Here is a 134,437-nt window from a genome sequence, read left to right as displayed (position 1 = left end):
GACAGATGTCCAGCCATATCCTGGGAAGTTGGGCCCCTGTGTGTGTAGCAATTACTTGGGAAGACAAACACCATAACCACAAATGTCCGCCCATACTCCACTTTCCCCTCAGCTTTTATTGCTGAGCACGATGCCGTATGGCAAAGGACATCCCTTTGGTTAGTTGGGGTCAGCTGTCCCGGCTGCATCCCCTCCCAGCTTCTTGCCCAGCTCCAGTCTGCTGGCCTTTGGGGGAGGTGGGAGGATGCTAGAGAGAAAGCCTTCAAGCTGTGCAAGCACTGCTCGGCAGCAGCCAAAACACTGGTGTGTCACCAACTCTGTTCTAGACACAGCTGCAAAGCACAGCACCATAGGGGCTGCTCTGAACAAGGTTAACTCCACCCTAGACAGACCCAGCACGAACCTCTCCTAAATATTTGGTTCTGCACACAGCTGAATTCTGAGCATGTTCTCATCCACATCAGAAATCTGAAATCAGCTGCACTTCTATGGCAGACTTCTTTGGTTGAAGCTGCAAATAACTTTCAGCTTGACTTCAAAGTAACCCAAGATGATGATCTTCATTTCAGACCTGTGTGATTTTGTTAGTGACTTTCCAGTTATGTTCCAAAATGTACACAGACTCATTTTGTTCAACAGATAACACAAAGTGGCATCTTTGCAGAGTGGCCCAGCAAAGTGACTATGTGTTGCAAGTGAATGAAAGGAAAATTAAGCCAAATTACAGACCTGTCTACCTGTCTCCGAGGTGATTTTGCATGTGTTGTGGTTCTACCTGCTATGCATCTGAACTCCACAACTGCTTTCTCACTCCCCCTCCTCAAACGGAAAGGGAGAGAAAATATGATGGGAAGGGCTCAAGGACTGAGATAAGGACAGGGAGATCACCCACCAAGTATCTCCAGGGGCAAAACAGACTCAGCACAGAGAAATTAATGTAATTTATTGCCTATCACTAGCAGACTAGAACAGTGAGAATCTAAAAGCCAACAAAAAACACCTTCCCCCCATCCACCCTCTTCCACCTCCTCTCCCTGAGCGGCGCAGGGCAGTGGGGGCTGCGGTCAGTCCCTGATGCTTCGTCTCCACCGCTCCCTCACGGTCACTCCCTGCCCCTGCTCCCCGTGGGGTCCCTCCCACGGGATGCCGTCCTTCCCGAACTGAGCCTGCGGGGTCTTTCCACAAGCAGCAGCTCTTCAGGAACTGCTCCCACACGGCTCCGTACCACGGGGTCCATCCCCCAGGAGCAAACTGCTCCAGCACGGGTCCCCCACGGGCGGCAGCTCCCCCCAGGCCCCTGCTCCTGCGTGGGCTCCTCTCCACGGGCTGCAGCTCCGGCCCGGGGCCTGCTCCTGCAGGGGCTCCCCATGGGCCGCAGCCTCCTCCAGGCCACATCCACCTGCTCCACCGGGGGCTCCTCCACGGGCTGCAGCGTGGAGATCTGCTCCGTGTGGGACCCATGGGCTGCAGGGGGACAGCCTGCTCCACCAGGGGCCTCTCCACAGGCCGCAGGGGAACTGCTGCTCTGTGCCTGGAGCACCTCCTGCCCTCCTGCTGCACTGACCTTGGGGGCTGCAGGGCTGGTTCTCACTCCTCTCTCCCATCTGCTGTGGAGCAGCAGGTGTTTTTTTTCCCCCTTTCTTAAATCTGCTCTCATGGAGGTGCAAACAACATCTCTTATTAGCTCGGCTCTGGGCAGCAGTGGGTCCCTTCGGAGCCGGTTGAAACTGACCCTTATCTAACATGGGCCAGCTTCTGGATTCTTCTCACAGAGGCCACCCCTGCAGCCCCCTGCTACCAAAACCTTGCCACGTAAACCCAGTACAGCATGACACCTTCAGAAGAGACAGGTTAAATATGCTGTCATCTCAAAAAATACTTGTGTGTGTCAAACTTCTGTGGAGTGCTTATGGTTGCCCTGTTTGCAATAGTTGTCAGGTTGGGTCAACATGTTTTGAACATGTTTTTGGGCTCTGTTTTGAATTCTCATTGACTTTTGAAAGAAAGCAAGTGGAAAAGAAGGGCAGAAGCTGACAAGGTCACTAATATCATAAGAGAGTTCCCAAACAGAGGTCCCTTACTTCCAATTCCTACCTGTAATGGACAGGAAGGGTCATTTGGTTCCTGTTCCTGTTCCGTACAAGGCATTGAATACTGATGTGTATGCTGCCAACCTTCTTCTGTGTGGAATTAATATCAGTCATCCAACTGCATGGATAAATCCATGGTTAAATCCAAGGCTTGAATCAGAAAGAGAGCAGTAAAAGGTATTGGGATACAGCACAGTTTATCTAGGCATAGAATGAGTGTCTAATTGCAGTATACAGCTATGTTAATAAATTGTCCAGAGAAATGTAATTCATTCGGAGTTAAGAACCAAAGTCCCCAGTATCTTTATCTTACAGTTGTTTAAAGGAAACCTGGCACGCAAAGGAAGGAGTTAACATGGTTAGGGGAATTATAGATAGTTCAATCGTTATTACAGCCAACAGGCCACCCATAAATGTACATCAAGTGTTGAGCTCAGCAGGAGTTAGTTACAAAACTAGGACACTTAATGAGTCATAAACTGCCAGGAATAATGAGAAACAGCATTAAACAAACCATTTCTGCCTCTCCTGGGCATGTCCAGAGACGGTGACAAGAAGCCCTCTGCTGTTTCAGCTGTTCCTGCTGAAATAAAATTTTTGACTCACACTGAATTATGGCTGTGGCTGAGCTGCCCAACACGGGGAGCTGGAGCTGCCTGGGCACCTCTGGTGGAAGAAAGAGAACCCGTCAGTGAACATCTCATCTCCACTTGCTTGCAGGACATTGATTGTAGCATCTTGTACTATAATTCATTTTCATAGCTCTCTCTCTGCTTCCAGCTCCTCCTAGGGGAGCCTGTTAATAGTCACACAGCGCTGAAGAAAAACTAGAGTGGGTAAGGAAGAGATCTTAGAATGAAGTATCCTGGCAATTAAAAAGCTGAATGTCTAAGGATAAGTCCTGTTATTGGCTAAGTCTACGTCTGTGTTAGAAGTGCCTAACCAGCCAAGGAAGAATATTACTCCTAGGCTTCCCCTAACTGTTCTCCATAACTGTCAAGGAGAGGAAAGTCAAGTGTTGCAGGAAATGTCTCACACAGTGTAAGGAGAGGAATCTTTTCTGGCCTGCTGCTCCCGACACACATCACTGCCAGCAGCTGACTTCCCCGCCCCCCCCCCATTTCTGCCCAGCTGTTTTGCCCTGTCCACAAAAGAAAAGATAGATCTGTCTCATTCAATTTGAGTACCTGAAATGCAGGGGTGCCCACTGTGAACTTTGCCTGCTTCTCTCTGACACGATGGAGGAAGCTCAAGACTGTGAGTCCTTCTATCCTGAGACGTGTCTAGGAGGCTGTGAGCCATCCCCTAGAGGACCTATCTTTCCTCATGGGCTCTGGAATGAGTCTAATTCAGCCTAGACACATCTACTTTTAAATGGCTAAAATTAGGTGAGGTGAATTCTTCCCCGACCCCCCAGAGAATCTAGTGTGTCGGGGTGACATGGCTCTTGTAGCCCAGGGCCAAATGTTACACAGCGTTTATTTTACCTGAAGGATCCTCCTGTATGTTCTTCCCAAACACACAGGTGAAAACTGTGGGGAACAACACCAAAACCAGCCTGAAATCTGCAACAGATCAGCCTTGAAGGAGAGGCATTTCCACTGCACAGCTATAAGGAAAAAAAGATACTCACTTTATTTTGCTTTATATATTTTGTTAAAAGTCTGGAGGTTAAATTTTAAAGCAAGGCTTTGAGAACACACTGTGAAGCAGGCCATCAGCACGAATAAAATGTGTTAGCAGGGACATGTTGAATTTAGTGCGACTGTTTGGCAATCTCTGTATCGCAGTGGGGAAGTACTTAGTTGTGGCAATGCAGAGTGGCTTTTTTTTTTTTTTTCTCAAGTAAAAGACAGAATACAAATGAGGCTGTTGCTGCAGAATGCCAGCTAGTGGGAAAGATATACACTATGCAGCCTGGCTATTTTATTGTTTAAGAAATGATGGCAACACTAAAACCTTAAACTTCTGACCTATAGAGATAGAATGGCAGAGCAGTGCTTTCTTTGGGCTCTTGTTATCATTGTATAAATCAGGAACATAAATGAAGACAGAAGAGTCCCTTAGAATTGCAGAACCCTGTATCTATCAGGTTTCATGTGTCTTGCTGAGGGGAGTGGGTAAGGCAGCTGCCAAGGTTAAAAATTACCTCCTAAATTGGTGCCTCCATGCTTCTCTAGATAACCTCTTAGCAGAGAGGCATGCTCTGTGGATAAAGTGCTTCTGTTTACAGTGGCATGTGCTGCTAGCCTGGCCACTGTAATTGTGATTTGCAACCCCTAAGGAAGATTGCTCTCTCTAGTGTGACCCTTGCAGGGTCCCTTTAGACACAGCGCTTTCCCCAGTCTCCTATTGCCCCTCACTCCACCCCCTTACATGCACCTGCTTCTTCCTGAAGATGTTTTTCCATACCCAGACCTCTCCCCCCACACTCCCACAACTGCTGAGGTGCTCTTTGAACATCATCTGACTTCCTCTGTCTCCTCACTTTCTGCTCGGTCTTCTCCCTGCTCTCCACCTGGCTGTACCTCACTCACTTTCTTCCAAACATCTTCCCAAGAAGCTCCAGTCTTGGTGGCAGCCACTTGCAAATGCCTAGCAGATGGCAGATGCTAAACATTTGTGGCACTCCGCTCTCTGTTTCTTCTCCTCCTCTCTGTGTCAAGCAACCTGTACATGACACATTGGCAGCAGAGGCATTCATGTTCTTCCTAACTTGCTTTCATTTACTTCAGATGCTTCCCGTGGCCCGAAGCCAGGGGAATTACAACCAGCCTTTGCGTTGCTTGCTGGTTCTCCTCAGACCACGAAGGCTGATCACCTCCAATTTAGCTGGGAGGCTGCATTTCTCCAAATCTCCTGGGGGACTGAACACATGCCATCAGCTGAAGGAAAAAGAGCAGGGACTCACCTCTCAACCTCCCTAATTCTTGCCAGGATAATCCTTCCCACCAAGGACTGATATACCCGCAGGGGAAAATGGTATGCTGAAATCTGTTTTTCTCAAATCCAAATAAAATTGGAAATACGAAACAAAACAAAGCACTCACTCTGCTCAACAGTCATCAAAAGTATTTTTTCTTTCCAGTTGTATAACTCCTCCTCAGAAGAGAGCACTCTATTTGCCATCCCTTTGCTTTGTGCAGGAGGACCACGTCAACTCCTTAACCATTCAGTCAGGGATCTGGTAAGACATCCCTTGGGCAGAACTCCAGTTAATCAGAGCGTGGGTATTTCAGGGTGGCTTCTTCTGGCAAAGGATTGCTTCCTTGTTTGAGAGTTGTGTGTTGTTTGTACTGCATGGCAGTGAAAAAGCAAGATGTAGCCAGGAAAAGGTAGCATTAATTCAGGGATGGGAGCAGTGGATCACAAGCTCCACAACTGGGATTGCCCTTGTGACACATCTTGCCACCCTCCTGCTTTTATGACCTGCCCCTGTCTCAGGAACAGGAGTCTTTGCATCCACTCCAGGACTTCTAAGATATCATCGGTGTTTCCTAGCATGGAGGGGTAGAGCTAAAAGCATAATGGGTTAATGATGGTGGTGATAAAAATAGCGTCAGAAATAGGCTGATGAAATTCCACCATCACCACCACTTTCACAGGTTTTCTGTTTTGATGCAATATTTCTGTTTTGTTTGGCAGAAAACAGAAACACCCTTTCTTCCTTCTATTAAATATTTTTGTGTGTTTATTTTTCACCTCCTTTTCTCCTCCTTATAAGAGCTGCGAAGGAAAACAGAGAAAAAAACAAGAGGGGAGAGAGAGAGGGATAATGAAGAAGAAAACAATACAGGTTTTTGTTATTTTGAAGCTTTTTTTTTTTTCAACCGAAGCCAGAAATATCATCGTGATAAAAATATAAGAATACTCCTTTCAGCAAACACTGCCATTTCTCTACACTTCCTCAAATCAATTCCTGCTGCATTGTGTCTCTCTGAATGTAGCGAAGGCAGACTAACATGAGACATCCAGAAAAATGTTGATGTCTGGCAACATCCCTGGTTTGGTTTTAGAAGTGCAGAAAAGCAATGGTAAACCAGCAAATTTTCCTTAGTTTTTTAATTTTCTTATTATTGATTTTCTTAACAATTATCTGTAACTGGTGCTTCACTTTATGAAGGAACTTTAAGTTGCTCCTTTCTGCATGAGTGATGAAACTCTACATAGGCTGGTCCAGTGGGTGTGCTGCAGACAGGCCTGGTTTGCTGGAGCATGCTTGGGTCGTGCTCAAAGAGGATTGCTATTGACCTGAAACGTCTGCTGCCTCTCCTGAGATGAAATCAGTGAATCTCTGCAGAAAGCAGGAGGTAAATAGCAGTGATGCAGTAAAACTGCTTCCTGGAAAAGGAGAGCTTTTCTACAAGCATTCACACTACCCTGCAGGGACCAAAAGAGAATCAAAACAAGCTCTGTAATCACATCTTGCAGCAAAAAGATCATTCTTTACTAAAGTCTGGAATACTTTTCCATTAGGTAGTCAACAATATGCATAGCTGAATGTGGAGAGGGTTTTGAGCAATACAGTCTCAAACTAGTGGAAGGGTTCAAAAAGGAAGGGAAGCCTGGTCTCATTCAAAACTTAATATATCTTTTCAAGACGCATCTCTGCAGCAACAGTAAAAGTAATAAGGATCAACAGTAATTCTGGCCAGTTTTATGTATGCTGGGTTTCAGCCCAAGTAGAAATTCCTTGAGGGAAAAAATAAAGGTTTATAATGGAAGTACTGAGCAGACTGGGGCTGTGATTGGTAATGCTTCTTCTGCAGCTTCATTCTTAACCCTGGGCTGCTTTCTGCTGGTAAAAATAGCTGCTGCCAAGACACTGATGGCTTTAAAGAAGCTGCAGTGCTCTTGCTTCCAGAGGAACTTCCTATTGTTTCTATGTAGAGCACTGAAACCACTGATCTGGTTCAGAAAATAATACTGGGGTTGCAATTGAGCTTTTACAGCTGCTGTTTCACGTACCCAAAGAAAACAGTTTTAGGGGGGTAGGGGGATGAAAACACACAAACTTTTCTTAAACAGTGCAATTAATTCACTGTAAGCAAAACTAAAGGCACACGATTTTGATCTGAGCTGAGCTGAGCTCTTAGGATCCATTTAGAGGCATCCCTGACAGAAGGCTTCAGTGGATACCAGTGACAAAGGGAGGCTGGGTTCTCATCAGGAGTATTGTGAGACCAAGGACTATTCAGCAGAAAGGACAAGCTTGTGTGTTGGCCTTGCAAAAAGACACAAAGGGAGAAGTACGAAAGCAATCTCCCTCTGGTCCAGTAGCCAAGGCAAAATGCAGTGTGTGGGAGTGCTGGAAAGAGAAGAAAATGTGCTGCCAGGCCCCAGTCTCAGTGGATTATTAAATGTCAAAACACCTTGCCAGCTGGTGATGTGGTCAAAACCTATTCTTAGCTCACCCATGCTACAGAAGGGTGAGCTAGAGCTGTGTACCATATTTTTGAGGCAGAAATGCGCTGGACAGGGCAGGACTGGCAGCCCTGCTGCACGTTGGGGAACACGAGGAGGTTTGTGCATGGTGATCTCCCACCAGGGACGAGGGAGTAAGCATCAGCTCACCCAAAGGGCTTTGTGGAGGTGCTCGTTCATCCTTCTCCACTGGGAGATGCAGCCCAGTGGGTTGTGTCTAACAGCAAGCAGAGGGAGGCCTGATATTGTCCTGAAATCTCTTGCTGATCTTGGGAAATCTCCCCCACTGTCTACTTCAGTTTCCCTGACTAATACTTTTAGTCATCTTTTTGTTGGCCCTTTTGGGAATTATAAGTGGACCACATCCCATATGCTGGAACTTCTTAACGGAGGTTGCTAGTTCAGTTTTGCAAGGAACCCAGGAGTAAACCTGGAGTATCGTGGTTGCTACATTATCCTCTGGAGGTTTAACCCTACTATTGCAGGAGACACTGCCCAATGTCCAAGAGCTGAAGCAAGAATTTATCTATGGGAAACTCCGTAAAGAATCCCCTCTAGTCACTGCAAAAGTACCATTAGTGCTGAACCTCCCTAGCTAAAAGGCTGTGTAGAAAGAGGATTTGATGTCTGAGTTATCTAGGTGCCTAGTGTACGAGGTCAGGAGTCAGTCCAGCTTTTTTTCTGAATTCCTAATTGAGAAGTTTTGCCCAGGGGTGTTTCAAATTGCCCACATGGTCTAATATTTGGAAATACGTGTAGAGCCATTTTTAGCACTGGACATTTTCATCCAAGACTAATGCAGTGGGATCTCAGTGCTGCCAGAGCAAAGTCCCTCAGCACCATCTATATTGTGCTTTTGGCAGAGAAGGCTAAGAGCCATTTGGCAACTGAAGGATATAGGTTTAAAAGGGGACCGAGAGAGTATTTTTAGTCACCTCGTGATGGACAGGAGCTACCCAAAGAAATCACGGGTCACATCACAGGGTATTTACCTTCATGACGATGTGCTCTTACTGCTATTGCTTCTGGCGGAGGGACTCCAGCTCCGAGGCTGGAGACCAAGCGTGGAGCAGAAGCAGTGGCTGGATCACACTGTGGGCATCTGCCCACACTGTCCTCAGGGCCTTGCAGTGCATTTGCAGCCCAGTCTTAACACCCAAATTTCATGTGCCCTTTGAGAAGAGCTCCCTCAGCTCCTGGGAGCACACTGCTTGCTCCTGTCGTGCTCTCCTTCACTGTGTCTGTCCCTTTCCAAATTTCCAGGGCTGGTAGCCTGGCAGCTCCGCAGCCTGAGGTGGCTGGTGTGTGCAGAGAGACGGCTTGTCAGAGACAGAGGACAAAAACAGATGTGTGAGACACCCATTAAAAACCTGCTGATGCCTTATGGTGAACTTTCATGAAATGCTGATTTATATACATTTCTGCTGAAGGGAGTGGATCCCTTCAATTTCCTGGTATTTATTTTTAGCAGCCTGATCATTTCCATGGAAATTCATTGCTTGGGAAATCTGTATGTCCTAAGTCACCGATTTGAAGACTCTTAGTCTTTTCCATCACAGCAGGCTCCGATATCAAGCACTTTGACACAGAAATATTAAAGAATGCCTTTTATTTTTCCTTTTACAAGTGATCTGTGAAATTCTAATTCATATCCATTGCACCTGAAAAAAAAAATATTTACTATTGTTCTTCCTTATTATTAAATGACTGCTTTTCTAAGATCATGTTTCCCTATTTTACATGGATTTTTGTTTATTTAGATGGAAAATTACAGCTATTTGCAACTCCTTATGTAAATGTATCTGAACAATTCTATTCATCATGATCAAAATTATTAGTAACCAGGATAAATGGAACTGTAGTTCATCAAACTAAAACAAACAGGTTCACTGATATAATTTCTGTTTCATTTGATTTGTAATGTTTTAAAGCAATTTTTCATTATTCTAATCAACAAGGCAAAAAAATGATGATGCCATTGTTGGAGAGCACTGGTATGTGTCTTATCAGGAACAGTGCAATTTGTCGACACCTCACAACCTGAAATGCATTTGCATAAATTTTTGGATGAATACTCATCAATGAGAAACACATCTGGGAAATTGGTCTGCTGAGGATAACGCCTGCCAGGCCGACAAGACGTGGTGCTGGCTGTATCACAGGTGCTTTCTTTTTTTCGAACAGGTTTTCAGGTCCAGCCAAAGGAGACACGAAGGGCAGTGGGAGGTATACAGCACCAGCCTTTTCCAGCAGGCAAAACCCCTTCAGTTGACTGGTGCCTCGCCTTGCAGGGAAGTGAGCCGTGCCCTCTGGTGGCGGATCAGGGAAGAAATAAATTTAAAACCTTGATGAAATCTCCTCACTGCAGCATCAGGATCTGTACACGCTGACCCCGGTCGATGTATTGGGCCCCAGCTAGACTCGTCCTGCCCTTGAAATCCAAGGGATTCTCATGTCAGGGGGCTCCCCCCTGCAGTCTGTGCTTCCTTGCTGCAGGCAGAGACAGCAAGAGGCATCCTTGCTCTTCCTAGACACAGTCTTTCAGCCAGAAAAGCAGATTTCAGAGGAGTCCTCAAGCATCTCGTTCAGAACATGCCCCATTTCCAATCTGCTCAGATATTGCAGCTCCCAAATACATGGCCGTGGCCAGCAGCGTTCGAGTGCTTCAATACCAGCTCTGTTTCTCAGAGCTTTATAACAAGCTGTTCTCATGGTTAGGAAGCTTTTAACAGTTCCTGTTGAATGATGAAATTGACTCAGTCTCAAATGTGGGCAAAAAGCAAGCAGAAGAGAGGAGAGCCAAGAGCAGAGGGACTGTGGTAACAACACCAGGCCTGTTATTAAGGTGACTGAGTTGTTTGTGGAGCTCTGAAGCTTTTCTTTCCTGTGCATGAGGTCTTTTTTTGCTTCCCAAATAATCTTCTGCATATTTGCCATATTGTTCCTGGCATTGGAGGCACCCTTTCCACCTGGGACTGTGGCCTCATGCCTTCCTGGATGCTTTCCTTTAGTCCTCCCTTGCTGCTTCTGGTGTGCACCGCGAGTCACTGAAGGATAAGTTTTGTACGGTTACTTTTCATGTAAAGGGAAGCGGCAAAAAGTTTAACATGACTGCAGCCTGTGTTTCTCGCTGATGTACGTGGTGGAAAGCTGTTGCAGGCAGGTGTCTTACACCTGGTTATACCGCTCAGTGCAGTGCCTACAGTGGAACTGGTGAGTGCCACACGCGGAGTACGTGACTCCGCACGTGACTTCTGTTCACAGAGGCAGCGTGGCACAGCTCAGACAGAAGCTACTGCTGCTGTGTCCACACCTGGCGATGTGGCTTTGCAGCCTTGAATCCTGAATGAAATGTCGCTGTTTCTCCAAGGCACACAGAGTGTCGCGTCCCTGCTGCTGTGGTTAGAACGGCCCCTCAACGGGTGATACCCGTCCAGCACCATCTGGTGTCTTTCCTTTGTGGGCCCATGGCAGCAAACAAAGCATTGCACCACTGAGCAGGTCTGCTTCCTTGTTCGTGCAGTGGTATGTTACCACTAGATGTGGCTGAATACACTAGGCCTGCTGACTTTGAAAAATAAATCAGAAGAATGAAACAAGAAAGAAGTTTCCAAGAGAAAACTCCAGCCAGTCTCCCCCTGTCTGCCTCACCCTCAACATTTCAGCAGCAATAAAGAGCAACAACAGCTTGCCCGTTGTGTCAGCCTGATGCTGGAGGTGCACGGAACATGTCTGTAGATAACTGAAAAGGTTTGCACATCCCTGTGGTTGCAAAGATCTCCAGTCATGGGGAGCTGTCTGTGCTTGGCCATATAACTCCGTGGTTATTGGGATGTTCTGGTGTGGAGTCACGCCCAGGAGAGCTTAGGTAGGTTTATAGCACTCTTTGAAATAATTAAAACAGCTCGGGTGAGAAAGCTCTCTGGTCAGTCACACCTAAAATTAATTGCCAGGGAAGGCTGGTGCAATAGCCCGTTAGCTTATGAACGATTTTTTCTAGCTCCTTGCATAGTGAGCTGCTCGGTCTGCTAAACCCAACGGACCTGTGAAGATTGGTTTCAGATGATAAGATAACAGATTAAGATTTATTTTTAAAGGTGTCCCACAAACAGGAAAAGACTGCACAGTTGTTCACCTTTTATTTCTTCACAAAACATACAGAAAATATACAACTGTTGGCTTGTTGTTTTGATGTTTTTTCTGCCTAAGTTTTCTTTTCAAGTGGGAATGCCAAGCCTGAAAATCATTGATTTTGTAGAGATTTTGCTGAAGAGTAAGCGGTAAAATAAGAATTTTGTCAGATCTGGACTGAAGGACTAGAAAACATATCTATTCCCTTTATTGCTTGTCTTAAAAAAAAAAAAAAAAAAAAAAACTAAAAAGTTAAGTTTTTAGCTAAAGCTAAAAGCTAAACTTTTTTTTTTTTTTTAAGATAAAACAAAAAAGTCATTTTAACAGATTAGTAAGAATAGAAATTAATTCTAAGTTAAAGATTTAACTCACTGGTATATTACCCTTACGATACTACTACAATATTTTCTGTTTCCCATAGAAATTTCAAGAAAACAAATGGTAGAAAATTCAGAATTCATAAGCGAAAAACAGGACAAAAAATATTGTTTAGAAGAGGGCATTCAACTTCTCTTTTTGCACAAGTACATAGCAATAGCTGTATATTTTTGCAATAGCAAAAGCTATTCTTGCAATTTGAAAGCAATTTTTAAGGATTCTGAATTACCTGAAGAAATAGAAAGGAGTACTTTCAGCTTCCTTTCTGCCCCTCAGCTTTGCACAGACTTTTCTTGTTTGAGGACTTTATTTTTGTCACATTCATGCAGGATATCAATCCTTTGAATTATTTATATATTTCATGATAGATTTGGAGCCAACCTTTTAGACCCAAATCCACATGTGGCCAATGTACTTTCAGCTTGCAAAGAGCTTTTTTGTGACGAGGTATTAAAATACTGTCTCAGTGCACTGGTCCCTGCAGAATCATAGCAATGGTGCAGTACGAAAACATGGACAGCCCTTGCAGCTGATGGGGAAACATGGTTTGGTAGATGTTCCTCTTCTGTGTAGTGGAGGACTGCAGGCAGCAGCCTGCTGCTGGAAGCCTTTTTATGTCTGGTGAATCTGATATCTTCTAATTCATTTACTTCCCATGTCTTCTTCAGTCACACGCAGACACCCCTCATAGTGCCAGACTCGTCACTCGTGTGCAACCTGTGTTATATGATGCATCAGAAAGTGGCTTAATAAGCAATATCGGTGCTCTGGGGAAGATTCCTGTATTTCCTATAGTGTCCTATCGACTATAGGCTCCTACAGAGTCCTATAGAATCCTACAGACTCCTATAGGCTATATATTATTGTGTCCACATTACCTACATGCAGATGGCAAGAACAAAATTAAAAACTCCTCACCTCAGGCAGGTTTATCTATGTTATTTAGCCTATGTTGCAACCTGTCATTTTCTCAGTCTTGAAGAACAACCTCAGGTTTCGAAAGAAGCTTCACACTTCTTTCTGGCCATTTTCACCTCCTTTAGCTGTGAGGAACATCTCCTGCAAAGATTAGACTGGGAACATCAGGTTCAGTCCTCTTGCCTTACTGAAAATTCCCTTCAAGGTCTTTGGCAGCTCGTTTGCTCTTGCCAAGTCTTGGTTGCAGAACTGTGTGGCTCAGTTACTACAGCAATGAGACCATGAACTCAGGTACGTATTTTCATACCCATAGTGCTGGACATCCAGAACAGTGCTTGGTGGTCTGCAGAGCCCTGCAACACCTCTGCTGCTCTGGATCAAGTCTCCCCTTGCCTCACTTGGCAGAGGTGTGCGCAGTGTGGGCAGCTGCATGGGAAGGGAAGGGAAGGGAAGGGAAGGGAAGGGAAGGGAAGGGAAGGGAAGGGAAGGGAAGGGAAGGGAAGGGAAGGGAAGGGAAGGGAAGGGAAGGGAAGGGAAGGGGGAAGGGAAGGGAAGGGAAGGGAAGGGGGAAGGGAAGGGAAGGGAAGGGAAGGGAAGGGAAGGGAAGGGAAGGGAAGGGAAGGGAAGGGAAGGGAAGGGAAGGGAAGGGAAGGGAAGGGAAGGGAAGGGAAGGGAAGGGTTGTAGTGTGGGTCTTAGCAGCACCAGTGTACTACCAATTACACAAACTGGCACCTGATGTCCGTCTCTGTTCTGGAAGGACTAAATTAGCAAAAGCGAGGAATGAAGTGCATCAGCAGAGACTGGTGAAGGAGCCTGCAAAATGAAATGCCTGCCTGCCCTGGTCCTCTGCACGAGCAACTCTTGACCTCCTTGAGAGGGTCACTCTTCCCCAGAATGACAGAGGCACTTCTTTTGTTCGAACAGCCTGCACTGCCTGGAAGGAAAAAGATAAAATTTGAAGGAAAAAGTAATGTTTTTGGAGCTGCTTCTTATTTCAAACATGCCGACCTGCTTTTGGCCTTGAACAACCCCTTTGCTCACATGACTGGGACATTTCTCTTGTCCAGGGAGCTGAGACACTTCAACGTGCAGCTAGCACTTGGTGCCTAGTTTTGCTGTTGCATGCAGAAGAATAAGTGAAACAAGCTTTGGGCTTCCAGGAGAGCCCATGGCATCACAGCCAGTGATATTTATTGTTTCTTCCCTATGCTAAGCAGTGCTGGTTGGCACGTACACAGCCCTACTTTTAACTTTCTAAGATGAGTTCTTTTCATTATGTTGCAAGTATAAAATCTGTTTATTGTTATAGCCTGCTCTCAGACACGTGTTTTGCCCTTGGCTGAATGCACTGGGCTACCACTCAGACAAAGCCCCTGTAAAAGTGCACTGGATTTGGCCCACCGTATTAGCAGAGGCTTTGTCTGCACTAGTAAATCTAAACATGAGCTCAAGCACCAGTCCATCTGTCATTGTCTGTACTGCCTAATTGTTAGCTAGCATTGTTAACTGGCTAGGAAAATAACTTCCAGGCAGTCCTTTTGCTACCAAAGTCACAACCACTGTGATTCACGGTGGGATGGTGGTGGCTTTTGGTCACCAACACAGGGGTGACGCTGGCACCGACACAGGGCTCTTGTCTGCTTGCTGCACAGCAATTTTCAGCAAGTTTCCCCTCACCCTCGTGCCAAGCTGACAACTTCTGTGATGATTTTTGGAAGATGCACCTTCTACAGTTCCCATCTGGCCTCACAGTCCTCAAGCAAGGCTCCATGGACCAGATTCTGCATGGCCTGAACTGTGATAAATTCACACAGGTGACATTTCAACACCAACAAATCTGAGGGAGATTATAGGATTAACATTCACCCTGAAGGCAACAGGGGCTGCTGAACCTCTTGATGAGACCATATCTGTGCATTTTATACTTGTGACTGGGAAAACAGGAGATCAGGTTAAGGAAACCGGCTCTGCTATTGAAATGCCCCTGTTGAAAGTGCTTCAGAATGTATTTGGTCCCTGGCTATGCCACAGATTTGAAGCAAACCACACTCTGTGACTGATCCCAGCTGCAGTTAACGTGTAAATTATCTCTGAGGATGTGGGCTAAAGCCCAGGATTCACTCCAGGTTCAGCAAAATGTACCCTATAGAGTGCAGCACTATTCCTGGCAGGAGATGGCATTTCCAAGTTCACTGCTGCATAAGTAAGGGAAAGCAGCTCTGGCACCAGCCTGCTCCAGACCTTGCTACACAGACCATGGTTGTTCTGCTACAGCAGACTGATCCGGATACCAAAGTTTGCTCTGCCTAAGTAGAAAAAATTAGGCTGGGCAAGCCTGTGAGGATGACAGAGGCTTTGAGCATAATAAAAGTCCTCGCTATTGAGTGTCCTCAGCTCGCCTACAGCCTTAACACATTGTGCAGCCTGGAGAAGAGGCTGGTGATGAGGAGCAGAGGACCTGCCAGCCCCAGCACACAAGTCAGATCCCTCTGGCAGTGGTAGGAAGGCAGGCAAGAGGAGAGCTGGGGAAGAGCTGCCGCTGTAAGACAGGCGGGCTGTTGAGTGCAGCAGGCATAATGCTGTTCGTGCAGTTCAAACCAGGTTTGTTGCCCGGCGTTTCAGGACCTTCTCGAATCAGTTTTGTGTTAACATCAGCTCCCATTTCACCACTGGCAGCTACATCAGACCTAGAGATCAGCTAAAAGCTGATGCATCTTGAGCCACTCCTGGAGCTTCCCTCAGGGTTTCATCCCACTTAGCTGCGTTTATTTATCGTCTGTCTCTATTTCTGTCAGTTTAACAGAGGAAGAGAGGGCAGTGATGTTGTGTTGCATGCTGTGCTGGGTGCCTCCGATTACTCCCTGTGTCCTTTCTCTCCCTTTCTCCTGCCACTGCCTTTTGGACCCAGTGCTTGCTGAGCAGAGCTGACATTTGTTCTGGCTCCACCTGCTCTTTGCAGAGCTTTCAGTAGCACATTGAGCGATGGCAGGCTGACATTGCTTCACAAAATTAGCCCTCAAAAGACTCTGGGACAGCTGCTGAAGGGCCAGTCTCACCTCAAAGAGTGGCAGAAAGCTGCCATGGGATGGGGCTGTTACACCTCCACGACACAGAGGCTCATTGGCCATAGTCTTCCCTAACACAGAATGGACACAGTCAGCTCTCTGCTGCCCACAGAAACCCACAGAAGGGGTTGCATCCTCTGGGGAGCATCCAGCCCACAGGATCCTGGTTCTAGATCGTGTTTCTGAGATATTGCTGGCCTCTAACCAGAGCTTCCTTTATCTTCCATGAAATGAAGCGTTTCAAGGGCTCCTTGCCACCGACAATAGTCATTACTGCCTTCTGCTCTCATATCCTGTCCCGGGCATGATCCAGTGGTCTGACCTCTTCCTGCACAGTGGAAACACCCATCTCAGGTGTGCACAGCCTTGCCATGAGTTTGAGAGTTAAAACCACACGGTTATCTCCCTAGCCTCCAGATGTGGTGTCCTCCACAAGAGCATGGCACTGTGCCCGTCTGTACCTCCAGATGTCTCCTCAATCAAGCTAAGCATCCTGCTGAAACCTGGGTGCCCCAAGACAGTCATTACCTGCCTGTTATTTCAGCAAGTTCTTGAAGAGCCGTTTTGTTTTTATTTTACAAGGGTACCTAGCAGAGCGACCTGCTCCTGATATGAGCCTTTTGGGACTTCAGTGCATAACTTGGATTCCTCTCCTTGTGAATGCCTTTAGAGACATAAAATGTCTCCCTTCTTAGCAATATCTTGCCTGTGACACTTGTTTTTTATTTTGTAGCTGGATGTTGGCTCACTTTCCTTTTGGTTGAAATCCTTCTTACAATGAAAATGCTTTATTCTGCTTAATGCCCACTCTTCTAACACACCTCACAAAGCCTTATGGTTTCTGTGAGAGTGAGGTCTATTGCAAATGATGCTTTTAGATGAGAATCAAACGCTTTCTTGTTGTTCACTCACTGCATAATAGATGCAGCAAATTCCACACACGCTCCTGTTTACTTTGGGGAGGCAAGGACAAAGAGAAGAGGACATCTTGTTGGCGATGAACAGATGCTTCTCAGCAGATCCCGACGGTGTCTGGCACCTACCTGCCCAGTGGCTAGGCTGTACAGTAATTACGTGGTACCCATCCCATGTCACAGAAGCCATCTCATGGAGCTGATGCTGAGGAAGACAAGGACAGGATCCCTGCCTGACCCATGGTGCAGACCAGCTGTCCACCCCTCTCCACACCATTGTGCTCAGACCTACATCAGAGATAACTTCTGCGGTCCCAGCCAGTCTCTGCAGTGCAGGGGCTGCGTGGCAGCAGTTCCCCCAGCCCCCACAGTGTCTTTTGACAGTGCCCTTGGGATGGAGGTGGTGTGCTGCTGAGAGATCTACCCTTCTGCTCCACGTACAGGGAGGATTAGGAAATGTGTCCGTAAGCCAGCCTCTTTTCCTAGTGAGGAACTGCTGAACCCAGAATTACTGCTGGCCAGACGTGTTATGCTTCAACATAAACCCAGACGAAGTAGTTCATCAGAGATTTGCTATGACTCTGCCACAACCTACTGCAAAAACTCCCCTCTGCTTACTATTACCCCTCTGAGCATCTTTTATAAGGACCCCTCTAGTTCCCAGCTGAGGGCTGAATTTAAGCAGGCACGTCATCACACTGTGCAACAAAAAAACATTTTGTTCTTGAACTGTTTTGGATGCACAGCAAGCCAGCCAACCTTCACAGCCCATGCTTTTCAGCTAGCTATTTGGCTTCCTTCAGCTATCAAATGAGTGTACTGGAGCAGATGAGATTGTCCCAGATTTACACAGGTAAGAACGAAAACATTTTGCCTGGGATTTTCGGATGACTAAAGTGACTTTGTATTTTCAGATCAATCTGCCGGAAAGTGACAGGTGCAGTGGAGAGAAGGAAAATTTCATACTTGGATGTCACTACAGAAATAAACTGAACCCAGATTATAAGAGGAAAGTAATTGAAAACAGTTTGGGAAGGGGGAAAAAGGGTAAGTCATTCTTTGGTCTGTGCACAGACATTTATTAATACGGTATTCAAGAGAAATGCTACTCTCCCTCTCCCTTTGCAGTATCTTTTGCACAAAACCCTAAAGCAAAATTGCTTTGGCTCTGTCAGCACAGAGATTGCTGCTTTTATTTAGCACCGTCTCTGGTGACATTGGGCTCTCCAGGTTTCTTGCCCCACATCTGTCCAGTCCCACTCAACACAGTGGCTCTCTGGGGATTCAGCTCCCTCTCCAGGCTCAAAGGGAGACTTTCACAGGTTCTTCCATCGTGTTGCAGAGATGCAGATGGTAGTAGATGAGCCTCCTGCTATCATGGCCCTGCTATGGAAAAAGCTACTCATTGGAAGAAAAGGCAGCCACGAGCTGGTGGCAGAAGCATGGTAGTGCCTGCCTGCTGCTCTGGGCCTCCAAATGCTGGAAACTTTTTTCCTTGCAGCCTTTGAATGCCACCTGAATCTGGATGTACCAGCCTTGCTCCCTTGTGGGATGCTATTCAGTTGGCAGGAGGGCTTTGGCCCATGTAGGTTATGCCTTTTCCCCAAAAAGAGCACAGCTCTGCTGCTGAAAGGATTTTCTGGCCAGCACAATCCCATTTACATGAAGGCTTTTGCCAGCTTTGCTTTATTGGTCAGGGGTAGAGAGCGGGCTGAAGGTAAATGACAGTCTTAAAGATAGGGCTTTGCCAGAAAAACTTTTAGTGTGGCTTAGCTTTAAAGGCTGTCATTCAGGTGCTATATCGCTGGTTATTTTTAGTCTGCCTTTGCAATATACAGACCTGTACCTTTCTCATGAGTAATGTGAAATCTGCCAAGTTCAGAGTGCACATTTTAATTAACTCAGTGTTTGCTCAAAAGAAAATGATACCGCTGCACTTTAATTTGATAGTTCGAGTTATACTTGCTGGGTGTTCACTCCTGACCCGCAAGCCCTCATATTTAAAACAAGCTGGGGGGGGGAAAGAAAGACATTTTTGGCAAGGAAAGCGCTGCCTCCAGGCTATTAATGCATCTTAATCCCCAACAGAAAATGAAATCACTTTGGGCAGGTGCCAAACAACACAATAACTTTGCTCTGATTTCAGGGAGGAGTACTTCTTGAACAGCCTTTCTTGCATGAAGTAAGATCTAGACTCCTGGGGCTCGGTTCTACTCCCAGTTTACATACATTTTACACCAGCACAAAGGCAGCGTCTGAGCAGAGTTTCCCCAGATTAACAAGAGAAATCCAGCTCTCATTGGTGCTGTTATTTACTACTTGTATTACAGCTCAGGGCCCATATTTACTGTTGCTGGCACTGGACTCTATGCCTGCAGAGCCAGTGGGCACATTTTTCATCTGATTGGGCTTTTGAGCGTAATTACCTCTAAACTTCATCATTTGCCAGTCCCCTGATAGCGTTACTCAGAAAGAAAGATGTCTGAGCCTCTCCCTGCAAGGCAGAAGGCCTGCAACAGCCATCGGGCTGCTAAAAGAAGCCAAACAGCAGCCTTTCTCTCACTGACTTTTCCCAGGGTGCGGTGCATGGTCCTGTTCAGCTGATCTGCTGCTGCCGGGCTGACAAAAGGGGCTGCACCACTTCTCTTCCTCCTCTGCTGCTCCCTCGGAGGCTTCTGGCCACCTCTTACCAGTTAGATGGAAAGAGGAGACCCTTTCAGTAAGTCCCACCTTTCCAGAAGTCCAGTAAGAGGACATATTGGGCTGTTTTGTGTGGCTGTGGTGGTGTAGCTGGATTGGAGCAAAGGGAAGAGTGATTTATAATGGGTACTGCCTCCCTGGTGTGCGCACACACACTCGTCTTCCTGAGGTATGGCAGGGCTCTGTACAAGGAGTCAGACCCAGACCTTCACAGCCCCCCTCGAGCGCTTCCCCTGCTTCTGCTTTGGGGTGAGGAGGGTCCAATTTCCAGAACAGAGAGGCAAATCTCAGTAGTGGGAACTGGAGGGGAATGCAGTACCAACCTAGGAGAGCGGAGGGGAACCTGAGGTGATGGGAAGGAGTAGAGGGGAGCAGAGCAGGGGCATGGGGGATTTCTGGAAAGACGGCAAAAGAATCATAGAATCACAGAATATCCCAAGTTGGAAGGGACCCATAAGGATCATCAAGTCCAACTCCTGGCACCGCACAGGTCTACCCAAAAGTTCAGACCATGTGACTAAGTGCACAGTCCAATCTCTTCTTAAATTCAGACAGGCTTGGTGCAGTGACTACGTCCCTGGGGAGCCTGTTCCAGTGTGCAACCACCCTCTCGGTGAAGAACCTCTTCCTGATGTCCAGCCTAAACTTCCCCTGCCTCAGCTTCACACCGTTCCCACGGGTCCTATCACTGGTGATTACAGAGAATAGGTCACCTGCCTCTCCACTCCCCCTCGCGAGGAAGTTGTAGACCGCGATGAGGTCCCCCCTCAGCCTCCTCTTCTCCAGGCTGAACAGGCCCAGTGACCTCAGCCGCTCCTCGTATGTCTTCCCCTCTAGGCCCTTCACCATCTTCGTCGCCCTCCTCCGGACACTCTCCAACAGTTTAATGTCCTTGTACTGTGGTGCCCAGAACTGCACACAGTGCTCGAGGTGAGGCCGCACCAGCGCAGAGTAGAGCGGGAAGTGGGGTGGAGCAAAGCCTTTTGTGATCCGTGGGGACTGGAGAGGATGCAAGGGCAAACGGGGTGACATAATGCTGTGGAGAGGAACAGAGCATGCATGGAAGCTCTCCAAAGGAAAAAGTTTATGCACAAGCCCAAATTTTCTAGGAAAAAAGCCCTGGGCAGGCTGAGACAGATAGTGAGTGGATAGCTGAGGCAATAACAAAAACTGCCTTGATGATGTGCTGAAGGAAAAGATCTTAACAGGATCCTGCCAGAAAGAGACATGAAGAAAATCAGGAATGAAGAACAATTCGACATTTGAACAGAGATTGCTCAGACAACACGGGCATCTAGAAGCCCTTGCTAGCGCTGGACGTGGGGCGGTACCTCATAAAACAGAGAGCCACGGAGAGCAGACAGGCATGCACATTGCTGAGAGAAGAGGGAGAGAGCAGAAAGCCTGAGCTACATCCAGCTCTTAAAGAGAAGCACGTAGCAAAGGCACACCAGCAGGACATTGGTGCAACACATTGCATTGCGCAGAGCACCAAACGGGCTTAGCTCTCAGTAGTCTGGGCATGAGCTTGTTGTGCAAGCAGACAGAAAGTTACCTGTCCCTCCCCATGTGTGTGGCTGAAGAGCACCTCTGAGGGCAGTAATTCAGAAGCAATTCAGCAGCAATGGCACTGCATTCTTCCTGACACAGCACCGAGTGGGAGAAAGGCAATGAGCCGTATGTAATTCTCATAACAGGGCCTATGGGGCATGCTGGTGACATTGGGTATTCTCATCAGGGCACAGGCCAAGTGTCTGCTTGATGCAGACTAAAGGAAAACAAAAAACCAAAACAAACAAACAAAAAAAAACAGCCTGAAACCACCCGGTGAACTCCACCATGAATGTGGAGCAATGTAGAGATCGCCTGTTTGGCACAGCAGGGAAATACAGTGTTTCATGCAGATATATATCAAAATGTCAAATATCTCAAGTTCTGTGCTATAGAAATGCCAGCAAAACCAGCCCTGGGACCAAAAGCCTTCATTTCCTGAAACCTGATAAACAATCCTAGTCTGCTAGAGAAAATGAAATACTCTCTTGGATTTTCAAGGCATGGGGTAGGGTGGAAAACACACATCTCATGAGCGGTACGTCAGGGCCTGGAGTACATTCCCCCTCCTGGGATTTTAGCTGGCAACTTGATACCCGTTTGCTGATAAGAGCTGGAGGGAAAAGGAGCTGGAAGAAGCTGCCATGGAGGATCCGTGGCTCAGCTCTGCTAAGAAGCTTTCATGGGGGCTCCCTCCTCCTGATCTTGGAAACTGCTTTTAAGTCAAGGCTCTCATGCTTGGCCCTGACCCGAGCAGCGTTGTGGCCGTGTTCAGGCCAGGCCAGGTGCCCTGCTGGTGCAAACCCTGCCCCTGCCTCATGGTCCTGATCGCTGGCTGAACCTCAGACTTGCTTCATCGCTTTGGACTTCGCTGCTCGCCTCTGCGGCTTTACCGTGGCTGCCAGGCTGGGGAGGCTGCGCTTGCTTAGCAGTGGAGCTGTGCCGTGGCAGGGGATGACGAATAATTTCTTCTCTGCTGCGAGGGAATTGAATCAGCAGGAATTGTTGAGGATGACATCCCAGGGTCCCTTGGGATCCTCTTGCCAGCACAGCCCCTCCCTGCAATAGAGCAGCAGCTACCTAGAATTATGAACCCGCTGGCACACACACGGTGGCATCCACCACTGGCAAGACTGAGAAAGGACTGCAGAAGAGAGCCTGTGCTGTAGCTAAAGATGAATGAGCGAGTGAAGGAAGCACTGGGATGATTTTGCACAATAATCACAGGGAAAGGGAGAAACTTCATTATTATCTGTAGCTGCACAGACTACTGAGACACAAAGAAAGCAAGAAGGAAAAAAAGGTGCTATTTACAGCCCAAGATGAGATCACCTATCTGTTCTCTACAGCAAACACACTCCGTGTGCTAAACGTTCAATCTGGGCACTGGCAGTTTGGGCTGGACCAAGGAAGCAGGATGCTGATGACTTTAAGAAGACAGAACTTCAAGTCTCTGCTTCTTAAAATATCGTCTGTCTTAGAGATATGCCCCAAATTATTCACAAAATTACACAAAGACTGTGAAGAGCTGGAGCCACTCTTGATGATATTCTTATGCGTGACAGACTCAGAGAGAAACATGACAAAAAAAAACTAATAGCATTACCTACAAGAAGCAGAGAATGTAGTCTAAAATTAAGCCACAGCAAAATGCAAATCCACCCAGAGGAACTGAATTGTTTTGGCCACACTGCAGAAAGAGAAGGCATCAGATTTGACTCAAAATGGAAAAAAAAAAAAAAAAAACAGCAAATGAACAGCAGTCTCCCTCTGAAAGTCAGCAACTGCACAAGGAATATTGACATACCCATCAAGATTTATGCCACAAATAGCGTAAATGCACTGCTAATAATTGAGGGAAGGGTGTAAATGAGGAAGGGGTAGTGCAAGGAACCAGTTGCTTTGAAAGCAGGCTAAATCATGGTGAAAACAAGGAAAATACCACTTCAGATAGGTAAAGTAATGGGAAGAGCTCTGGTAGCATATGGATGAACTGAAGGCAATGCTGCAAAACTATTTTCCTAGAAAAGCACTAGCTTGCCATTGCCTGGATGTCAGAATTTTATCTGTCACATACTGGACCACAGGCTAAGGTTGTAATTGAATCACAGTCCCCTAGGAAAAATGTTCTTCACAAGCCTCATACTTCTCTACCACCAAGTCACTAGCACATCATTCTAAAATCAGAAAAAAATCAACTTGAAAGTGAAAAAAAATAATCAAGGGAAGACAAATTCTTCTAGTATGACTTCAAGAAAGACAAAATTTCAAGAAAGAAATTTCTTACAGAACAGGGAGAAAAGAGGAGGAAGAGTTTGAGGAGGGAATATATGTGAAAGTCCAGCACTAAACAGTGTCTACAAATAAGTTATTAGAAATAGTGAGAGAAGCAGAGTGTGGGATGTGCTGGATTTTAGAAAGAAACAAGGAAAGCAGACTGACCTGCTCAAGAATAACAAGCTCCCTTGGCTCTTGCAGACTCTTGGAATGAAGAAAAAAAAAACACACAAAACATTGTCTGCAGAGAAAAGACTAAGGCTGAAGGGTAAGGACAAACAGTGATTCCTAGGAAAATGGATACAATGAACTTGAAAAAGAAAAGATTTTGCTATAGTGCTTTGCAAAAAGAAAGTAAATGGTAAACATAATTTTTTGACATGGCTTGAAAGCATGAGTAGAAGGAAATATCAGGCATTGTGGCTCAAATGGAAACAGTACTTCATGGAATGAATCATGTGTTGTGTTATTGGCAGCAACTGACAATTGATGTATTCAATACAAGAGTTACCACAGCCTGCTTATTGTGAATTATTGTCAGAAGGTAGGTTTTGTTTAGCTATGCCATTAGCTAACAAACTTTCCATCAATGTGGCAAATCCCACAAATACAATATTCACTCAGTATAGAACAAAGTCTGCAGTTCTTCAGACAAAAATAGTGGGGTGAGATGGTTTAGGAGAAGTCCCTGGAACATCAAGTGCTGCCTGTGTGATCAATGTGTCAAGTGTTGGGGTCATGAGGAGCCGGGAGCCAGCTATTGATGAAGACATGCATTGAATTGTTGTACAGTTAATACTTGTTATGATTTACAATTTCTGAGCTGGCCTTAGAAACATTGTCAGCAGCAGGAAGGCCATTTAAGCCAGAAGGGACATGCTCATCAAATGACACAATAGAGTTTAAATGCAATAGCAAGCTCTTTCTCTTCCGTCCACTACCTCCTCCAGCTGCCCCTTATTTGAATAAAATTACAGCATATCTTATGATCTGAGCTTCTTTATTTGTAGAGGGGATGTAAAGATGGGCAGGCAGGTTTTAAGAGAGACTGGAAGTGATACTGGGATACAGTTTCCTCTTGTATGTGCACATCCATGTATGGGGAGGTTAACTGAGCAGTGTGAGGTAGGCTTGAAATGTTGTCTTAATTAAATGCTGATCACTGCTGTGAGCAATTGCAGCTAAGACAATGCAAGACTTTGGGTGTTGGACGTGCTACCAAAACTGCCAGTCTCTGCTTCTGGTAATTTTGACAGGACTCTAACATCCATTAATAAAGAAGAAATCCGTAGTTTCAGATCAAAAAATGTGACCCAGCTAAAACCAAAGACAAAAGAATGACTTTTCCAACTCTTCTGTTTTTCTGACAACCCCTCGAGAAGCAGGCCTCGGATTTCCCTCACCTCCATGAGGAAATGTACAAGCACTGAAGCAAGAATAATTCTTCACCTGCAATAGGTGTCAGAAGAAAGAAGTAAGGGTTTTACCTTCCCTTTGAACACGGAACTTCCCTTTGAACACTGAACACTGAACTGTGTTTTTCATTGGTGCAAGCTGTGACCTAATTGTTGGCCCATCTCAACAGTACTGAAACAATTTTGGAAGGGCAGGAAGGGGTAGACAATCTAAGTCTTCAACCTGAGCATGTAGGCAGAGGAAAGGAATAGTTTATTTTAAACATGGGGTAACCAACATCATAATTAATATGCATTTGCAAAAGAGAAGAGGGTTCTGGCTCATCCTGTAGTGCCAGGCTCACCAAAATTAACAGTTGTCTCCTAAGGCTTCTGTTGTTTTCAAAGGTCTATAGTTTGAGTATTTAAGACATTGAAGAATGCAAGCTGCTTAGTGAGATTAAGGAATTTATTTGTCTGGACTTCCAGTGCTTTCATGCCTACTGCATTGTCCTTGAAGAGTTTGGCCAAAGGGTATCTACAAGGCTGAGCTCACAGAGAATGCATTACTTAACCAGGAGGGCTCAGCTACTGGTTTGAGGAAACAGTTTGTGGGCAAGAGGGTCCACATACCCAGAAAAAGTGTCACACAAGAGAGGAGAATGATGAATACTCCATATTTACTATCTGCAAGTTGAAGTACTTTAATCAAGTTGAATGCTCAGGACATTGGGAGCTAAGTGAAGTTTTGTGGCTTTGAGCTACAGGTTATCCAACCACAACCACGTGCCAGTCTCTCACCCTGAACGTATCTCAGCTATATAATTCTGTCAGTTCAACCAAATATCAGTCCTGTTGTTTGTGAGGTCCTACTGCTGCACATATTCATAGAATAAGAGGCCAATTCAGGTGGAAAGATACCTCTGGAGGTCTCAAACCCAAACCCCCATTCCCAGCAGGGCTAATTCTAAAGTCACATAAGGTTGCTCAGGGCCATCTGAGTCTTAAAATCCCAGTGCTGAACCATTCCCTCTGTAACCGCCATTGGGATTTTTTTGTTGTTGTTAAATCTAGGAATTTCCTTTGCTGCAACCTATGTCCATTGTCTCTCATCCTTTCAGCTTGGACCATTACAGAGTCTGAATTTCTCATAATCTCCTCTATAGTCAAAGGCAGCCATTAGGTCCCCCACAACCTTCTCTTCTCTGGGCTGAACAAACCTAGGTCCCTTAACTTCTCCTTCTACATTAGGTACTTCAGATACCTGATCTTCTTGGAGAACCCAGCTCAGTATACGAGTGTCTTTCATGCCCAGGGAAGACCAGAACTGGAAACAGTGTTCCAGATGCAGCCTCATGAGAACTGAATAGAGAGAAATGGTCACTGCCCTAGGTTTGCTCCCTTGCCTCTGTAGTCCAGTGTATATTTAGGCTATATTGCCACCAGGGTATGCTTCGGAGTCCTGTTCAACTCGTCGTCCACCAGGAACCAGAGGACCTTTTCTGCAAAGCTGCCTTCTAGACAGACAGGATCAAGCTAGCAATGAGAACGGGGGTTTTGCAAGACCTCCATTTTGTCACTGATGAACTTCATGAGGTTTCTGCCAGCCTACTTAGAACCATAGAACTGTAGAATCATTTAGGTTGGAAAAGACCTTCAAGATCACCAGGTCCAACCATCCACCTATCAATACCAAGTCTACCAATAAACCATGTCCCTACATGTCACATCCACACATCTCTTAAATACCTCCAGAAATGGTGACTCCACCACTACCCTGCACAGCCCCTTCCAACGCCTGACCAACATCTCTATGAAAAAATTCTTCCTAAGATCAGATCTAAACCTTCCCTGGCATAACTAGAGGTCATTTCCTCATGTCCTGAAGTGCCTTGCCAGCCCCCTGTCCCACCGTGTCCCAGGCTCAGTGGGACAGCCTGATGGGGGGCACAGCCAAGGGCCCCAGGAGCCCCTGGGCCACCTCTGGGCCACCTCCTCCCACCGCAAAGCCTGCTGCAGCCGTGCACCCGCAGCGCTGCAGATCTCAGGGCTTGCTGAGGATGGACAAGGGCCTGGGAGGGAACACAGCTAGGACAGCTGGCCCACACTGACCAGTGGGCTCTTCCATGCCAGGGAACATACTGCTCAGCAGTAAGAGCTGGAAGGGAGGAGTGCAGGTGGAATTTGCAAGTGCCGCTCTTGTTTGGGGACTGGCTTGTGCATTTTGTATCACTTGCTTTTCTTAGATTTACTATGACAAACCCCCTCCTATATTTATTAAATTGTCTTAATCTCAACCCACTCTTTTTCTCACCTTTGCCCTTACAGTTCTCTCCCTGATCCTGCTGGCAGAGAGGAAGCGAGTGTCTGTGTGGTGTTTAGCTGCCTACCAGAGTTAAACCACAACACTTTCCAAGGAAGAAGGCTAACAGTAACCTGGGTTGCGTTAGGCAAAGATTTGTCAGCAGGTCAAAGGAGGTGACCCTTGTTTACCTTCATTAGGCCTGTTGGACCTAATGCATCGTGACCACCCAACCTCTGCCTCAAAGCTCTCACCACATCAATAAAGAAGAAAGACAAAGGAAAAACAGGGAGAAGACAAGGAGATGCTCAAAATATTCACTAGGAAAGGTTATCAAACCTATGTCCTGACTGTCTTTCCTCAGGTGATATTGCTCCTGGAAGAAGTCCTGAGGTGCTATCAAAGTCCGTGCACCACTGAGCACAGAAATCATCCAAGTACACTTTGATAACTGTCCCTTATGGAGTTAGAGCACAAATCCTTTATCCGTGACTTGCATGTCACATATCACTCTAAAACTGCTTGTGGACACAGGAAAAATAGAGACCATGAAAGACAGTGATGCACACAGCATGGTACTTGTCTGTTGTGTTACCACAGGGACACTGATTTTAAGTGCTGCTCTTTAGTGCATTGATAGAGCAAATGGCCTCATGACCACAAGCAGTCTACTCAGCTCTTGCTGTCCTTTTATAAGTCCCAAGAGGATCCCTGCCCTGACACTCACTTCTCCGGCTTATGAAGGTTCCTCTGAATGGAAGGACTTCCCTTCAGCATATCCCTTCAGCATATCCAAAGCCTGCTTTCACCCACTTTGTAGTCCACCCATCTAGTTCATCGTTCCCCACTGTGTCTACAAGGATTGCATGCACCGTTGTTCTAGTAATTCAACAAGTATTTTGCTGGGTGAGAAATACATATGCACCTAGACATCAGCCACCAAAGAGTTTTCCTGTATCCCATTGTGTGGTTTAACCCAGCTGGCAGCTGAGGAATACACAGACGTTTGCTCATCTCCCCCACCCTTTGTGATGGGTGAGAGAATCAGAAAAAAAAGTAAAAGCTTGTGGGTTGAGATCAAGGCAGAATAGAAAGGATAATAATAATGATAATAATAAAAATAATAATAATGATCATCGTTTTAATAACACTGTGTACAGAAGAATTGATGCACAGTGCATCAGCACCCTTTGACCAATGCCCAGCCCAGCCAGCCACCCCATATTAATTGTTCACCTTGAAGCCATATGGTATAGGATATCCCTTTGGCCTTTTGGAGTCAGCTGTCCTGGTTCTGTCCCCTCCCAGCTCCTTGTGCAACCCCAGCCTGCTCACCAGCAGGGTGGTGTGAGAAGCTGAAAAGTCTTTGGCTTACTGTAAGCACTGCTCTGCAACAATTAAACCATCAGTGTGTTATCAATGTTATTCTCATCCTAAACCCCAAACACAGCACCAGACCAGCTCCTAGGAGGAAAATTAACTCTATCCTAGCCAAAGGCAGGGCACACATTTGGCCACATCTTCTCTGCTGGCAAGAGATCAGCTGGATTAAAGCTCTCTGGAAAGTGGTGGAGTGGAGACACAGGGCCAGGAGTTGCACATGGCAGTAAAACTGTCAGGGAGTTATGGCGAGTGGCCAGAACCACAAGCTGTGCTATGCCAGTCACAGATGGGAAGTGGAAATTTGTGACATTTTGTACTTCAACCCAAAATCTGAATAAATTTTCAAGAGACCACATTAAAGAAAAAAAGGTTGTCTCTCTCACCCTGACTTAGGTATCTTGCCAAATTTCATAGTCTTGCTGCAACACAGCAAGTGTGGAAAGAAAAAAGGAAAGTCACAAAAGGGTGGAGGAGGAGCTTTTTTACTTCATCTTAAGGAATGTGTCAGGCTGCCAAGATTTAGGAGTGTGAACTCCTCTGTAAAATCAAAGGAATTAGAATCCAGATATTTCATCCAGGATCCACTGGCTATTTCTAACAGTTAGCCAAAGCAACCAGGTAGCTGTAGCTCAAAAAGTTCTAGTGTTTGTGCTGATAAATCAAAACAGGGAGCAGGGATCAAAAGAAAAAAAAAAGGGGGGGGGATCCAAAGGAAAAAAAAACGGAGATGCCTCCTCACTCTAATCTGAAGTTCTTGCTTCAGCTATCTGATTTTCTACCCTTTCTGGAATGGCTGGAAAAACAAGTCTGTGCTGTTAAAACTATTCTTTTCCCAAGCCTTCTTTCAGAAAGCAAGGATGCTATTTCTGTAAGAACTTAAAAGGAAATACATGTCTGAGACAGAGAGCAAGAATGGAAAATTTCAGTACAAACGGTGAATGTTTGGCAGTTGGGAGCCGACAGGGTTTTGTAATACACTGTAAGAGAGGGGTTGTCTCGTTGGCTCTACCAACAGTCACGTTTCTAAGGAATAAAACTGTGCCTGTTGTAATGGGTTTTTCTTTTGCAGAAAATGCTCCAAAAGACTGTTTTAGTGGAGAAGCAGCAGTTATTTTTCAGGCAGAGTGCAGTATGTTCCCCTAAATATCTGTCCCTACCTCCTCTTTGTTTCCCTTGTTCCAGCCCTGGCTGAACTCTCTCACCACAACTTTTTCTTCCTCTTGCTGCGCTCAGCCTTCCCAGCTCCAGCCCACTTCCTTCTGCCTTTATTTTACCAAGATCACTCTTGCCAGCCGTGTGGAAAGGGAAACAAATATCCTTAGCTTGAGTTTTCTGTGCTCTAGGGGGCTTGGAAATAATGGGAAGCTTTGGTTCCCTGTCTACGAGGAAGGTCCACTGATGCTGAGCACTGTCATTAGAAACACAAGACTGCAGTCACCGTGTTTCCCAGCCTTTTCCATATCCCATCAGGATACGAACCGAGGGTGTAAATTTCTCTGCAGATAACCCATTGCTTTTCCCAAGGATGTGTAGCTGATTTTCTTAAGAGGGCTTTGCTTTATTGTGTCATGTACACAAGTGCTGAAATGAGGCCTTTCCACTACAGAGCAGTGTTTTTATTTGAAAGATAATCAACAACGTGAACGTAAAAGGGAGCTGATGGCATATCTCCAAGCCATCACATCAGCTGGAGGCCACTGAGATGTTCTGTACACTTTCTGCATCCTGGGTGGGCACATGAGCATCACCTCTATCCTTCACAGGTCGGTTGAAAGCAACAGCATGAGTTTCTTCAGAGGGCGGACAAGTTTGCCCATTTGATTCACAGCTGGAGACAGGAAGCCTGTCTCCTTTCCGTGCTCCTATGGTGCTTTTGCCAGTCGCCCAGGCAGCTTGGAGAAGGAAGGGCATTTACCTGCAGTGAAGAACTGAATGGCAAGGACAAGATGGGAATTAAAGGGGTTATATTGGGACAAGTATTCTGGGGCTGAAACAGGCAGAAGGCAGTGACTTGGGATGGCATGGGGCCACCAGGAATATGTAGGACAGAAACGGTAGGATACAGACTACACAGGGAGATCAGACTGGGAGCTGGGGGGACATAGCCAGAAACACCTGAAGCGGAGTGCCTGGGGAAAGAGGCTGGGAAAAGTGGGTGAGGAGATGAAGGAGGGAGGCTGGAAGCCAGAGATGGATATTTGGGGTAATGCCAGGGAAAAGAGGAGGGAGACCAGGACTCAGGGCTCAAGGTAGGCAGGTGTTCAGGAGCTGAGTGGAGAAAGCACTCAGGAAGCATTTCTGAGGAGCAGAGGCAGTGACCAGAGAGAAAAGGAGACTGTAATGAGAAACCAGTGAAGGAACAGGAATGAGAAACAGGAAGGAGCAGGGCAAAGTAGGAATGGAGGATTCTGACTGAGAAAACAGGACTGGGTCACACCGTCACTTGGACCCTCTGGGCTCCGTGCCCACGCAGCACTGCTCCTCCTCTGCCCACAGGCATCTGTGGGACACACAGGCCTTTCCTCATGTCTGTCCCTTTCACGGAGGCTGTCGTGGTAAAGGCTCCAGCTCCGTTGTTGTTCTTGGTGGGTGTCCATCGGATATCACAGCATGGGGTTTTGTTATTGCTGCTTTTGTTTTATTTTTTTTTAACTTTCTTGTTCCAAAAGACTCAGAAAGGACAGATGAGAGCCTTGCCAAGTTAAAATGCTTCTAACCATTAGGACATGGAAAGCTATTTCAGAGTGTCCCATGCTTTGCAACAAAACCCCAGGTGACTCCCCCTAATCTGTTGTTCTTCAGCTCCATACATGGCCCCTGACAGCCAGTGTGCTGTCACCTCAGCTAGGACAAACCTGCTCTCCACTCTCCTTTCTCTTCCCTCCCCTTTCTTGTAGGCTGATGTCTGTCTCCTTCTGGGTGACACATTTACCTCTTTCACTGAATAGCCCCTCAGGCGACGTGTGTGTACTTACCATGTGGTGTGATCACAGGCTGCAGCTGAGACAACCTGTACCTGCAGTGACTGCAGTGTGCCCTCTGCTGTCTTGCTATCTGCGCAGTCCAGCATTTCTGAGCTCTACAGGAGCTGAGCCTCTGTCCAGAAGGAAGATCAATTCTGACCCCCCTGTCCTTGTACCGCCTCAGCAATGGGTTGTCATAGGTGTCCTCCCGAAATGAGGGAGGCAGTTCCTTGCTCAGAGCTGCTGTGGAAGGTCCTCTGCAAATGGCTTTGCAAGGACCGTACCTGCAGGCTTGCAGAGCTCAGTGGGTACCTGCCTAGCTCTCATGGATGTGCACTGTGCAACCTGAAACGATAGCGAGACCCCAACCCTAAACTTTTGTACCTGGACCAGAGGTTAAAAGGCATTGAAATGTAAACAAATGCAGATTTTTGAAAAGAAGACCATCCCATGCAGGGGATCACATGTAACCTACACAATAGAAACTTCGTTCTTACATCATGAGGTATCGCCCTCCCACTGAAGAACAGATAACATTTTTAAAATTCTTTCCTCATGTCTGTGGCTTTTATCACCTGTCCTGTCTTTACACTCTTTGAAGCCTCCCTCCAGATCTGAATTCTAAGCTTATCTGCCTCAGTTCTGTCATGTTTCTTCAAACATCAATGCTTCTTCTTTTTTTTTTTTTTTTTTTTTTTTCTGTCCCCAGTTCTTGCTTCTTGGTTGCAAAAGCTGATATCTCTCCTTGAGCATCCCGTATCTCTCCTTATACACGTGTGAGCTGACAGCTGATCTATTGCCTTCTTACCAGAGTGTCTCATCTGTTCAGAACAGATTTCACTCTGGCAGCATATCTTGGCAGCCACAGAAAAATCACCATTGCTTTGGGGAAAATGCCTGATCTTTGCTCTGACTGAACAACGTAACTAAGTTGTTTTTAATTTTGTTTACCATTGCAGTATAATATTTGCAAGAAAAGGCAGAACAAGATATAACCCCCAAAGGGGAGAGTGAATCAATTAGGTAAAGCAGTACACCGTTATTCTTAGCTAAATTTGCCAGCTTTTCCTTCTGTTTCTGAATCTGCACACAAAAATAAAGAGGTCTTTAAATAACCTTATGCCTGATCAGAGCAGGAGAACAGGAGGAGGAGGTGGCTCTGTGCGGCTGAATGCATGTTTATTCCCAATGATGGGAGAAGCGCAAGTGGAGGAACTTGTAGGAAAGAATCAATGTAGTTATTTATGTATTTTCAGTCAGCGTTTTAGGTTATTTTTAGAGCTGTAGAGAGTTTACACTCCTAAGGCCAGAACACAATGAATGATCACCATAACTCCTAATTTGGAGCCATAGCTTAAATTCTAGCTAATTCACAATACTGAGAAGACTGTAGTGCCAGAGTCTCAGACAGTGATTCAGGCTACCTACACCCAAGATCTATCCAATCCCAGGAAATTTCTCATATTGGTCAACAGCTCTATTTCAGATCAGCAGTCTGCTGCGTAGAGAGATCCCTAGAGATGTTGAAGGACCCCCCTGTCTGGGGACATAGATCAGATATGCTCAGATCTCATCCCCTTCACTTTGATAGTTCAATTCTGCAAACAGCTGTCAAAGTACTTGCTGTCCATCTTTCACCGTCTAATGAGTTGTTTAAAGAATTAATTTGGAATTGGTGAGATGTGTTGCTGGATCTTCCTCAGGCTTACTGGGTGAAAAGGGCAAGACCAGGAATTCTCTAACACTTCTGCTGAAATCATGGGGCTTGTGAGTGAGAATAAGCCAGACTGAGCAAGCCAGTTGAAATGAGGTCAGCTTCAGAAGGCAAGGGTCATGAGCTCTGATCCTGTAAACCAGGCATTGCTATACCTTTTGCTTCCCAGAACACCCTGATAAAATGCACTATATAGCATTGGGAACAGCACACCTCTGCCTAGACCTCCCTTGTCCCAGGGCAGCCATTGCTCATGGAGCAGCAGAGCCCCATTCCTTCCTTGTTAGAGTGCTGAGAGGGGAGTTCTGACAAATCTTCCTGCAGCAATATAAGATATGCATGTCAGTATTTGTTTTATATCTCTGCTGTAGTGTATTCCTACAGTTGAGCTGTCTGAAAGGAGCCCCAAGAATATGCTGCCAGGAACCTAAACTTCATTTCTGGCTAGTTTTAGCCTTTTTTTTTTTTTTAAATGTCTTCTCATCTAGTTTCTCCTTAACTTCCTTGCAAACATGAAATAAGGCAGTTACCCTGTTCAGATAACTGAGAGAAAGTGTCTCCCAGAATCCCCATGGGACATGAGCAAGTCCCCATCATTATAGGCTAGGTAGAAACAACATCTGGTTTGAAAGAAGAGCATATGCACCAGGGTCTGCATTGAGATTGGAAAATCAGTTTAAGGTGCCACACCTCTGACTAATTAACTAACCTCTGATTAATTACCGCATTTCTCTGTAACTTTTCAGAAAGCAGACAGGTCTGGGGTATGCAGAGAGAGGGATCGTGCGAACACAGCAGCACCAAGGAGGCTGTCGGGGCCCACCCAGCTTAGCGGCCCCCTCTGCAGCTGATTTCAACAGAAGGAGGATCCGTAGCACAGAGCCTGATGCTATTTCAGTAGCCGGTTTCTGTTTGCTGGAAGGGATTTGCCTGGGTCTGTGCAGTAAGCGGGTGGCCCAGCTCCAAGGTCCGTACATGTATCTCCCCTCAGCAGAGGACGATGCTTTGAGGGGGGAAAGAGGAACCCAAACAGAAAGCCTCACATGAATCTTCCTCACATGAATCTTCCTTCCTTTCCTCCAACCCCCCTCAGCAGCTTTTCACAGTAGGGGCAATGTGGACCCCAGATACAGGGGTCTCACAAAGTATGAGTAGGCCTCAGGGATGCGACACAAGGCCCCTTTGTGCAGAGTTAATCATCAGCCACAGTTGTCTACCACCAGTCTCTAAGTAGTTCCACACAGTGTGATTATACCTCATCAAAGTTAATTTACCCAGCTGTTTAAGTGGCTGTGCAGTGTACAGTGAGCCTCCTCCCACCACTAGCATCTTTTTCAGCTGCTACCCTGCTGAGGATGCTTCAGTCTGGGTGGTCCCAGCAACACCCTGCAGCATTTTTCAGTGTTTTCAGCAGTCTGGAATAGGGTCCTTTCTTCAGAGCTCTTGGCTTCATTTCCCAGCCTAAGTTACAGGAGTCTTGTGGAAAATGATTTGGAGGACAAGAGGCAGCTCTGATAATGGGAAACGTCTGTGAAGGATTGGAACATTGGCTTGTAATCCCTGGACAAAACTGCCTCATTCAGAAAAAGGGGGGAAAAAAAGCATGCAGAACAAAGATCTTATTTCACTTCATGAAATGAGCACGTGATGTTTTCTCTGGAATGTCTCGCTGACAAACAGGCCCAATTTTCCAGGGACCAGGGCTTTTATTTAGGCTCAGACAAGGCCATAAATGGCTGAAAAGTATGTAAATTCACAGCTTATGTTAATTTGTCATTTCCAGGCTCGACACTAACTCAGCCATGCCATTGCCAGGTTTGGATTTCCTGAGGAGTGGGATAGTGTGAGAGGCCTCACCCTGGCCCCAGAGCTTACAGAGAGATCTTGTGTACAGCTTTGCTTGGGGACGGAGTTACAAAGCCTTGATCCGTCCAGCTCTGCCCATATCACTTACCTGTTGAGGTAACTGGGAACCAGGAGAGGTACCGACAGGTACCAACACCTGTCAGATCAGGTTTTTTGTCTTGAGCAGTTGCTGAATGGAGATATGTGCTAGTTCATGAAAGATACTGCATGTCCGGGTCCAGTGAAGAGATTTTATTCAACATTTCTGGGCCCTACTAGAGCTATTGCTAAAAAGCTGCACGTCTTCCTATGGAAACTCATGGACATAGATATTTAAACAGAGTCAAAGGTTCAGATCCAGTGAACAGACTTCACTTCTAAACATGGGATTGCTCTAGTGTTAAAGTCAATGAACTCGTTGTCCAGCTGGGATTTGAAAAGGAGACGCCACACTTCCGCTGTGAATCTGCTCTCTCCCTTCCAGTGACAGGCAGGCCCCTCCAAAGTGGTGCCATTCAGCTGAAACCTGCTTGTCCTCCTTTCCAAACCCTCTGATGGTGCTTCCATCCTTTCCTTTTGCTCATGGCTTGCTTGCTCATCTCTTCCAGCCTGTTGTGCTGCCAGAAAGGGATCTGTCATCTCCTTTGCCTCGTCATCAAACACAGCTCACTGGTCCCTCTGCAGCACTGCAGTGGCCCAGAGAAGGGAGAGCTCCACCCCCCTCTCTTTCAGTTTCTACTCCCCTCAGACAACTTGTCCAGCTTGCAATAACAACTTCTTATCCATTTTGTCTCCTGTCAGTCATGTTTCCAGTCCCAGAGCTTTTTCTCACACAAGTTGAAAGCAATGACCTTTTTTTTTGGATGGGCTTTGTTTACAGCTTTGTGTACAGCTATTTATCCTGTTCTTGCACGTAAAGGGTCTGGCATAAATCCTGACCCACAGGGGCAGCTTGGCTGCAGCAATTAAAGGCCAGCGTGTTCAGATATGTATGCCTGAAGTCAGGCACTTTCTCCATACTTAGAACATAATTCAACAGACTGATTTGCAGGTGCTCAGCACCTGGTGCAGCTGAGGGTGTTTAGCATCTTCTGGGGATTGGGAGCTTGGGCTGGAGACAGGCATCATACCTCTGTGTGGGGGAAAACCAAAACCCCTTGGTTTCCACTGCTGAGCCCAGTGCTGGGAGGGGAACATATGATTTCATAGCATTGCTAAGCCATGACAAAGAGGTAGTCTCTAGGGTGAGCTGTGTTTACTAACACATTGTACATTTTTCTTGCTTAACAGAGCAGTTTCTCAGTTTATAGTGTCCCTGAGCTAAAGTTTGTGTCCTAGGTCACTTGCTCAGACTTAGCTTGCCAACTCTCAAGCTTTCTCATGAACCACAGAACAGCCACCCCAAATTTGTGTACTGAATACTGCAGCAGGCTGTAGTTAAGTAAGGTTGTGTGGACCTCTCCTCCTGGTCTCAGAGATGCCTGGTGACTCACGGAGCTGCTGTTCCACACCCAGCCCCAACTAACCCAGGCACAACTCACACAACTCCAATACATTTCAGGCAGAAAAACTCCTAAATGCCTTCTAGCAAGCATCCCAGGTCTGTTGAGGACTGGGACAAATAGCTAAGTGTATTTGAGCATGTTCTTTGCTAGCAGGTTGCCTGTTCTTGGAGGATGAGAAATAGCTAGCAAAGGTACTCAGAGTGTGGGTGGGAGAACCCAGCAACATCTGTCCTCTGAGCCATAGGCCTGATCCACAAGCAGTCTGTGAGAGGTTTTCATATAGTCAGAATGTCAGCGTAAGGAGTAGTCCGTACAGGGAGTGAGTTTGAGATGCTCTCTGGCAGTCCTGTAATAGTGCTGAAAGCCAGGATCTGCTGAGGCAATCGTTTGAATGGGTTGGGGGTATCTGGAGGTACATTCAGTTTTCATCATCACATAGCTGTGTGCAGGTCAGGAGACATCCCCAGCTAGAGCTGTTCTGCACAGGATCACCCCCGAGGTCTCTGAGCTCCCATCCATCATAGCTGGATGGCATGGTGCTGAGGCACACAAATGCCTCCACGCAAAATCATCCCAGATCTCACTGGGCTCATTAACTTCATTTCCATGCACTCCCTTCCCCAAAAAGGCCTGGCTCCACATACCCAAGCATGTCCTGTGCTGCTCACATTAACCCAGATGCAACCCAGCCCTGTTGCCTCAGCTGTGGGGCAGCTGGCAGACCTTCATCACCAGCATCTTTGTTTTGGAGATGTTGATTTCCCCTGAGCAATCTGCCCTCACCAGCAGATGCATGAGGCAGCATCCTCCAGTGGCTCTTCTACAGCACCTCCTCTGCCCAGTGCTGGAACAACTCTTCAGGTTTGGCTGCAGGCAGTGCTGGAGTGGGTTTTAAATGCTGCAGGGTGGGAAGAAAGGCATGGATGAGAGAGTGTGGGAAGGGGGCTAATCGACATGTCCCCCAGAGATGCCCTATGGCTCTGCTGGCACTTGGCTCTGACTTGGTAGTCAAGAGCTGTGAGTCCACAGCCAAGCACCGAGTGATGACATTTGGTTGGTGAAGAGAGACAGCCTGCTTCTTTATAGCAGGATGGCAGGTGTTAGCACCCCTCTGAGGAATTCTGCAGGGCATTTCAGGCAAATACTAAGCTTGCCCCTGTGCGGCAGCAGCGATTGAGAGGTGAGACAAGTGAGTGGCATGTAGAACACTTGGGTTTTGTTGCATGTTGCATTGACAGATTGTAATGGTCTGCGCCTGAGCTCAAGATATTCTGGGTTGATTTCCTGCTACATTCATGAGCACAAACACCCTACTGTTTCGGCTAATGGTGAAAGTGTTCTTAACTGTGTGAATCAGGATTTGCCGGTGGTAGACAACTGCTTGCTCCATGGCAATAGCTTGTTTGAGATGGGGTGCCTGGGGTTATTCCTTGGAAAATGGCAAAGCCAAGTACCTCATCGTAGTTCAATGATGTGGAAAAACAAAGTAGCTGAAATTTCATGCTGCCACAGAGATGTCCTGGGCTTGACCGAATGCTCTGCCAGAAGTGACCTTAGCAACTTCTCAGTGAACATGTCTGCAAAATGAGGTAGATAATGGGAAAGATGTGATGACTGTTTCCTCGGTTGTGGAGGAGAATAAAGCCATATTTAACAGCATGTGCTGTGGAGTGCATGCAACATTAGTAGGTGTGGAGGCGAGTCTAGGCTCCACCTTCAAGTGTATTTCCATGGCACTATGTACCTGCATGCCGGTTTGTGATGCAGTCTTACACACTAGAAAATCCAACTTATGAATTGTGCGGCCCATCCAGCTGCCTGTACAATGGACAACTCATCTCTGAGGCCAGTCCCAAGTCCTATTTTGCCAGCCACTGTCCATTGCATTGGAAAGCCTCCTTCTGAGAGGCTTGCAGGGGTCAGACTCCAATCCAGTGAGCTGTTGCAGTAGCACATAGGCTAGCCCACAAAATAACTGTGGGTACAGATGCCTGGCAAATTCTGCCCTGTTTGGACGGAATAAGGTCCTTGCTTGTCTAAGCAAATAAGCCACATCTCCTCTGCAGCAGCACAGATGTACTGGGCCGGTGTCTATGAGTCAATCTCTGTGACCAGCTAGCACCTACACAACAGTGCAGGCATAGAGCTGGCAGCTGGGTTAGCCTTTATTCCATATGAGGGTGGAAGACAGCCCTGTAGGTCCCATCAGGGGCCACGGCATTGCTTGGGAGCCCTGTTTGAAGCCAGCTATTCAAGTGTATGAGCTATGCTTGTTGTGGGTAAGGAATCACAATAACTTGGACAGGACCGTAACGCCAGAGCACAGCTAATGGATGTGTCTGCTCTGAGCTCTTTGGCCATGGCCTAGCAGCACCCTAGGAGGCACTTTCAGGGGATGGTAGCAGTCTGCTTCTGGAATGGTTGGACTTCTCTTGTGAGAGTAGTTTCAGTGTGAAGTGCGTTGCAAGCTTACAGGACTGTGAAAGTTCCTTGAATAATTCAGGTTGGAAGGGAGAGCAGGAGGTCTCTGTTCCATTCTCCTGCTCCAAACAGGTCAGCTATGAGGTCAAAGTTCCTCTGGGCTTTATCCAGCTGAAATTGCTGCACTTCACCAACATCTTTGCTTCACTGGGGCCCAAAACTGGACACAGCTTAATGGGTGCTGAATAGAGGGGGATAAACACTTTCCTCAGCCTACTGCGAACCTGTTAATGCAGCCCAGGATGTTGCTGGCCTTCTTTGCTGCCAGGGCACACTGCTGGCTCATGTTCACCTTCCTTCCTACCAAGGCCTCCAAGTCCTTTTGAGCAAAGCTTCCTCCCACACTGCCAGCACTTCCCCACCCTGTGTTATTGCAGGGGTTCTTCCTTCCCAGGTGCAAGACTTTGTGTTTGTCCTTGTCAGGTTTCCTAACCAACCAGGGTGACCAACCTGATACCCCCTGAGGAGCCTGTGTTGTCCTTTGAGAGTCACAGATCACAGCTGAAATGCTTGCCAGTAAGTCCATTCCCCCAGTTCCAGTAGGTCCAGAGGTTTCTGCAATTTACTTCAGCAATATCAGAGTCCAAAGAGAGAGCATTTCATTTACTCGTCCTACCTCATGGTCTGGCGGCAGCTGGCCAGACCTGGAATAAGGAGCACACTGAGACAGAGGTCTGTTAGGCTATTCAGGACAGAGGGACAGTTTCCACACAGAGGTTTTGAGACAGATTCTCCTTTCTTGCACCATGATTTGTCTTAGTACTAAGGCCTGGATAAAGGATGTGAGAAAATGACCCCTTGGGAGCCTCCTTTAGGTAAGAAAACCTAAAAATCTTCCCTTGAATAAGGCATACAAAGGGTAAAGTTTAAGGGCCAGGTTGTCAAAGGTATTTAGGCGTTTTACTGCTCTAGCTAAGGGAATATCTAAAAGCCCATCAAATGCATTAAAGAACCATTAAAGAACTAGCATTGGACTGCTAGTGCCAGACTTGGGCACCCCTTGGTTTGCAATGTCCCCGGTAAAACCTGCAAAATGAAGACCATCTGCTGAGGGGGAGACGAGAAAACTCCAGCACTTAACTACGTCAGGTCTGCACTGAAATAGAGCTTTCAGCAATCATGACAAGTAGAAATGCTGCAGTCCTGGTAAGCCTCCTCGGGGGAGTCAGGACAGGGCGTGCTCTGGGGGACGGCCTGAGGTCAGCACTGTCACACCAGGGGACATCTGGAGATCATCATCTGCTGCAGGCCTGAGCTCTCGCCCGAGATGGAGAGGTGTCAGCATGGTCGAGCCCTGGGGACTCCTGCGCTAGCCTCATGGCCATCCTAGCACCATCCAGGTCTGATGCTGGCACCGCAGATAGTCACAGCTCTCCTCTGGGCTTTCCCCTCCTCACCTCTCATGGTCCCGGCCTGTTTCTGATGTTTGCCTGGGAAAGCCCCCATGTCTTTTGGCCCTTCCTCAGGCTCTGTTGCAGAGCTACATGTCTGAGTCACTCACAGAGGTCAAGATAACTCGGGTGCCTCCAGTCCCACACCAGCTGAGACTTCTCCACTACAACCTTAAGCATCAGCTATTCAAAAATAGCATCCTGCTCCCTGATTCCATCAAATAATGCTGCTGCAAATTTCTTGCTCCTCAGCAGGACAGATTATTGCTCTGTCACTAAGCCCAGTTAGCAAACAATGCTGGTTTCTCCAATTGCCATCTGAAACACAACTCAGGCAGGGCAGTCATTGACTCGAGCACAGTGTCACCAGTCCCTTAGCGTCACTGTTAATGTCCGTGTGCTTCGTGTGGCAGGGCAGAAAGGAGGAGACGGGAATGATGTGGGTGGTGGATAGCAGTGAGGTAATGAGGAGAGGGTGATATCATAGTATAGACACAAGGGCTGGGTGAGGACTTAAGAAGTAATTTACTGGCACGCGTTTAGCCTGGTTTCCCTAGGAAATGAGGCTTATACAGTCACGTTGGGTGTATATATGTGCACATGCTGTAATAAGGGAGAGGCTGCAGCTTTTCAGTAACCCTTATGAGACACGAGAGAGTCCAGAGGAGCGATATTTACAGTGCCCCAAGAACAGAGAAAGCTTCAGTTGGAGCGTGCACTTTATTAAAAACAGGAGAATACATCCACCCATGAGACATACACTTGTATGAGTCCAGGATTCATTTGCTCTGCTTCTCAGGCAACAGCTTGTTACAGAATTTTAGTTGCATGGCCACTTGGGCATACGTGTGTGTATCTCAAAGTTTTCAATCCTGTATGTATAACAAAATGCTTGGTATGGAAGTGGTGGTGCCTGGAAAGTTAAGTGTCATCAGGAATGAAATATTAATGTATGTAGTAGAATAATATCTTTCCCGCAGAGTAACAGTTCCCAATTTTTTGGCCTATCAGAGCATTGCAACCTTCAAAGTTTCAGGCAAGCATCCTTCACCCTTATAATGAAGCTTTTAACTGAAAGTGTTTCATGATACAACTTCAGTTGTGTAGCCAGCGATGATGAAACACCATCTCCAATATGTGAAAACAGCTTGAAACCAGAACTGCTAGTGCTTTTGCTGTCCCCTTACTCTAGTGCTTCTGATTCAAACTCCTTGTTATGGGTCCATCAGGAAAGAGCGAAGATTCCTGATAGATTTATTTCTTATTTGCTTAGCTGATGCACACTGCTCCTTTGCAGTTTACATTTTCAAATAGTGAAAGCAAGTTTGATATAAAAGTTAACATTTCATCAGATCCTCTGTATTCAGTTGTAAAAGGTGTGCCTTTGTATAGAGCGTTAAGACTCCAGTGTCCATGCCGAGATCATTTTGTGCTGCCTGTGATGGGAGAGAAAACATGCCCTTCTGCTAACTTGATAAGCTTCCCAATGCGATAGACCTGCTGCTCTACCTGCAGAAAGGTACTTTTGTAGCTGGAAAGCCATAGCTGGTTGCAGTTTTCACATCCGTACCCCCACAAATCCCTGTGACTCTGTCACTCTTGTCACCTTTCCATGAAGAGCTAAGGACTGGTCTCTCACTGTCTGCCGGGATTACCCAGGCCTCGTCTTTACACACAACTTCTATCTGATCTAAGCAGGTAGCTGTAGAAATGTCTCTCTTCCCTCATGCTCCTATGGTAACATTCTCTCGTTCTAGTCTAAGAGATGCTTTTTGATTGTCACCCTTACCCATCTCCATGTATAAGGACTAACTTGAAGAAATATGCTTTTATAGACCAAATGCCAACATGTAATGGAGGATTAATCCTTTAACTTGTGCTTCATATTCAGTTCTTGGATTACACAGGGGGAAAAAAAATGCTCACGGTGACCTATATAATCCAGCACAATGGCTAATCACGCTTACATGAGGTGACTGCCCATGTTAGCAGGGAGAGAGCACAGGAGCTAGGAGATGCCTTCTGGCAGAGTGTTCCCAAGCATGGTAGAGTCATTTGTACCTCTGGAAACAGATAGCCTCCTTGCATAGCACTGCTTGAGCAGATCAGGCATCAAGAGGCCAGAAATCAATTAATCTTTTAAAATATATTTATCATTTGCCACTTGTTTTTGCTTATTGTGGTGGTTGTATCAGGGTGGCTCAGGATGAGCCTGATTTTAAGATGCTTCTGCAAACTAGAGGCTGGCTGAGTTAGCCATAACTCTGCCAGAGCTGGGTCAAGGCAATCAATTCACTCCAAAACAAAGATGCATGTTGTGAAGGTGAGTTTAAAAAAGGAAAAATACAGGACAATGAGAACCACGCTGCTCAGCATCAGCAGTGAAATAATTAGACATCTCTTCAGGCTAGATTTATAGGCCAGAACCACGCTCAGACAGAAGCAGAACTTGCTGGGGAGGGTGCTTTTAAAAGCAGAATTAGTAGCAGTAGTCCTAAAAAGAAAACAGAGCAAAGCAGCAGAGCCAGAGCGAGCACAGTGAAAGTGCACAGCTCTGACCTGATCCAGGATAACTCTTTTCTAGAGTTTGCCCCTTCCAGCAGGATGCTTGGTCCCAGTGAAGGACGAGGGAACACGCCAGCATCTCCCACAGCGCCTGCCTGTGTTCAGGGCACAGCAGAAAGCAGGGCGAGTGGACGGCTTGTGGGCAAGCACTTGGTTACAGAGCAAGATGGGATTTCTAAAGCCAGCAGCGTCACTTTTGGTTACAAACAACCTCAAAACTCAAGGAAAAGCTCTTGACAGCTGGTGTCACTCGCTGTAAGAGAGGAGATTTCTGTATTTTAGGCACGGTCACAGAGCACACCCGGGACAGTCTCTGCCTTGCGAGGTCCTGCCTTCCAGCCCCGGCACTACCAGTGGCCTCAGAAATTCAGACCTGAAGAGATGAAACAAGAGGATCGCGGTTAGTTACACGCAAACCACCACCACCAGCCACTTCAGGTGGGATTCACCATCCCGCGGTCCCAGCAGACACGCAGCTAACTGGTTAACCCAGTTAACCCAGTTAACCCAGCTAACTTTACCCAGCTAACACCACAAGGCCAGGGGTTCGTGCTGAGGCATTTCCACCTCCCTTCACCCCATGTACCGCCCCTCCGTCCGTGGCCAGCACTTTGGTCCATCCATCGGGCTGCAGCCCGCGCCCCGCTTTGGCACGAAGCCCCATTTCCACAGGTTCTTGTGGAAAAACCCCGCTGCGCCCCGCTTTCCCGTGGTGCCAGCGGGGTCCCCACACACGGACCCTCTCGGGTCCCCGAAGAGGGGCCATGCCCGTGCCCCGTGCCCTGCCCGAGGAGGGGGTCGTCGAGCAGCTCGCCCCCCCCCCAGGGCACCCCAAAACCCCCTCAGGGGCCCGGGGCAGGGAAGGGGGCGGCGGGGGCCCGGCTGCGAGGCCGGGCGGGCCGGGGAGGAGCCGGGCCCGGGGCGGGGGGAAGGCGGCGGGGGTCGGGCCGGGGGTGGAGCCGCGGGCTGGCGGGTCGGGGTGAGGGGAGCCCTCCCCTTCCCTTCCCCTTCCCTTCCGAGCCGAGCCGAGCCGGGGAAGGCGCCGCCGCGACCCGTCCTGTGCCGCCCGCAGCATGGTGAGCGGGGCCGGTGGAAGTTTGGCGGCGGCCGCCTCCCCCCCCCCCGCCCCGGCCCCCGACCGGCTCTCACCGGCTCCCCCCTTTCCCCGCTGCCTTCTCTTGCAGGTCTGGAAAACTCTGCCGCTGCTCTGTGCCCTGCTGGCCGCCGCCCGGCTGCGAGCGGAGGTAGGCGGGGGGCTGCGGGGGGCTGCGGGGGGCGCTTACAGCACTGGGGGGGGGGGGGGCCCGGGACCCCCGCGGCCGGGCTGGGCTCGGCTTGGCACCCCCTGCCCCTCTCCACCCCCTTCATCTCTTCTCTCCTTTTCTTTCCTTTTTTATTTTATTTTTTTACCCCCCCGTTTCCTGCCCTGACCTCCTTTTCCGCACCGTTAGCCCCACAAACTCGCAGACCCCCGGGGGCCGGGTTTAAGCGGTGCCCGACCCCCCCCCCCCCCCCGGCGCTGCAGCCTCCGTAAAAGTGAGGTCAGGGACAAAATATTTGATAATTGTGGCAGGGAAATGTGGAAGTGATTTGAAGCAAATGAACTCAAGCTGGGCTGGGGAGGGCGGCCGAGCGCGCTTTCCGCAGGGAAGCGGTCCCGGCTGGGGGACGGGGTGGGTCGTCTTCCCGCGCGCATTTTTTCTCCCCACATATTTCTCCCAGATGGCCAGCCCCACCCTAGAGCATCACAGTTTGGCTCTGCGCAAAAATGTATAAACACTTCTGATTCCCTACAGAGAGTTTTCCCCTTCCTCCGCCTTCCCGCCGCGGCTCTCTGGGTTGTGGCAAAGATGGGGTTCGCAGAGGAAAGCCGCTCTTCCTCTGTCCCCGTCTCTTTTCGGCGAAGTCCCCGCAAACGCCGGCCTCTCGCCGGCGAGATGAACAATGCCAAAGCTGTAGCACACGAGGTGAGGCAGGGCGGCCGCGAGCGGACCCTGTCCAAGTAGCTCTGGTGGCAGCTATCGAGAAAACCGAGGGGAGCGGGACTGAGCAGCCGCGTGGGCTAGCGTTCCACAGCTGCATATACATGATAATATTGTAATAGACTTTCTTCTCGAGGCATGACATACTTATGTAGTCAGCATTTCCGTGCATCCCCCTCCAACGCCGTCCTGAAAAAGGCAGAACAGTTTTATCCGTTTTTCTTAGGAATCATAAATAAACTTTAACCATTTCTGGTCAACGCGCAGAAAAACCTCTGTCAGAAGGAAGTGCTCGGCAGCGCATCCATAAGATGAATGGTAATAACAGCTAAATAATAGGGGCAGCGGTCTGAGTAAAGCATCGTGGAGCCAGTAACCAGCAGAAACACATCAAAGATGTGTTTGGCCTTTGATTTCTGATTTTACTGGCGCCACTAACATTGTGTCGACTCCTGCGTTTCACCTAGTGTACTCTAATTAGGAGACCCTGGATGGCTGCCCAGGTACAAGCACTCTAACATTTCTGTGCCTCAGTGTCCTCATCTACAAACTGAAAGTAAGAAAAATGTGCAGCCATTATGCTCAAAACTTGCTCTTAAAAGCCAGTTCACGCTCGAGTGGATAAATGAATGATTTGGCTCTGAATGATTTTTCAGAGGGAATGGTCCGGGTGTCAAACCAGCGAATGTTTTGGTTCAATTCCAGCCCAAGTTCAGCAAAACTTGGGAGTGACACCTGTGGTTGGTTCCAGTTTCAGGGAAAATTGACACCTCAAACAACTTTTCTGTTGGGGTTGAGTCTGATTCCTTGCTGCTGAGTGGTGAGCATCAGGTGGTCACTCCCTTCTATATGTTCTTCACTGCCACTGCCCGGCATCTCTGGCATTTAGTAAGATTAGTGTGGCATTTTCCCGTGTGGTTTTCCCTCTCTAGATTTTGGAAGTGATGACTCTCAGTTTCTTCTGTTTCCGCTGCAGTCTGCAGTTAGTGCCTTTCAGTATGTTCGGAATATTAAGGCTGAGCCTTAAGCTTCTAATCCATTTGTAGGCAAAACTGTATCTGAGCGGTACTGGGTTTTTGCAGAACACTCATTGCTACAATATTGTTAGGTACATAATTAGAGTCTTTAAAGAAAGAAAGAAATTGCTTCAGTAAATGTTCCTGGCATGATTTTGTGCAGACTGGAAAATCTGAGACGTGCCAAAACTTGGGAGCTTTTCTTGGCCCGGTTCAGTAATAGTCACAAGAGCAATAGACGGTGAACTGTACTCCTCGGATGGAGGCCAGCCACCAGCTTCAGACAGCACTTTTTGTCTCTCTTTTCCTGGGTCAGACTTGCAAGGAGGAGGCCGTTTGCTGGTGTTAGCAGGGATGCTAAGGAGGTGAATCTGCTTGTGTTCTCGGCTCGGGCTTTCCTGAGCAGATGTGGGGGGGTTTGGGGAAGCATCCATCATGACAGAGGAAAAGGGCGAGGCTCAAAAAGTCTGATGAACGTATTAGAAGTTAAACGGCAGGCCCGTAACTTGATCAGTCGTTCATTTCCTGCTGGAGCAGTTGCCTAGTTAGCACTGGAAAGGAGTCCAGTCACTGTTTGACTGCATCCATGAGGTCCAGGAGCACTTCTACTGGTGGTACCACCATGCTTACACCAGTGTCTTGACATGTCCCATCTGGATACTTGCTTCAAAATAACAGTGAGGGTTTTACTTTTTTCACTGTGCCTTAAGCCAGATCCCAAATCTGCAGGAAAGTTACTTTTCGTTGTGGATTTTAAATGTTAACAAAGCTTTATGCCAGCAGGAGCATATTGGTGCAGGCTGTGGATGGATGACCTTGCCACTTTGCTGTCCATTCAGATTGATCCCTGAGACCTGTAGCTGTTTCCTTTATCTATCCTTAACCCATTTCTGGCCAAACAAGCCTGCCTTTGGAAAGTGTTGTGTAAACAGTTTAAGCTGAGTTAGCTCATTTTGGCTAGAAGGGAGGCGGGCTAGAGGATCTCCTCTTGTGAGGAGATCTACTGACAGATCTGAGGGGGTTATAACCCCCAAGCAGCGCAGTGATGACAAGCATCTGGGAGCAGATTTATAACCTTTTCTAATAGCACAGTGTTTGCAGTGTGTACATCTGTTGTAGCCCTGGGATTAGTTTTTTTCACCCACCTCCTTTTCCCGTTGTATAATTTTTCCACGTGAAAAGCCGCAAGGGGGTGTCGGAGGGAGAAAAAAACAAAGGTTTCGGCCAAGTTCTGTTTGCTAAACTCACCTGAGTGCTTCCTCTCCATCCAACTCGACTGCTTCTGCACATAAAGGTGACAACACTCCACCCCTTCAGAGCCAGAAGTGTGCCCCTTCTGCCAGCAGAGTGCTCTTGTGCCCCGGGGCAGAGGAAGCTGAGAGTTCAACTGGTCTTCATAAAGCCTCACTTACTTCCTCCTGTTGGGCTGTTCGCAAGAGTAAGCCTCCTTTGGTTAAACTTTTCCCACGTTTTTGCAATGATGAAGACTAAAACCTGCCGTCTTGATAAATTAAACTTAATAAATTGCAGTTGAGCTCCCGAAGCTCTAGGACAAGGCCATAATTTGGACCTCTAGCCATTGTTTTAAGAAGTATCTATTTGGCTTTGAAATTTAGTGGTAGTCTTGGTGCTTATTTCTGTCCTCCTGGCATTGATATTTGGTCCGCGGCAGTGGAAGGGAAGGATGCTGTGGTGCCTGTCATATGGGTAATGCAGGCTGTTTCTAATCTGCACAGTGCATTAAAACCCAGCAGTTACATGTAACCCGCTAATGTAATAAAAATACAGCTTCCCATGTCGTGTTTCGCAGGCTCATCTTCAGTGGGAGGAAAGAATTGCATTTATTTTTTTTTCCATGAGCTGATTTTGGAGTGATAGACATCTTCCTCCTTGGAATTCCACCCTCGAGCTCCAGACCAAGCCCTGCTGGTGCTGCACCTCGAGGCAATAAGTGCGTTTTAAATGGGGAGGTAGGGCAAAGTGATTCTGCCCTGTGCAAATCCTGTTTTTTTAATGTGCATGCTGTGCCTTAGGACTGTGGACAGTCAAAGGGCTCAGGGGCAGGCAGGCGAGCCAGGCAGTTCCTTCTGGGGCACCTTGTGCCATGCTGAAGTCACTGGCCAAACACCCCATGTGCAAGTGCTCCTTTCTGCAGTGACCACAACCTCTGAGCAGCAATATGCGTGGTGCAAGCTCTGAAACAGAAGCCGTGTTGTGTGGTGCTCAGGTCCGTGTGACACCCTAACGCTGCTCTTCAGATGGAGCTGCGATTTGCCGTCAGGTCGGAGCTGCTTTGTGCAAATTCACCGTAGCTGAGTGAATGACTATCTGCCAGGGTGCAAATTCCTTGCGGGTAATTAACAGGGGGCTGCTGCTGGGGGCTGCTGAGGAGGAAGGGACTGGCTGAAAGGCTTCTCATGCCTGTTGTGTTTTCCAGCTGCTGTTATTGATACAGCTGCTTACCCATCAGGAGGCACTGGGGCTCCTTTGATCTCTCTTGTGTGGTGTTACCCGAGCTGGGGAATGTTTTTCTTTGGACAGAAGAGAGTTTGTCACAAATCTCAGCCAGGTGTGTCTTTCCAGGCTCACGAGACTCCTATTACCATGCTGCTTTTACCACATATCCTGAGGTTGGTTCCCAGAAATGCTGTGTTTAGCTGCCTTGCATCTACCTTCACAGAGGTGTCGGCTTCTGCTGCACTGGGGTGTCTGAGCTACACTGTGAATAACCAGCATCAATTTGGAGAGATTTATCCCTCGTGGCATTGTCTCCAGCTTAGAGGAAGAGAAGACTAGACTGCTGTAATGCTGCGAAGCTCCTTCCAGAGCTGGCTCTGGGTGGCAGGCACTGGGATATACACGTCAGCTTTCCCTGAGGCTGCAGACTTTGCCACAGCTAGTGGGTTATCGTTGCATGGTTTGGGTTGGAAGGGACCTTAAAGCTTGTTAGATGTGAACTGGTTGGAGCAGGGGCTTATTTGCTTTTGCACGATGGGGCTCTGATTGCAATTCCTAGGCATCCTAGTACCAAGTAAACAAGCGTCAGATAAACAGCCCTGGAGGCTTCAGAAAGCACAGATAAATACTACACGAGCAGCGACTGCATAGCGTTTTCTTACTGTTTGCTCTCAAATATGCTCCAGCTCAGAACAAAAGGAGCTGCTCACCAGTAGGTACTGGGCTGAAGACACCAGCCAGCAGTAACTTGAGATTACATCTGTTCTCTGCCATGCAAACCACTACCCAGAATTTCCTATGAAATTTTATTGCCTGCTCTATGCTGAAATCTCTCAATTATTACACCATACCTCTTCATTTTAACGTGGGGCCCATAGTTGCCCGGGGTAGTGGACAGGTAACTAGGGTTACCCATGAGAGGTGATGGAGGAAATCAAGCTTGTGCTCCAGTCTGCACATGTGGAATTTCTTGAGACACTGCACCTGATGTGGAGCGTGTCAAGGGGTCCATGACCTGGAAAAAATTTGGAGGCTCCTTTTGGATAAACAGGCTTGGAAAGAACAAAAGAGATTCGGGATGGATGATTGGGGAGGGATTTGATATCTTATTAGCTCAGCTGCAGGTGGATCCCACGTTTCCACTGTTTGACAGCTAAGCAAATATTTTGGCAGAAGAAACTAAACACTGCTTGAAGATTGGAATGTGTTTTGTCTCACTGGGGTGAGGGTACTCATTTTCCTGCGCTGCTGAGGAAAATACTGAATGCGCCAGGAAAACCAGGAGATTGAGCAGAAAGACTTGTTGGAGCCCTTCTCTGTATGGCCATTGCAGGGTGGTTCCCTGTATGGAGTTTCCTTTGGCTGTAGCCTGTCAACTGCTGTCCCAGAGATGGACCTCTAAGCACTTCATCTAAATACTGTCAGACCATGTAGCGGACCCCACAGTAGATAGCTTATTTTATTGTTCCTTCTCCTTTATCCTTACCTAGTTTCATTCTGCCACCCTTTTAAACAGCAGTGAAGCCATAAGCATGTGAACTTTTTTTTTTTCTCTTGATTGTATCTCTGTAGAGGGCCTTGCAATGCCAGGAGCAACAAACCAGACTGAGGGAACAATGGAGATGAACAGAATGAAACAGCATGGCAGAGCAGCTGGGTGGCAGTGGTAGGCGCATAGGATTTGCATGTCTTATGCTCCAAACCAGGATAGCGATGGGCTTGGAAGAGCAGAAGGATGGGGTTGGAGAGCTCTTTGTCACCCACTGCTGGTTGTCGTAGTACGTGTGCCTCCTGATCCCACCCCTGCTCCTACTTCAGGGTCTGAGACAGGATCAAGAGGCCTTGGGAGTATGGAGCTTTCCGTGCTTATTTCTTAATCAGCTTTTCCCCACAATGAAAGTTGCCAGGAAATGATGGTAGCTGCAAAGGTTACCTACAGCCAGAGACTGCTTCTTTATCCGGGAGGAGACATAGGGAGGTAGCGGAAGGACCTGCTGCAGTGGTACCCATGACAAGACTGAGGCTGGAGCCTGGCACTGTCTTCTCAAGGCTTCCAAGTCCGGGAAGGGGAGAAGAGGGAGTTAAAACCTTGGAAGACAAGGAAGGAAGCAAGAGTGGGGTGATAGGAAGGGCCAGCAAAGGAATCAGCCCCTGCTGGAGTCATGTCCTAGCACGGGAGCCCACAGCCATCAGAAACACCACCCTGGGCTGCTCCTCCCTCATCACCTCGCTGCCAGGGCGAGGGATTTTGGGTTGGGGGCCGGGGGCAGAACAAGGGGTTTCTGCCTATCTGCTGGGACGGATGGAAGAGGGGGCGTTCAGCAGGTGCTGGCAAGTTGTAGGGTTAGCCCCCAGCAGCAACATGCACTCTCCAGGGATGGGTTTGGTTGTGGAGCCTGTTGCTGTTTTCCCGACAACAAATCGATCTGGAGCGCGGTGCCTGTGGGGCCCCTGCGTGCTATAGCAGCCCCTGCCATTTCAGCGCTGGTAATTGTAGCCCGGAGCCAAGAGCTTTCCTTCTGCATGATGTAACTCCTTGCATATGTACTCTTTGCTGCTCTGGGACTTTCTTCTCCTCCTGTGTTTTGGCCACTTTTTCATGTTTATGTTTGAGGAAGCTGAAGTTATGAGGGATTGGAATTACTGTCTCGTTTCCTATATGTAGGAGGAAGAGATTTCCTCAGGGGATTTTTACTATGTCTGGATCGTTTAGTTGTCTGGGTGAGTAAAATTCCTTAGGGATAACCAGAAAGGTTGTGACCCAGCTCCGGTCTGCAGCACACTCATTCAAGCCCAGGAGGCTGGAAGATTAAGGTGGCAGGAGACCAAGCACTCACGTCGAAGGCATTGGCTTGAACTTGGCAGAAAAGCCCTGGCGTTCCCGTCTGAGGACAGCATGTTTGCTCCGCATGATGCAAGCTCTGGGGTGTTCCAGCCCCTGGGCGAGGAATTCCTCGTGAGTGATATTGGCCTCATCTTCTTTGGTCGGTGCCGCCTTTCTGCAGTGTCCCTGCAGTGGCAGAGCCACGTGTGGCAGAGGCACCGCTTCTGATGGAGATCCGGTCAGCTGTCCCTGGGACCGGGGACCAGACCCGTTGGTAGAGGATGATGTGGCAGTGAGCAGGGTGAGGAAGGAGGACATTTTTCTTTCCTTTTTTCCTCTGTTTCTTTTAAATTGCTTGATTTATGCCCAGTCCACAGTTACAGAGCAAGTCTGGCACACACACTTGCAGATATTATTCCCTGCAGCCCAAGCTAGAGGGGCTAGTGACAAACACAGTAGTGCTTTCAGGGGTGCTCTTTTTGGGATCCTTCAAAGCATTCCTCATTAAAAAAAAAAAGACCAATTCTTCTACGAGGTTTTGCTGCATGCCCAGGGATTAGAAGCTGCTTGTACAAACTGTAGCCATTAGTGTCTTGTCAAATCCAGTTTTACACATCCCTGCTAAGTGATGTCCCCTTCCTGTTCTGTGAAAGATGATACCATGCTCTGGAGTATCTCAAAGTCAGTAAGTTAATCTTGATGGCCTTCTCCTATGAACAAGGGGACCATCAATCTTGTTATTCTGTCCCAACAGTCCTAATTATGCGCCTGTGCTTGGTGATAATTGGTGTCTCCCCTGTGCAGTTGCACACACATCACAGGTTTATGGGGCCCCTCAGCTCCACGCATAGCCCACCTCTTTTCATCTCCTTCGAGCTCCCTTCCTTCTGTCAAATCAGAACATTTTTTCCCTGGCTGCCTGAAGAAACAGAGCTTTATGTGATCATCTCTGCTTGTTGGTACCTTTGAACTTCCTCAAATAACTTTTAAACCCATCAGCCAGTTTCAGCCATGTTTAGCAAAGGGTATTAGGTTCCTACAAGATACTGTGTGCCTCTAAGGTTTGTAAAAATAAAGACTGTGGTACAGTAGAAAGGCTCTTTTACAGCCCTTCCTGAGGGAAAAGCTCCAGTGTGAGATCAGCTTTTACTACAGACCAGAGAGGCATTTCGTTGAGTATTCCCCTTTGATCGCAGTTTGTACTTTCTTAGTCACCAAATGCAATCAGCCTCAAGACAGGAATCCGTAGGAGACAGCTTGTAGAACAGCTTGTTGTTGCTCCTCTTTGCACTTTATGGTTTATCCTTCCCTCTTTGATACCTTGGTGCTCAGAGCTGCGTGCAGCCCCCCAGGAGTGTGTCATGGAGGAAAAAGGGCCAAAGGACTATTAATCTTGGGGTACAAGGCATGGTTTGTTACCCCTCGCACAGAGCCAGCCCTTTCACAGAGTACCTTGCCAGTAACTCCAGTAAACCGGGTCTGGCAGTGGGGAGCAGAGCAAAATTTCCAGTTGTTGCAGATTATTTGGGGTTTCTGATCTTCCTGGGCAAATGTTGAGTCTTGCAGTGGTATGCGAATAACCCTAGTCTGCATGGTGTCAGTGCAGTGCCCAAACCACTCCTAACTTTATGCACGTGAAAAGCTAAGGAGACAGGAGAACAGCTGGGTGTGAATGTCCTCACGAATCACTGCCAAGCTGCTCTGCAGTGCAGCAGCGTGCATCCGCACGATGGGGTGAGTTAGGCTGTCCTGGCTGCAGGTGCAAGGTCAGCAGTCAACCAGCATTAAACAGAGACAATGGTGGTGGTGGTTTTGTTTTGTTTTGTTTTCAGTTTTATGCTTATTAGCTGTGGGGTTTTGGTGGGGGGCAGATTAAAGGGGTCTCTGAGCAGATGCGGTTCAAACATCTTCAGAGCCTGCCTGTAGGCATGAAGAGAATGCAAGCAGACTCTTCTCACCAAATCTGTTTGTTCCTGCGCTTAGCATCCCACCATGATTTGTGTGTAGGCTTTGGACAAGGCACTTAATTCCTCTGAGCTGTGGTGTTCACGTCTGTGAAACAGGAACAACAACTGCGCTGTGCCTCACAGGAAGGTTTATGAAGCTGAATGCATTCTTGTTAAGAGAAGTTTAAAAGCTCTCGCTCGGAAGGTGCAGCAGGCATTGCAAAGAGTTGTTATCCTTAGCAGCGACAGAAATAGTGAGGAGGGTGGGGGTAACGTTTGGACTGGAGTTGTGGTGTGATGGAGTAATTTATTGACAGGCAGTAAAGATGTGCTCGTATAGGCCACGTCTGAGACGGAGCCCACCGATGAGAAGGAGGAGGTGCTTGGATGTTTCGATGGAGGCAGAGGAAAGGCATGAAGGGGGAGAGCTGGGGTGCATGGCATCGGTGATCGTGTCCCTAGAGTGTTTGCTCTCAGCAAGCATCTCCTGCCATTTGTCGCTCAGAGGGAGCAGCCCGGAGGTGTGGTGAGAGGGGGCGCGTGGGCACTTGACACGATGGTGACACAGAGCTCCCCGTGAGCTACAGGACGAGGGCAAGTAGAGATTGTGGCACGGGGCGTACTCGCTTGCTTCCCCTGACAGGTCTATTGAAGGTTGACTGGGGAGAGAAGATGGGTTAGCGATTTCCATTGGTTGTCATGGTAACTAATGGAAACTACTTTTTTTTTGTCTGTCATATATGAAGATGTTTGTTAAAACAACTAGGAAACATTTCTCTCGCCTTTTCTTAACATTTTCACTGCTGCCTTCTGGACTTAAAAAGCACATCGTTATCAGTATATTTCTAGGGAGGCTGTACAGAGGTTTTGAGTGCTGTGAAGTGTGCACTGGGGATGAGCGCTCGGAGTAGGCCACTGCTGAGCAGGTCTGTGTGCTGAGCCTTTTCGCACCCCAAAACCTTCTGCAAGGCTCTCCTGTGAACATTTTCTCACCAAGAGACCGAAAAGTTGGTGCCCAAAATCGCAGGTTGGTTGAGTGCTGTACCCCATGTAAGCAGATGATTAGCTACTTGGAGAAAAAAAGAGGCTGGATGAACGGGAAATAATAATGCCAATTTGTCAGCCAGTGAGTTGTCAGGCTTACTGACACAGTGACGGTAAAGAGCTTTGAGGATTTCAGATTAAAGGTGTGGGTGAAGCACAACGTATTATTATCACTATTTCATGTAAACAACAGCATGTCTTGTCACTAAAAATATGGCTGTCTACCAACTCTACTGACACTAAAAGGAGCAATTTTCTCTATAGATTAGTAGATGATGAGGCCATAAGGAGCTGTTGTGCTTTATGTCTTATGTCCCCTTGCCTACTACAGACCATATATCCAGCTTTGTGATGAATTCCATTTGCTCCGGACTCTAAAGCGTGTCCTAAAAAACATCTAGTCTTGATTAAGTAATTACCACAAATGGAAAATACCACTGTGTTTGGTATGTTGCTGCAGCGGTTAATTATCCTCGCGCTGTTACACCTCATTTCTTGCTTGCATTTGTCTGGTTTTGATCTGCAGATGTTGAATCTTGTGCCTGATGGCGGAACAGAAGAGGCCTTCAGTACCTTGCGTCTATTCCCCACCAGTACAACTGTGGTCTGTGACAAGGATCGCGGCCAGTCTTGTATTAGGCAGGCTGAACAGCATGAGCCCCTCAGGCCGTCCCTGTGTATGGGATATTTCCTAGCTGGGCCTCCACACGTTGTGGTCCCCTGTCCCAGCCTGGTGGCTCTGCCTGTGAGGGGCTTCCTCCTTGCTTTGTGGTGACAGGACATCTCCACGCGCTGCTGGTGGGAATCCGTATGGCCTCGAGCAGTGCAAATTGTGTGAAGAAGGAAGGCAAAGCCAGCAGTGCAGCCTGATATAGTGTTGGGGAGATCACACCCAACGTTGGAGGCTGGCTCTGTTTATAGGTGTAACTTGGTTTGGTTTATGTGCAGGCGTCAGGCACTGAGGCTTGCACATAAACTGAGGGGGCACAAAGAGAAAGCCGGCTGCCTCCGCTCCAACAAACGCAAGCCATTACCGGCAAGCATGACCCAAATTGGATGCAGTTAGAGGTGGAGACAGCCAGCTTTCTTGCTATTCGCTCCACCCTTCTCAAAAGATGAATTTCTAACCAAATAACAATACGGAAATTTGTTCCAAGAGCAAATCTTGCTTGCATGCTGTCCCAAGGGCATGGGCTCAGCTCTGAGATGTGCTTGTGCAGGGCTTGGCACGATCTGGCTGCATCTTGACTTGGACCTTGGGAGACTTCTGCACTTAAAGTGCACAATAAAGATTCAGATGCTATTAAAATACCCTTTTTTGTTGCTTCGTTTCCAGCTTTGTCTTTAAATATGGATGTTTGGGGCTTTTGTCTGCTCTGAAAGCAAGTAGGAAGTTCAGTGCGTTCATTGTTCTCGGGTCCTCTCCAGTTCTCGCCTCAGGAAGGCTGTGTGGGTTAGGGTGAAGGTTTGTGCTTTCATAGCTTGAAGGCATCTTTCTGCAAGGCAGCCTTAACTGGGTAGCGCAGGCATTCAGATAAAAAAAGGCTTAGGCACTTTTCCTGTGAGCAAGCTGGTTGGAAGTCTTTTTCTATATGGTCATTTATGAGAGGTGAGAGGAGATGGTTCGCTTGTCCGAAGCAGTGTTTTCATCCTATGTTCTGCCTCGAGCTCAAAGCCCGTTCTTTAATCAAAGTCTGGCAAAAGGCAACCAACTCCTGTGTGCCTCAGGGCTGTGATTTTTAAACTCAGAGCCAAATGTTCTTGCGACGTGTGTCTGTCTGAAGGAGCAGTTTTGCAGTGGGTGCTGTGCAAAAAGGTGAGTGCCTCCCATGCTGCTCTCTGCATGCAGCTCTGTCTCCCTCCTCCTCCTCCTCCTCCTCTATGCTGGCTCTGGCTCCTGTGCCGCTAGGCAGCTGAAAACTGAACCCTACCCAAAAAAAAAACCAACCCTCCAGTTGATGCAGATCTTTTAGCTTTGCATTCTTTGTCCCTGCACAGGCGTGAGAGAGCTGATGTGGGAAAACCCAGCGCAGGGAGAGGAAAGGGCAGGACCGCCTCTGCAGCCGTGGCTGAAGACTGTCTTGGGTCACGAAGCCCAGCAGTAAGGCAGGGTCCTTTGCCCCTTTGCTGGCTGCTCCTTCCCAGGCTGGTAGCCCTACTCTGAGCATTCTGCCAACCCCCCGTACCCAGCCACTGCTGCCCCATAGCGGGGCTGAGCTCACAAGGGTCATGGCAAGGGGCTTGGAGACCACCAGCAGAAACATCTCTGCTGGGATGTGGTGGCAGCTGCGTGAGAGGAGGAAGAGGAGGTGCCTCCCTCTCTGCCCTGGCCCGTCCCCTGCTACTGACCACAGCCCCCATGAGAGAGGCCCCTTTGCTGGCTGCTCCTTCCCACTGAAACACAAGAGCATTAACTCTTTCTCAGCAAACTGTTGTCTGTCCTGATTTAAGTCCTCTCCCACAAAAGCCGTGTCTCGGGGAGATGTGCTGAAGTGGTGGCACTGGTGTGAGGCTACACATGGACTTGTGGACAGCGCAGGGCTGTGGGGCTGAGCCAGTGGGACCCCCTGGCCAGCCCACCCCCATCCATCCTGCTTATCCTGTTAGGGCCAGAGCTCTGCCATGGGGGGGTCTCACTGCAGGTTTTTGTTTGCTTCCTGTTTTGCTTAGTGCAGGCTTCCTGTGTGGTGCTGGATAGGCTGCTGAGACCCAGGGCCATGAAGATGGATCTGTCTGTCTGAGGTTCTTGAAGATCGAGGGAGTTGTTCTTAAGTCTATTAAATGGTGGTAGAGGTCTGGGCCCAAGTACTTCAAGGTGGATGTCCTGGCAGAGCACAGCGGTTCCCCTGCTCCCACGTCAGCACATGAGATTCCTAAAGGAGAGCTTTCCACCTTGTGACCATGTTTAGTTGATAATTTGGTGCAGTTCGTGCCTGTCCTCAGGAAGTGTTCATCTTGCGCTGTCTGAAGAACGTATTTACAGCTATCTTGGCTTTAGCACCTCGGACTTTAAGTTTAGCCAGCAGGTGTTCACGCAGTAAGTACCAGAAGTCCCAAGTTTGTTCCTTTTTGCCTCAGTCCCATCCAGCAGCATTATGTGTTTCTAAGAGTTTGCTGAAAGCATTAGGTTGTCTCAGGGAGAAGTGCCTGTATTTGCATCATTATTTTTGATGGGATTTAGCTGTTAAAAGTCAGGCACACCGCGTACTGCTGGCTGCTGTCCCGGTGTTAGTGTAGTCTGATCCCGCTGCAGTTGCATGGTTTCTAACAGGGAAGGGGGAGGGGGGAAATTACAAATTACAATATCTTGGCTGAGATGAAGGTACAAGACCCAGGCAAGATGAAGAAGTGCAGTAAATTCCATGCATGGAGCATATAGAAGTAGAGCACGTGTCTCACGGAGCGTTGCTTTGTGTGTTTGGTGGCATATGAGGAGGGGAAGAAACGACAAGGTTTAATGGGACATTGATGTGACCGGAGGAGCAGGGTCAGTATCGTAGAACTGAGCTGACATCTTGGTGTTTCAGAGGATATGAGGTTGCTGAAAGCCTTGTGTTTGCTGTAACAAAAGACTTGGATTTTTTTAGAGGATTAGAGTCAGGCAGCTGAGGTGCTGAGTGACCATGGATGCCTGCTCCACCTTTCGGCTGAAATCGCCACCACAAAGCAGGGGTGACTGGACAGGCCACAAAGCGTACCCTGAATATGTGGATTGACAACGTGAATTTGGGTTAGGTTTACTGCGATGGAGGAAGCAGTAAGCAGTGACATGCCAGTAGCTGCTTCACCACCTTTTGGCTCTCTTTGCTGTTCAGCGAGCGTTTGCTTTTAGAGAGAAGGCAAAAGCAGTGTCTCTTATGGATACTTGATTTAAATCTGTTTCTGCACCCTGGACTTGATGCTGCTGGCTGTGATGCTAAAGGCTTCTCACGTTCAAGTCCCTTCTCAGAGGCTGGAAATAATCTGTCTTTATGCACATGTTTCATGGAGCCAAGGGTGCCAAGTGTTACTTGCTCTTGCACTTGGTATGGGTAAGGATTTGATGGTTCATACGGAAGGTGAGAATCAATGTCAAGTCCCCATGAGCGAAAAGCTGCTGCAGATCAGCACGCATGTGATTCCCACTCATGTTCACTGTATGACACTTGGTCCCTCTTTGGTCAGGGCTGTTTTCTTCTGGGTTAGCACGCTGAAATGACTCAAGTCTTATAAGTGCTAAAGCACTTAGAGGGAAAGGAAGGACTTGCAGCCAACAGCTAGATTGGCGTAGGCTGTCATAAAAATGTTGTGAATTCCAGTGAGTTGTTCATTGCGGGCTAAAATTATTTACAGTACCTTGCTTTTGCCATGGGATAAAGGAGTACGTGCGTGCTGTTCTTTCAGCTCAGTGGGATAACTTTTTAGAGCTGGTATCTTACAGGTACATCTCACCTGTCAGCATGCTAGATGCACCTTGAAACCTCTACAGCTTCACAGGGTCTGGGCATTGGGCAGAGAAAGACTGTGGCAAGCTTGGCAACTTTTATCCTGGGAGACCTGTAAGACCTACAACAAGGAGGTTTCTGTGCGTCTTTGGGTAGGGGTGTTTTTGTTTGTTTTTCATTTTTATTTCAAACTAAGCTAGCCCAGATTATTGGAGATCCAAAAAGTAAGGTTTATTTTCTCGGAAAAACAAACCAAGATAATCAAAAATTGAAATGCAGTGTTGTGTTACCAAACCTTTCGTTGCACAACATTAGATTTCCAATAATGCAAAACCTCAAGGCGGCTTGCAGAACCCTATATCTGTTTATCATGGCTTGGTACATTATTATAATATCACATGCTACTTCTAAAATCATTGTGGGGGGAAACAGATTGCATTATATTTATTTCCTGCAGCCTATACGTTTGTACGAGTAGCATCTAGCGTAGCTGTTCAGCATGGCAAGCATAACATCAAGTGCATAAGAATAATGTCTGCACATACTTAAGCAATTTGTTCTCAGTATTCAAAGACTACCATTGATTTCCTGGTGTGCTTGAGTCAAAGCCCAGCTCTAGGAACACATTTTAATAAATGCTTTGGGTGTGTGAATTTCCTGGGTTTTCTTAAATCTCTGTTGAAAAAGAAAAGCCATTGTCCCTTCTGAGTTTGCTATCATAATTTTTTTCCGACTCACACCATTTTACCACTGAAATCTCTCCTCTGCATAGGGGAAGAGGGTCTGGTTACATTAGGAATTATAAAAATAGACCATTCCTGCATTCAGGCACATCGCTCCTGGAGCCCAGCCCTGCAGAGGGCTGACTTAGGGTCAGGAAAACTCTTGGCTGTGTTATAGGTGGCTCTGGCTGGAGCTGATGGAAGATGCTCCAGTTCTTACAGGGGCCTCTGGGCTAGCGGGGACGTGATCGGTCGTGGTAACTCCTGCAGACCTGGTTTTATCTTCTGCACCCGTGGCTTCCTCTCCCTGGAGCGAGCAGTAGGCAGCCAAAGCAGCCTCTCAAACAGCAGAGGAGTCAGAAGAGAGGCACGGCAGCGCCTTCTGGAGAAGAAGCATCTTCCTTAACTTCTTCAGCCCTTTCGTGTACCTGTTTTCATCCAAGTCTCTCCTAAGCTGCTAGGGAGACATTTTGTTCTGTTCTTCCCCTCCTTGGATGTGTGGCTGCGAGTCTGCAGTCTTGCTGAAAACCGGCGGTTGTCAGCAGCTCAGTCTGATACCTTGGGCTGTGAACTGTAGTGGCTGAGGCACAAGCGTGTTTCTTTCTGCTGACTTTATTAGGGGAGCAATAAATTCTGGCTGGCCGGCCAGGTGGACAGCCAGGGCTGGCAGACAGCTGTGAAAGCTAATGTCTTCAGCTGCTGCACTTGGATGTGCCAGAGGCTGCCTTCTGAAGCCCTTAGTCTGCTTCAGTTTTATGGCTACGGGAGTTCATTTTTCCCTCTGGAAGTAATGGCAAGAATCCACTTGTTCTCCCGCAGCGTCCAGGGACGACGTATGGTCTCACTGGGGCTTCTCCTCCCAGCCCCGGCCGCGGAGCCTCCTGCTGAGGTGCACAGACTTGGCTGCCCACGCTGCACCAGCTGGGGCTGTCCTGCTCTTAACGGGAAAGGCAAAAATTGCGTGGCCTTCTTGCCCGCTTACTCGTCACGTTCATTAACCGGGAAACTTTCTCCGCCGAATACCGACGTTGTTTATACTACATTAAGCAAGGGAAGCGCGCCAAATATTTTATGCTTGTTTAACTTAAAATACATCCACAGTCAGTGCGCTCCCCCTGTCTTTGATTTAGTTTTGACATAAGGCGTTTACAACACCGAGTTTCCAGCCTGCCTGGTGTCTGTACGGTTCCCCAAACGAGGGGATCCGTAGCGAAACATCAGCCCAGCCATTTCTGCAGCGCCGGTGTGGAGGAGGACCGGGCCACCGCCATCTTCTCGTGGAGCCGAGTGCCCCAGTGCAGGAAGGATTTGTCAGGTGGTGTTAGGCTGATGCTGTGGGTTTCCAGAGAGGTTGAAGGCTTTTGTTTCCCTTCCATGGTTTCTAAGCCTTTTCAGCATCTCTAAATGCCAGGCTGTCTGGGGGGAAATACAGCCCTGGCAGAAGAACCAGAGCAGCTCTGACAATTTCCTCTTCGAGGAAGGAGGTTGGAGGGAGGCGTGTGGGCATGGATACGAGAGGCAAATAGGAGGGCATAAGTCTTCTACAACGTGGTGCCAGGGAGGCCAGGAAGCCAACCTGAAGTGCTCGAGGTCACCTCAGATTTAAGGCAGTACACAGGGAACCCCAATGGCTGGAAGCATCGGTAGAGCTACAAGTGCTTGCAAGCCACATCTCAGATACTCCCTCTGAGAGGGGCCTAACAGAGCTCCCTGACATCTGGCTTCTTGGTAGTCGGGAAAACATACCAAAAAAATTAAATGAACAAGCAAAAAATCCCATGGAAATAACCTGTCCCCAAGCCAACTTAATTGGCTTTGGCAACTGGAGATCTGTTGTCTGTGGGGAGATTTTGGCTTCTGCTGCTGCTATAAACTTTCAAGTTTCTGGGACGTTTCCCAAGGTCTAGCACAATCACCTTCGCTGCTCAGGAAGGAACGGCTGCTGTGCAGGTACCGTTTACTTCTGTGTGAGCCACTGCCTTGCCATTTTGTCTTGCTCCATTACCTTTCTTTCGCCTTGGCTGCCCCCCATCCCACGTTGCAGAGCTCCAGGGCATAAATCCACTGAGCTGCAGCTCCAGGTGCCATGAAAAATTTATTTCTGCTGGGAGATACGTGCCGCTTGGGCAACTGCTGCTTGGGTGACCAGGGCAAATGGCACTTGGAGGCAGTGCTTTGTGCAAGAGCTGGCTGCCCAGGATGGCCTCAGACCCTCCAGGAGCGAGTGCTGCAGGGGGTGCTGTGCTGCCAAGGCAGCCACGGGGAGAGAGGAGACCTGGGACCAGCGGTGCTGAGCTCTGGCTGAGGCTGGTTCGACGTTTCTCAGCCCTGCTCGCCTTTGTGGTGCAGAGTATTTGTAATTACATTTTGCCTTCTGCTGCATCATCTGTCTCAGCCCATTAGAGCACTTGCTGGTTAATTACTTAAGCTGCCATCAAGCCTTACATTAAGAGTTATTACATCTCTCTTACTGTGGACAAAAACAAGCAAATGAAGCCGTCACCTCCAATAGTCTTCATGCTCCTTGTAGAGATGTGGCTGCAACCGCTGAGTCCATGCCCCTAACAAGAGCATAATGCTATGCTTCTCTTCCAAAACAAAATAAAAAACAACAGAGGAAGGTCAGCAGCGAGGCAGGAGCCACCCACACTCTTGGCTCGTAGATCCAGATGCTTGCTTGCTGAGTGCCTGAGAGGGGCAGCAGTTTCTCCAGCGGATCAGCAGTAATAAGGGAAGAGATACAGCCACCTTCACAGGCAAAGGGTCTGTGGTCCCTGCACACCTCGTTCACACTGGTGCGCATCCAGGCTCTGAGTTGGATGTAATGGACAGTGACCTGCAGGAGTGCATGTAGAAGGTGAAGTGGTCCCCCTGCTTTTCATTTCATTGCTCCTCGCCCTACCCCAAGCCTGTAAAATCCTGCTTCAGTCCCTGCAATCACACAAGAGAGCTAGGGTGGGTTCAGGCAGTGTGATCAGGACCTGCAAGCTGTAAGGGGAAGGATTATTCTTAACAGCGACTAAAGATTCAGAAGTGGAGTTATCAGGCTCTAGAACGGCGACTGAGCGCATGCAAACTGGTAATTTCCATACTCACACGCTACAGACTTACCTCTTTTTGCAAGCAAGAGGTACCAGGGTGACTCCCCTGCCAGATCCAGGCTCTTGCAGTGGCAGAGGATTGCTCTGCATTCTTAGCAAAACAACTTTAACAATTCCTCGAGCACGGACAAAATAACTTAATCATGTTCTCTGAAACCACTGACCTTTTCCTGTTGACACTTGAAAAAAGGAAAAGTCAGCCTGAGGCGAACACCTGGGATGGAAAATTTCAACCTGAGCAGTTCAGTGCCAGCAAAGTTATCAGCAGTGGAAAAGGTGGTTTCATCAGGGGAAGTGTCAGGCTGTTTTTCAGCATTGGGTGCTACCCCTTCCACCTGTAACGGGGCAGGGGGACACCTTTACAGCACAGGCAGTCGATTCCCAGAATGGCTGCGTTCCCCCAATTTTCTCTGTCTGTGTGGTGTTCAGGATGCTTTCAGTCAGACATTTCGTGGCTTCTCCATCTGCCTGGGGGTATTGCTGTCACCAGCTGAACTTCAGATAGCTTTGCTGGGATTAGCCTGGACATGGGGGATTATTGAAATACCTGTCGAATCTTGGCGATCTGCTTTAAATTCATTCCCTTTAGTACTCTGAACTCAACTCTTGCTCCTTACTCCCTGATTAGTAGTCTAAGTTATTGCTGATGAATTTATTATAAACACCAGCACTGAGATGAACTGACACCGAGGCCATTTCATGCGTGCCATCGAGGAGCCTTTGGATGGGTACAACTTCTAGTTAGCAGTGACACTGGGGCACAACTGCAAGTAGTGCAGAAACAAAAGCTTGCATAACCCAGTTATCCAGGGTACAGGTTGTGGCCCTGGTTCTAAATCTCCTCTCCATTTCTGAGCAGTGAAGATATGTGCAGAAAAATATATCTCCTGTGAAAGCTCCTCTCGTCTTCCTATCTCCCCATGTAAAATTCCTACACCAACAGCTTCAAAGACAATGCTGCATTGCTCAGACATTTAATACTGTGGAATTCGTCTTGGGAAATAATATAATTGTATTTTCTTCATAACAGAGCCATTATACTGTCGAAAGCAGAACTTTCTGTTGCATTAGCCAACAGCAAGCAGAGATTGCTGGGAAAAGAAAGTGCTTAGCTTAACCTAAATTTTTTACTAGCAAGAAAAACGGAGTGAAAACAAAATGAATTTATTATGAAATGGATTTGTTTCTGGGCTTTCTTATTGTGCTGTTTGCTTTCTTTGAGGGCATTTAGAGCTGATCAGCAACCCTGGAGACAGAAGTCCATTATTTATGGAGCGAGCAGATAGCAGTGGAGAGGCAGCAACGCAGGCTCCCTCCCTCCCGCTCCAGTCCATCCTCTGCATCCCTCCTGCATTCCCGGACGGGACCTCAACTTTGTCCTGAAGGGATCATTTCCAGTGGGGCGAGGACAGCTGGGTGAGATCTGCTGCCTTCAGATGAGGATGCCGAGGGAGGCAAAGGGTTTGCTGAAGGCTACTGGCTGCTTGGGGCCAGGTCCCCGCACGTGTTCAGTGCTTCGTTTCTGGGAGCTTTAGCTTCTCCCTTTCAGAGAGGGGAATGAAGCGAGTGAGCCAGATGTGAGCTGGTCGGGCAAGGAGACGTCTTTCTGCTCATTCCCAGACAGGTGTAACCAAAGAGCAAATCCATTCTGCTTTCCTTCTCCATCCCTTTCCTTGCATGTCACATCTCGTTGTATGAGGGATTCTTTTTCCCTGGAAGAAACATGAATTTGGCAGATGTGACTTATCTTCCTGATTGTTATCTTAGCCAAGCTTGCATTGTAACAAAAATATTGAATGCCATTTTGAAATTTTTCTTTGCCGTCTTCTGGATGGAAAATGGGGTTAGGCAGCATATTTTCACCCCTGATTTGGCCAGCCCCCAGATTTCCATTGCAATGGAGGATTTTTCTGTCCCCTGTTTCTTTAAAAATGTTATTGATAGCAGTCAAAACACAGACTACTTTTATAAAAGACCATTACTTATTAAGAAAGACATCTGTTATTACCATATATTTTCCACCCTTATGCTGGGCAGGATTGGGGTATGAAATGCCAGGGAGGTAAATGTGTTGTTCATGATTAAGCATAGAATTAGTATATGAATAAATAGGTAAAAGTTGGCCGTGAGTGCAATAAGTCTTGGCATTAGAGGAAAGCTCATAGCTGTTAGAGGGTTTTGAGAGCAGGCTTTCAATGAGCGTCAGAAAGGCAAAATTAACATCCTTTGTTTGGCGTTGTATAAATGGAGTTGTATTTAGAGGGGCCACTGACAGCATGGAGATGGAGGATGACTCAAGAGGTGCCTCCCTGCCTTGTGTGCTTCCTACACGTGTGTGATCCTGCTGGGAGCTCTGCAATGACTGTGTCACCCAAAGGCAAGTGTTTGTGGTGGAGAGCGTTGCTGGAGAGCAATAAGACGAGCCTCTTGGGAAAGAGGGTAAGGAGAACGTTTTTATTCCCGACTCCTTTGAGAGAACACATGCTTGTCGTCCAAGTATCATCACTAAAAAACAGTGGAAATCCTGTTAAGTTTCCTTTTGACCCAAAGAGCCAAAACCCAAATTATTACGTAAAACTAAAAGGATTCTAAGACCACGACCGCCAAACACCATTAAGAAAACCGAAAACTAATCGAGGGGGAAAAACAGTTTTCAGCTTGACACCTTGGAGCAACTAGAGCTGCCAGCAGCTGGAGGAAGTTCAGCGCTAATGACCAAGGTCTGACACTCGAGAAGAGAAATTAAGCAGCCAGCAGGCAGCAGGACAGGTGGTGTAGCAGAGACGCATCAGAGAGCTGAGTTTATTGCCAGGAGCACCTTTGCTGGGAACACCTCGCCGCAGCAGTGGTGCGAAGGTGGGCTGGTATGTTTGCTGGGCACAGAGCTAGCTCCGCACCCAGGTGGGCACCCGCAGCGTTTTCGAGGAAAGCCAGCGAGCCAGGAATGCATGAGGATGCTGGAGCCTGTGCATGCTCATGGCTTTTTGTCTCCAAAACACAGCCTGGCCAGGCCACGGGGCAGAAAGCAAAACATCCTGGGACGAGTTCAAAAAGCACTAGAGAAGAACTTGCGCTTTTGGAGGCGGTTCAAGCGGCGATCTCTCTTCCAGGAGCAGGGGCTCCGGGAGGTGCGGAGAGCGCGTGCTTGGGTCATTACCAAAACTGAGATAGGAAAAGGCTCCTCTGGTGTCTGGGGGACGGGGAGCGAAGGGATGGCGCTGAGCATTGGAGAGGGGCTGAGCAGAGCGGGGTGAAGAAGGGTGTTTCCCCGGTAAAATTCTGGCTGAGAGCTGCCTCATAAAATCAGCGCTGCTTGCTTTGCTGGAGTGACTCAGAGGAAAGGATGCTTTCCCCGAAGCAACATCTATTTGGGTTATCGTAACCACCAAAGGGAGCTGGGGCTTTGTCTTTCTGTTTGTTTGTTTTTTCAGAGTCGAGCCATGGGAGTCAGCACCAACAATCTTCCCAGCTAGACAGGAACAAATTCCATGATGGCAGGGAGTGGGGAGAGGGATGTCTGCAACAGTTCTTCGTTATTTCCAGACACTGTCACGAAGGGCCAGATGGAAGGAGATGAAAGAGCGAGAAGAATAGGTTGATTTAGACACCAAGCAGTGATGTTTTAGGAATAAAGCCATAGGAATAATTGTCTCTTCTTTTTAATTCCTTAGCTGAGTCAAAGAGTCGAAACAAAAATTTCGTTTCAGATCAGCTGAAATTCTTCTTTTATTCTCAACAAAAAAAAAACAGAACTGACAAAACAAAAAGTTGTTAAATCACACCAAAAATATTTTTATTTTGCTTTCTTTAACCTTTAAGTTTGCATAAAATACTTTGTGAAATACATTTCAAAATTTAAAAAAAAGGGAAAATAGTTCACTTTGGAAATAATTTGGGGATCAAAACTGTTGCCCGAAGTAGGTACAAATTTGCAAATAGTTTTGGTCAGCCTCAAATTGCATCTTCCAGTGGATCAGCTCCCTGCCTGAAAAACATTGCCCAGCCTTACTTAGGAATTAAAGGAAATCAATAATCGCTTCTCTTGCTTCTTTATCAGAGTTGCCTTTGGGCTGCAAATGCTGGCGAGGCTCTGCTTTCAGCACGGCGCTGCAGCCTCAGGATGATGAGGGGAGCTCTCATTTGGGAAAAGAAGGGTGTTGCGGCTCACCCGTCCTCAGGGCAGACCTCATACTGTGGAAGTTTCCTTCTTGCCTTTCAGCCACAGCAGCTGCCATGGTTAGAGCGAGCGGGAAGATGTTGGAAGTCTCCCAGACCCGCAGCACTTTGCCAGTGGCAGAGGGAAGGCTCTTAGGGCAGCGAGAAGCAGTGTTAGCTCTGCACAGGGAGGTTTTAGGGGCTGGAGCCAGGTCTGGGTGCTTTCTGGGGGATTGCAGGGGCAGCAGCAGCTTGAAATGTCCCCGATGTCCCTGTGCTGTGGTCCCGCTGTGGGGCTGCAGGGATACCGCCCTCCGGTTTGATGGGATTTGCTTGTTACCAATGTGATGTTTCTGAGAGCCCAAAAAAGCGCGTGCACATCTCGCCCTGTGGCTTGTGTGCTTGCACAGCCCTCCCCGTGTTCCTCTTGTAGCAAGGATTTTCACTTAGCTTTCACCGCAGTGTTTTTCCTCTCCTCCTTCCAAGAGCAGTCACACACAGTCCGCTGCCAGTTGTCAGGTCTTCAGTAGTAAAAGCTGAGGTTACGAGAACCTGGAGAGCTTTCTTTGCCCGCCTCCTGAAACCCCAGTTTGCATTTTGGAGGTTGTAAGACAGCAAAGCCTTGGCAGACTTGCCTTCAGCTCCCTCTGGCTACAGGGGCACAGTTTAACCTTTGATGGAGCTGTGCCTTTTTGGCAGAAGTACTGCAGATAAGATAGGCTTATCCAGGCTAGTTCCCAAGCCTTCCCGAACTTCTCTGCTCTTGTGGGTTTGTTTTACCCCACTTGTATGGTCAGATTTTCCTTCTAGTTTGATAACAGATCCTGAGCATATGGTTTCACGAAGGGGATGCTCTCTCAAGACCACGGGCAAAGGCAAGTTGTTTAGACTGAGTGATGCCTAATATTAGGGCTTGTTCTGACCCTTCCTTGCTGTTCCCAATGAATAAATAGGATCTCAGGACCTTCCCCATGATAAAGAAGCTTTGAAGCCGGGGAATGGCCATGGCAGGGAGCCCTGTCTTCTCGGCAGCCTCCAGCAGAGCCGCTGGGTGGAGCAGCCCCGAGGCTGCTCTGCCTCAGCAAGGAGCTGAGCAAGTCCTTGAGCAAGGCTAGGAAGTGCACGACTGGCCCGTGCCCAGTCCTGTTCTCGCTCTCCTTCCCACACCGAGGCTGACTCAGTGCTTCCTTCCAGTTGCATAGCAGTTTCCACTGCTTTTTTGCAACGTGCTGCAGTGGAAGGGGTGTAAAGAAGGACCAAGGCGCAGAGCTGGGAAGGCGGATCATCGGGTCCGTTGCATTCGTGATGGGAACAAAAAACCTGAGGTTTCTTGTGCAAGAAGCCGGAGGCTGCTAGTAAATCTCAGCGTCTCCTGCTCTCCGTGCTCCTCTTGTGCTTCCAGTTACTGGAAGAGGTGAGGAGATGCCATAGGGCTGTAAATCCTAGCTTGCCTCCAACTGCTCAGCTCATTCTTCCCCGCCCTCCATTTGGAGCCAGGTGGTGGCCAAGAAATGTGGCAGATTTGGGTCCCGTTCAGAAATAAATCGTTCTGGAGAGATCATCCCAGCTGGCCAGAGGAATGGGCGACAAAACTTACCGGCAGGATCAGGAATATCTGCAGAGCCTCTGAGAGTGGGAAATCGGCACCCCAAAATGGGGCAGATGGTGTCAGGGCTGTGGTGCTGGGCTCTGTGGGCTTGGAAGCACTGCCCAGGGTATGGAGTCTCCGCCTGTCCTCCTGCTGAAATTCAGTTAATGCTGGCCACAACAAAACGGGATGGAGGACTGCAGTTCCCAGAAGACCAGCTGTAGTGAAACAGAGCCTGGCCCAGGGCACCGGGGGTCTGGGAAGGAGACTCATGCTCCACCAGGGACCGTGACTTGTATTTCAGATTGCATAGGTGTCCTGGCCCTGGACCTGGCCTTGTTCATGAGCAAATCGCACCCTTGGGCCAGTCGGATGATGGTGCCAATCTCATCCTGCAGCCCCTGTGAGTTTAACTTCATTGGGAATCTTTGCTGTGCACCAAGATCCTTCCCGGTGCACAGGCGTCTTTTTTTTGTTGCTTTTTCCTGTCCCAAAAGAAAGCAATTAACAGGATTCCTCCCGCTGAGAGCTGACGTCCCTCCAGCTGGCCTGGCATGCACGAAGCAGCCCCTGGCCTCCTGCAGGCGGAGGGAGGAGTGCTAGGAGGCAGCGCGGATTTATTTGGCCGTGACGTTTTCGAGGCCGTGACTGCGAAGGGGTTTTTAGGGTGAGCGGCAGAGCGAGGCTGCAGCAGCAAGGGAGCTGCCAGGCTCAACCTCCCTGCCTCGTAGCAGCCATTTTCCAGACTTGTTTGCGATCGAGATTTCCTCTTCCACAGACTCTCGTGTCATTGTTCCCCTTACGGGGCCTCACCGGTCATTGCCTTGTGATGGAAAATATGAGGTTGCAGGGGCCAGAGCAGAGGCATTCCTTCAAGCTTAAAAGGGAAAACAGAGCCCTAGCGCGGAGGAGCCCCTGCGAGAGGTGTGCCTGGCTCCCTCGCTGCTAGCAGCATCTCGCTGCAAGAGAAATCAGCTGTTTGGCAGATGGCTTTCCCCTCTTCATTAGGTTACGGGGAGAAAAGCCTCCTTCCTCCAGTCACTGCATCCCTTTCCTTGTGGGCACCAGCTCCTGCCTGCTCGCTGTGGGACACCAGAAAGCCCTGGGTGCTGTGCTAGGGCTGCTGTCCCTGCCATGCAGCTTGCACCGCATCTGGGTGTGCTTGAGGACCTCCTGTGACACGTGGCCGGTCACCCAGGGGAGCCGAGGCGGAGAAGCAGCCCTCCTGTGCAGGCACGGGGCCGGGCACGAACCCAGCTGGGACACGGGGAGGCAGAGCTCTGCGCCACCTCCCCGGCCTCTGCAAGGCAGCCTGGTTTGTGTCAGCGGTATGTCAGATGCCTTTGTCTCCCTGACAGAGCCGCAGACAACATTGCCACCAGCGATGTTGCCTTTTCCCCGGCCCCGTGCTGAGCTCACCGACCCGATGGGCCCCTCTTATCTCAGAGCTCTGCTGGAGCCTCGGCCGCTCGCCCTCTCCATGCCCTGATGCGATGGACGCAGGGATTCCTGAATCCATCAGCCGGTTTCTGCCTCAGCTGGTCGAGGCCTCCAAGATGATGGGATCCAGCTGGTTTCGTGACCCCGGGTGACTGGCTTAATGAGGGGGGCCTGCGGATAACCACCCGGAGGAGGGAGGTCACGAGCTGCCATGTAGCTAGCTGACAAGCCGTGCAGAGAGCTGCTGGGAGCTGGGCCTCGTTAGTTCTCCTGCTCACGGAAGGGCTTCGGGATCTGGGGGAGCAGTAAGAGTTTTAATCCTGAAGTTTTAATGGCTCCGGGCCCGTTTACATCCAGTGCAGGCCTCATGCTGACACCTTTCATGTAGGATGTTGTCGGCGTGGGGGATGTTGTCACGTGTGTCTGGTCGCAGTCCCCTGAGGAATCCAGCGCTGGTCAAGGCTTTGCCACACAAACCCGACCTCTTTTCATTTCCTCTTTAACTAACTAACTTGGGGACAGCCCGTTTCCAGGCCTTCTGAGCTGCCCGTGGACGTCTCTGCTGGTCTGAGCCACAGGACGTGTACCATGTACCTCCCAGGAGCAAGGGCAGGGAAGCTCTTGGACGTGGTGGTGGCTCCAGAGGGTGCCCTTTTGGATAGCACCAGACCTGAGGAAGGGTGCAGCTGGGTCCTGAGGTGATGGCTTCAGCAACCCCTGGTGGGGGCTTCCTTCCAGAGCAGATGATATGGAGCACTCCGCAGCCCCCTGTGTCATCCTAACTAATGGTGTCCTGGGAGGTAGGTTTGATCCCAGAGCTAAACTTGGGATCAGGCATGGTTCAAGCCCTGTGTGCACTGAGCTTCTCTCTGACAATTGAAAATAAAATGGGTCTTAAGAGCAATTTGTCCCAGGTTTCTTGCAGAGCCTGCAGATTCCCTGAAGCAATATCCCTAAGAAAGAGAAATTTTGGGGTTCATCTCACCGTCTGTTTACATTGGGGGTGCTTGCTTGTTTCGTGCTGATCTGTTCTGTTTGCACTGCTGCCAAATTTCCGCCCCGTCACACCAGTGTGTTGGAGAGTCCAGGGAGCTGCTGCAGGAATTAGGTCAGGTTTGCTCATTAGTCCCAAACGAGAGCAGTGGGAGAAACGTGCTGCCAGAGCCGGCGGCACAGACGGCTGGAGGTGACAGACTGCCTGGCCCTGTGCTCCCTCCAGCGTGCACGGGACCGGCTCCCCTGGCGCCTCTGCAAAAGCCATTTAGCACAGAGACACGCTTGGGTAGCGGGATGAAATGCACGAGCCGAATGCTTTCTCAGTGCCCAGCCCTCTCTTTGGATGTTGCAGCACGACATAACGTCTCTCCTTCCCAGTCCCACCACAGGAAGGAGAGAGGTTTGGGAGTCAGGAGACGGGGCAAGGCTTGCAACCCCAGGCATCACCGTGTTGCCCTTTGGTTTTGCCTTATCTGTGTAGTGCTCAGGCCTGTATAATGCATCGGATTGCCCCTCCGAGGAGCTTTCGTTGTTACTGCTCTAGAGTGCTTTGATTTCCTGGCATATCAGGCATTATGAAGATGCGAAGCCTTGATTTTACAGCAAACCACACGGAGCGTTTTACGAGAGTTGGAGTCGTTTTACAGATTTCCGCGCGGTGATACCAAAAGAGGAAAAAGCGCTGCAGACATTGTTGATAGCAGAAAAGCTTTTTGCTCCCGTCAGAAGGACGGCAGGTAGTGTTTCTCCAGTGCGGCCTGGGCTGCTGAGAAGACTCTTGAGATCTCAGAGAAGAGATTTCATACAATAAAAACAATCCAGAGCAGGCCATCAGGCAAAGTATGCTGAAGACCAGGGCAAGGTCATTGAGAAAATGCTCTGCTCTCACTGGGGGCTGTTCAATAAAGACAGCAACTAGCTGTGAAATTGTGGCAAAGAAGCAAAAGTAGAAAAAAAAGAAAAGAAAAAAAAATGTGCTCAGCATTTGTCATTATATGTATCAATAATGCTCCTCAGGCAGATTCTGCTCCTTTTTGATCACCTACGTGCAAAAGTATATGGTGGAGCTACAGAGACAGCACAAATGAGCAGAGACAAAGAATAATACTCGGATGGGGAGGTAAGAAGTCTTTGACTTCTAAGTGGAAATTGTCAGATGAAGCGAGGGTCACAAAAAAAATTAACGGCAAACCAAGGAATTAAACCAGGGTCTCAAAGTCAGAAGCCCTGGTCTTCTCTTCTAAGAGTCTAAGAAAAAAGAGACCTTAAACTGGTGAAAGCAAATGGAGTTTTTTTTGAAAACGTGATTAACCTGTGGAAATTGTCCCTGATAGCTGTCAACTGTTTGAGAATGCAGTGGGACTCAACAAAAAAAAAAATTAAAATAAAAAAGAAAAGGGATTTGACAATGACGTGAACAACAGGAATATTTATGATGACTTTAGCTAAGAGAAAATTGTAAAGCGTAAAAATTGTGCTGCAGGGCATAGGTCAACAGCTAGCTGTCAGGGACCAGGAAGAAATTTTCTCAGTGAGAAGGTTACTGTGTAATTATCCATGACAGTGCTTCTTCCTTTGAAGCATTTAGGCTTGACCAGTGGAGGCAAGATAATGGGTCGTGTAGTTTTGTGAAGTTTTTTTGTGACAGGGGCATTATCTGATGCCTGATGGCGATTTCTTCCTTCTGTTTGGTGTCATACCTTTCTCTGGGGTTATATTCACCTTCTTCTTAAACGTATGAAGCAAAGACATTTCTGCTGCCTACCCTCCATGAAATAATATGAAGGCAGCAGTCCTTGACTTCGAGGAATTACTCTCGCCACTTACACTAGATTTTCTTTTGCTTGTGTTTGCTCCGGTTCTCCTAGGTGATTTTCAGGGAATGACCTCGAGGAAACCTTCTATTGCTGGGGCTGTAACCCTGGCTCCTTTGTCTGCTTCTGGTTATTGTCTGAGCTGTCCATCTACTGCAGTCATGTCTGTCTTGCTCTGTCATCTGCGCCTTGCCAGCTTGGTGCTCTGTGCTCCAGCCTAGAAGCTAAATGTATTAATTTTTTTAAGCTGTGTCAAGGGCTGCTGCTGCTGGTTCGGGTGACTTGATGTATTTTGTGTCTCTTTCTTTGTGTCTTTCAGGAAGAGCCGAGGAGCAAATCTAAAATCTGTGCCAACGTCTTCTGCGGAGCCGGGCGGGAATGTGCAGTGACGGAGAAGGGAGACCCGACCTGCCTCTGCATTGAGGTAGGGGGGCAGAGCAGCTCCTGCATCGCCACCTGCCCCCTTAGGGCTGGGCTACAGCCGCTGGTGGGGTCCTGAGGGCTGTTCTGGAGCAGCTGCAAATGCACAGCGGTTCTTCAAACAGCAGGGCCTGTCCCTGCGGTGTGTACATTGTCCGGGGCTCGCAGCTGTGCTGCTCACACAGCCGCCTCGAGCCTTTACACACATGGGAGACTTGGCTGGGGGTCTTTTGCTGGGAAAGCCCAGTAGGGTATTGATATGCAGCTGGCTGTGGAGGGCACTGAAGGAGTGGTCTGCAAGCTGCAAGACGGCCCTCCCTCCCTGGGGTCTTGTTTGAGGAGGTTACAAGCACCCTACTAAAAAATCAGCCTTTGTAAAATGGAAATAATTGCGGTGGAGTGTTGTGAGCATGAATAGCTTCCTCCGGCAGGGAGCTGGAGATGATTAGAAGAGCCTTTCCCAGCTGTAGAGACAGAGTGTCTCCCTGCTCCGCTCTGCTCCGTGCTTTCAAACCATTCCTGCCTGGCTCCTGGGCATGGGCTCGCTGCTCCGGCCTCCCTCAGAGCCTGCAGCTCAGACGGGGCCAGCCGGGGCACTGCGGAGGGAAATGCTCCATTAGCAGGCATCTGGACAGGCTTGGCCAGCCTGAAAGAAGCACGAGACAGAAGTCTACACCCTGCACGGTGGCACTGGTGAAGTCTCTCTCTGCTCGAGGTTGTGCTGTCTGCTCTTGGCTGGTGGTTTGTGCTAAATTCAGAGGCTGAAAGGTGGAGCAGAGTCCATAGGGAGCTGTAGCAGAGCTGAGCAAGCAGAGGAGCCATGTCTGTGGCTGCAGGACCATGCTCAGTATTTATGCTGGGTGCTGATTTCTCTGCTGTGCTCTGCTTTCAGGGAGGCTCCTGTTGTGGTGCTGGTGACTGGGGCGGTGATGGAGGGAAGCCTTTGAATCACAGATTTTCCCATTTGGTTTTTTCTGGGGCGGCAATGGGAGGGTTCAAAGGCCTTTTGGGCTGGGCTGAACCTGGGATGTGCCTGCTCCCTCTAGCTGTCCCAAAGAGGCAGGTAAAACACCCTCTTCTCTGTCTCTCTTGCAGCAATGTAAACCTCACAAGAGGCCTGTGTGTGGCAGCAATGGCAAGACGTACCTGAACCACTGTGAGCTGCACCGTGACGCCTGCCTCACTGGCTCCAAGATCCAGGTGGATTATGATGGACACTGTAAAGGTAACCCTGTGTCAGGGGGCTGTGAGGGATGGCTACTGTGTAAGGGAGGGGGAGCTGGGAGCCCAGCCTGGTAGCAAGGCAAGGCAGAGGCCTCAAGAGCCAGGACCCTGTCCTGCAAGCAAAGTAAAAGCCTGGAGCAAGCCTGGGAATGGTAGCCAGGCTCAACCAAGAGTCCAGATCACCAGGCACATTTGTGGTGATGAACTAGGTCTGAAGCTGAGCCATGAAATCAGGTCAGGATCAGGTCTTGTGATGGTAACCAGGATCAGGCACAGGCCAGAAATAACCAGGCAGGTCCGTAGTGATGCAGCAAGACTGAAATCCAGGTGAGAAGGCAGTACCCAGGTCAAGGCCAGGATCAACGAGGTCAATGACCAGGGACAGGAATGCTTGCAATAGAGCTGGAGACAAGCATAATTTCAGGCGATGACTAGGGACTGAGGCATGAGCTGAAATGGAGCCCCTGAGCAAATGGGTAGAATGTGGCTGGAGGCCTTAGGTCCGGCTGTCCCTCACTAGTGCACTCAGTTACCTGACACTTTGGGTGTGGTGGGCTCTTGGACATACCATCTCCCTGGGTTCCTGGGAGTGGGGCACTCAAGAGGAGCAGGGCAATGTCTTGCTCCTGCCGCAGGCTCCTGACTGCCTTGTGGTGAGCCTGTGGCTTCAGCCGGGCAGCTCTCTCAGCCTACCTGCTGAGGAAAGGTCAGACTCTCAGGATAAACCTCCGAAGCCTACACTGCCATCCTTGTTCATGAGGGACCTCAAGAACATCGATGAGATCCTCCCTGAGCCTTCTCCAGGCTGCACAGTCATATCCCTCTCAGTGTCCCCTCATATGACATGCTTCAGTCCCTTTGTCATTTCTGTGGCCTTCATGATTCCAAAAGCTCCCATCTCTTGCCCAGTAATACCCAGGGTGGGAAGAGGTTCCTATTGCTTCTTGTTGCATCAGAAATGTCATCTTCTGTCTTTCCTTTAACAGAGAAAAAGTCTGAGAATCCAGCTGCAAGTCCAGGTGAGAAGCCATCTCCTTACCTGCCAGGGCCCTCTGTGTGGGAAGAAGGTCAGCTGGGGGAGTTGCACAGCCCTGTGTACGAGCGATACCTCTGCACTGGCTGTAGCAGAGCCTAGGTTGATAAATCAGCGGAATTGCTTGGCTCCTCACTCCTGGGTAACCTTTCAGATCTCATATATCTCCTGGGCTCTTAACTGTGCTGGGAGATCTTAGGGATTCTGGGCATGTACAAGGTGAAGTGAAGCACAGTTTGCCCCTAGGGACGCAGGCCGTGTTCATCACCCAGACTGAGCGAAGAGACTCAGAGTTCCTTGGGGATCAACAACACAGTAACTCTGGAGCTGTCCTCCCCAGCTCCAGGAGCACTCTTTTAAAAGGAGACTTTTTTTCAGAAGTGATTCACTGATGGGAGCCCAGGGGCGGAGGAACAACACTGTGTAATGAGTGGGACATTTTGGGGGCAGTCAGGAGGGGTAGCTGAACCGCCTCTCCCATCAGCCAACAAGTGTCTTTGGTTCCTTGTGCCTTATTTCTCTCGGTATCTGTTGCCCTGTATACTTAGACTATGGATTTTGGGGCCATGGCCTGTGCTTTATCAGGGGACCCTGTTCCCACCCATGGCCTGTAGGTGCTGGAGCTGTATAATCATCAGCTTCAGCTTCCTAGGAGACATGAGAGCAAACCCTCATACAAGCAAAGGACCATGTCAGAGCCTGGCCATCACCTCAAAGCAGTTTCAATGAAGCTCAAATTTAAACATGCAGAATCCTTATGGGTTTTTTATTTACGTTGGTCTGTCCAGTTGTGATTGTAGTCATTGGATTCGGAAGGAGATCCTGATTGTGTGTAACTGACACACACGCACGCAGATTCCCCTTCTGGCTCCATTCACCTCTGGACAGGTGTGACAACTCTGAGAAATACAAAATACAAAGTCTAAATACAAAGTTTGATACTAATACACAAAATGATGCGTCCCTAGAGAAACCTGTGCATCTGGAGAGCGCTGACAACATGCTCAACTTGACCCCCTCTAATTTCCGGTCTGAGTGGGCAAACTGAGATTTTGAAGAAACAAAATCTCGTGAGATATTAGGCCCTAAAATTCAAGTTTTGGGGAGAGCATCATGGAAGGCTTGCTCAGTCTAGTCTTTGCCCTTGCAGCAGATGGGAGTTTTTGTACCCGAGGGCTCGTGGCCAAATGCCTGTTCTGCGTGGCGTTGGAAAGCCTGGGGACACACAAAGTGCAGGGCCACTCGGTCGCCTTCCTCCCTCAGTCTGGGGACTGTTCATGCCGAGATGAGTCAGCGTAGCTCGGGGCTGCTATTCCACAAGCTTTAGGGGACTGCAAGGCGGCTGAGTGTTGGCAGGGGTGTTGTTTTCTGGCCTTGCCACATGGTGTCACCCACAGCCCGTCCGCCGTTCAGCACATGGCACCTCTGCTTTGATCTGGCCGTGGATCATCTCCAAGGGGCCTGCAGACTGCCATCAGGACTGTCTGCTTGGCTTTTATTTCCAGTCCCCTCTCTGTGGTCTCCCTGCCAACATTGTTTCTCTCGCCCTTGCTTTCTCTCCCCCTACCCCGTCTCCTGTGACAGTTGTCTGCTACCAGTCGGACAGGGATGAGCTTCGTCGCCGCGTCATCCAGTGGCTGGAAGCTGAGATTATCCCAGACGGATGGTTTTCCAAGGGCAGCAACTACAGCGAAGTCCTGGACAAGTACTTCAAGGCAAGTAGGGCCTGCCTCAGGGGCTGGAGGACATTTCTTGGCCAGCCATGCCCCCCATCGAAGAGGCTGCACAGTGTGGAGATGCTGAGATGGGGGCCAGAAGGGTCTGGTGTGCCCTGCAGCGTGGTGTGTTGTGGGCTGCCTGCAGCAGCTGCATGGAGAAGTGACCTGTCTCCTGGTATCTGACCTGCCCTGGGGAAAAGAAGATAGGCAGGACAACCATGCATGTAGTATGGGGGAAAAAAATCTGATCTTAGAGGTCAAAAGCTAGCCAGAGGACAAAAGGTGGATGAAAGTGCTGGGAATGCAGCTACGTGGAGCAGCAAGCTGGGGCGGAGGCTGCTGATCCTTTGTTCCTTGCAGTCCCAAGGCCACACTGAGATGGAGACAGGGGACGTGTAGGGGCTTAGAGGGGAATATGTGCCTGCAAGGAGCGTGGCCCAGCTGTGGCAGAGAGCTGACAGTTCCCTGGTGCTCTGCAGGGAGAGGGGAACCTCCATGAGCCCCCAGCATTAATGCCATGCCTTTTCCCTCCTCCCCGCCAGCCTGTCTCTCATCCCATCCCCACCCCCTTTTATAACCCGCAGATCACACGCTTCTCCCATGCTCCTGCCACATGCACTGCTGCCTCCCTCCCCCTCACGCCCGGCTCTTGATAAAGACTTCAAAGCATTCGGGACGGAGCTGGAGGAGCAGGTGGGGAAGTGGGGGGAGCGCTTAAATCATAAGCTGTTGACAGCGAGAGATTAATGGTGCCTGACAGGAGTTAGTGCTGCAAGCAAATTTGCCATGGCAATGGCACCCCCTGGTGAGACAGAGGAGCCGGTCCCTGTGCTCCAGAGAGCATCTTCCCTTTTGTAGCCATTAATTCTGCCTCTTCTGTGGAAACCCACTTGTGGCCCACTGCCTCAGGCACCCCACCAGCACCCAAAAGCTGCATTTTCCCCTGCACATGTCCTGACCCCAGCCACCTTCACAGGGGACCTGCCCGGGCCATGGGTTTTGCCAAAATGCATGAGCCAGCCCTGGGCTTGTTCTGCTGCCATGCACAGCCTGGTCACCCCCCGCCAGCCCACACCAGTGAAATCCCATGGCTGCAGCTCATGTTCCCTTATTTTCCCCCTTTTTGTGGAGCGCTGATGCCCGGCACGAGTAGGCAAAAGTTTCCATGACAAAGCCATACCCTTTCTTGGACCGAACTTCCTTCTCTGTCAGGTGGTAATCCACCGTGTCAACAGCCCAAAGAGCTTTGAAATACTTTCAAAGCAGAATGCAGGGCTTGGAGCAACTCAGACAAATCCAAGCAAGGCAAGCTAAATGGGTCCACGCGTGCACAATTTGTTTCACCAACGAGCCTGAGATGTCTGCCTCACCCAGCCCGGAGCTCCATGTGCTGCCCTGGAATAGCCCGACTCCTGCCCTGCAGGCAATAAACACTGGAAGCAAGGAGGAGGTGAAGGTTTTCCCTTTTCTCCTTGACCAGAGGAGTTTGCAGATGTGGCATTAAGCTGGAAGCCTGCCTTGCGTAAGTCACTGGGATGTGGGTCATACACCAGGCAGGCCTTGACCTTGAAGGACATTGTTTCGGAGGCATTAGGCCAGCAGTGGGAAGCTGCTCTGTTTTGGAGGGTCTCTGGGGGAGCAGGTAAGTGCAGACCATTGTCTTGAAAGGCAAGAAAGCCAGCTTAACCGAGTCTGGGTCATTAAGAGAGCTGTGGCCACTTCTAAAAGAAACAGCGGGGGAAGAGGCTTCAACATCTTGCAGAAGCTGAAACACGTTGGCGGCGTGGTTATACACAGGCTACAGCGCTCAGAGTAATTTTCCTAGCCCTGTAGGTTTCTGCTGAACCACAGAGGTAACAGCAGGCAGCCGCTCTGAATGTTCCTGGAAGCCCTGCACGGGGGGCACGGTGACCTGCCCCGAGCCACACGGCGAAGATTGACCAGCATCTCGTGCAGCAGACCGCTTGCAGAATTCATTTTCCCCTCACTGCAATGCAGCTGTCTCTGAGGGGGCCCGGCAGTTCCTGCTGCGTGCCCCGCGCTGTGATATGACATCTCCAAACAGGGAGGCAAAATGCAATTACTGCTGTGGGAGTAAAGCCAGGACTTTGGGGCTAAAAAGTCTGCTCTTCGGTGGCAGGAGCCCTGTCAGGACCCTATGAAGTCGGTGGCAAGGCATTTAGCTGTTGCATTAAACTGTTCCTTTGCTGGGTTCAGCAGAAAATTACTTCCTGTGATTTTCCCTTTTGTCACTGTCACAGTTCAGGCACAGCTTTGGATTTTCACATATTGGAAAGCTGACACCTTCTTGAGCACAACTGGTCTGCTTTAAGGCGGGAGGTATATAAGAAGGCTAGGAGCTGGCTGGAACAAAGAGAAGAAATGGGGTTAGAGCCATAAATCAAGCAGCAGGAGGTGGATGAGAGGCAGTGTAGCTTATCAGTGAGCAGGAGGCCACAGCCATGTTTCCCGTTTCTGATGCTAGTGTGGATATTTTGCTGCTTTTCTCTGAGCCTCCGTTCTTTGTGCAAAACAGGGATGACGCAACCAGTTTCACTAGCACTTCAGAAATGCTAAGTACCTGTGGAGGAATGGTAAGGAGGGGGTACCTTGGACCGATAAATCGGGTCTTCTCACATCTTGCCATCTTTCCCTGCAGAGCTTTGATGATGGCGATTCTCGCCTGGACTCCACCGAATTCCTGAAGTTTGTGGAGCAGAATGAGACTGCTGTCAACATCACCACCTACATGGACCAGGAGACCAACAAGCTGCTCAGGTGGGCACTGGACAGGATGCCAGAGGGAGGGCAGGGAACAGATGTGGTAGAAAGGTAGAAAGCGAGCTCATGGGCAGCCTGCAGTTAGAGCTGGCGCAACCATCACATGAAAAATGTAGTTTGGTTTCCCTTTTTCTGTATGTGTGCCCCTGTGTGCGAGACAATGAGGAGAACAGACTGCTTGTGGTTAGGTTGTGCTTGCATCTGTACTCGTGTGACAGCATGTAGGTGTCAGCAGGGTGCTATTCCTGCTGCCTGATTTGTTCCGAATACACCCCCCTCCACGTCCCAGCCCTTCTCCAGCCAGGGAGCATTTTGTGTCTGTTTTTCTTTTGTCTACATCAGTGAGATTTTCTTACAGAGATTTTCTGCCAGGCATCTCAGAGCCTTTCTAGCTGTTACTGGTTTAACTCGTCTGTCCTCTGAAGCCAACAGAGGAGGGACCAGCTTGGTACAGCCCTGTGCAGAACACACCTCTGTGTTTCCTTTCAGGGGACTCTGCGTCGATGCCCTCATCGAGCTGTCAGATGAAAATGCTGACTGGAAGCTCAGCTTCAATGAATTTCTCAAGTGCCTCAGCCCATCCTTCAACCCACCAGAGAAAAGTAGGAATTCTTTGCTTGTATTGGGGAACTACTGGGGTACTGATAAGGGAGGAAAGGAAAGGAATCGGCTTTGAGCCAGACATCGGATGCCGTAACTCCCAACGTTAGGGTTGACAAACACCTACCTCCCATCTTACAGCACCCCTTGTTCTTCTATCCCTGCATTGTCAACAGAACTGCTTTTTCTATCCCAGAGCTCCTGCAGCTCATGTGATGAAAAAGATTTGGATTTTCAAAGCAAGGACGTAGGTCAAATGGATAAGGCATGCTTGGAACGTCAACGCATATATTTAACAGTGCGGAGATAGATCATGTGAGGAGTTCACGTCTGGATAACTTAGAAAAGTCAGACCAGACCAAAGTCCTGCTATGCTCTGCCTTTCACACAGAGGCCCTCCCTGACGAATGTCTCAAAGTTCGCTATCCTTCCAAATCCTGCTTAGTGCTACAGCTCACGTGGAAGCAGCTTAGTGTTCTGCTGACCAGGCATGCGGAGCCGTTCATCTAATTGTCTCCTTGGGGGGTACTTTTCGCCTGCCGGTCCGAAGGTGCTGGGTTTGCATCCCGCTGCGGTGGCACTAAGTGGTAGACAGAGGCTATGCTTCTTAGGGAATATTAAGTTGACCTCTGTTGTTGCCTGCTTCAGTGGGAAGCTAGAGATGATCAGCTGGTTTGCACTGAACCACCACGCTTAAGCGCTTTGAGGGCCTTGACTTAACCGTGTACTAGAGCTCTGAGAAGAAATGCGAGCTAAAATGAGAAAGATTTTTTTCATTTCTTTCTTAAGGCTACGGCAAATGCACTCACCATTTCCCCAACTTCTCCCTCCTGACACAGGGCGTTGTTTCAGAGTGACCAAAACTTTCACTTTGGGGGTTCTCTTCTATGTATAAGGAATGTCAGATCTGTGTCTAGAATGTCAGATCAGGACATTCAAACAAATCCAATATCAAGATCTCATTTTGATTGAGAAATCGAAATGTGTGCTTTTGAGGAAGCAAAATGAAGTGGTTGACTTTCCCAAATTATTATTTTTTTGGCTAATTTCACACACCAAATTCAACATGAATATTTCAGTCATTGAGGTCCACTCTTGGTGGATTGGTGGCTAGAGGGAGGAAGGCCTCCTCCAAAGGCATCTCTCCTGAGTTTGTTGTCTTTGACCCACTGTGTATCTCACAACCACTGCCCTTGTTTTGTGCCTCTCTAGAGTGTGCCCTGGAAGACGAAACTTACCAGGATGGAGCAGAGACCCAGGTGGAGTGCAACCGCTGCGTCTGTGCCTGTGGGAACTGGGTGTGCACTGCCATGACGTGCGAAGGTCTGTATGCTCTCCAGAGGATGGCTTGTACAAAAGAGATTTTTCTTTTCTAGCTTTTCAAGGCCACCAACTATCCAGATTCTGTTTCTCTCCAGTTCATCAGCTTCTCTGCGGGTGGCTTCTCCATCACCCTCCGGTGTTCCAAGTGGGCGAGACCCAAGCTGGTTCTGTTCTAGAGTTCAGAAAGTGCGTAACTGAGCTGGAGGCAATGCTGCTGGGGTTCGTAGGTTGGGTTTGGTGTGATGAAAACGCAGCACCAAATCTTCCAGACTAGAACTGCTTTGCATCCTGCTGGTTCAGGACATGCACAGACCAAATAAGTAACTGTCTGCAACCGTATGTTTATGTGTGTGTTGGTATCCCAACCTTGAAAGTTGCTGTGCAACGTCAAGTGATGCTGCCTACTTGGCTCCCTGCATCCGCGGCAGAAGCACGCAATGGGACAACACTTTCTTTCACTTTCTGCCTGTGTCAGAGCAGCAGAGGGATTAGATGCTATTGTTAGGGGGATGATGAAACCAAAGAATCAGATCAGATACATCAGCAAGATGCATCTCCAGTAAGCAAAATTACCTCTTCATTACACATCAGTTATTGAGCTTGCACAGCATTGAGCTTCCACTTGTTCCCTACAAGAGGCCAAGATGTTTGAACTTATTATAGGTGCTTTTTCTAAATAATAGGAGAGGAAAGCAGAATGCAGACTCTTCCTTACAGTTTTATTTGTTATCATGGTGTAAAGAGATAAGGAGAGGCTGGAAACCCAGGTTCTGAAGTCCCAGGCAGCCACAAGGCCTATTTTCTTTCAAAGAAGGTGTGGCCAGACAATGCAAAGCCTCCTTAAGCTCAAGGTGTGCTATGGTCTGAGGCAGACTCAGGGTGATCTGCCTCTTTTTGTTTTGCCCCTGAAATCTGCGTTCCCTATTTGTGATCACACTGAACTCCTTTCCTGTTTACAGGGAAGAATGAGAAGATGCCTGCTCGGAGACAGCACCCTGATCAAGACTTGACTGAGGAGGAGCTAGCTAGATACGTTCAGGAGCTGCAGAAGCATCAGGTTGGTATGAGGCTGGGAAGATGTGTTTACATGAAGTCCTCTTGTTGGAGGAGTTCCCTCTGCTTCTGTCACTTGGAGGCTTCTGGTAGACAGGGGAGCGCAGCAAAGAGATCTCTGTTGCCTGGAGGGACAAATACAAGTGTTGGGCTTTGAGATATAAACCAGTGTTGGCACTGCTCGCGGGTGGACCAAAGGCTTCAGGGCACTGCCAGCTCCTGTGTCAGTGCAGAGCTTCAGTTTTGTGCTCTCTTTCCCTAGGAGACGGCTGAGAAGACCAAGAGAATGAGCACCAAGGAGATGTGAGGGGCCTCCACACCGGAGGAGCCCGGGAGGATGGGCCCAACCTGCTGCCCCGTCCTCCAGTGCTGATCTCAGTATGCACAAGTGTCTGCTACAGTTGCCCAGTCACAGATATTTACATTGTATAGCGATGGGTTATTTGTTTTGTAATACACAGAGAATGGGGCCAGGAAAGGGGAGCAGAGCCCACCTGTTCAGGGAGCTTCGTTGCTGGGGCTTTGGAAGGCTGGGAGGCAATTGCAGCAGCCCCTGGGACCCTTTCCCAGAGCAGGCAGCTGTTCCTCCCAGGAGCTAACAGGGATTTCTCGTTCCCCTGGATCTGGGGAAAGGACGGAGGTCAGTGCTGGATAGAAAAGGGGATCTTCAATCGATACAATTGTCAGCACCGGCCTTGGCTGCAGAAATACAGGCCCGACAGTTTTGTGGCTGGGTATGTGTGCTGCAGGGCATCGTTAGCCAAGGACCTTGCCCTGCTTACCCTCCCCTTTGGTTCGAGATCCTCAAGGCTGGTCAGCCTCGTGTGACACCTGAAAGTCGTGGTGCCATGCCGCGGGCACGAGTCCAGCACGTTCCTCCTTGCTTTCCACCGGACTGTCCCCAGCAGCTCCTCCAGTACATTGTGGGCTCCAACACACGGTTCCTTGTGACCTCATCTCACTCTTACTCTCCCTGCCCTCTCTTTTAAAGGTGCTATCATATTTTATTTTCTTATCACGTTCACATGCTGACTCCCCCTTTTGTTTTGTTTTGTTTTTATTACTTTATTTCCTATGGTAGTAATGCAGCGTTTGTATGTCTCGTAGCTCTAGATCTTTCAAGAAAACCCAGTCTGTGGGTTTTTTTAATTGACAGTGCTGTAATGCCCGTGCACAGTTTGTATCACACTGCACTCAGCCACCACAAACACCACAAGCGACTTGTGAGCCCTATGCTACAGGGTATTTCTCAGTCGGGGACTGCAGCGTCCCTGATGGGACAAAGAGACAGGGCTGGATCTAACAAGTTCCACCAGACCCAGGCTGACACTGCAGCTCTCTCTGTCTCTTGCTCCCTTGGCTAGCACTGACTGTGCTCTAAGTCCATGCTCAGGCTTCCCTAAATTGCCCAGGGGGGATCTGCTAGGTAGTCTAGAGAGAGAGGGACCAGGCAGTCACGTTAGTAGGGTATTTAAAAAGGCTTAACTACAGAGAAAACTGTTCGGGTGGGGTCCTGGGCTGTTAGCCATCATCTTGGGTTTTTCATCTCCCTCTGGGGTAAGGCAGCAGCATTATTCATTGATTTCAGGTGTGAGTTTGGCGTGAGGGCTGGAATCGTCATTACTGACACATTTCACAGATCAGACCATCTGTGACCGCCTTCACATCCCTTCATGGGTCACTGTCATTTGACTTGTTTCTCAGAGCATTGGTCCTAGTTATGACATGCTGTTTTGTTGACAATCACCTCTCTAGCCTCAAGCCCAGCTGATTTTCTCTTGCAGTTGTCAGATCTGTTCCATACACTTAGACGCCTGAACATCCTGTGTCCACATTCCCTTTGTGCCCCTGCTCAGCATCCCAAGCAGTTGCACATATCCATATGACTGCCTGAGATTGCTATCTTCCTGTTCGTGGACAACTTCAGCAATTGTTGCCAAGTGTCTTGCAGTCTCTAGCGCTTACTCAAGCGAAACTCCACTTGCATCAGCAGAAGCATGTTCTGCTTGAGAGGAGATCAGCAGGGCTTGTGTCCCAGCCTTCCCCTTCTGGCACAATGTTTTCCTTGGAGAGGAAGAATGAGCTGGTGCCTAGCAAGCGTAGGAAAAGAAGAAAGCTTGGTCCCTCCTGTGGTCTCACCTGAGAGCCGTATTTGTTCAAAGTTGTCTGGTCTTTGAGCTGTTCCCCTGGTGTGAATCCAGAGGACTTCCACTGACTGACACAGTGCCACATTTGCAGTGGGAGTCATAACCTACCCTGCCGTGCTTGGAGGCTTTGGCATAATAAATGCAGAAGGGCTTGCTCTTAGGGGCTTCTTCTCCCATGAAGGTCCAGATGTGAGAAGCTAGCACCTGTGATGGTGAGGGGAATGAGCCCACAGGAGCCACAGGGAATGCAGGACAGCACTATGCTGGGAGTCACTGTTTGTGTTCTGGTGGCAGGGGAACAGGAGCACCCGTTAGACACCCCCCAGCTCCTCCCCACCAGGATGAGCGAAGCAGTTTCATATGCTGGATCTGGAGTCACAGGAACGTGGTTAGTAAGTGTTTTGCTTTATTCTGACCCTGCTCTGAAAGGTAGTTCATGCCTCCCAGCTCGCTTCCTTCCAGTTTGGATCGTTAAAGTGCCTTAGAGAAAACACAACAGCTTGCCTTAAAGGCTCTCCCTGGATGGGAAGAAGATCTCATTGTCCAGTCAGGAAAATCTCCAGCTGGGAGAAGGAAAATCATGTGCAGGAAGGGGAGGCTGACGATGGCAGAAGGTCTGTAGGCTGCAGTACGCAGTGCATTTTTGTCTCCTTCCTGTCTCCTGTGGGCATGCAGTCTGCGAGGATGGCTCCCGGGGCTGGCTGGAGAGTTGTGTGCTGGTAGTTGAGGTTACAGAGCTTGCACTTGGACTGAAGGCCGAGGGATGTGCTGCTCTTTCAGGAAAGATAAGCTCTCTGACAAGCCATATAACATATCCTAGGGTAGCCTGGGGTAGGGGCGCAGGGAACGTGCCCCTGCAGAAAGCTGCCTCCAGTGGAGCTTCTTCCTCCTTGTGCCCTCAAAAAGCAAATGTACCTGTGGCAAAGGATGCCAGTTCGAAGGGCTACGGTAACCAAAAGAGAGCAAAACCTCTTGCCTCCCCACACCGAGGGGAAGGGCAACCACTCAATGGGCAATGCCCTATATCAGGCTGGCGGGTTGCTTACGTTTGCAGGGTGACTCGGCTGCTGAGGAAGGAAGTGCTGAATCCCAGGTGTTGCCTTCTAGGACAAGAGATTGCAAAGGGCAGGGAAGGCGTTTTGTTTTGTTTTGTTTCAAAAAGCCAAATTTAAAGAACAAAAAAGTCCCCCTCCTCCTTCTATACTCCCTACTGTACGTGTGTGAAATTTATCAGTATTCTGTAGGTTTCCTTAGTGCACTTATTTTACTTGATTTTGTAATTTTTTGAAGCAGGGGGGTTTGGATATTACTGCCAAATAAAACAAAATTTAAAAAATAACACTCGTGTTATATTTCTGACAACCCTCATTTTCCTCTTCGAAACCAACCAAGCAAGCAAAACAAAGAAAGCAGCTGTCTTTCGGCACATCCCGTGATGGATACGTTTATACAGAGGTCTCCATGCACTGGAAGAATGCAGAAGGACAACAGCAGCACAGCTCAGTGCCATCGCTCTGTCCCACGTGGCATCAGGGAGGCCTCAGCCGGAGAACCTTCTGGTTTGGGCAGTGCCTTTCACAAAACGGGTGGACCAAGTGGGAAGAACCCAGAGGCAACTAAAACCTATAACCAGAGGTCTTGTAAATTTGACTTAAGGGACAAATCATCAGCCTTGGGCTAGTTAAGAAGAAAAGCCCTGAAAGTTTGCCTGGGAGAAAAGCTGGGTTACCTTGTTTTACTTGCATGCTCTTCAAGGCAGTCTAAAATAATTAACATTTCCTCTCAGTGTTACTTTTCACTCTGTAGCAAGTAATGCTACATGGCCTCTGTAGGGCTTACCAGCTTCTGTGTACACAGACTTAACGCTTGTCATTCCCTGGGCATTCAGTGCTCCTCTGTAAATCATGTCTATTTCATTACTTTTATCTATACTGCTACAATTTCCCAGGATTTTAAAATGGAGCGAAAGGAAGTGTCAGGTACAAATTTAGCTAGATGGCACTATAAATACTGCGCCTTGTGCAACACGCATACTTGCCAAGGCTAAGTGATTTTGGGGGTGGGAGAGAGGAAGAGCAAGAAGTCTGTTGCCCACCTCTAGCAGAAGACTGGCATAAACTCTGACCTGCCCTTTTGGGGAGCAAAGCACATGTGAGTACTGGTGAGCTGCTGCACTGTGTGGCTACATGCACTTAATTACTTCGCAGTTTTGCAGCACTGTTGAGCTTCAATCTGAGAAACATGTTATTTAAGTGGCTGATCCAGACTCTGAATGGCATTTTTAAGGTATTTATTACCTTTAATTCTGAAGATGGGATCAAACTGGTCTGTCATAAGACTCGATGCCCGAAAATACCGAGCAAGTTCACAGAACACAACTTTGGTAGAATGCAGGCTCAAGGCACTGCAGGAGACCGGAGTAAAATCCAGGTGACCTTACCCGTGTGCTTACATAAAACCTCCCTCCAACCGTCCTGATCTAGCTGAAACAGCATAACCTATATACAGTGGACGGAATTATGTTGAAAAGAAATAGCTCTACTGATACAGTTTCTGCTCTTAAGCAGCTGTCTCTGGGTTTGTATCAGGGATTGCATTGGTGAATCCACAAAGGGGACTGCCGTTGTTCCCTTTTAGGTTCCGCTATGCATCACGCAGAAGCAAAAGCAACCTGCTTTCTAAGCCCAGACATCATCAGGGCAAAAGTTCCCCCGGGCTGTGAATCTTCTCCTTGTTGTCACACGCTGCTGCTGCTTCTTCCAATACGCGATTACTGATTACACAGCTTTTAACCTGTGTCCAAAGGGCGACAAATTGAAATCATGAATCTCAAGTTGCCTGTGCGTGCAATATATGGTACCACCGAGGTCAGTTCGGTATCAGCCTGTGAACTGCATCAGGCCTCTTCGCCTGAAAGACTTTCAGAGGGAAGATTTGTGGATTTAATCAGGAATAAAGCTGTGTTTTAATGTCCAGGCGAGGATATCCCTGGAGATATACAAATACCACCTGGACACAGTCCCGGGCAAGGTGCTCTAGGTGGCCCTGCTGGAGCTGGTGGTTGGACCAGGTGGCCTCCAGAGGTCCCTGCCAACCTCAGCCACACGATGTCCACCGAGATACTTCTGAGCCTTTATTTTTGAGAAATTTCATCTGCTCCAAATGGCCAAAGAGCTCTTGTGGGAAGCTGGGGGCTCTCTGGTGGAGCCTCTGGGACCCACCCCCAGCACCGAGCTGCGGCGGGGGGCACTGGGTGTGGAAAGATACGCTTAATTTTATGGTTAGGAGTAGTCACGTTTTTACACCACATTCCTCCACCGAGTGTGGTGGAGGAGCCTGTGCAGCGGGCAGGTGCCGGCGGCTTTTTGGCTGCCCAGCCGGGGGCGGGAGGTAGCGGTGCCCCGGTGGCGAGCAGCGGGCTGACGGCAGGGCCTAGCGGTACCCGACCGGCCAGCAGAGCTGCGGCGAAGCCTGCTGAGACAGCCAAACCCGGGGGTCGCCGCCATTTCCTCGCCCCCTCACCACGCCGCCACTCTCTCCATGCTCGTTCCGGGGCGGCGGAGGGACCCGCAGCCTCCTCGGCTTCCCCGCGGGAACCCCGCAACCTGCATGGCGCCGCTCTCCCCTCCCTCCGCGGGCGGCGCTCCCGGGACCGGCCATGGCCGGAGGGGGCCGGCGGCGCCCTGCGGGTTCCGGGGCGGGGCGGGGCGGCGGGGCCGAGCGGGATGGCGGCGGCGGCCGAGCCGGAGGAGCCGGCGGCGGGCGGCGAGGAGGAGGAGGAGGAGGCGGCAGCGGCGGCTGAGGAGGAGCTGGAGCTGTCTGCCGAGCTGCGATCGCGGCGCAGCGCCGAGGCTCGGCGGCTGGTGCTGTCGCCGCGGCGGCTGTCGGGCCCGCTGCCCGCCGGGCTGTCGCAGTGGTTCCCGGCGCTGGAGCTGCTGGACGTGAGCGGCACGGGGCTGGCGGAGCTGGGCGCGGGGCTGCTGGCGCTGCCGCGGCTCCACACGCTGCTGGCCAAGAACAACCGGCTGGGCGGGCCCGGCTCGCTGCCCAAGGGGCTGGGGCAGGCGCCGCTGGGGCGCTCCCTGCGCGTCCTCAACCTCAGCGGCAACCGCTTCGCCGAGCTGCCGCCCGCCCTGCTGGGGCTGCGCGGGCTGCAGAGCCTCAGCCTGGGCGGCAACCGCCTGCACGGCATCCCGCCCGACATACAGGAGCTCCGCAGGTGAGGGGGGTCCCAGGAGGCGAGTACGGGGGTCCCAGGACACGGGCAGGGGGTCCCAGGCTGGGCGTGGGGGTCCCAGGTCGGGACCTCCCCGTCTGGCCCCAGAGCAGGCTCCCAGCCGAGGAGAGGTGTTTGGTGGTCGTGGTGGCCCACGCCAGCCCGCTGACACAGCCCCTGGCCCGCCAGGGTGGTTGGGCTGTGGTGGTGTGTCCCCCGGCCCAGCCGTCTCGCGTGGGCCTGGTAGGGCTGAGGTGCGGAGCACGAGGCTGTGCCCGGGTGCCCCGGGCTCGTGGTCTGGATCAGAGCAGCCCAGGGTGGTGACGTACAGGCCCAGGGCTGAATCACCGTGGTTAAAGTTTTTGGGGTGGGAACGGACCTTACGTAGGATTGGGTATTGGCTGACCACGTTGACCTGGGGTTGGTACCTCTGAGGTCTGCTGGGCTACCCGGGCGCTGTGCTCTGACCCGCTCCTCGCACATGGACACCTCAGCGTGTCCTGCTGGTCTTCAAGCAGCAAACCTTCTCAACTAGGTGAGCCCCTGCAAGGCTCTTCGGGTCTGGACTTTCTTCACTCCAGCCCTTTGCCAAGCGACTCGTTGGAGGCAGCCTCTCTTACACAAATTCCAGCAACCTTGACCCCGAAAAGCTAGATTCACCCCGATGGCTTGGCAGAGCTACACACAGTGGAAGTGCAAGCACACGGGGTGCTGTCTCCCACAGTTCTAGGGGGAGGTGTGTGGCAGCTTCTGCCCAGCTGCGCAGCATGCTCTTGTTGAGGATCTGGAGCAGTCCTGGGCTAGGGTGAGATCAGGAGGTGCTTTGAGGCATTGGGAGTGCTAGGGAAGGCCTGTGCCCCTCGCAGCAGAGCTGCATCTTGGCCTGGAGCTGCCACGTGGAGGGGGAGTCTCAGCTTTTTCTTTCTTCAGGAGCAGTCGCTTCAAGGACAACAAAGAAAAGGAGGATAGTGGCACCAGCTTCATAGGAGAGGAGGCCAATGTCAGTTGTGCATGGGAGATGATCCATGTTGCCTCTGCAACACACATGGTAGCTGCCCAGGTCGTAGTTGGGATCCAATTGTGCCTGCCTATGAGGCAGAGGATCCCTTTTGCTTCTGCATGTTCTCACCTATGGCTTTAGTTCTCTCAGTCTCTCTTTTTTTCCTTTTAATTTTATTTTTCTTCCAAGAAAACAAACCTCAAGCCCAGTTTTTTTCACACTGCTGACCCCAGGAAGGCACCAGGCTGTGCCAGTTGGCATGCGGTGCCCTAGCGGGCTGTGCTCAGCGCTCCATGCAGCACCACTGTCAAAGTACTCTCTTGGCTCCTCCGGCCTGCCCTGAAGCACGGATCCTGTCTGTGCTGTCCTGTGGCTTGTTTTCGACTGGTCATGCTTGAGCCCCAGAATGACAATTCTGAGAGGGCAGATGCAGACAAAGCTATTGAACTGTGGGTTTATCGTTACAAAATGATGTGTCAGGTAGAAAAACTAAACTAGACCCAGCTTGTGTCTGCCTCCTGTTTAATCACTGTTAACTCATTGAACTTCTGCTAGTGTGTCACCACAATAAAATTGAACTTTAGCTCAAGATAGTGGATTCAACCTCCTCCAGGATTGTCAGTTTCTTCACCACTGTGCCATCAGTGACCCTTCTGTATCAGGGACTGCTTAAATAACAAAGGGGAGGAGCACACTGCGTTGCCAGAGCTGGGAGAAAACAACACTTCATAATTTAATATTCTTCCACAGGAAATCTTGAATCTGCTCGTTGGAGCCAGATAGCCAGCGACCTGACACCCTTGCCAAAAGGATAGGAAATATAGAGAGAAATGTGCAGGGGAGCTGCTGCCAGACTGTATTCCCACCTGCCAACAAGAGAGGTGTCGGCAAAGTGAGCGTGCCTAGTGTTGAAGTGGGTAAAATGAGCCTGAGCAGGAACAGAGCAGGGCCAGCTGTTGTGGCAGGGCAGCACAGAGGCATCTGTTGGATTCTGAGCTCAAGCAGGAGCGAGCTGGGACCTGGTGTAGTTGTTGTCTTCTGTTAACCTCACAGCTTGAGCTGCAAGGTGTCCATCTCGCCGCTGCTGGCAAGCCAGGACTTTGAGCTTTTTTCCATATACCACTTCCCATAAAAGAAATTTTTCTCATTTCTCCTGGTCTCCGAGACCACAGAGGAATGCAGGCAGCACTTTGACCGGACACGTTCCTCCTGCTCGTACTGCAGTTCCCGAGGCTAACAGTTCTCTTCTTGTGACCCTTTGCATTTGCTCCAGCTGCTGGCTGTGGATCTGAGCAGAGTAGCAGAGATCTAGAAATATTTCCTGTTTCAAGAGAATGTCTGAGCTCTGACGAGATCTTTTTAGAAAGTTCTTAATAGTTAATCCTCCTGTCTTTCCTCTGCTCCCCATACAGTTTTCTGTTTTAGTTTTTGAAAGGATAATGCATCAGTTTTAAAGGCAAGGAATGCATCAGGTAAGGAGTCTGCTTGGTGAAGCTGAAAGAACAGAAAGCTGGTGGGTCTGATCAACTGAAGAAGAAGAGAAGGAACCTGCTGGCAACTACAAACACACAGGCACTGGAATGAGAGATGTGTCAAGTGTTCTTACGCACATGAAGGTAATAAATGCAGAGCTTTGCAGAAAGCTGGGGTCAGGTCTTTCCTTAGCATGATCCTAGTGACTTGGCACGTTAATAAGAACCCCAGCCAGTCCTGCTGTCTGGCCTTACTCCTTCCAGCTCCAGCCATCTGCCCAGTCCTTGTCCCCACAAACCTTTGTGCACTGAAAGTGAGGAGGGCCTTTCCCCTGGTTGCCAGTTACCTCCTAGGCAGATTTGGAAGGACCGCCTGTAGATGTCCTAATTACTGAGGCTCTGTAAGTGGATGACTGTGGTTGCTCTAGTGGTGGCGGAAGGTTGGTGCTGGCTCCAAAGAAGGGTAGCCTTTCCTTCCTGTCCTCTATCAGAGAGGCATTGTGGAAAATGCAGTGCTGCTCTTTCCTCCCAGTTCCACCATAAACTAGTTTATGGTGATTTGAAACAACCTTATAAGCTTCTGAGAAATAAGGTAAATGCGGGCCCTGCTGAGGGCTTTTTTTATTTGTCTTATGGCTGTGCCAGCTCCCGTGTGCCTGCCACCCACCACAGTTACTGTCAGCGAGCAGTGTCACTATAGTGGAGGGCCTGGGTTGCAGCATTGGCTGTTGCTGTGAATTTAAGGTAGAAAATGCACCAGATGGGTGAGAGCAGCTCCCTTTACATTGCTGTGTGTCTGTTGCCAAATATAAGGCGAGCTTATCGTGGGTGGTCGTAAGTACCATCTTTTCTGCAGTTCTCCCTCCAGTGCAGACCTTGCTGTGTTCTCAGCGTGAGGTGGTGTGCTGCTGCTCTGGTTGTGTGTCGTCTTCCTCTGCTGGCCCAGCTGGGGATGTGTGAAGGAGCCTCGTGTATTACGGAGCTAGAAGTGCAGTCATCTGCTTCTGATGGGCTTGGACCATGTGTGGCAAGGCAGGCTGGCAAAGCACAGCTCCGATCTTTGCCATCTGAACTGTGGCTTTGGGTTTATTGGTGCACAGATTGCCCTCATCGCTGCGTGCTTTGGGAGACGTCTTGCCACGCAAAGGGAAGAAATCTTTACAGCTCAGTGAAATGCCTTGAATCTTGAATGTCTTGAATCTTGAATCCCTTGAATCTTCTGGTGTGAATTTGGAGTTCAGTCCTACTCTTCCAGTTACTGCTCGTGTACAGTAGAGCACCAGAAGCAAGCAGAAGGAGCATAGAAAAGGAGCAGGCACTTCCCAGGCGTCTGCCACGTGTTCCTTTCCTTCTTGCTTGGATACCTCTAGTAAGGCCCTGTTATTCAAGGGCTGGGATCAAAGGCCTCAAGCTCATAACTGGATTTGTCCGAGTTCTGTGTAAAGTCTTAGATGCAATGAAAACCAGAGCATTTGCTTTTATTCAGCATGTTAGACAAGCATGCACTTAAGAGCGGCTGTTACAGTGTGGGAAAAACAGCAAATGAAGCTTTGATAAAGATACAGCATTAGGAAATCTGCTCGCTGCCTCCCTTTTTCTTCCCCTCTTCAAACGTTTTGCAAATAGTTTTCAGACAGCTGTTTGATCTTAAATTTGCATGTCAGCAAAGGCCGTACCGTTCTCTCAGGAATTAGCAAATCGTAGAACAGGGTTAACAGGAGCGCAGTGTGGGCTGCTTTTAAAGTCCTCCCTTGCATGAGCCTCAAAACTGCCGTGGAAATTTCTCGCTGAAAACGTTTATCCTAAAAAGACCCGGAGCTATTTCAGGGTCATTGTTTCTTTCTTAGATTACCTATTAAGATGCATCTGTTTGATGTCAGCTGTTAAATTTTATCCAAAGGAGCATCTATCGGGAAACCGGATGGGTTGAAATTTTGAGTATCTTCTATGCCAGAAGATATTCTCCTCCTGAAGCATGACTATGGAAGAGTTATGGTAATTGACAGGCGTTAAAAATAGCTCTTGTGCTCGGAGCAGGCTCTTATTTACTGAGTGTTTGGGGGCTTTTTGGTTTGTTTGTGGTACAGGATGACCTGGAAACACCACGGACATATTCCAGCAAGAACGTACAGTCTCTTGGCACGTCGTAAGTACACTTTGCTGCCACCACCTGCATCGTTTCCTAGCTGTGGGAGCATTTCCCTGCTCCCCTCCCTCATGTAAAAGGATTTACGCTGCCACCTCATAGTCTGGCGGAGCAAAATCCCCTGCTAGAGAGGAGCGGCACGTGATGGGCTCGGAGTGCCAACTGCTGCTCGGCAGCAGCTTGTAACTAGCACTGCGCGCGTTGGGCCGCCTGAGTGAGGCTGAAAGGGGCTGTAGCTTTCTGTTAGTGCATTTGTGATCGTTGCTTAAAGCTGAGAAAGAAAGTGTCTGCCTCCATTAGTTGCTCTGTCAGCTGTTTTTTTTGGTTTTTCCCGAGATGGCTGTACGCCAGGTGTGTGTAGAAGTCTGCAGTCATTTTGTGTGCCCGTTACGCAGGATTAGGTGCTGCTCCCCTCCGAGGCTGCCGGTCCTTAGCCTATCTCTTCCCAAGGAAATGAGATCTGACACGTGTGCCCACACACATGAGCATTGTTTATCTTCATACATTCCTGCTCTTGAAATCACTTTTCGAGCTCAGTGGCCAGCTTTCTCCAAAGATACAGGAGGAGTGAAGATTAGAAAACCTCACAGACTTCAAACCAAGTACCAGCCATGTAGAGGGAAGAGACTGCGGTCCTTGTAATGAGAGGAGAAGGGAATGGAGGTGGGACAACCCTGGCATCTGCTGTTCCCTGGCATCGTGCACCCATCCCGTGTTGATTCTCTGAAGTCTCATAGAGAAGGATCTCGTGCTGCAGCCATAGCACAATGATCGTGGGCGTTTGTGCCCCTCTTGCAACTTGTTCAGCCAGATCCTGTAGGGTAGACTGGAAGTACTGCCTTCATCCTAGCTTCAGAAATGGGAATTAACTTATATTCCTCTGGGGCTGGTTGCTCTCTGGCTCTTCTAAGCTCCCGGACTGACTTTTGAAAGTACAGAAAAATTCCAGCTCTCCTCCCTCTGTGTACACAGCAGTGCACGAGACCTTAGCTGGCAGGTTCAATGACCACGAGGATTAATGATTGTCAGGAAAAGGGGGCCCGAGCTGGATGTGAAGGGTTACTTAAAGCGGCCACTGAGCTCGGCGCTCTCTCCCTGTTACGGTCCTGCCATGAAAAGCTACGGCAAACGCCGGGCACTGCCTCGTCTCTTTTGTGAGGAGAGCAGAGCCGCTTGTGGCTCCGTGGGGGTTTTGCTGCCTGGGTGCTCCGGGCCAGGCGAGCTCCTCGACCTGGTCTTGTTCGGAAAGGGACGGCTCCTGTCCTGTGACCCCCGCCGTGCGGTCAGCACCGATTACAACATGGCTGTGTCTCCTTGAAGTCCTCGTCCCGGTTAGCTGTGCTCAAACAAGTCTTGGCGCTTCAGTTTGGTTCAGAAATGGCTGCTAGGAATTCCTCCACTTTGCTGAGCCAAGGCGAGGCTGGATCCTTTCTAGCAAATGTATTTCAGGGCACGGGGACAGAAGGATCATGGGTTTCTTCTTCCTACTCAGCTGTGTTTCAGTGGAAGCTGTGAGGATATCTTTGCTGCATTTAAAATAAGTTTGTTTCTAGTCTCAAAACTCCCTCCCTCTGCCTTTATTTTTTTTAATATACATCAACCACCTAATTCATATCTCAAATTGCTGTCGAAAGTTCTAAATCCTACATACCAGGCTGGGCCCAGGGAGTTACCGATCTACAGACCTCTAAACGGTGATACAGAAGACAGGTAAAAAGAAAACAGTTTTTGAGAACCCTTTGTTGCCATAAAGGAAGTACATTATTTAGTGGATTTTCAGTTCGGGACAGTTCGTAGCCTGATGTTGGGGCTTTACATCTTGGCTAGTAATGAGTGCTCTCATTACACAGGCTTTAAGCAGAGTGGATTTGAAAGCTGTAAGCTGTTGGCAGTGGTTTTGCACACTGAGTTTGTGCTGTAAGCTGATCTGGAAATTTATGTATTTTGTGGCTTGAAGGGGATTTTGAAAACATTTACCGTGTATTTTGCTGCCCTTGTTCCCTTCCCTGCTAGTATGTGTTTTTAATTGTATTGTCTTCAAACACAGAGGACAAAGAGTTAATTATTCACTTTTCCTAGGAAATGGAGACTTGTACACATCTAAAGCTTATTTAAACATTGAAATCCACATTATTGAAATTCCCTTGCCCAACACTTTTCAGTACGAGCGCCAGCAACGGCACAGAGTTAAAATATGCAAAGGAATTGTATTGTCAGCAGTAAATTCCTAATGAGAGCCAAGCAGCCTAAATCCAACTTTGGAAAACAATGGAGGTTGAAGGAGGAATTTTGGTTAAAATTCTGGGCTTTGTTATGGGATCAAAATTTAATTAAAAATAATCTCCTCTTGACATGCTCCCAGCACAGCAGCCTTACTCCAACCCCCACTCCTCACCTACAGGTTTTTTATGTAGAAAAAAGGCTAGAGTGGTGTTTTTTTTGTTTGTTTGTTTGTTTTCTGTTTCCCCATGTACTTTCTTGCATGGTTAGAATAACTTCCAAATGCGCTGTCCCATCTCAGTCGAAGCAAGTTTCTTATGGTCAAGTTAGGCCATTTCAGAGCCTTAGGTTTCAAGCTTAATTTTGTACCCACTTTGTCCTACCCAAGTACGTACCAGAGAGCTTGAGGCAGCCTGAGCACTGCAGCCTTCCGCAGGCAGAAGTGTGGGATCCACATTTTAAAGGTATGGGGAAAAAATTCGTCTGGACCGCGACTGGCAGCAGTGGGGTTCCTTCCTGGCCAGACTGGGTGCCTAAACTGAATCTTCCTTTGCTCCTCTTCCAGACAACACCTGAGAACAGGGGAGGAAAGCAATGTGACTCTGCTACATGGGGACTTGTAGCAGCAATTTAGAAGAAGTGTCAATGGCCAATTGCTTGCCAACTTTTTCTTTTTTTCGAAGAAGGGCAGAGGTGCACAGTGAATGCTGGATAGAAGGGCTCTAGTGCCTCTCCTGGTGTGTCTCTCATCCATTGAGTTTTGGTAGGATGTCCATGAGGTGTTTCGTTGTTTGTTTTTTTAATTCTTAGATCCAAGCTGCAGTTAAGCCCAGTTAATGTCTTTGGTAGCTTTGGACTCTTGGATATCGGTAAACCACCAGTGTGCCCGAAAAATTGCACGTGTGTGTGCGTGGCTTAGTGCGTCCTGTGCTGTCGCAGCTGTAGGGTCAGCGAGTTGTATCAAAGCAGGACGGGATGCCTCTGACTTGGGTCTAAAGATTACAGTTAGTGAGGAGTCAAATGGCACCATAAAAAGTGAGTAGCCCTCGTGTAGGGGCAATGCCAGTGGGATTTTCAGGAAGAGCCACTGCTGCCTTGCTTTGCTCACGTTGAAACTGAGAGCTCCCACGGGCTGCAGCAGGAGCTGCATTACTGCTGCAGACCGTGCGTGTGCAGACTGCTCTTCCTTGGAAGCACAAGCAGGAGATTTGTCTGTGGGGTTGGAATAGTAATACTCAGGTGTCCAGTGCCTTTCTACAGATGTAGTGGTGGCTGCAGGAGACCGGAGGCAAATCTCAATGTTACATGTTACGAAACAGCAGCTTTATTGTAGTTACAATGTGTAACAGCTTTTTCTTTTCCCACAGCAAATTATCTCATCCATAGTCAGCTGTGAGTTTGCTTTAAGAAGTGCAGGAGATGAGAAGATCTACTGTTAAATGAAGCTGGCAATGACCTTAATGAGATAACGCAGTGTCTTCTCTTCTATTTTTCAGTTTGGAATTTCTGTACCTTGGAGGGAATTTCATTACTTCAATTCCACCTGAATTAGCAAACCTGCCTTCTCTAAGCTATCTAGTTCTGTGTGACAACAAGATCCAGAGCATTCCACCTCAGCTGGCACAGTGAGTATTTACTGTCATCAGCCACCAGCTGTAATTAACTCTTTGAACTCCTTCTTCTGCTTTGTGTGGATAAAAGCAAGTGGGAGGACCTATTACTCTTTCAGTGTTTTAATCTAGCTGGGCTTCAACAGGAAGATCCTTAGTGGTGATCCTTAGCACCATCCTTGCATGGCCACAAATGTGCAATATGGAAATCTCAATCAAAATATAATGGAAAAAAAATGTCACCAAGCGCACGCTGTAAAGTGAGTTCATAGATTTGTACAGGAAGCCCTGAGAAGTACCTGGGCAACTCAGGAAAAAATAGCTGCCGTGCTGCCTTGTTCTTCATGATGAATGCTTGGTTTGTTTCATTTTACCCAAAGCCTTCTCGTATGTGTGTTTGTGCTTTTATGCTGTACCATCATCTGTGTTCCCTTGGCATTTCTTATTCTAGGATCTCAGAAAGTTTTAGCATTCATTAAATCCTATGGCACAACTCTAGAGGATGAGCTACTGCTTTATCTCTTGCATAATGGGGAAAAGAGGACACTGCAAACTCTGTATGGGTATCCTAAGATGGGAGTGAAGAATCCAGTGTGTAGCTGTAACCCCAAAAGCAGTTGGACAGCAGCAGGGAGTGTTCTGAGTTGGAGTTTGATGGTGTAGCGGGATTGTTCTTGAGGTGCAATGTTTAATGACTCCAGGTGTCTTGTACTGGCTTCAGAGCATCCTTGGGCCCTGTGCTGGAACATTGCTGTGCGCTCTCAGAGAAAACGCCGCCTCTGAAAGCCAAGTTACTGCTTGTCACCCGTGCAGGTGCTATCCTGGCTTGACCTTGCCAAGCTTTTGGGATCTGGTAGTATCGCAGCACAAGGGGATGCAGCCACAAGCAATGAAAGCGCGGGGCTTTGCAGAGCTGGCTGCCTAGCAGCATTTGTCTTTAATGCATGAGTGAGAGCAGGTGACTTATTCAAAGTATTGCTTTAAACCTGTTTTTGATGCTTACACTGGGTAGAAGGAAGCATTATCTGCCACTGAAAGCACTCAGTGTGAATACTTTTGGTCTGTTCTACTGTTTTGAGGGTGTGGGGGGGGGCATTGTGGGCTGTGTACTGAGAGGCACAGCAGCACATTTAAGAGTGTCTCTTTAACAGGCATACAGGAGCCAAGCCAAGTTCTGTATGGCGCTGTGTGTGCTGTAACAGAGCTCTTTTAGTGTGGATTTATGCTTTAGAAAGAAGAAAAAACAAAAGAAAGAGTTTGGCAGGAGGTGGGGGGAGTAACCAGGTCTGTGTGTAATGCAATTGTGGAATGATTTTGCTTGCACATCCTGACTGGGTTTCCATCTCCATCCTCAGGCTGCATTCCCTGCGTTCTCTTAGCCTGCACAATAACCTCCTGACTTACCTCCCTCGAGAGATCCTTAACCTGGTCCACCTGGAAGAGCTGAGCTTGCGTGGGAACCCGCTGGTCGTTCGGTTTGTGCGTGACCTGACCTACAATCCCCCGAGCCTTCAGGAACTGGCTGGACGCACGATTAAAACCCGCAATGTTCCCTACGCTCCCAGCGATCTCCCAGAGAATCTTGTCCGGTATCTGAGCTTGGCCAGCAACTGTCCCAACCCTAAATGTGGTGGTAGGTTCACCTTCGCTGCTCTTCTTTCTGCTTTTTGTGTGGTGGGTTTTCTTTCCCTATGATTTGCCGTGTCTTTAGCAGTTCAGCCAGGTCGGATGTGTCGTGGCACCCAAATTCTGGCTGTATTTCATTGTCTCCAGCTCTCCCGAAATTTGTCGTTAAGGAAGCTGTTATACTCTCTCCTTTTAACTTAGGAGCAGCATGTAAAGTTGTCGTGCTGACTTGTTACCTTTACGTGGGAATGTCAGGCAGTGCTTCTGTCAGAAGTCTTTACAGCACATCCCAGCGCTCCACGGTGCTTTTACGTTCGGAAGTGTCTTACCCACCTGCCCTGACATAACGCAGACTGAGTAATGGACAGGAGAATTTTTGCAAGCATTTGTAATTGGACTGCTGAGCAGCAAGCTTCGTTTCCAGATGGAAAAAGAGTAGGGAGGCTGTAGGGCTTGGCTGTTACCAAGAGCAACTTATTTAGCTCTTGCTTGGGATAACTAGCGTGTAGTACCTGTATGGAGAGGACTTTGTAGATAAGCCTGGAATCCTTGAGCTTAATTTGGCTTAATGCTTAATCTTTATCCAGAGTAAATGATCTGTGCGTTTGGCCTTGAGGAGATTAAGGAAAACATTAATTAATATCTACCTTGCAGCCATAATGCAGTCCGTTATCTTATCTCCTTATAGGACGATATCAAAGCAAGCTTCGAAAGCAAAGGTGGAAGGGCTGGAACTTGTGTTGGAAAAGCAATAAAGGCTCCCTTTTTTTAGAGCTTTGCACAGCTTGGAATAATAGTGGATTGTTTTTTGCTCTTTTCTCACTCATCCTTATGAACTAGTACAGTACTGCAGCGTTGCTCTGACACTGCAGGGGAAAAGATTGCTCCAAACCAGCCAGGACTTAAAACACTGCTGGAAACTTCTGAAAATGTCAGTGTCTAAAATCACTCCCTGTGACAGGAGGAGAACGTAATTGTGCGTTACAGCAACACCGTTGCCATGGAAAACAGCATCCAAACTCAGCATGGTGACTTCACTCAAGCAGAAGAGAAGTGGAGCCATGAAAGAGAGAGGGTCTATTTGTGGACACAATGTTGCCAGCTGGGAGAGGAGGTTTTACAAATTTTGAAAATAGAGCGAGTGAATTAAATCAACATTTAAGGAGAAGCTTGCAAATTCCCAGCCTGAGATTGCTCCTTAATGGTTAGAAGAAACTATCTCATTCTTTGGAATTAGCTGTCCTATGTCTTTTCAAGTAGAATTTGCCTTTCTTAAGCACCTACTAAATACATTTTTACAGGATTACTGTTATTTATTTTACCAAGAAAAGAAATTTCACATTTTGCATTTCCATAGATGCTCTGGTCCCTTCTGTCTCCAGTATCCCTTCTGCTTCCCCATCCAGTGCTGTGCCAAATCCTCATTTGAGGCATTTGCACCAGACACAGCCACCTTGCAGAGCTTACATATTTCCCCACTCGCGGTCTCATGTGTTTTAACTGTGCCCTCTGCCCTTACAGGTGTCTACTTTGACAGCTGCGTCAGACAGATCAAGTTTGTTGACTTCTGTGGGAAGTACCGCATCCCGCTGATGCACTACCTGTGCTCCCCAGAGTGCTCCTCGCCCTGCAGCTCGGCCTCCCAGAGCTCTACTTCCCAGAGCGAGTCTGACTCCGAGGATGAAGCCAGTGTGGCTGCGCGCAGGATGCAGAAAGTCCTCCTGGGATAACAGGGAACGAAATGGGAAGACTGGAAGGAAAACGTATTTGAAAAGCAATAATGGAATGGTGAAGCATGAGTCTCTGGCCTGAAGGGGCTCACGAGAAACTGTCCTCAAGTCCTTGTAGGGGACAGAACACCTTAGCAAGCCTCCGCCTGCTTGGTGCAGTGCTACTTAGAACTAACTCGGTGGCGTGCTGCCTGTAGGGTGCCTGGGGTTGTTAGAAACGTCTGCTGTCTGGGGAACCCCCCTCGTGCAGGCTGGGGAGGGGGATTTGTTCTGACTGGCAGATTGAGAAGCGTTCAGTACACGACACTTCACTGGACTTCAGTCATCCTGCAGAGCAAAGGAGGCTGTCCAGATCTCTTAACACTGTGGTAAATTAGAAACAGGCTAATCATGCCATGTGAGTATGCGCAGACCCCGATGTTCTGTATCACGTTTTGATTCTTTGTTGTCTCCTTTGATTTCAGTTACAGATTTTGCACCCATCCACCAAAAATGGGACTTGCTTTTCTGTTGTTGTTCAGGAGAAGATTTTCTGAACTTTGGTCACTCTTCCTTTGCCTAGAGGCATAGGGTCTCTGTGCTTTTGTAGACATTACAGACATAGAACTGAGCCACCCTTTTTTCTCCCTTGTTACACCAAGCTGCCCTTAGTATTTCCTTCTAGCTGCATTCCTTGTTTCCTCCCTCTGCCTCTTCCCATGACACTTGGAGTGTTGCTGTCCTTTTGGTGCCTTCAGAAGACAGATGAGTTCTTCTATTGAGACCTGGTATTAATTCAGACCTGTGGCCATATGTGCCTGTGCATGGGACCACATGTGATGCTCTGTAGCGTGTTCTTGAGTCTCAGCTTACTGGAGCAAATCTGCTTTTGTATCTGAATTGCAGGAAAGGTCTTGATTGACATTTCCTGTTCTTAAACAGCTACGTCCCCCTGCTGAAGCTAGCTCTGCTATGCTTGGTACTGGGTTACTTTCTGTCCTTAAATTCATCTGTTTAAAGCAGACAGAAGTTTAGTGAACTGGAAGTACCGACAGACATGCTGTGGAGAATGCTTTGTGGTGTTTTTTTTTTTCTTACTTAGGAGATGAAAAGCCAATAGGAAGAATATAAGGCATGTTGTCTGAGCATCTTGCTGGAGGTGGTTTTGAAGCCTCTTCCTTATTTATTTGTTTGCATTTGCTCTTGTTATAATAGATCTGGCAGTCTGTTGGATTGTTCAAGTAGCACATTCAGTTATCTTATACTATGTTTATACGAAAGCTGCAGAAAATTGTTCAGAATTTTTAAGTACAAAGAAATATCTGTTAAAAAATATAACTGAAATTGACAGGTATTTTTAGATCTGCTTATGGGACTGTTGTGTTTTTTGCTCATTGAGAGCTGCCCCTTTATTAATATTTCACAGCAGACAGTCCTTTTGTTGCAGTTTCAGTACAGCAAATCCAACTATGCCTTTGAATGCACGAGCAGAGCAAATATTTTGTGTTAAAAAACCAAATGAACAAGCACAACTTCACTTAACCCACTTTGGTCCTAAGGGGGAAACTGAAAACCTGTGCTTCTCTCTTGCATTTGGAAAACACGTGCCTCTTCAGATATCTTATGGCAGCTCTGTGTTAATGGTCCTGTTTAATTATGCTTGACACTTTATTAAAGCACTTTGATAATTCTAATCCTCGTAACTAGCTTTAGTGATTTTTTTAATTAATTATTATTAAGCTAGAATTTTTTTTTAGTGTGACCTGAAGAACAAGGTCTGTGAAACTTTGTACATTCCAGTCTGACTCGGTGTGCAGGTTTAACTTCTTGCCCTGCATTTCCTTGGCAGTACTGTTCATTTCCCGGGTTTCCTTTGCAGAGAACTAGAATTTGAAGGAAATTATCTGGTTGTAAAATAGCACCTCTTCAGTTATTAATTATTGCAACTTACTCTAATGATTCCCGCAACACACAAATGCAGAAGAAATTAAATGACACATGCTCTGTGCCTTTCCAAATCACTTTTAACAGTGTATTTTAAGACACAAAAATGTATAAGTACAAAGCAACAGGATATCACTTTAGCAAATTCTGTGAGGTTTGCTTGGAAAGAAGAACCTACAGTTTTTGAGAGAAGCTGACTTCATGCTGTTAGCTAAATTGGGATCAGTGAGTGGCCTATGCTTTTTTCTTCATCTCTTTTTTCAGGTGCTTCTTCCTGTCCTGAGTGAATCTTGTTGTACAAATGCTAAAGGACAGTAAACTGATTGCAGAGCCACAACTTTAAATTTACTGCTAGTTTAACAGTAGCGAGCAACTACTGCGTGATCTGGAGCTTGTCTCTCTTGCCAGTGAAAGTGAACCACACCATTTGAGATCTCAAGATCTTTTGAGCTCAGGGCCATGACGTGCTGCCTGCCTCTGTTCAGCAGGAGCTGTCTCGAAGTGATGTATTTTTCATTTTACAAAGATAGATTTCACAACCGCTTTGCTGCCACAGTTCCTATTCACGCAGTAATACCTGTGTGTGTGTGTGTCTCTGATTTAGCTCCTTCCTTAGCTGCATTTTCTTGCCTAACAAACAAGCAACCCATCTCTGTCCCGATTCTAGTAACACTAATAGGCTAATTGTTTTTTGTAGCTGCTTTGCTGTAGCCAGGTCAAAACTTGATCACTTATGCAGTGGATATCTATGCATTCTGATAAGACTTCTCTTAAAAATTTATATATATTCGTAAATATAGCTAATGATTTTTCTTTGTGCTGCTGGGCTTTAAAGTGCAATTCAAGTAAGTCAGGATTTACAACAATCAGGGACCCGTAAGAAATACAAATGGTTGGTTTCTTTTCCCCTTGAAAGTGGATATGAGAGGACTAGAGATACAGGTTGGTACTATAGTGGCTAACATACTGAGCCCCCCCAGGAGTCGAGATTTTCAGCAATTTTAGCCCTCAAGGACTGGAAGATGTACTGGACAATAACATCCTGGACAAGACAAAACTTGAAAATACGCTGATGGATGGTAGGTTCCTATCGTCCCTTTCTTGGACACCCCGAGAAGTAGGCAGTGGTTTTGCCAGCAGTCTGGCCCGTAGCTCCTTTTGTCATTTTTAAACAGTGGACTTCAGTTCCTTCAGATGCGCCTCCAGCTGAAATCTTCAGTCAGTGTTTTGGTATCAGTCCCCTTGTTGCTACAGCAGCCCAGCATGTCTGGCTTTTGAAAATGTTCTTAAACTGAGACACAAGTGTGTGAAGCAAAGTTGCTCATTCCCTCTTCCCCGCAGGGTCTAGGGCCCTGCTGGCATTGTTCCCCTGTCCCGCCATCTCCTTGCCAAGAGGAGCTGGTGGTGTGTTTCTGAATGCAGGTACTTAATGTGAACAGTGGGATCACACTAAAAAGAAGCAAAATATCAATTTGACTGGAAGCAATTTATACAGTTGCCAATTCTTTTATGTTTGTTATTCTTTAATAAGAGGTGAGACTTGAGGAAGTCAGTAATGAATATTTAAACATACTCTGAAGTGGCCAGATGCAGTTTTTCATGGGCTTCTGTCCTGGTCATTTTGAGTCTTTGAAATCTTGTGTTGAATTATAATGGGAGTAGGGGGGAGGGAGGGGAGAACCAGCTCCTTTTTGTTCCTTACTGTTGTTGGCGATAATGAATGGAAGGAATTTAATCCAATGAAAGTAATGAAACTTAATCCCTGCACTGTGTCTTTGTTAACCAGTTCAAAGAACTATTTTTAATGCATCTTATTCACACCAGGCAGATGAATTTCTGCCGCCGCCACCACCACCCCCAACTGAAGATACTCCAAATAGACTACTTCAGAATGCACACTAATACAGCAGTAACTCTATCTTGGAAGCCTCTCTATTGATTATTTCATTTGCCTGCCTTACTAGAGGATTGATCTTTTACTGACATGAATATTAAGGCTAGAAAGGTTCTCATCTAGCCCTCACACCCTCTCATTGAATTTTTATCATGAGCATTTGTTTTAGGAAGTCTTAAAGTGCCTTATGTTTTTAGAAGTGTACTTTGCTAGAAATGTCTGAATATAGAATATCTTTAACAGTGTTTCATTATGAGCTGTAAAACAAACTGTAAACACTAAACCAAAAATGTTATTTCTACAGTTGTGTGTGTCCGTTATTTGCCAACATCTCGATTCCTGGTATTGCTGCGAGCAGAACACTTCCAGAATCGTAAACGTTAAAAAACGGGGCTGTACACGGTCTGAGAACAGGTTAGATTTGTCCTGTGCTGTGTAAAACCAAGAGTTGGTGCTGAAACTCTTGGCTTTTGGGGCCCATTTTTTACAGAAGAGAGAATGCTGCGGGCAGGACCCTGTTTTACTTCTGTTATAGCATTGCCAAAGCTTGCTCCAGAGTTTAAAGGTAGCAGTAATTTATGGGCAAGATAAATGTAAGAACAAGAGAAGGCGGCATGTGGTAGAGTTTCCCAACAATTTGAAACATCAGTTCTGAAGTTCTCAAACTGTTTCCCTCTTCTTAATATGCAAACGCAGGAACCTGTAAATGATTTTTTGAATGTTAGTTTTCTGATCGTGTTAACTGTCTTCCCATTTCTTGTGTAATCCCATGTTTCCTTCTACATCCTTAATAGATTTTTTTTGTGATCTACTGCCAATAAGTCTCAGATGCTGCAGTGCAATTACCAGAGGTCAGTGCAGAAACGTGGCATATTGGAAAATCAGACCGTAAAAACAAGAATTATTTAATAGTAACTTCATCAGAAACTACCTCAGACATCGGTCAACTTCATATGTAATGAAAACCTCTCAAATAGTGCAGCAGCTCCATATAAAATAGCTTAAAACCTTGAGGAATCCAGTGACCTTGCCTGTAACAACCAAGCTGGGCATATTCTTGCATCTTTTTGTAACTAATATGAAGGTAACCTTCTCAGTACCTTGATAACTTTTCTATAATAGCAGAATCACAGAAATATTGGTTCAAACGAGCCTCTGGTGGTCTCTGTTGCCAGCACTAGTTCAGGTCATGGTGGGTTTGTCTATAGCTGTCTTAGAAACCTCCAAGGATGGAGAGCCCATAACCTCTCTGGGTTTTGATGCTGTTATTTCCTTCTACTGCAACAATCTCCAAATGTCCAGTGTCGTTTTGAGATTGGTTGCCCCTCTTCTAATCTCAAGGAATAATCGTGGCTCTCAAACTTCCTTTGCTTTTAGCAGGAATGCAATGAGAAGTAAGACATGAGGTATGTAGATACCTCGAGCGGGTGCTCAGAAGGTCAGATTGGTATTTCAGGATCATGTAGATCTAAAGGGGAATGTTATGTTGATGCTGTGGGCATGCACTTCAAGAAGTAGAGCTCTACATTTCCTGGTGGTCACCTAGAGCTGGATTTATGCAACTTTTACTCATCAGTGAGCTACTGGGTTGCAGTGGCCAAATACTTAAAGCATTTATTGGAAGTTAGTTAGTCCTAGCACTCCCAGCAGGTTGCCATGGAGAAGGCCAACGCCATCTTCAGCCTTCAGTCACAAGTCCAGAGATGCTGTGTGTCTGAGTGCCCCTTCCCTTGCCGATAGCCACTGCTCTCTAGTGACTTTCAGAGGAGATTTGAGTGTACATGCTTGTGTACAGCACCTCGCTGCTGCGGTCTCCTCTCCCACTGGTCAGTGAAGTGGAGAGTTTTGATGAGGTCTAAGAGCAGCCAAGGTCACTTTAGGAAGGAGGGAAGGGAATCCATGGCAGAGCCCCTGAGTCCTGCTTCCAACCCGTATTTTGTGGCAGGATTGCGAGGGCACCTCTTCTGGTTTCAGTTTAAAGGAGTGGTCACCCAGGGCACACCGTGTGCAGGTCCCTTTGCCCTTCTCTGGATCCTGGCCTGGGGGTGCACTGGTGGCAGCTCAAAGCTTGCTGTCAGACTGACGAAGGATTAATGGATGGGCAGAGTGTTGCCTAAATGCCCGGTCTGTAGCCCCTTCTTTGGCTCTGTGGATAAAGCGGGACCTGAAGTCAGTACTGAAAAACAAGTCGTATATTTATCCTAAATATTACGTTTGGATCAACGTGTCAAAGCCCCACAAGGCTGGCTGCCATTTGCACGCCTCAGAAAAGCGTCACTGGTGCGTTGGCAATGAAAGATTTCACCAAGCAGTGCCCTTCTTGTGTAAGGGAACATGAGAGACCAGGCGTGTTACAAGGCCCTTACGAGGAGGTAAGCTGGGAGGACAAACGAACCCTTCATCTGGATACGGGTTGGAGTGGGGATGGGAGTGGGTTGCAAGCTGGAGCCATCGGCACATCACCCTTTGCACGAGCAGGGGCACAAGCAGCTGCTGCTGGTGGAAGGACCTGTACGCCAGCTGCAGGATTGTACTTTGTTTTGTGGCCGACCACAGGAATGGGAGCAGAGGTGGCCACGAGAAGTAAGGGGCCTCGTGTTTCCCGTGATGATGGCCCTCTGCTTCGAGGACACCAGGTACTTTTTGGAGGTGGGAGAAGTCTGGCTTTGGAAAATACCCTTTCCTGCCAAGTAAGCAGGTCACTGCAACCCTCAAGTCTCGCTGTTGTGGATCCTTTGCGCTGCTCAGGGCAGCTCTTTGTTTCTCCTCATGTTCCCCTGCTCTTAGAGAAGGGCCTGGGGGGCCCTGCGAGCTCAGCCCTCCGCTTGTAAAACCTACCCAAAGGCTTCGGCGAGCTGATGAAAGCACCTTGTTACGTGCAACGCCGCTGAAAGGGGCTGGCTGGAGGATTTTGAAGCGTGCATCGCATGTGTGCAATCAAACAGCCTCCGTAACCACAGCCGGGAGAGGCAGCGAATGGCGGCCTGGAAGAGCCGAGCGGCTCGCCGCAGCGTTTTTATCTTCAAACAAACACGGCAGTGTGCTTTCCAAACTTACGTTCCCTAGTTATTCTCTTCAGATATCTGGGGTTAAACTGTGTTCTTTTTTGTTTGTTTGTTTCTTTTTTTTCTTCCTTTAAAGCAGCAGCGAGTCTCCTACCCAGAGATACAATCATGAAAGGCCTTGCAAGAAAGCCATGTGACTGGGCTGGTTGAAACACGTTTTGAAACAGTCCAGGAAAGTTTGAAACTATTTTTGGTTTTCACAGTTTGCAACCCCATCTGGCTGCTTTGCAGCTTCAGAAACCTGTCCAAAGATAACCCTCCGTGGTGGTTTGTAGGGAAAGGGCAGCCTGAAATCCTGGCCAGGGCTGGTGCTGCTGCCCGGTCCCAAGGGCAGCTCGTCGAGCATCCTGCCCGCAGACGTTTCGTCGTGCTTCTAGGAAAGCAAGCTTTGTTTGGTGTGCGTGTGGAGGGGAGAGGTATGGCCTTAGGAGGTGAAAACCTTCCACAATTGTCTGCTGCTGGGCTTGTAAGAGCAGTGGGTATTTTCATCCCTGAGCTCTGAGGTCTCTACAGCCGGCCACAAGGGGAAAATCTGCTGTGGAACACATCCAGGAGTGCCTTCATCTCCTGATAAAGGGCCGGGGGCATTTCACCCTGTTTGTATGGAGCATAAAAGTCTGCTTCTGCTCTGATTTATTGCTATAAACTTGGGCTGCGTTAATAGCGGGCTGGCAAAGCCCGGGTGAGGTGCATTCCCACTCCTGGGCTCCCCGTTTCATGCAGCCAGCTGCGGCTGGTGAGCTCCCCCAGGAAAGAGGGCAGAGGGGAGGACAAGCCGGGCTCGTCCTTGTTTACCTGCACCAGCTGCATGCAAATGCCCCCTGTGCAATGCCATTTGCACAGCAGAGGATTAGCTGGGCTTGCCCTCCCTCAGCATGGAAAAATGAATGTGCAATGTCTGAGGGCAGGGGCAGTTGCTGTAATTACTGCTGGCAGTGTGTGTGTGGCTGTCCCCAAAAACAAGCTCTCCTGGGAGCTGGCCTGGCTGCTAGCGAGGACGTGGAAGCAGAGCCCTGGCTGTGAGCAGCGTGCCCACAGACAAGAGGCATGTAGCCTATGCGAGGTGCCTCCTAGGCTCACTAAGTGCCAGGTGACTTTGCCATTATGCATTATTGCATTCTAAAGCTCATTTCTTGAAGAAAGAGGTTGCTCAGCTGCTGGGGACAAAGGTGAAACCCAAAGACGCTTTGTCATGACAAAATGAGGCATAGCTGCTCTGGTCTGACGTTATTTAAATACCATGGTGTTGCCTATGGATAGAGGTGAGGAAATTCATAGGTATCATGACCCAGCAAATCTTGAAGCTAATGGCTGGTTCGTCATCTGTGGAAAACCTTTCCCTTCTTCCAGAGGCTCTTCAGACAACTGTAATAGTTGTAGTCCTGGTCAAGGCAACCGCAGGAGGTGGACACGGGTCTGTGGTGGCTTTGTTCATGCAGTACATTAATTCCTGAAGTCCAGAATAATAACCTGGCAACAAGAAGGCTCACATGACATTTGAAAATAAGGCTGTTCTGGTCATCTTTTGCTACCACTCCAGGTGCCAGGACAGTGTATTTTCCCAAGCCTACTTGCCAGAAACCTGGGGCACCCTTGGGACTAACCAACCATTGCAGAAGCTGAGTTGGTGAGTTTTATGAGAAACTGTTGACACTGGCACTATTGTGTAGGGTGATAAAGAAAAAAAAAAATTATCCTCTGTTGCCCAGGTATTCTCCTTGCAGTAATGTGCCTGAAGATCACAGAGGTTTCCACCTGACTTGCATTTTACACGGCAGCCCAACCATGTCAGCAAGAACTTTCTCTTCTCTCCTTTTACAGAAACAGCATTTTCAAGCCTGAAAGTCACGTTGCTTTTGCTATTAACTTTTTTTTTTTTTTTTTAATTCTCCAGGGTGAAAAAAGCTGACAAATGTCTTCGTGATCTTTTATCCAGTCATAATTTTCTTCTCTATGCAAATTTCATTGGTAAACATCTATTCATGAACTTTTTCAAAGGCTCCTTTTCTTAAGGAAGAAAAAAAAAAAAAAGGGTGTGTTTCTTTTAGTTTTAAAGCCACGATGAATGGCTTTTAAAAGCTTCAGAGAGACTGAGGAGTTTACAACATCAGGGCTGGTGCGTGCAGCTCTATGAAGTCAATGATTATAATGCTCTTAAATAACAGCAACCTCTCGCAGCCAAAGCTGCTGTGGGTTGTAAAACATTTTCCCATCTCGGTTTCTAAAGTTTCGTAAAGCAATCTGCTGTAACTGCTTCAAGTTTCTTAGTAGCAACAAAGTGGCCAGTGTATTTATCTCATATGAAGCCTGCACTGGCGATCCTTGATTTTGAGGCACGCATCCCTGACTCAAAGTAACTTTAAAGGACGTGGAAAATCTGCCATGTGACTTATATTTTAGGTGTAAAATGCGGATGTATTTAGATCGACGCCCATCGCTGTCAAGGTGTACTGAAGCAGTTGTTAAATTGGGTGTTGTGCACCCACAGAAAGCTGCAGCAAAGCCACATTTTAAACAATAGTTTTACTTCATGTAATTTTTTGTGTGTGTGCTGGCTCTTGCAAAGAGCAAGAGATCATTGGCAACTTGTATGCCAGGGTTGCATTTGCCTTTTTGTGTCACGGTCATCTCTCCTTCTCCAGTTCCTGCTCCACTTTCTTTTCTACCTTCAGCTACAAACTCCTGGCCCTGCAGCAGAGCTGTGGCCTGGCTTAAAGCACGCTCCATACAACCCGCAGCCTTTAACGTAATTCAGTAGCTGGTGCTCAGGTCCTGAAGTTCAACCTCTTCTTCCTCCGGGATATGTTTGTCTTCCCTCCCCCCCCCAGATAATGTCATCACCCAAGATCTCGTGTTGATGCCATAAAGGAATAAACTGCAAAGCGTGGGCCTGAGGCTGGGCGTGGAGGAACTGCACCGCAACCCTCCCTTCAGCTGCCTTTCCCTCTCCGTGCTGCTCACCCTCTCTGTGTTTGCTGCTCTTCAGACACACTGATCTGCTCCTGACTTGGCAGATTTCTTAAATGGCTCCCATGCGCATTGCTCCAGGTGTCAGTCTCTTCAGAGATACCAGTTCACTTTTTTCACCTTCCCACCTGTTCCTTCCCTGAAGTCAAGTTTATTAAATTTTGACATTTGTATCCACTCAAAATGTGGGCAGCGGTAATTTCCTGGCCCTCTTTCTCATACCCATTCTGCCGTTGTCCCTGAAGCTAACAGCAGTGTCCTTGTGAAAGATGAGGCTTCGCATGGATTCAGCAGACCGATTCAGCCCTAGTAGCCTACCATTGCTCCCACCTGCCTGCACGCAGTGCTCCCTTTCTTCTCTCATTGTTCTCCCTTACACAGAAGGGATAATTTCTGTGACCCCATTGTGCTCCTTTTCCCGTTCAGTCCTCATGTTGTCATCCCTTCTTAGCAGCCAGGGCGAGGACCAGGCCCCCTGCTGTGGCAAAGGACCACCTGAAAAGGCCTGTAACAAGCAAAACGTAATAAGCAAAGTGCTTCAGATGTGGCGGCCAGAGCCAGAAACACGGGATGCTTCTGTTGTGCACTGGCTGCGTGTTAGATCTGTGTTAATAGAAAGGGTTTTGTTTTTGTTTTTGTTTTTATTCTCTATTGTTAGAAAGAAAAACATCTTCACAGTGCCAGGTAGAAGAAAGAACACGGTGAATAACCGAGGTGAGATCATTGTGTGACTCCACAAGCAGTCATGAGCTGCTACAATTGAAGGAAACTATCATTTACCACCTGTTATTTAGCAGACGGGCACAGCTGAAACGCAGCGCCACTGGAGACTTTATTGTTTCCCTGTCACATCCTAGGAGGCTGAGATACCTCCCAGGAGACCACTAATCGCCGCTGGGGTTGGGTGTTGCTGGCAGCACGGAGCGAACCTTGAAAGCTTTGGTGGTTCAGATTAGCATCAAAGAAGCTGAACGCTTCCCCTGGGTTCCAGGCCGTGCTAAACCTTTAATAAAAATAATACAGCAAGACTGTATTAAAGGAAAGAGCAGGCAGGTTTATTGGATACATCTGGCATGACCGGTCGCCTACCTAAAATTAGCAAAACTCCCGGTATCCTGTGTCAGCATGCACTGGGCTTGTGCAAACCCCGGCTGGATTCCTCAGGAGCTCTGTCCTCCGAAGTGTCGGTGTGGGACACAGGTCCCTTGTGGTTTTTGCTGAAGAACCACCAAACTTTGGAGGACATTAGTCAAAAAATCAACATTCAAAAAATTGATGTTCATCAAAAGTGAGGACTGATAAAAAAAATAGTTTCCAATGGAAAATACAAGTAGAAAAAGCAATAAGCAGTAAACTATGGGCTTGTTTGCTTTTTTCCCATTTTCCACGTGATGGTAAAGGAAGGATTTCAGTCTGTGGGCAACTCTGTCGAGGATGTCCACCAGTCTTCCCACCAGCAGGCCCTCTGGCTTGCCATAAGGAGTGCTTCTGCCTGGAATTTGCCAGTGTCCCACAGGAGCTGTGTACCTGCTCCTGTCCCTCGCTAGAGAGGGACAGGGGATGATTCACCACGTTTCTCTCTCTGTCCAGCTACTGAAACTTGTCAAAACTTAATAGCTTGAAGAGTCCCAACCCACTGATAAATTCATTGCAATTTGCCAGTAGGCCTAAAAATTGACGAAGTGGGGACAGTGGACAGATGAACACACACGCTGAATAAGCCTCATTCCCTCAGGATATCGCTCTCAAAAATGGGAATGATCCCAACTGATTGGAGAGGATCTTGTCGAAGATGAGGCAATTGTTTGCCTCACATTCCTGGGACTGTATCCGTGTGGAGATCCTCATTTGCCACAGCCAGATAAGCGTTTGGTGCCTCCTCCACCACACCACTACGCAGCTGCGTGGCGTTGACCTGCTGTTTTCTTAGAAACCCTGCCCTGCCTCTCTTTCACCTGACGTGGTACCTAATTCTTAATCTCCTGTGTTCCTCCTGGTACCTTCCCCAAAAAATAATAATTAGGAAAGGGTGTGGGAAACCAACAGGCCTCCATCCCACATCTGATAGAGCTCCAGCCAGCTGCCCTACATTTGCGGCAGACCCAGCCCCTCTGCCCCATCTGCAGACAGGCTGATCCCTACCACTGGCAATATGCAGAAAGTCTTCAGAGAGTTTTTAACACTCTCATCGTCCTGCTTTTAACAGGAGGAGCAGAAGGGACGGGGGCAGCTAAAGCACACCGGCTGTTCCACTGCAAGCACCAGCTCATTTCTTGTGGGGAAATTGCCGAACCGTGGCTGCAAGGTGGTGACGTCTCGGGCCCAAGCCTCCTGTAACTTTCTGACCTCCTGTCGGGTGAATCTCGGATTACTTTGCATAGGAAACAGGCAGGGTGAGCAGGGTGTTGCTAGCAAACCAGTTTCCACTGGTGGGAGTGAGCTTGAGTTCTGGGCATGGTGGAAACCATGCTGCAGCTGATATTCCTGCCTTGGGCTTCTTTAAGTGCCATGGCTTCTGCTTACAAGAGGATGTAAGTCTTGTGTCACTAGTAGGTACTTTTCTTCTACCCTGTCCTTAAAAGTTTTCCCCTGGATTCCTCTGTTTCTCACCACTTTTGCTTAGTCCTTTCCTCACCTGGAGCACTCCTAAGGTCTTGGCATGTTCGCCTAGCAATGGTGGGACCCACGTCAACCAAATGCAGGCTGTGGGATCATCTTTCTGAGAGATTACTTCCAGTCTCAGATGATGCAGTGCTGTGTCCTTCCCTTGCCCTGGATGGGGCAGCACAAACTGGCCTAATGTTTTGCTATGGCAGGAGTGAGTTAAAAAGGCATCCTAAAGCAATTCACAGCAACATAGAGGATAGGTAAGAATGGACATGTCAAGAGGTGACCTAGTCCATGCTGCTGTCCTCAGCTAACATTTCCTGGCAAAGACTGACCAGCTGAATGGACAGTCTTCCAGGATGTGCTGGGAGGAATGCAGCAAGCAGCGGGGAACTGCCCCGAGTGTAGCTCTTAGGCTCAGTTTGCAAGAGTGGTCCACACGTCCCCAGGTGCCTTAACAAGGCACACAATTATAGTGGGCAGCTTCTGCTATGAGACAATTTCTGAAATGTTGCACACCCAACAGGACGGTGTGGCAATAACAAGGGAGTGTTTGAGGTTTCGGGAACCTCGGAGAAGGAGAATGTCCAAGCGACCACCTCCAAGGTCCTGTTCCTGTGAGCTGGAAGGAGAAGACAGGAGCTCCTGGAGGTGAAACCCACGGCTGGTGTTTGCGGAGAGGCTGCGCTCTGTGGTTCACTCAGCCCTGGTCCATGGGGATGGAGCTGCCCAAGGTCCAGCACCCAGGCCCTTGGACTGGAGACTGGCTGGAAACAGAAGGAAATTTTCAACTAACCCCACCAAGAGGGTCTTCTAATGGGCAAAAACCTCTACAATTTAAACTCGAGGGGCCATGGACTAAGTGGGATGAGTATGTGAAAAGAAGAAACTAATCATTTAAATTCCAGAATAAGAAACTTAGGCAGTAAGAGGAAAAAGTGGGGGAAAAAAAAATCTCACTTATGAGAATAAACAGCACAAAACTGGTGTTGCCTAAGCGTGGCCAAATGCTTTCTTCAGCTGAGACGTTACAATCGCTGGCTGCCGCATGCTGAGAAAGGAGATAGCAAGTGAAAGAGATAAAGGTGGTGCTTTATGTTAATGGCAACGTTACCTGTTTTAGAGCTACAGGTAATTCAGAGCAGACTGTATGTAGATCAGCGTGCTAATTAGTAAAGCCCAAGAGGGAGTACTCCATGCATGCCTGCGAGGACAACTGACTGCCTCGTCAAACGAGGCCCAGGATGGATGTCTCTCTACAGGCTTATTTGCCATGTGTGAAAAGAAAACGGTATTTGCATAGAGAATTTAATTCTGGGACACATCTGTAGAGACTGCCTGCAGGCCACAGCGAAGCCTCTTGAGAGTTTCTAAGGGTGCCGGATTATAATTTCCCCACGGAGGAGGTATCCATCCGGCACACACCTTTCACATTTCATCGTGGTGGATAAAGAGTTCGTCACGGCCCCAGAAGCAGTTAGTTGCCTGATTGCAATCAACATCAGCAAAGTCAGGACAATCATAGGTAGTCGGATAGGAATTTGGCTTTTCAAAGAGAGTAACTTTCCCAAAACTGAAGAAAATAAAAAGTGCGGTTCATCCTGTAGGAAACTTGGTGAAATTTGACTGAAAATTGGGTAGCTTGTGAAGAGTTCAGCAGATGACCAAAAGCCATAGTTAAAACAGAGGCTGGTTTTAATTCCGTCCTGTGCAGCACTCTGAGTGTGAGCTCCTGGGGATGGAAATCCCATGTGGGATAAATGGGCTGAAACTCTGCAACTTGCCTGAGAGGTCCTGCTGGATGGTGGCTGGTAAGTAGGGGGTCTCGTTGCACAAAAATCAGCTCAAGGCCAACTTTTTAAAACTGTCATCTTAAAGTAAATATGAAATCATTGTTGGGCACACCTTGGAGCAAACAGGATGGGTCACGTCACCAGAAGGAGGTGCTGTGCCTTGGTGACACTCAGGAAGGCTCCAGGGAGCACGGTAGGTAAAAAGGTGCGCAGAGGGAGGAAGAGTGGGTGAGGTGCTGGGGGTGAAGAACCAGGGGAGACGTGAAGAGGTGACTTATCTTTTGTATCAGGCACTGAAACACCCCCGGGTAGCTCCAGAGTCTCACTTTTCCACGAGATATTTAAAAGAGGATGGAGAATGAGCCAGGCCGAGGCGTGGAAAACAGCTGGAGAAAAACACAAGAAAAATGGGTGACCTTGGGTGCCACCACCACGGCCTCTGTGACAGCACCGTGGGTGGCTGCAGAGCTGGAGGAGGCGAGGTCCTGCTTCTGTTGGGCAAGGAGTGAGAGACGAGGTGAGTGGCAGCAGAAACGTCCCTGCTCCAGAGCTTTGATTTTGAGAGCTAAACCGAGGAGTGAAGCCGAAACGTGCACAAAGCACAGATTTCCTATTATCACTGCTTACGAGGAGCTCGTTATTATTAAGTATGAGTCACTGCGACAGGCCGAGCGCTTTCTGTTAGGAAGGAGAGGAACCAGAAATAACGCACTGACCTCCTGTTCCTGTGCGAACAGTCAGGTTCGTGCTCTCCTCCCTCCATGAGACATTTCAGTTCATCATCCCGGTTTTACGGAGGCGGAGACCGGATTGGTAAATCCAGTCTGCATGCCTGAGAAGTGACCGGATTTCCAGAGGCACGGGGAGACTGCGGGCTCTTGTTTTAGCCACTGTGAGCTGGGAATGCTCTGCAAATCACGGTGCCACTTTTGGGGCCGTAACACAGCGTTAACCAACGTTGGGGTCCCCGGCTTTCAGACCACTGGGTCTGGGCAGGGTCTAAGCAGAGCGCCTGGGTCTACCAAGGATTTCCAAGGGGCTTTTTTTGGAGGGGTGGGAGGTGCTGTTGGGGCTGGTGGCCATGATTTGGGTGCTGGGGACCTGACAGAGCTCCTTGCAGGCTGGGGAACTGACGGGTCCCTGCACTTAGGACAGCACTGAGCGGCACCGCCGGGCCCTACAAACCTCCCCGCTCCTGTGCAGACCGAGGCCGTGCCCAGTCCACAGCTCTGCGGGTTTGGGAAGCAGCAGGAGTGAAAAAATTAGCACGGTTCATGCCAAGGCCTGGCGGAGGCAGCTAATGAGGTAAACAGAAGCGCACGGAGAGAGAAAACCTGCGTGGCCCAGCGCCTGTCCGCAAGCAGCGCTTTCCAGCGGCGCCTGGCACCGTGCTCCGGGCTGGGACGGAAACTTTGGTGCTGGCAGCGGAGCCGAGATTCTGGCGAAAGGAGCCGGGGAAGAAAAGTGGTAAAACGGAGCGGGCAGAGGCCGAGAAGTTAATGAGGCTGGGGGACACGGAGGAGGGCAAGGGGCGGCGGGGGGATGCTGAGAGCGGGCAGCGGGGCCGTCGGGGGGCACGCAGGGAGATCCCCCGGCTACTGCTGGCCACGGGGCCTCGCTCGCCATCCCCGGCCGGTTTTTGGGCTTGGAGGAGCCGAGCCGAGCCGAGCCGGGCGGGAGGAGCGCGGCAGCCCCGGCCCCTCCCCGCAGCCCGCCTCCGAGCCGTGCCGAGCCGTGCTGAACCGTGCCCAGCCGTGCCCAGCCGTGCCGGGAGAGCGGGTCGGGCGCTTTCAGGTGGGTCCGGGGGCTTTCCTCGGGGTGGTCGGGGGGGGGAGAGGCCGAGCCCCCGCTGCCCTGCCCCTGCCCCGGTGCTGCCGGCCCCCGGGGGGCTGCGGGGACGCTTTGCGTGCTTGCGGGACGCGGGGCCGGTCAGCCCGCAGCCGGGGAACTGCGGGTCCCCGAGCAAGCCGCGGTGCTTCAGGCTGGCTGGAAGGAGCAGGGGGAGGAAAGGTTGCAAACACAGAGGGGCTGTGGGGATGCCACGCTCCCGCACCGTTTGCTCAGGGTGGGATGCCCGCCAGGGCCAGTGCGTTTCGCCCCGTCTGGGCTCTTCTGGGGGTTGCTGGAGCCAAGACCTGGGTTTTCCACCACCCCACAGCTGCTCGGAGGAGACCTGGGAAACTGGATCCCTGGTAACCAGCAGCCGTCGCCCAGACGCAGCCAGTGTTGAGTTGCAGCCGGCATCTCTTTTACGTGTCGTGTCCTTCGTGTGCCGGCCTCACGGCATCGCATCACCCGCTCGGTGCCAGGGTGCTGCGGACGAGGCGAGCCTCGTGGCAACCCGCGTGGCCCTGGCCCTGCGTGGGGCGGCTGCTTCGCCCAGCAGAGCGAGGGACCGGGGTGTTCATCTCCTTCAGCGGGGCGAGCCGGGGGCAGCTCCTCCAGCTCCCACAGCCTTGGCTCCGGCCTCGCTCCCAGGGGGGAAATATCCAGAACCAGGTCACCGTAGACCGTTCTGCCTCCTCTTTCAGGGACACGGCCTGTCGGCTGGTTTCCAAAGATTTAAAAGGGGGGAAAAAAATACAAATATAAGTGATGTTGGGCTTTTTAGGGTTAGCAGCCCTCCCTGGGTTTGTGGTGGTCTGCCTTTGTAGCGCTGCCGTCCCAGCCCAGCCTGCGAAGGCACAGGTGTGTCGGGGCTCGGGAGGTTGCGAGGGGCTGGTGTCTGGTTGCACGAAAGAGCAGCCGTGCCTCTCTGCCAGCTCCTGAAATGGAGAGCTCTCGAGGGCACGGCCTCCACCTGAAATGTAGCTTTATGAACATATCCCCTCCGCGGCCTCTTCGTCCCCTGCGCTCGACAGCTCAGCCGCGAACAGCTTCAGCGAGGAGCGAACCTCTATTTTAATTAAGCCATACACACCTCAACCACAGCCTAGATCGCTCTTGTAAATCAGCACCCTAAATGATCGGCCTTTGTTACCCGGTACAGTAACGAGGGGGAAAATTGCAGGCTGCGCCTCCCCGCCAAGCTGCCGAGCACGTTGCAGCCGGGCCGGTGCAAGCACCTCGGAGGCAGGGAGCTGACGGAGCCGGTGGCCACAGCCACCTGCGGAGCTGCTCGGGGCTGGGCCATGCCTCAGAGCACTGCTGGGGGCAGAGTGGGAAGCAGCGGCGTTGAAATGGTGGAAACGGCCTGGGAAAAGGCGGTTTTCCTTCCTCTGAGCATCTCCAGTCTGAAAGTCCGTCCGTCCACCTCTGCCTCTCGCGTGCCCATCGCTGTACAGCAATTAAGGTGAGAGCGATAAAAACCTTATCAGCTCCCAAGTGGGAGACTGACGAGTCAACTCCTCGCAGGACCATGTGGAGCTTCAAAAAAAAAAATTAAAATTTAATTTTATTTATTTATTTATTTTGCATAGAGGTTTCTTTAAATTCGGGATGGATACCAAAGAACTGAAAAGAGCAGGGCAGGTATTTAACCTCCGTTGAAAAAACTTTATGCCTCAACAGCTGCAAGCGGTGCTTCCGTATCTGGAAGGTGGATGTGAATGCACGCAGGACCGTTTTACAGTCGTGGGTGGATAATGGGTGCATGGGAAAGCCAGGGGGAGAGAGAAAGACCGGTGGCAGAACTACGTGTCCGGCAGACACACAGCCCTGGGGTGATCAGCAAGATCAGCATTCAGAAACAATTGCCTCCGTCAGCTTGGGAGATGCTATCAGAAAGGGGAAGGATGCCTCAAAATTGCAACTGGCTTCAGTAAAGACTAAATTTCAGGTTTCAGAGCCACCCAGCCAGCTCCCTGTGTGCTCGCAGAAGGGAGCAGCTTGTCCAGCGTCTCCCACCTCTGTGTGCAGCAAGGTGCCAACGCTTATCAGCATAGCCTGGAGGTGACCAGAGAGGGGACATGGCCGGGGACACTGCCCACTGCAGCACCTTGTGTCTGGGTGGGAAGAAGTCATGATGTAGGAGCTACCAGGGACTGAGGGTTTGTAACCCACATTTTAGGGTTGCATGATGGCCCGAGCTTCTTGGCTTTCCTTTCTTTGTAAGTGTTTGCAGGGGAAAGCGTGAAAACTTAGATGCTGAAGTTTTAAATATAAATTAAAAATAAGCTTCAGATACCCTGTGTGTTTTAACTGGAGATTTTTACATAGCTGTGTTGGGGGGGCGTTGCGGTAAGCCTAGCTTGTGATTTTTTTTTGATCGCCTTGGGGTTGGCAATGCTGCAGGTTTCTCAGGTCAAACAAGAAGGGATCTTGTTGGGCAAGAACAGCAGAAGGGAACAGCGCAAACCTTCTCGGAAGAGCCAGCGTTTTCTGAATTGCAAAACCCCATCTTGTGTGTTCATCCTGCTGGAATAGTTCTTGGACAACTCGATGGTTTAAGTGTGGGGTTGGCATCACGTCTAGACGGGACTGTCCCCACCGGCAGAACCCCATCTCCCATCGGTGGTGGCAGCAGCTCCATGGGTGAGCAGGCAGGAGGGGCTCAGCTCCACCTGCCGTGCTGCCCCGTTGTCTCCTCTGGCACGCAGTAGATGCTCAGGAGGTGGCCAGCCATGCAGGCATCTCCTCGCGCAGCTCTTCCCCACAAAGGTCCTTCTCCAGCATCCCTCCCGCTGCAGAGCGGTGCCTGCGCCGTTTCTGTCAAGGCCGATATGGCCAAACAGGATTGCAGGGCTTCCGAAAAACGTCACGCTTCTGAATGTAATTGTGCTTTTGTCTGCAAATTGACTTCTTCAGTTTTCCACCTTTTGATTCACTGAGCTGTGACATTGCCTCATTTTTGGGGGGGAAGAAGTCTCTCCTTCAAAGCTGGATCAAAAAGAATCGGTCGGGGTGAAACGTTCATTCTGCCTGCTCTGGGCTCATGCGTTTTGCATCAATTTTTCAGCTTCTTTAAGTTTTCTTTTTTTCCTCTGCTTTTTCAGAAAGGATACGAAGGCAAGAAGAAACTTTGAGACAGTCAAGATTTGCATTTAGACATCACTGTGTTTTTTGCGGGATTCTTATGCTTTAGTATACAGCTGCTCAGCATTGCCAGACAAATAATCTCGGGTCTTGGAGGATCTAAAGAAACAGACTTCCAGACCTGAAGACACTGAGGCGAATGCAAATTGCCCGCATCCAAATGTTTTTAACAACCACTGCTTCCTTTCTACGCTAGAAGGTGGTGGCGCTAATTTTTTTTGCGTGCCGTCCAGCCGCTCGTTTCCTACCAACTTCAGGCTTGTTGGGTCACGTCCACCTGCACGCCGATGCTCGGCCGTGGCCAAAAGTTGGTCACTGTGATCTACCAGCCTGGTGGATATGGGGCTGTGGGGAGCGAGGGGCAGGAGGAGCAAGGTGAGCAGAGCACGTGTCAGGAACTGCAGTCCCGTGGTGCCCTGTGGTTCCTTCTGCTCCAGGCCGTGAGGAGAGGTGGCCACCGGGTCGTGCTTGGGGTCGCCGAGGCATCCTGCAGCAGGACCTTTCAGCCAGCCCTAATTAGAGGCAGGAGCTGGAGGGGAAGCGCCTGTTGCGTTTTGGCAATATCCGTGCTACGGCTTGCTTTATCGCATGCTAATGAGCGCTAATTGTCCTCGGCGGCCAGCTTTTTTTTATCAAAATTGCGCGGGAGCCGTTTGCGTAATCGCGTGCCAGCGTTCCCAGGGGGCAGCTTCCCGGGGAGATTCTTCTGATTTCGGATGAGTGCTGACCCCGATGTGCTGGGGCTGGGACTTGTAAGCGGCTTCTCTAAAGCTGGACATCAGCTCACAGGAGCCGAGAAGGATGCCTGCAGCATCTCTGGCACTTGGGTCTTGATTACCCCAGGTGAAGCAGAGCAAGTTACAGAGCAGGTCCTGAGGACCACGCTTCCTCTTAATTTAGCCTTTCTTTGCGCACGTAATGACGGCAGCTTTTCCTAAGAAGGGGCTTCTGGTCTGTGTAATGCTTCTGAGGAGGCACGAAGCCCAGCATCAGTGGGGTGGCGTTTTGGGGGTGCACAGGGCTTCATCTGCTGGGGTCAGCCCCAGGGGGATGCTCGGATAAATATTTTGCCCCCACCTGTCATTACCAGCAGTCACGGAGGGAGCTTTCGCACGTCCTCTCCAGCTCCTAGCGGTGGGAGCCTTGCTTAAGGCCGTGTATTGGAAGCTAATTAAAACCGGTGACAATGGTAATTGGGTTGGGATGCTTGAGGATAAGTATGACCTCATGTCTAAAATGGTAATGAAGCCTACTAAAAACCTCACCAAAAAGAGGTACAACAAGGGGAGCGGAGGCAACGGTGGCACGCGGGGGGAACGCATGGGTGCCGGGGTGCCAGGATGGGCACGTGCCCGGCTTTGTCTCTGTGGCGGGGGGGCTGGTGGCTGCTGTGACCCCGCCGTGTGTTGGTCTGCAGGGTGCCCCGAAGGGTGACGGGATGCCACCGTGCTGCGTGAGGACCCGCACCCCGCGCTGAGTCGCCGCGTGGCGGAGACGCCCCGAGGGACGCGGGGAGGTGACCGCTCCCCGGCCCGGCTCTGGATGAAGGCTGAGGATGTGCTATGGAGCCGGGATTCAACTGCTCCGACCTCTGCGATGGCAACCCCGGTTTCGGCAGTCAGGAGCAGCAGCAGAGGACGCTGCGGGAGCTCTGCACCATCACAGTCGTACGTACGGAGGTGGGGGAGCATGAGGGTTCCTCCGTGGAAGGGGATTTGGGCGAAGGGATAGAGAAGGGCTCAGGGGCATGGCAGCGAAGCGGTGCCCCCCAGCCAGAGGCCACATGCTGTCCTCTCCTGGGATGGCCTCCAAAAAGAGCCTGGCGCTCAGTGGGTGGCCAGAAGGCGAGGATGCAACCATGACAGCGCTCCCAGCCTCAGAGCTGCTTAGGAGCGGGCCTGGGATGCCCTTCTCTGCCCCTGGCCTTTCCCAACCCCTGGCACTTCAAAGGGCTTTTCAAATATTAACAGAGCAGCATTTAATTAAAAGCCATCATCTGTAATAAATGGCACCTGCCCCCAGCACCAGGCCAGCAGAAGCGACACAGGGATGGATGCGCGTGCTTGCGCTTGGCTCCACGTGAGGCTGCTGGAGGGAGCAGCGGGGCTCGGCCGCCTCAGTCTCTGCTGGGCTCTGCACGAATGCGGGTGTTTAATTAGAAGACCATAAGCTGCTTGGCTCCCCGGGCCCTGGCAGCTTTGCTACAATTAATATTCCACCTGCTAGGGCTGGGATTTACTCTGCTCAGTGGCAGATAAAGTGCTCCATCAACTTCACGTAGTCGCAGACCACTGACGGCTGGGGAAAAACAGCAGTCGGTGTGTGGTGTGTGCCTGTTTGCAAAGGGAAAGTGGAAACCACAGTGTGCTTCTCTTCCCTGAGAAGTTCCCAAGAAGACGTTGCAGCAATGCTTTCAGCAGCAGCCAGAGGTGGAGAGACGCTGCTGGTGGATGCAGCTGGGAGTGAAGTGGGATTTTTCAAGCGTGGTGGGAGGTGGCCCTCATTTGTGCAGCACGATGGGGTTTTTTGTGCAGCAAATCCTGGTGCGAGGTGAGGATGAGCAACCTGCTTGACCACCTGCACCATTTGGTGTGGTCTTCCTTTGTTGGAGAGCCAAAAGACCGGTGCCACCCCACCTGGGAGATAGGGAGGGGGAAGATGAGGTGGGCAGCAGGTGGCAGGTGGCAGGAGAACGTCTCCCCAGGGATCCCTGTGCTCTGCTCTTGGCTGTCTTTCTTTCCTGGCCGAGATTTTTCATTACCAAGCAGCCCTGGGCCCAGCATGGTGCCATCTCATGCTGCACCCCAAAAGCTCTTGAGCTGCCTAGAGCTGGGGTCCCACAGACTGTCCCTGGCTGCGTGGCGGTGACATGGAGCTGCCCTGAACCCTCTTCAGCTGATGTCTACCTAGGACCAAGTTAGTTTTAGTTAGAGCTGGGAGACAGACGGAGCCTAGCTGGGTGTGTTGTTGCAAGATGGGGATAAAGGTGGGGATGGCTAGCAAAGGGTGCCCTACCCTTCTTCCCAAAGAAGTGTGGCAGAGTGTGTCCTGTCTACACACCTCTCATTAGCCCTGCTGGCAGGTCTTGGTCTCAGGCAGGGGTGTCTGCTCAGGGAGAGAGGTTTGAGAGATGCTGTTTCATGTCCTTTCTGGCTGAACAATCATGGCAGTGTAGAGACCTCCTTCGCTGGGAGCCCCAGAAGTGTCCTCTTCCTCCTCACCCCTTTTGCCTTCCTCAGACGTCTTCTGACCGCAGCGGGAAGAGCTCCCCGTCTTTCTCTGCTGCTCTCCTGGGCGTTGTGTGGACGTTCCTGACCGGAGGAGTCCTGCTAGCCCTCTTCTTTCTGGTCTTCACGATTCGCTTCAGGAAAAACAGGTAAGGATGTGCGTGAAGGGGCTGCCGTGGCTTCTCATGGCTGGAGAAGCAGCGCATGGTGTCATCTCAAAGGCGCTACTTAACAAACCATCAGCAGGGGTGAGGAGAAAAAGAGCTGGTTTCCCCTCTGCCCCATGGTCTTGAGAGCATCATTTGAGGAGCACAGCTCCAGGAGCAAAGCCACCGTGCTCTCAACAGCATGCCTGTTTCCCTGCTGCTATTGGGCCACTCCTGGTTTCATCAGAGCAGTGTTGAGTTTGGTGGCCGTCTTAATTGGTTACTAAATTATTTAGGCCCCCCAAGGACATCCTCAGAGAGAAACTGTAAGGAACATGCGTTATTTACTTGCACTGCAGCTGGGCTGCCTACTGAACCTGGAGGCACAGAGGAGGCCTGTTTGTGCGAGCAGCACAGAGGGCGAGCTGGTGGGTGATGTCCACCGGGGCTGGGGCACGGGGAGGAAGGCAGGGAGGAGGAGAGACAGGTTGGTCTCCAGGCTCTGTGTGGCTTTGGAGGCAGCAAGAGCCAGGGAGGAGCTCAAGGGCCCTGAAAGGAAATGATTCCCCCCTTCCTGAACACAGTTGTTATGGGTAAAGTTATGGGGGGGGAAACCAGAACCTGAATGTTAATGGCAGCTTCCTGTGTTTGAGCCTGCGCTCGGGGTGGAGGTCCTGCTGCCTGCCGGGAGTGTCAGGGTATGGCAAAAGGACTACGATTTAAAGTATGGGGCCAGGGACCATCCCCTGTGGCCACCTCCGTCCCTGCCACGGGGCCTTGCCCCGGTGCTGCCAGGCCACCGCGCTCAGTAACCGTCACCGCCTTCCCTGCTTTGTCTCCCGGAGGATCGTGAAGATGTCCAGCCCCAATCTGAACGTTGTGACCCTGCTGGGCAGTGGCTTGACTTACACTAGTGCTTACCTCTTTGGGATTCAGGAGCAGAGCCTGCCGTCCAGACACTCGGTGGAAACGCTTATCCAGGTGAGCGGGGCACGGCTGGGACGGGTGTCTTAACACACATGTACGTGTGTGGACACGGGTGGGAGCAACGGGTGCATCACCTCCTGGCCTCCTTACCACCAGTGCCCCCATTTCCACCTCATCCCGCAGGTGCGGCTCTGCCTGCTGTGCGTGGGGACCTCCCTGGTGCTGGGCCCTGTCCTGGGGAAGAGCTGGCGGCTCTACAAGGTGTTCACCCAGCGGGTGCCGGACAAGCGGGTGGTGAGTAGCCAGCCCCCAGAGCAGGACAGACACCAGACAGTCCCAAACCAGTCTGGAATGGCCGATAAGCCCGGCGAGTAACTGGGATGGTGCGCATGCAACTAGGTACCTCAGGCAGAGGTCTGGCTGCACACCTAGCTGGGATGGGGCTCCTCGTTTATGTGCGGTTGGTGTGGGATGAGCAAAACCAGGTGTCCTCAAGGGTGTCTGGAAGAGGGCCAGCCCAGGTGCGTCGGATCTTCTGTGTGGTGGGAGCACTGGGTGCTCCCCCACAGTGCTGGAGGAAGGGGATAGGGCAGCTGGGAGGGAAATGCGAGCCACTATGTACATTTGTGCATACAAAAGTGTGCTTACAGCTTTATGGGGCCACTTTCCAACAGTGAAAAAAAGGGAGGTGAGATGTGAGGTTTTGCAGCGAGGACTCCCATTCCTCAGGCACCAAACTCTGTGTTAATCTCATGAAATGATAATCCTATCAGCTTTTTTTTTTTTTTTTTTCCACCTCCACCTTTTTTCTCTCTGTTTGTGATACGGGTGTAATGGATGATACTCTTTTTCTGGAAGTGCCATTTCCTGCCATGGCATTTACCAGCTAGCCATGCAGTCAGGGAGGGCTCATACCTGGTCCCAAGCCTGGCTGGGTCTCCAAGAGCCTGGGAGCTGGAGGCAGAGATGTAGGTGATGGGCTGTAGGTAAGCTGTTGGACTCCGCTCCAGGGGCAAGTATTAGGTTGAACACATCCCTTGGAAGAGACAACTAGAATGAGACCCAGGGGAATGGAGGTTGCTGGTGCCCATTTACCACTGACTGTAACACTTCCTGCGTGTTTGCAGATTATCAAAGACCTCCAGTTGCTGGCGATGGTGGCAGTGTTGGTGTTGGCAGACGCTGTATTGCTCTTGACGTGGGTCTTCTCCGATCCAGTCCAGTGTTTCCGAAGCCTCAGCGTCTCAGTGCGGGTAAAGGGATGAGGAGAGGTGGTGCAGCACTATGCTGTGTCCTGTCTGATCTCTGGGGGCAATGCTGGTGGATGGTCAGGCTTTTGGAGGTGCTGTTTAAAAACAAGACAGACAGAAAAGCCTAAAAGCCTTTGGGGTTCTCCGGGTTGGCTTTGTCTGTGGCCTGTTTCAGAGATGGGGGTCAGCTGCAAGATTTCCAGGTCCATGCACCCCAACCAGGAAGGGGATATCTGTTTGCAGAGCTTCAGCTGGCCAAGCAGTGGGGTCTAGTGAATGGTCTTGACCAGTGTGTGCAGGTCATCTGGGTGGCACAGAAGAGGACCACGGCATCCACAGATGCTTTAGAAAAAGGCTTAACCAGCCCCATTGCAAGCAGAATACCAAAATATTCATGATTTAACTGCCCGCCCCAGCAGCACCAGATTTGGCATTTCCCTTTAGGAGTTTACAGAGGAGACCTGCTCGGATTTGTAGACCTGTCGCCCATCGGTCTGTCCCTGCTCCCAGACAGGGGCAGCAGCCTTCACTTCTGCCTTCCCATTGCCTCCTAGGCGACAGAGAAAGGCATGACCTGTTCAGTGAGCCGGATGCAGTCCTGTGCATCTCTTTATTCCGATCTTTGGCTCGTTCTCATTTTAGGGTTTAAGGTACGTAACCTCTCTATTGATTATTGTGTTGTATCTCACCTCCTCCCAGTCTCACAGCCATAACTGTTTAGCAGCATTTGTAGTTTCTCTGCTCTCCTGAGCTACATGTGCATTGCAGGTCCCAACTGCTCCGGTTCATCTTGAAAGCCTCCCAACTCTATTTCTTCTCATCTTGATGTTTTCTTGCATTCCCTTGTAAAAGCCCTGTTAGCCAGTTTCTCCCTGCCCCACTGTCTCTTCTGCACACACTATGCACGTGCTCTCTCTCCAGTTCTTGGCCTGTAACCACCCGTGCCTCATCTATCTCCTTCCTTAAAACTTGTGTCTTAATGTTTTCCAAAGCTCACTTTTTCCATGAAGCTTCAGTTCAGCGTCTGCCCCAGTGATGCACTGTGCAGCTCAGACCCTGAGTCGTCTGACTTCAAATCAAGGAGGTGCTGACGACAAGTGCGTGGTGTCTACCTTCACAGGATGTTTATCAGCTTAATTATACCACTGAAATACACTTTCACTGGCGTAACGTTGTATGTGGCCATTCATATTCCAGAAGAGTTAGTTATACTGATGTAACTATATAGGTATAATTATAGCTGTAATTATCCGTGGTCTCATGTGTCTCTGGGTTGGCAGAGGTTGGAAGCATTTCAGCAAGCTGATTTTGATGAACCTTGTGAGATCACAGCCTTCCTTTGCAAATGGCTCTGTCCCCGCATGCAACACAAGCAGTTCCTTTCTGACTCACCGTAATGTAATAGTCATTGACCATCTACCAAGAACCATAGGAATAAGAGCAGAAAGAGACCTCAGGACACTGCCAAGTCCTTCTCCCCCCTCCACTTCATTTTAAAGACATTAGCCTAGTCTGTCCTCAAAAGACCTTTGGTGCTGGGGAATTCAGACCTTCCCTGGGCAGCCACTTTTGGTGCTACATCTCCATCCCTGACTTTGTCCACAGTTTGTGTTAGGTTTCTTCAGGGCTTAGACGAGTAATGCTTTTGCCTGCAGCTCCTCCAAACTCTTTTTGTTCCTCTCATTCACAACAAAACATTCCCAGTCACAGGTACTCCTCATTAGCATTGCCTTGAACCTGACCCTGATCCTATCTACTGGGTGTCACAGAGGTATTGCTTTAGTGGTTTCTCTGGAGTTAATCTGGATTTACACTAATGTGAGAGTAGGCTCTGTCTCTGCGTGTACATCACACTTCTTATTTTCCAAGGCATTACTGTGCTCAGCTCTTTGTGAAGCCACTCAGTGCATTATCCTGGTTTTACTGGCACGGAGCAACGGACAGAAATGGCTTGCCAAGGTCATCCATTGAATTAGGAGTACAGGCCTCTGCTCAAGATTCAAAACAACAACAAAACTAAGTCCTGTGTTTATTTAAAGTCCTAATTTACCAGCTGGCAGTGTTTTTGTCTGTGTCTCCAGTAGACTACATGAATATTAAACGGGACTTTGGTGCTGTTATTTTCTCGCTTAGGACTTGGCTTGCCTTTGGGCCCTGTGTTTGTAGGTGAATGTGGTTATTCTGTGCAGATCCTATGGAGCAGATCTGGGTGTCAGCTTAGTTCCTAGGTCTCACTATTGCCATTCTCCCATGAGAACTCACGGTGCTCTTAAGTCGGGAGTCTTGGCAGTGTCCAAGGATGTGAGCCTCCCCTGCCTGTCAGAGAGTCCCTCCAGCCCATAACCCTCAGCCCATAACCCCCGCAGTGGTCAGCAAGCAGCCACTGCACAGAGGGGTCCAGAAGGGTCTACAAAACATGTGCCACTGGTCATAAAAAAGGACTGCCTGATGCCCAAATAACAATTTTATATTTTTTAGTAGTAAAAGGCAGACAGCTGCACTTGCTAGGTAGTGCAGGGATTATGTAGGAGTCGTATGCCCAGTATTTGGGTCCTTGCATGAGCAGGGAATTTGTTAGATGGCATTTCCAAAGGACCCTGAAAGCAGACCACGACCTGTGCTAACAGAGGAGGGCAAAAAATACTCGGTGTTGCCTGGGAGTGAGACCTGGGGAGAGGATAGCTGTGCGCAGAGCCCTTCTTCAGCCCCTTCCACCGCCGCTGGCGTCAGGCAGGAAGCGGGGAAGGGGAAAGAATTGAACCAGGGAGTTTCCTGGATTTCTATTTGAAGAGGCAGCAAGGACATCCTCTTCCCTCCAGCCTAACCCCCTGCTTTTTCTGTCTTGCTTTTTCCTTCTGAATGCCCTTCTGAGCCTTCTTTCTGCCCCGTCAGAGGTGTGTTGTTGCAGTATGTCCCACCACCACCGTGTCCCCGCGGGGATTTTCCTCTCCCCTCCATCTCTGCCGTTCCTGCTCCACCACAGAGGAAGCTTTCCCTCCTCTCCCTGCCTCTCCTGGCCGTGCCCTGCCCCGTGGCATGGCCTGGCACCCCGCAGGTCCTGCCAGTGCCACCAGCCCTGCCCTCCCACCCCGCCGCTGCTGACAAAGCATCCCCCGGCCTGCAGCGGCCTGCTGGGCTCTCACCGCGCTGCACAGCGCCCGCCACACGAGAGATCAAAGGGCATTAATTAGGATGGCACCGAGTGTCAGGCTGTAATTATCCCCGCTCTGCCAATCTCCCTTCTGAAGGCAGGCCTCGTCTTCTGCTTGCAGAGCGTCCTGCTGCTCTACGGGACGTACCTGGCCGGCCTGACCGACAACGTCAGCTCCCCGCCGGTCAACCAGTCCCTGACGCTCGTCGTGGGGGTCAACCTCATTTTCCTGGTGGCCGGTGCCGTCTTCTTAGTTCACCGTTTCTTCCGCGCTTGGCACAACTTGCTGTTTGGTTTCACCTCCGGTGGCATCTTTGTGTGTACGACTACGATCAACTGCTTCATCTTCGTCCCGCAGGTACGCTGCCAGCTCTGTACAGAGACCAGCCTGGAAACAGGCATGTTTTTGGGGTTTAACACTTTTATTTCCTGCTGCTTTCCCCAAATATTTGGGCTCACCTGCACAGCTCATCCTCCAAAACCCGGTGGCTCTGCTTCCCCAAGCAAGTCCCTTGAATCTCCGAGGGCTGAGTTTTTTTGCCCACAGCCCTCGCCAGGTCCCCCGTGTCCTCACCTCATACCCCACGTGCACTCTCAAAGGAGGAAACTCAGCGGTGCTTTAAGGAAGCCTTTTGTGACCCAGCTCGGCTCTTCTGCTTCCCACGTCCTCCAGGAGGAGCCCGGTGCATCTGACCGTGACGTTAGTGAGAAAAATGCTCCCATTGTCACAGCGAGAGGAAGCAGTTGTTTACTCAGATTTATGTTTGGAGGAATGTTAGGGCTCAAGGAAATGAGGTGAGGAAAGGAGGAAGAGGTGAAACAGAGGAAAGAGCAGATCTGTGCAAGAGAGGTCTCGGGGGATCTCACCCACATGCACAAATACCTGATGGGGAGGAGGAGGGAAGGGGGAGCCAGGCTCTTCTCAGTGGTGTCCAGTGATGGGACAGGAGACAACGGACACAGTCTGAAACACAGGAAATTTTGTTTAAACATCAGAAAAAGGGTGGTGTTTTTTTTTTTTATTTTTTTATTTTTTCTTGCTGTGAAGGTGGTCAGACAATGGCACAGATTTCCCAGAGAGGCTATGGTGTCTCCATGTGGAGGGATGCTCACAACCCAGCTGTATGCATCCATGGGCAGCCCACTCCTGTCTGAATGGGGCGGACAAGATGATCTCCAGAGGTCCCTGCCCACCTTGGCAATCCTTCTGGGGTTGGTTGGTGTAACCACACGGTCCCAACCCAGTGGATTACCAGCTCTTGGGAGCCCTCCTGGGGCGAGCACCAAGCCCGCTGGTGATCCCTGAGCGGGGACGGAGAAGCAGCCGAGCTGCGCTGCACCAGTCCATCCTGCCTTCTGCCTCTGCTCTTCCTCCGTGTAGCCTGGGGGCCTTGAGCATTTTATTTAACTTGAATCTTTTAATTCATCGGCTTGTTTTTCCTAATGGTCTTGCTCTTCTATTGCTCTTCTGAGATCGATGAGCAGCGGGAGCCGGGCTGTGCAAGACGAGAGACAAGAAAACAGATATTAAGTGCTGCTGGTTTACGCCTCGTCACCAACGATTCGGGGACTAGGCAGCGTGTGTGATGCTCTCTTTGTTACAGAGTCAGGGGAAGGGGAGGGGGCTTGTACAGCACGCTTGAAGGTTGCAGCACAGCTCTCTCCGTGTTAAAAGCCAAGCCAGGGACCGGGCAGGGTTCAGACATGTGGGATGCTCAGAGCACCGCTTCACCACCTCCCTGGCTGCCTGTCCCTGCGCTCATCCGTCACACCCCGCCTTTGTCTCCCTCGCTCTGTCCCTTTGTCTCCTTCTCCCCGAGTGGCAGCTGCCTCCCTCCGCACGCACCGTGCCAGTAACAGCTCCTTGTGCCCCGCAGCTCAGGCAGTGGAAGGCCTTTGAAGAAGAAAGCCAAACCCTGAGCCACATGGCAAAATATTTCACCAGCCCGAGCAGGAGCTGCCACTCGGTGTACAGCGAGGAGCAGCTCTACCAGCTGATAGGGGAGAAAAACTCCATGAAGCGGCTGCTGACGGAGGTAGGGGGCTCTGCCGGCCCTGATGCCGTGGCCATGGGGTCTCAGTGGCCTCTTCGCGCCCTGCCCTTTGTGTGCCAAGGCTTGGTGGGGTGGGCAGCCCTTTGCTACACCCCTGTCCCCCATCTGGAGGGGAAGAGCTGATTGGTTTTGTCCTGTCATTTTGCATCCTCATCCTGAAGTGCCAAAATCTGGGCATAAAACAGATGGCCTGATTTAAAAATATATATATATAAATACATATATATATTATATATATATATAAGTGGAAGGAAGAGAGCAGAAAAGCCTGGTTTCCACAGCCTGGTCAAATATAAGGTGAATTTAGAGGGGAGCTGCAGCCTCTCAGGAAAGCCCCCAGCCCCTGCTCCCTCACCTGCACGCGGGGAGCCACTGTCCCCCACGCCTGAGGGCTCTAGGGTGCACTGGGGAGGAGGAGGTCCCAGCTGGCTCTTGCAGGCTGTCTCAGAGCTCCTCTCTGCACAGAGAAGGGCGACTCATTTTTTGCCCCGTCCACTTTTGAATCCTCAGCGTTTACCTACCCGTGCTTGACACGTTTGTGTGTTCGATGCAGAAAAACGCCGTGATCGAGAGCCTGCAGGAGCAAGTGAACAACGCCAAGGAGAAGCTGATGAGGCTGATGTCTGCGGAGGGCGGCTGCGACCCCGCGGTGCTGGCTCCCTGCACCCGGAGCACAGGGTGGCACGGTGAGCGGCGTGGCTGCGCTGCGGCCAGTGGGGATGTGCCTGGGGACTGCTGCCCCCTGGATCCAGAGCAGGACGGGCAGCAGCCTCCTCAGTTGCTGCATGCATCACCACACAGTCTGGTGCCTTTTAGTGGTGATGCTCAGGATCTCTGGAAATGTGTGAGCCATGAGCACGTGCTGCCAGAGGAGCCTGATTGCTCTCCGGTGCTGCTTTTTGATGTGGGGGACAACCCTGAATGCAGCCCAAAAGATGCCCAGGAACATGGGATGCTTGCAGGGAAGGGGCATCCTCTGGAACCTGGCCAGGACGTCTCAGCTACTGCATCCAGAGAGCATCCCCCCAAGGTCAGCTACGTAAGCAGCGAGAAGCTGCAGGAAATCTTGCAAGATCTGAGCCTGGACGGCAGGACCTGCAGCCCGGCCTTCCCTGCACGTGGGGCAGGGATGTGGGGGGCGCAGGAGGGGTACCCAGCCGCCCGCAATCCCCTCAGCCCCTACCTGACGAGGCGGCGGCGGCATGTCCCGCTGCCCCTTGCCTCTGCCGGCTTCCCCATGTCCCCATCCCCTCGCCCCCGGTGTGCGGCCAGCTCGGCGGTCAGCAGGCTGGGCACACGGGGCCGTGGGGAGCCAGCACGCCTCGCCATGGGGAGGGAAGGCGAGGGAGCTGACAGAGGGCTCCGTTACCCAGCACCATCCTCTCTATCCATCCCCACCGAGGGATGGCCGGAGCCCCAGGGCTGGGAGGCGAGTGGCACGGGCCCAGAAATTCACCACGATGCTTCCCCGTGGGACTGGCGGCAGCGGGGTGCCCCGGGGATGCCAGCTCGTCCCGCCCTGCACTCGCTGTACCATTACCCGGACTCGGACTCCAGCAGCAGCTCCGAGGAGATGTTTCCCTGCTGCCACCGGCCCTGCTGCCAGGCCTGCCTGCACAGCCCCCGCGGCTCCCTGGGCAGCAGCAGCAGCAGCAGCACGGACACGGACACGGAGCCCGGTGGGGCTGCAGGATGCTGGCTGGAGCCCCAGGGCAGGGCTCAGCCTGTTGTGAACTTCAAAGAAGATCTGAAACCCACGTTTGTGTGACCGCGAGCACCCCCGTCCCAAAGGCGAGTGCCCCCTTCCTCCCAAAGCACGCTCTGTGAAAGAAAACACGGTGATGCAAAATAAATGCATCCCTCTGGGATGGAGACAGCAGGAGCACTTGCAGCCGTGGCAAAGCCATGGCCTCACAGCTGAGGGCACGATGGAGACTCTGGTGAGGCTTGGTAGTGTCTGAGCATGAGCGTGGAGTCCAAAGGTGACATCTTTGGAGGTGGCCTTGCGTTTTGTGCAGCTCGGTTGCACAGTCGTAGGTTAGACTCAGGTTGGCGCTGAAGGAAAGGACAAGCAAGCAATCTTAAAGAGGATCTGAAAAGGTTTCTCTCTCTCTCTCTCTCTCTCTCTCTCTTTTTTTTTTTTTTCCTGCAGCTTGTGTGCCCTTCCGTATGCCTTTGTGGTGGATGAAGTAGCCTGGAATGTTTTAGGTTTGTTTAAATTAATACAGTCTGTTTAATTTTTTTGTCTGAGAAATATCAAAGCAGTAAAAGCGGTGTGCCCGCTATCGTTGGGATGTTTGTGGAGGCATTTCAAGCGTGTAGCTGCCTTCACAGGAGAAGCGAGGGGCTCTGAAACCTGAAGCCCAGCCCACGGAGACCCCTTTGGAGGCAGGATGCCTTTGCTGAAAGGGATGGTAACTGAGGCACCCCCAACCCAGCTTTGAACGATGCACATCCCTCTCATTATCCTTTATGAAGGTCAAATATCTCACTGTTGTATCCCCTCACCAGCACCGCCTTTTCTTCCCCAGCACTTCTTCTCCGGATTTGCTGAATCCTGCATTCCTAGGGCAAATCGCCAAACCCAATCACCTTAAGGAGAACAATATCCCCACAGCCCCTCATTGTTCCCAGTACGGAAACTCTCCAAAGGGTGATCCCAATTCCCAAATCCCACGTCCTGGGGGGCACAGGTGTCCCCTTCCCCAGCTGTGGGGCCAGATGGATGCTAACCACAGCAGGCAGGTGGTGGGCAAAGGGCTGGGGCTGCCACCCATTCCTGACCACCGCTGCCTCCCCTGCAGAGGAGGTGGGCAAAGCAGTGGGGTTTGGTGTCCTGGGGTTTGGTGCCTACCAGGTGGGATATGGCAAGAAGGGGGCTCTGCCTGCTGCGGGTCCCCCTGAGGGTGGGAAGTGAGGGGGTCTTCTGTCCTCCTTAAGCATGGTTAGAGCTTGCTCTGGGGCCAGGAGAGATGGCAGGGTGGTCATGGGGAACGATCGAACGCTAAGCCATCTGGAAGCAACTGATATAAAAATTAACTTAAAGTCTTCTAGTGAAGGCAGAAAGATCCTCTGGAGGACTTTGAACCGATGGTTTGTTTGGAAACTCTTCATTGGAATTTGGGGCAATTTCTTTGCTCTGTCGGGTCACGAGCAGCCACAAAGGAAAGCCACATGCCAGGGGGAAACACATACTTTCCATGTACACACAGAGGGCTGACACCGTGCATACATGCACACGTGTGTGCACACGAGCACTCACTGGTGCTTTAGGCAGCTCCCGGCTCCAGCCTCGTCCTGTGCCTAGCAAGGAGCACGCGTTGGATCCAGGTGGGAAGAGCCAGAGCACCACGTAGTGGACCAGGCTGCCTGCACGTGAGAGGAGAGAACAGCGAGATGGTGGGCTGTCTTTTATTGCCATTAGCTTTATGGGAACTTTGCATCTGGCATTGCATATACACAGGAGCATTCCTGCACCTTATCTTTAGACATCAGGCACTAAATCAGGTGTTTGGTTCCCCAACAGCTACTTGTACATCCTTTGGAGGAGCCCTTCTCTCCCCACCACGTGATTCAATGCGTTTTAATTTGGGCTTTGCCCAGAACCCAAGGTTTGTGAACAGCTGTAGGGACAGGGCT

General features: G+C 49.4%; 3 protein-coding genes across 6 annotated transcripts; all 3 read left to right on the top strand.

Moving 5' to 3' along the window:
* The first annotated feature begins 43,930 nt into the window (after positions 1-43,930).
* Positions 43,931-86,139, top strand: FSTL1 (follistatin like 1). The gene is made up of 11 exons (XM_067004127.1): positions 43,931-44,068; positions 44,177-44,236; positions 72,821-72,925; positions 74,017-74,146; positions 75,132-75,164; positions 76,763-76,893; positions 79,556-79,674; positions 80,167-80,279; positions 81,490-81,600; positions 82,560-82,657; positions 82,916-86,139. The coding sequence occupies exons 1-11, from the start codon at positions 44,066-44,068 to the stop codon at positions 82,958-82,960; spliced, it is 948 nt and encodes a 315-aa protein (XP_066860228.1). The 5' UTR covers positions 43,931-44,065; the 3' UTR covers positions 82,961-86,139.
* A 2,362-nt stretch (positions 86,140-88,501) lies between these two features.
* LRRC58 (leucine rich repeat containing 58) lies at positions 88,502-104,936 on the top strand. The gene is made up of 4 exons (XM_048047616.2): positions 88,502-89,019; positions 97,351-97,479; positions 98,820-99,097; positions 100,612-104,936. The coding sequence occupies exons 1-4, from the start codon at positions 88,526-88,528 to the stop codon at positions 100,818-100,820; spliced, it is 1,110 nt and encodes a 369-aa protein (XP_047903573.2). The 5' UTR covers positions 88,502-88,525; the 3' UTR covers positions 100,821-104,936.
* A 10,885-nt stretch (positions 104,937-115,821) lies between these two features.
* GPR156 (G protein-coupled receptor 156) lies at positions 115,822-132,937 on the top strand. 4 transcript variants are annotated; one of them, XM_048047612.2, is made up of 10 exons: positions 115,822-116,536; positions 121,461-121,722; positions 123,283-123,419; positions 124,262-124,397; positions 124,527-124,637; positions 125,471-125,596; positions 126,148-126,243; positions 128,866-129,102; positions 130,622-130,780; positions 131,352-132,937. In XM_048047612.2, the coding sequence occupies exons 2-10, from the start codon at positions 121,606-121,608 to the stop codon at positions 132,564-132,566; spliced, it is 2,334 nt and encodes a 777-aa protein (XP_047903569.2). In that variant the 5' UTR covers positions 115,822-116,536; positions 121,461-121,605; the 3' UTR covers positions 132,567-132,937. The 4 variants fall into 4 exon arrangements, with proteins under 4 accessions (XP_047903569.2, XP_047903572.2, XP_047903568.2 ...); XM_048047611.2 differs by lacking the exon at positions 115,822-116,536 and adding an exon at positions 116,636-116,863; XM_048047613.2 differs by lacking the exon at positions 115,822-116,536 and adding an exon at positions 116,639-116,863 and having other exon boundaries at positions 121,461-121,710.
* The last annotated feature ends 1,500 nt before the right edge of the window (positions 132,938-134,437 follow it).

This window comes from Anser cygnoides, chromosome 1, assembly GCF_040182565.1.
Source record: "Anser cygnoides isolate HZ-2024a breed goose chromosome 1, Taihu_goose_T2T_genome, whole genome shotgun sequence".
Taxonomy (NCBI): Eukaryota; Metazoa; Chordata; class Aves; order Anseriformes; family Anatidae; genus Anser; species Anser cygnoides.
Note: the sequence above shows the minus strand (reverse complement) of the source record. Positions and strands in the feature narration are given on the sequence as shown.

Excerpts from the sequence above, each read along its gene's own strand:
- GPR156 (XM_048047612.2), top strand. The coding sequence starts at position 121,606 with ATGGAGCCGGGATTCAACTGCTCCGACCTCTGCGATGGCAACCCCGGT. Across the intron at positions 123,420-124,261 it reads ATTCGCTTCAGGAAAAACAG|GATCGTGAAGATGTCCAGCC; the intron begins GTAAGGATGTGC and ends TGTCTCCCGGAG. Across the intron at positions 129,103-130,621 it reads GCTTCATCTTCGTCCCGCAG|CTCAGGCAGTGGAAGGCCTT; the intron begins GTACGCTGCCAG and ends TGTGCCCCGCAG.
- FSTL1 (XM_067004127.1), top strand. Across the intron at positions 74,147-75,131 it reads TTATGATGGACACTGTAAAG|AGAAAAAGTCTGAGAATCCA; the intron begins GTAACCCTGTGT and ends TTCCTTTAACAG. Across the intron at positions 81,601-82,559 it reads CACTGCCATGACGTGCGAAG|GGAAGAATGAGAAGATGCCT; the intron begins GTCTGTATGCTC and ends TCCTGTTTACAG.
- LRRC58 (XM_048047616.2), top strand. The coding sequence starts at position 88,526 with ATGGCGGCGGCGGCCGAGCCGGAGGAGCCGGCGGCGGGCGGCGAGGAG. Across the intron at positions 97,480-98,819 it reads ATTCCACCTCAGCTGGCACA|GCTGCATTCCCTGCGTTCTC; the intron begins GTGAGTATTTAC and ends CTCCATCCTCAG. Across the intron at positions 99,098-100,611 it reads TCCCAACCCTAAATGTGGTG|GTGTCTACTTTGACAGCTGC; the intron begins GTAGGTTCACCT and ends CTGCCCTTACAG.